The 140,800-nt window shown below is 45.0% G+C and overlaps 10 protein-coding genes across 14 annotated transcripts; 4 read left to right on the top strand and 6 right to left on the bottom strand.

The window, feature by feature from the left end:
* Nucleotides 1-6,200: 6,200 nt before the first annotated feature.
* Nucleotides 6,201-17,886, bottom strand: LOC117896671. Its single transcript, XM_034805118.1, has 2 exons — nucleotides 17,882-17,886; nucleotides 6,201-6,896 (listed from the first exon to the last, which is right to left on the bottom strand). The coding sequence occupies exon 2, from the start codon at nucleotides 6,847-6,849 to the stop codon at nucleotides 6,214-6,216; it is 636 nt and encodes a 211-aa protein (XP_034661009.1). The 5' UTR covers nucleotides 6,850-6,896; nucleotides 17,882-17,886; the 3' UTR covers nucleotides 6,201-6,213.
* Nucleotides 17,887-31,419: 13,533 nt separating this feature from the next.
* LOC117897407 (la-related protein 1) lies at nucleotides 31,420-49,708 on the bottom strand. 3 transcript variants are annotated; one of them, XM_034806231.1, is made up of 7 exons: nucleotides 49,163-49,703; nucleotides 47,126-48,166; nucleotides 37,607-37,994; nucleotides 37,167-37,237; nucleotides 36,042-37,093; nucleotides 33,626-35,952; nucleotides 31,420-33,568 (listed from the first exon to the last, which is right to left on the bottom strand). In XM_034806231.1, exons 2-7 carry the CDS (start codon nucleotides 47,969-47,971, stop codon nucleotides 32,835-32,837), a joined length of 5,418 nt encoding a protein of 1,805 aa, XP_034662122.1. In that variant the 5' UTR covers nucleotides 47,972-48,166; nucleotides 49,163-49,703; the 3' UTR covers nucleotides 31,420-32,834. The 3 variants fall into 3 exon arrangements, with proteins under 3 accessions (XP_034662122.1, XP_034662123.1, XP_034662124.1); XM_034806233.1 differs by lacking the exon at nucleotides 31,420-33,568 and having other exon boundaries at nucleotides 34,549-34,729; nucleotides 35,208-35,952; nucleotides 49,163-49,708; XM_034806232.1 differs by lacking the exons at nucleotides 47,126-48,166; nucleotides 49,163-49,703 and adding an exon at nucleotides 44,787-44,813.
* A 525-nt stretch (nucleotides 49,709-50,233) lies between these two features.
* LOC117897411 (glutamine--fructose-6-phosphate aminotransferase [isomerizing] 2) lies at nucleotides 50,234-52,837 on the bottom strand. Its single transcript, XM_034806238.1, has one exon. The coding sequence runs from the start codon at nucleotides 52,520-52,522 to the stop codon at nucleotides 50,486-50,488; it is 2,037 nt and encodes a 678-aa protein (XP_034662129.1). The 5' UTR covers nucleotides 52,523-52,837; the 3' UTR covers nucleotides 50,234-50,485.
* A 512-nt stretch (nucleotides 52,838-53,349) lies between these two features.
* LOC117897410 (peptidyl-prolyl cis-trans isomerase G) lies at nucleotides 53,350-57,406 on the top strand. Its single transcript, XM_034806236.1, has 8 exons — nucleotides 53,350-53,755; nucleotides 53,884-53,971; nucleotides 54,665-54,694; nucleotides 54,764-54,903; nucleotides 54,972-55,128; nucleotides 55,187-55,316; nucleotides 55,378-55,617; nucleotides 55,684-57,406. The coding sequence occupies exons 1-8, from the start codon at nucleotides 53,452-53,454 to the stop codon at nucleotides 57,403-57,405; spliced, it is 2,811 nt and encodes a 936-aa protein (XP_034662127.1). The 5' UTR covers nucleotides 53,350-53,451; the 3' UTR covers nucleotide 57,406.
* Nucleotides 57,407-58,027: 621 nt separating this feature from the next.
* LOC117897409 lies at nucleotides 58,028-119,293 on the top strand. 2 transcript variants are annotated; one of them, XM_034806234.1, is made up of 12 exons: nucleotides 58,028-58,420; nucleotides 61,918-62,322; nucleotides 111,440-111,595; nucleotides 111,658-111,858; nucleotides 111,918-112,068; nucleotides 112,233-112,301; nucleotides 112,680-113,635; nucleotides 113,700-114,145; nucleotides 114,254-114,548; nucleotides 114,609-114,778; nucleotides 114,846-116,157; nucleotides 116,246-119,293. In XM_034806234.1, the coding sequence occupies exons 2-12, from the start codon at nucleotides 62,196-62,198 to the stop codon at nucleotides 116,332-116,334; spliced, it is 3,972 nt and encodes a 1,323-aa protein (XP_034662125.1). In that variant the 5' UTR covers nucleotides 58,028-58,420; nucleotides 61,918-62,195; the 3' UTR covers nucleotides 116,335-119,293. The 2 variants fall into 2 exon arrangements, with proteins under 2 accessions (XP_034662125.1, XP_034662126.1); XM_034806235.1 differs by having other exon boundaries at nucleotides 114,846-119,293.
* A 730-nt stretch (nucleotides 119,294-120,023) lies between these two features.
* LOC117896955 lies at nucleotides 120,024-128,707 on the bottom strand. Of its 2 annotated transcripts, none has more exons than XM_034805498.1 (7): nucleotides 128,550-128,707; nucleotides 122,685-123,172; nucleotides 122,405-122,619; nucleotides 121,804-122,341; nucleotides 121,097-121,752; nucleotides 120,892-121,038; nucleotides 120,024-120,836 (listed from the first exon to the last, which is right to left on the bottom strand). In XM_034805498.1, the coding sequence occupies exons 2-7, from the start codon at nucleotides 123,071-123,073 to the stop codon at nucleotides 120,718-120,720; spliced, it is 2,064 nt and encodes a 687-aa protein (XP_034661389.1). In that variant the 5' UTR covers nucleotides 123,074-123,172; nucleotides 128,550-128,707; the 3' UTR covers nucleotides 120,024-120,717. The 2 variants fall into 2 exon arrangements, with proteins under 2 accessions (XP_034661389.1, XP_034661390.1); XM_034805499.1 differs by lacking the exon at nucleotides 128,550-128,707 and adding an exon at nucleotides 124,217-124,358.
* Nucleotides 128,708-129,226: 519 nt separating this feature from the next.
* Nucleotides 129,227-131,560, bottom strand: LOC117896025 (transmembrane protein 26). The gene is made up of 7 exons (XM_034804033.1): nucleotides 131,295-131,560; nucleotides 130,390-130,941; nucleotides 130,171-130,322; nucleotides 129,913-130,111; nucleotides 129,788-129,856; nucleotides 129,515-129,730; nucleotides 129,227-129,452 (listed from the first exon to the last, which is right to left on the bottom strand). The coding sequence occupies exons 1-7, from the start codon at nucleotides 131,486-131,488 to the stop codon at nucleotides 129,227-129,229; spliced, it is 1,608 nt and encodes a 535-aa protein (XP_034659924.1). The 5' UTR covers nucleotides 131,489-131,560.
* Nucleotides 131,561-132,851: 1,291 nt separating this feature from the next.
* Nucleotides 132,852-133,839, top strand: LOC117897972 (ribosomal RNA processing protein 36 homolog). Its single transcript, XM_034807083.1, has 3 exons — nucleotides 132,852-133,007; nucleotides 133,063-133,600; nucleotides 133,657-133,839. The coding sequence occupies exons 1-3, from the start codon at nucleotides 132,939-132,941 to the stop codon at nucleotides 133,785-133,787; spliced, it is 738 nt and encodes a 245-aa protein (XP_034662974.1). The 5' UTR covers nucleotides 132,852-132,938; the 3' UTR covers nucleotides 133,788-133,839.
* Nucleotides 133,780-134,629, bottom strand: LOC117897973 (39S ribosomal protein L11, mitochondrial). Its single transcript, XM_034807084.1, has 3 exons — nucleotides 134,429-134,629; nucleotides 134,083-134,367; nucleotides 133,780-134,020 (listed from the first exon to the last, which is right to left on the bottom strand). Exons 1-3 carry the CDS (start codon nucleotides 134,561-134,563, stop codon nucleotides 133,850-133,852), a joined length of 591 nt encoding a protein of 196 aa, XP_034662975.1. The 5' UTR covers nucleotides 134,564-134,629; the 3' UTR covers nucleotides 133,780-133,849.
* Nucleotides 134,630-135,722: 1,093 nt separating this feature from the next.
* On the top strand, nucleotides 135,723-138,854 carry LOC117896953. Its single transcript, XM_034805497.1, has 4 exons — nucleotides 135,723-136,047; nucleotides 137,606-137,748; nucleotides 138,062-138,200; nucleotides 138,293-138,854. Exons 1-4 carry the CDS (start codon nucleotides 135,806-135,808, stop codon nucleotides 138,522-138,524), a joined length of 756 nt encoding a protein of 251 aa, XP_034661388.1. The 5' UTR covers nucleotides 135,723-135,805; the 3' UTR covers nucleotides 138,525-138,854.
* Nucleotides 138,855-140,800: the final 1,946 nt, after the last annotated feature.

Raw genomic sequence — 140,800 nt, 5'->3', positions numbered from 1 at the left:
ACCACAACAACAAGTAAAGTAAAAGTAAAAAGTGAATATTTATTTCGGCATTTCGGTAGGGCTGGGGCTGCTGCTGCTGCTGCTGCTGCCCTCTGCCGATCTGTGGGCTAAGATTAAAGCAAAATTCCTCTCCAGACCACAGCAAAATGAAGTTTAGCTACGCTTTGATTAAAGGATACGTACGCTGTGCTGCAGGAACGTTTCGAGTTGAAATGTCAATTGCATTTACATGCATGTGGTGGAAGAAAGGGGTGAAAATAATGCTCTTGCGCTCAATTATGGATAGACAGTGCGGTATAGAAGTGTATGCACAGAGGGAAAAGAGTAAACAAAGCAATAAATAGTTTTTTTTGTATCAAATTTAATTGGTCTTCCCCATTTACTTCCATTTACTTTAAAAAATTCTTAAAATTTTCCAAAATATTTACAATTGTCTTGCACGCATGAAACGCACTGTGCTGCATATGCCCCAAGGACATTGGCAATCAGGCGGGCTCTTGGTCGGCGTGAAGATGGAGAGCTGCTCAAAAATCCCGAATACATTTCATTTGTGGCTTGTCCTGCTGGCCACACAGTCGCTGCCTTCCGCCGTAAATAAGTCACAAGTGTATGCATATGCATATATGTATGTATGTATTCCGTAAGTATATAAAACAAAGAGGCAATTTGTATTTCAACTTTTTCACTCCCCATGCCTCCTTCCCGCGCATTGCTGTAATAATAAATTGCATCAAAGTATGCAATGAAAATAAAAATGCCAGTGCGTAATTAATGAGTCAAGGTGGTGTCATATGGTGCTTACCCATACATACATACATACATACAGCAAGGACCATGTGGAGAGAGGGACATGCACACACTCACACAGAGAGAGAGAGAGAGACATGCGACGACTTTGCTGTACATTGCGTGTTAAGTCGCGTATTTCATGGCGTTTATTTATTATGCACAAAGTGCCATCGCGTATGCCGCCGCGTAGCTGGAAGCATTCTCCACCAAAATTATTGACTCAATTTGTAAGCTTGCGTACACAGATACACGCACACACACACACACACACACCATCTCGCACTCACTCCAGAGACACGTACGTGTGTAAGCCTCGCAGGCGCGTTAATTGCTTATGGGGCGCACATTATTCAGCTGTCATTCGGCGGCGGCAAACGCGCTGAAGCTGTCGCTGTCGCTGGCAACTCTGGCCAAAAGCACAGAAGAAATGGCCAAAGTTGCGGCTTTGGCAAACAATTAGGCAGCTAATTTTCAGGCGGCTCTGGCAGGACGACAGGCAGGCAGGCAGGCCAAAAAGGCTGGAACGCGACCTAATCCTGTCTGCTGTCATGCAGAGAGCGAGAGAGAGGAACAAAGGAGGCAGAGCTAGAGACAGAGGCGTTGTCAGTCAGCCAATCCTCGAGAGCAGCGGCACCAACAGCGAGAAGATAGAATTTGGTATGAAATTTGGGCCAGCAGCTAAATCACTGCCAAATCCTTTTGACAAATACGCACACAAGGACACGCAGACACACACGACTAAGCTGCTGACTGGTGCCTGCTGAGCTGAAAGGAAACGGAAACGGAAACACACACACACACACACACACACACGCGCACTCACACACACTAATATGGCAAGTTATTCAAAAGGCATTCCAGATCGAGATAAATGCACTCTGAAGCTGTAGCTGTAGCTGTAGCTGGAACGAGTGCCAGGCGCCTGTCAACACCGAAAACTAAAAAGGTGACAAGGACAAAGCGGCCACGCAACGCATTTAGGAGCCCAACTACCCACCTCTCCTGGAGCCTTCTGGTTTAGGAGGCAGATGCCACAGCAGAGCACATGGCAGCTGTCATGCGTGTGCCATGGAATGGCTCCGATTTCTGCGGCGCTGCTGCGGATCCTGCGGCTTATGGCTAAGTGGCGCAAGTTGCAGCGCTGCATAGGCGAAGCGCATCAATCAGGCAAAGGCATCCACGACGAAGCCGTCTCCTGTCAGCCGTAATTTACGCGCATTCACGCTGCCTCCTCCTCCTCGTGGCACGGCAAATGGCAAACAAAAGACTTAGACACAAGAAACGGGGGACATGTGGCAGGCGGGTAAGTAAAGGTAAAAGATAGACAGACAGCCCGTCACAAATCGTTTTGATTTTTCGCACACACGTGACTGATTCGCTACGGTCTACGGGAATCCAGACTCCGGTGCATTAAAGGCGGAGACGCCGAGTCTTCTTCCGATGATTTGGCGTCTGACAGAAATCTCGGCGAAAAAAGATGATGCGCTGATGCAGCAAAAGAAACAACCTCCTCCAGGAGTAAATGAACGATGCAGAGGCAGACAGCAAATAATTTGAGCCTGTGGGGACGGCAAAATCAACTTAAAAGTGTCGCTTGAATGCTTTCAGACCATTATTAAAGTTTGTGGGAGGCAATGGTCTCTCATTAACATTAAAACAAACTCTAATTTAATTTGAAACATAACCCCATTGCAGCGCTGTGAGCTAATTTCTGTGCAACATTTTGCCCCAACTAATTTCAAACATTTTTGCAACATTTGTAATTAATTCAATACAAAATCATAGCGGAGGGGTGGTATGGCATGCTTGTGCTGGCAAAATCAATTCCTTTGCCTTTGCAGGTGATCATTAGATTTGGTGGCAAGTCGCAAACGATTCGCAAACGTGTTTACTACATTGAATCGATGCTATTGTGGCATGGAATTGAATTATAATAACTGTTTCTGTGTTGTCAGCGTTGCCTCAACATTGTCGGTGCGTGTGTGTTTGTGTGGCTTTGTGTCTCTGTGTGAGCATCAATAATGTGTGTATCTGTGTGCTACAACAATGTGTAGCGTGTATCGATGTGTGTGGTGGGCTGGCTGTCTGTTGCCTGGCAAGTACGTGACAGACGCAGTTTGGCGCGATTAAATTACGTTTATGATTATATTTTGCTACAAACACAATGGCCAACACACGCACACACACACACACAGACAGACACTGTCATAAACACACAATCCACGTGAATGGGCAGACAGGACAGCCGCCGCATTGTATTGAAGTGAAAATGGTTAACAATTGTGGCGAGTAGAATGGCAACAATAAGTCATTGAAGCATGGATGCTGCTGCTGTTGCTGCTGCTGCTGATGGATTTTCCCCATTAAACGTTAACTAAACAACCATTTTTAATTGCATTTTAATTAAATCAGCCGGAGTGTATGAGTATCTATCTGCTCCACTCCATAATATCCCTCAGATTAACCGCACTTTATGCAAATGGGTCGGGTTGGGTACTCTCAACCTCAACACTTCCTTACAATCTCAAACACTTTTGTGCTTCAATGAACCACTTGAACTGCGCCTCAAAGTGCTGCCCACTCCACTGCACCCTCCCCCTCCCCACCCCTCGCTCGCTGGCGCCTTCTCCAGTGGCGGTGGGGAACCTCTCGATGCCTTCCGTCAGTAGTCGCTTTGCCGGAGCTGACATTAAATATCATTTCATCTGACGCTTATTGCTTATTGCGTTCGGGGGGTGCCCTGCTCTTACACATAATATGGAATTAATAACAATCATACGCCACGTTGCCCCGTCTGCCAACCCGCTGCCATTTGCCGCTGACAGGAGGAGCGCATTTGGGTCTATAAGTTCTGCACGCGCAAGATTTCTAAAACTGTCAGAAATTGCAGTAAAATTACGCAGAGCACAGCACAGCACCAGGCATCGAAGGAGTCGGAGCAGTCGGAGCGGCAGGCGCTGGAGCGCAGCTGCCAGAATGCTTATTAAAATATAAATATGCTAAAACAAAAAGCGCGTGAGAACGCCAAATGGATGAAGAAGGCAAGAAACAGCACAAACAGAAAGCAACACGGAGCAGAGCAAAAGGCAACATGGGGCAGAGGCAGACCATGGTCAGAGCAGAGCCCAGCGCAGTCCGAAACCAACTGAAAATGGAAGCCAGTGCCAGTGCCAGTGCCAGAGCAAGAGCTCTCCTTGCCTTGGCTAAAGTTAAAAAACTAAAGTTTTATACTATAAAATAATTTCAACTACTTGAAATAAGCACGCGCCATTGAGGGGTGCGGAGATCTCAAGAACGAGTTCATAGGATGGGGGTAATATTCGCACACACAAACATACACACAAACAACAGAAAAAGGAACAAAGGCGAGTACAAAAATGTACTAGAAAACACAACTAAAGTGGAAATTTCATGCGCGCAGTGGAAACTTTAGCACTTTTCCTACCCAACCCAACCAATGGCCGTTCCTCCCTTGGGGGGTGGAACTCTGACAACCAACCATTCCAAAGGGGGGGCCAAGGCAGAAAGTTCTTCTTGGCAAACAATGCACAGTTATTCTTTTGGGCGAATTTCGGACCAAGGTTATTTCGATATGTATTAAGGCGGGTTTGGAGGGTACTGGACCCCGGCAATGGAATCTGCGTTCAGAAAATACTGCGCTCACAAATTGAAAAACAAAACAAAAATAAGTGGGTAACTTCTAAGGCACGAAGCTTTAGATACCCTAACATTTACGGGCATTAAGAAAGGAAAGAGAGGACAGTGCACTGCCTGAAATGTGGCTTAAAATTATGGCAATTTTTAATTCTACTATTTTTCCTTTAAATAATAAAATTTAATCCCTATTTATCTGCTAAATAAATTAAATAAATAGAAAGTATTCTCGGGGTAGTACAAAACAAACTAAAGAGAGCCTCTCCTCGCCTTGGCTTATGCATTTTTGATGGACTTAACAGTGGAAGGGGCTCAGGCCTGGTAATAATTCGATTTTCATTAGGAAATGCACACAAAGAATACAAACTCCGACTGGGTATGCGTCTGTTCCTGTGCCTATGCCTTTGCCTTTGCCTCTACCTCCACCTCAATCTGCATTTGAGGCGCAATTAGACAAACATTTCATTGGAGGGGGTGGGCAGGCGGCAGGCGGTAGGAAGGCAATAAGCAACAACTCCAACAATCAATCAATTAGCCAATTAGTCGACAAACTCAACACGCTCATCAATTCCCAGGCAAAACTAACTAATTTGCGCACACAGCTAATCAAATTTAATTAAGACATCCAGTAAATATCGTGGCATACCATTACGCATACGCCTATGCCTACGCCTACTTCTATGCCTATTCCTACGCCTTTTGCTACCGCCTATCCAACTATCTGTACGTCCATCTGTTGTCTGTTTGATTTACCCGTGAAATATGGTCTTGGTACACGGAACCCCCAGACCAGACACTACACCAAAACTCTCCACAGCTCAATGTAACATTTTCGGTTATCATCGCCAATGCGTGGCTGGGTTTGGTTCCGTTTGGAGGCCTAAAAGCGTGCACCGCAAAAAGGCTTACCTTCAGACAATGCGTGCCACGCCCCGGCGCCTTCATCGAGCTGTGCTTTTGTTCAAAACTTTGAATCCCAATGCCGTTCCGTACCGTACCGTACCGTACCTGTGCCAACTGCACAGACAAACACACACACGTGTCTATGTGGCAAATCGGACCTACGGCCATTTTAGAATTGTGTTTTTTTGCAGTTGTTGCTGTTGCCAACTTGTTAGCTGTTTATTTGCGCATTAAAGACCCCAACTACTGCCTGCCAGCGTCCTACCGAAAAAGCCAAGCAATTCCTCCTGTATACTGTTTGCATTCCGACTTGGTTACCCCCGATCCGGATACGGGCCCGTGCGTTCAGATAATCAACTAAACACTTCATTATTTCGTCGGTGGGAGGAGTGTGGGACTGCTGTTGCCGTTCGGCTGCAAATTGTTTTACCAATGCGTTCCGGAACCGGGAGGTGAGTGCGGATTTCACGCGAAAATCCGCTGGTTGGTTTCGCGCATTTTCTATGCACGCGTTTTCCTGCTGCTTTGGTTTTTAATTGAATGATAAAACATCGTTCCACACTGCCTATTCTGATCCGCAGTCAGAGGCATTAATTTAGATTAGCGCACGAAAAAGTGCGGGCCCTTCCCCTCTTTTATGTGTTTGGGTGTGTGAGTGTGTAAATAAGTAGTTGTTGAAAGGTCCCGCCCCGCAATTTGAATGAGATTGCATACATTAGATAGAAGGCATAGCAAAAGGTGCAGAGAGAGGGCAAAGTTGCCCAACAGCCAAAGTTATATTGCATTTACAATTGTAGCTTAGGAATGTGCAAAATTAGAGATAGATAGCTAGAGGGCATCCCATTTTATATTGTTAAATAAACACTTTTAATTTGCATAAATAGAGCCCACGGGAAAGATCACAATCTTGCGCCGATCATTCAGCATCAAGGACTCGTAGTGATAGCCACGGCTCATGTGGGCACTGTGTCGACGGCACTCGAAGGTGCGCTTGATGGGCTCCATGTCCACATCGAAGCAATTGATTTTGAATGTATCGACATTGATCACGGCCACCATATCGTACATGCTGGAGACTCTCTCGTTCCAAATGCTAACCGAGGCAATGGGCAGGGATTCCTTGTGATAAACGAGCGTCGCCTCGAGGGGTGTGCGGAAGATGTGCATCGTTATGATGCCAGTGGGGCCAGCGCCCAGATAATGGTGTGGCACATCGCGTACAATCATGGGCGAGGCAGTGGCGGGCACTTTGTCTGGATTGCCAGCCACAATCTTTGCTTTTAGCAATGCCAATTTGCTGAGAGTGCGCAAATAGTTGGGGTGATTGGCCACACGGGGATCCAATGGCTGCAGTAGATCGACAATGCGATTGCAGAGCTCAGCCACAATGTTCTCCTGCACCAAGACCGTGGCCACGGCATCCAGGGCAAAGGGATTCTGCAGAGAGCCAACCAAATGGTGGAGTGCACTATTGAGATCGCCATCCTCGAATATGATCATCATGCAGGGCGCATTCCAGGCATATTTCACTTCCTTTGCCACGGTTTCCGCTACTGCAACCTCCACTTCGGATATCACTTCCGACTTGACTTCGACTTGGCCATTTTCCTGTTCTATATCTTTCTTTTTGTCTTTTACAGTCGCTCCTGGTAAGCCCTTGCCATCGTCCCAGACATCTGGCAACCGAATCCTATCCTCCCTCTCGCAGGGTAAATGGTGCATCACCATATCGTAGGTGATGATTGGTTTGAAGACCATTCGCAGTGCCCTTTCAGCCATAATATAAACGTTAAATTTTTCAAAAATATAAATGGAAATAATTGCTACAACTTTGCACACAAAAATAAATGACAGAAAAACTCTGGAATACATTATGGAATTACGCAAAACTATTGCCGGCCAGCAATCAATTCCTGTTCCAATCACTCCCACAAAAACCACTCTGGAAACTATTTGGACAATGCATCGACCGCTAAGGTTAATGTACGCAAAATATTACCCAAAAACACCGCCCCCCCCCACCCACTTCACTCTGAACTCGCGCAAGTGTTAAACAAACTGCGGCCGTGCACATTTAATAGAATAATGCAACAGCAGCAACAACAAAAAAACATCCCATAATATTTGTGGGAAATTTGCGCAAATTTTCAAATCACATACCGAAAATGATAATAAACAATGGCCGCCGCATGACACAGGCAAATGCAGTGGCAGGTGGCAAGTGGCGAGTGGCACAGTACATAAAGCGGAATAACAATAAGCAGCAACAAAATATGCGAAAGTTTCAATGCTGAATGCTGCAACATCTGTTTGGGTTGTACAAATAAAAGGGTGGGGTTTATGTACACGTAATGAGCGAAATTTCTGCTGAAGCTTTAATTGAAAATTGGCCACAATTTCGGTAATATTTAAGTGATTATTTTCGGACCCTCAACGGCCCATTTGTTCACGTATCGCCCTGCGCTTGTAGCGTTGCATGCGTCGCATCTGTGTGGCATCCAGCACAAACTCTTGGTAGTTATCAAAGATAACTCCCTCAACCGCTGGCTGCACGTCTGCGGATCCATAGCGATATCCGGCATGACGAGCCGCTGCCATGGCCAAGCGGCCCTCCCGTTCACGGCGCTCACGAGCCAACTGCCGCGCAGAGGGCGGCACCGATTTAGCTTTAGATTTTGATTTGGGTTTCATTTTCTGTAAATTTATGGAATATGAAAGTGGGAATTAGACAACACGCAAATCGCCTGCCCAGACCACAACGTCAGACAGGGCTTAGTGTCATTTTCTGCAACTGGTTTTGGGGTATTGTTCCTCTCTGGCACATAAATATTAATGAAATGCATTTCATCAGCTACACCAGATTACAAAATGTGGGCGGAGTTAACTCTTGACTTCACTTCATAACATTTCAAATGCAATTACGTTCGGCATTTGTCGCACTGCCTTTTGGTTTTTGTGCTCAAGCACGAGACGAGCCGGAGTCGGGTCCAAGTCCATTGTCATCTAATTGACAAATGAATGACTTGATTTTCCCTGACAGCAGTTGATTCGATGCGGCAGTCGGAACAGACGAGGATCCTGAGCCAGGACACAAGCATTTTACACTCATTAAGTTTAATTACATATTTTGCAGTAGGGACCCAACGCATTCCATCAGGCTGCAGGACTGCAGCACTTGCAGATGGATGAATATTGTCGCTCTCTCTCTCTGCTGAGGCGAACAATAGAGCTGCAGCTGGAGCTGCTTTACTCTGCTTAATTAATCCTCTACCATGCCTACTCCCTGGCCTGGAGTTTTGTCACAGATGAAAGCATTTGCACACACAAATACATACACAAGCCTAAGCTGCAGCTGTATGGTAAAATGTAGTCCTGTCAATATCTATTTTTGATGCTGGTTGGCTTCTCGTCTGTTCATTCTTTGAACTGTGTACCCTGATTTGTTTTGTAGCTCATTAATAACCACAAATTAACCGAATGATTTAATTATTTGTTGGCAGCAATTAATTATCCTTAAGCTGATCGATTGGCAGCCTGAACCGTCAGTATTTCAACCCCTTTCAGAGTACACATCATTTGCAATCAAACTTCAGTCACAATCTAAAAAATCATTAACCATGCATTCGAAGGGAAAACTTTTGGAGACAAAAACCTGCAACGGGGACGGGCTCTCCTCACACTGTCAGCTCGTAAAAACCAATGCTCGTTAGAGGCAAAGTTTTATGCGTTTTATTACATGACCCACCAAGCCCCCCTGCACTGGGAGGCATCGCCATCTTAGTGCCGCTTTTGGTGTGTCGTCTCCTGGCGCACGTAAAACCAAATCAGGCAAAATGGACTGGGTGGAGCGGTACGGGTGCGGCCTTACACAAATTCTAGATTTTTATCCAGACCGAGCTGCATGATTGCATTTTATGTTTGTCTTAATTTTTTATGTCTACTTTGCGAGTGTGCGCGGCCATAAATAAAGCAACAATCAATTTTCATACGCACTCTTGTGCGACATTCCCAATGTGTCTCACTCTGTGTGTGTGTGTGTGTGTGTGTGTGTGTGTGTGTGTGTGTGTGTGTGTGTGTGTGAGTGTGGGGACACGCAACTTGAGTCGTAAAAAGAAAAAATAGGGAGCAAAAGGAGCAACCGAATTGTAATCGTATATTTTAACATAATATTATTTCACACACAGATGCGAACAAAATGGGCATTTCCATTCGCACCACTTCACAATACACTCCACAACGGCTCAAACCACCCAAATACTTTCCTTTCCGATCCACTCTGAGCCACCCACTCACTTAAACATCATTAAATATGAAAATTCATCTGCAATTTATCAATTATTTATTTATGGCCATGTTCCTTTTTGCATTTTACGCATGTGTTAATGAATAATTTTCTCGCTTTTTTTTACCCCATTTTTTGGGCTCTTGTTTTCCCTTAACCCATTGTGCGTGACGTGACTGTTCTTGTGTGTTGCCGTTCAATCAATTCGAATTCGAATTCGCTTTTGCATTTTTATTGCACTTTGGCGCATTGAAAGAGAAAGGATGAGAGCACAGCACCAGAACGTGGATGAGTACGAGGACTCCTCAAATGTCGCACATTAATGCGTTGGAAAATGTTCATTGTTGTTTGTGCGGCTGCTGATTTTTCTTTTTTATTGCACAAAAGAGCAGCAAATTGCATGTGCGACGAATGTGCGAAGACAGCAGCTGTCCAGGCAGCAGACAGACAGAGACAGAGACAGAGTCCAAGCAGCAGCCAATCCACCAAATCCTCCCGTCCGAACCGGATCAAACCAAGCTCCCGTTGTCGAGGACCAACGCAAATTTGCAGCTTTGTTGTATCGCTGTTGTATACCCTTTAGAGATTCGATTCGTAGAGATTTAGTTTTTGTTCTAAAACCAATTGAAAAGTTTCAGTTTTACCTATGGCCTATGCATGATCTATGATCGTTGTTATTCCTATCCAAACTTGAGCTTGAAGTTGCTGGCAGTCTTGCTGCTGCTCTTCCTCGCCATTCCGAATCGTTACCAGAAACGTTGCCCCTGGCGCTAATCTGAATCAAGAGGTTCTAATGATCTTTGCCGATTGTTTTTGGCATTCATTTTGAATATTGGTTAACAAATATTCAATTAAAAAACGACTTCCCTCTGCAAGGGTATGTAAATCTTCGGTGAAGTCATTCTACCTCCCTTTTCCTCCTTGTATCTGTCTGCGTGGGAGCATCTGTGTGTGGGGAAGTGCGTCAGCGCGGCATTTTTCAATCAAAATACACACAATTTGCAATTTAAATGTTGATTTCGTTAATGCGGAGAATAACCCATTGGAATGCACACATATGGCCAGTCTCGGGCCTTGGGCCGGCTTTGTTATTGAACTGAAATGAATAGTTTATGCAGAGCGTCTGTCCACGTGTACGTTATGTGTGTAGGGGTATGCTTTTTGTGTGTGTGTGTGTGTGTGTGGTTCAGAGAGTTTTGGATAAGTGACCACCCGCGAAATTCCCTGCCTGGCTGCGTTTTATGACGAAGATGAATTGTAAATTGCACAGCGAATGAAATCAATTTTAATGCGAAATTCCATTGCTTATGTATACGACGACAAATGCTTATTAAGCATTCATTAAAACCAAAAACCAAAACGAAATGAACCGCATGGCACGGCATCGTGCCATAAATTGTGAGTAAACTGCGGCCAGGATAAGCGGCTTATCAGATGCAGAGTGCAGAAGGCTCTCGGTGAATGCAAAATTAAGTGTCGTACAAATTACATTCAAATCCACCTGAATCGAGTGTCTTCGGTGCATGAATTAATACGCACATATTGCACCATTATCAAATAATGTAGAAATTCCTTTTGGCTTTCATTTCATTATAAAAACTAATTTAATTGTTATTCTTTTTATTTAAAGAGAAGAGACGAGAAGAGAGAGAAGCTAAATACATGGAAATTGTTTGAATTATTCGTTTATATTCGAGTTCCAAAGATTTGGCTCAGGGATCCCAGTATTCGCACAAAATGCCTAAACTTTGGATTAATGCGGTGAAAATGTTTCAATTATTTTCATCAATTTATTAAAATTTGATAATTTGATTTATGTAAATGCCTCTTACCTATGGGAAATCTATGAAGTTGGAATTTGTGAACATAAATCGATCTCGGTAAAGTCCGTCTTGCTACTGGTTTATTAGAAGAGTAAAGAAAATCTATTCCAAATATGCTACCAAAGTCCTGCCAGCCTCCAGTGCTGCAGCCATTATTCGATTGTGAGCAAACTATTCATCCCAGTGCAATTATTAGTCAGAGCTGTCTCTCTCTCTCTCTCTGGTATGCACCACAGCACAGGCCATTTGACAAGTTGCAGCTGCCTCAACGTTCCTTGGGATGCGACGCTTGCCAAAACCACGCAACTTGACGCCGCGACTCCGCGGGCAAGTGAGAGTGTACGTCGGGGACTCGTCGCTTGTCCCTGTCTTTGTCGTTCAGGCCATCAGCCAGTCAGGCAGCAAATGAGCAAAGGGGAAAATTACATTTGGGACAAGGCAAGCGTTGCCGTTGCCGTTGCCGTTGCTGGCGTGAGGCATCAGCAAAAACGGGTCGCCTCCATTGCATGGGCATGCATTACAGGGAGGGACAGAGAGTGTGGGGAGGGTCACAAGTTCTTTTCGACTTTTTCTAGCCAGCCAGCCAGCCAGCCATCGAGTGCAAATTAAAGCGAACAGCGCACGAGCTTAATTTCACATGCATTTCACTGGCAATCAGTGCGTGCTCCACTCAACTGGTAATGCTGCGAGTAGTGGGTAGCGGTGCCCCCTGGCGATGGCACTACCACTGGCACTGTCACTAGCTGAGGGTTCCGGTGGTGCGGTGATGGCGATGGTGGTGTTGGTGGCACTTAGCTCAAGCTACTTACACTGCGCTTTGACTGGCTGATGACTAGGATGGTGGGGAGGAGCTGGTCACCCAACTCTCGTCGTGCCCTAATCCGAAACTCATTTCCATCTGCCCTCCCTCTCCACGCACAGTTTGGGGTAGGAAATGAAACTCTATCAAGGGCCCAAAGTGCAGCACTGTGCCGTGCCGTGCCGTGCCGTGCAGTCCGCCCCGAAAGTTTCTTCTTGGCCTGCGGTTGAGATAATTGCGTGTAACAGGTGTGAAAGACGGAATTTACAATGGAGATAGTGCTTGAGAGTGCTTGAAAGTGCTGAAGAGTGCTGCAGACTGCGTTTCCGGCGCCAGTGCAAATTAAGTTGAAGTTGTTGGGTTGGGGGTGGGGGTGGGACTTTCGGGGCATATCTTAATGGAAATTATTATTCATGCGCATTACGCGACACGCGCTATCTGCGACTCGCCCAGGATTCCTGGCATCTACATATCTTCAATTCATTTGGTTCCCCCTTTTTAATTATCCCACAGCCAAAAGGCAGAGGCAGAGAGAATAGCGAGAGATACTCGCACGCTCAAAAAACTTCATAGCTTATGCGTTTTTAGTGTCCTTTGGTCCTGCTTTGCCATGTACCGTGTACCGTGTGCTCTCTGTGTGTGTCCCCGGCACTACATTCTCATTAGGCCGGGCCCGGCACGGCACGGCTGTTGGGTGAAAAGAAGAAACGAAGAAAAATTGCTTTAGACTGTATGCCACTCCCCTCCCTTTTTTTGGGGGGGGGTTTTCGCCGTATCTTGTGGATACACGCACTGCGCAGGGTCCAATTAAATTATTGCCAGGGTCTGTGTCGGAGCTAATAGAATAAGAAATCTTCTTTCTGCCAGCAAACGCAAAAAGCATATGTTAATTTGGTGTTGCCTTCAGAGAGGGAAAGAGATCCTGTGCGGGGCTAGAATATCCTCGGCTCATTAGGATGTCCTTGCCTTGGCAAACACTTGAAAGGGAATTTTTAATCCAAGCGTGTGAGTAATCTATGCTGAGGGTGGGCAGATGGCTGCCGGGTAGGGGCAAACTTTGCCATTAGGTAAATGTGTAAATGTGCACTGCCGCTCCAACAAATCGCAACAACTGTTAATGTTAATTATATTATACTTTCCACACACATAAAAGAAGGAAAGCCCCCTGGCCAGGCTGAAACTTTAGAGCCCTTTTAATGATCTTGCTTCTGCTCGTTCCCAGGTGCGCAACGAAACAAATAAAAGGTAAAACTTTGCCAAGACCCGCAGCTTTTGTGCAGCTGAATGGAAGGGTTCCACAAGGTCAGGCCATCCCCCCAGCAGGCAATCATTCAGAGACAACTGCAGTCATTTACTGGTAATCATAAGTTGGGATAGTCTACTCCTCCATCATTTTGGATGCCGCGACTCGGGTGAATCTCGTTGCAGGAGAGGGGAGTGTGGCTGCTGCCGCTGCACACGCATTTCATGCAAATGAAACATAATGAAATTGTAAAAGTTAGTCTCACCAAAAGATACAATTTACATTTCTCGCACAGACAATGGGTGGGGTGGCAGCCAAAGCAGAGGATAAGGTGCAGCAGTTTCAGGCGAAAAGGTGTCGGGAGGAAAAGCTGCCGGAGCAAAGGTGCCGTGGCAACCGGCAAAAACTTTGACATTTTTATGTGGTTTTGCGATTTGCTTAGAAATTGTCTTTAGCGTGGCAAGCGTACTTGACATTTAAACGTGTCGCAAACACATTTCGCCCGACAAGTTTATACTACGATTTGGCTTGCCAGTGCCATGGAAAACTTTTTGTATTTGTAGATGCAAATATCCACTGACATTTTGAGATGCACTGGAGCATGTGGTGCAGCATCCGCGAAGAGCATCCCAAATGTTTAGCGAAGGTATCCATGGGAAATTGAAGAACGTGTTCAGAATGAGAGTTGATCAAACAATGTAAAGCGGTTTTTGGCTAAAAACTTGCTGGAGTAAAATATATTTTAGCTCCAAATTGTAGAAATAAATACTTGGGAGCTAACAGAGTCGTAATTTTGGATAGACCATAGAGATATTTTTCAAACTAAACAACATTAAAACCACACAAAACACATTCCAAAGATACAAATCTATTTTCTTGCATTTATTTCCAACTTGTAATTCGTTTTGTTGTTGTGTAAAAAGACAACATAAGGACACCTGGGCCAAGCTTCATGCTTTTGAATATTATCTTTAGCCTTTTCCCTTGACAGCATAAGCTTTTGCGAGTGATCTTCCAGCTTTTGGTTATGTTTGTGGCTTTATGACTGGATAAATCTATTTTAATTGAAATTTTCAACAGAGGTCGGCCTTTTTGCCCGTAAAGACACAGAGAGAGAGAGTGTTTCCTGGCTGTAGTTTATTAAGTTTTGTGCATCAGACACGCCAGCAGTTTATTGGCTTTCCACACCATTTGGCAGGTTAATATAATTTCCCGATTACTGCCGAACTACATTGAAAATTAATATGTTGGCGTGCACGCGAAATGCCGATGGAAATGTTGCGCTATTAATTGCAAATAAATATAATAATATTTAACATTTGACTGGCAAAAGGATATGGGCATGCCCCTACCCAAGTACTCGCATAAAGGAATATGCCAGGCGCACATTTAATACTTGAATTGGGTTGGTGGCAGGGGGAGAGGGGCAGGAAGGCCCGTTGCCGACTCGATATATTGCTTAATATCCGTTTCAATTTCGAGGCTGCACTTTATTCTGTATTATGGCGCATAAATAAAATCACAGCCAAGAGGCCAAAAATGTCGGATGTCGGAGCGGACAGCAGCTGAAAGTGAAGCTATAGCTGTGGCCTGGACCCGACTCCGAGTTGCTATCATAATACAGTGCGAGAAATGCTGCACAAACATACATATATAATTTTTTCGGGCTACAGTTGCACAATTTATCGTCGCATGCAATTAGGCGGACTCGTAAATTCTCCAAGACTGTCGCAACGCACACGAAAATAAATAAAATTAAAGAACAGCAGCAAAAGGGGTGAGTGGAAAGGCGAAGCACAAGAAATTTATTTTAAGGAAACTATAATTCATAATTTGCTGCCACTGGCAGTGGCTCCGCTGCTCCTGCTCCTGCTCCTGCTCCAGCTACTCCTGGTATTTATGAGCAATTGCTGGGACGTGGCAAAGATTCACTAAAGGATTCCCGAGATCAGCAAACAATAAACATGGGAAAAGTTCACCCCCCCACACGCACACAAAAACTACAAGTGCGATATCAAAAGCCAAATGGTGTAAATATTCCCATTGTAAGCCAGAACATGTTTGGAAATCTTAAAGTATTCCACTTTAGATGTGGGATGCGAGAGTGTACGTCTGGACAGGGTAGGGGGGGGGATCAACGAGAAATGCAACACTTAAGAATTCAATTGGTGAGGCAACAACCAAAACCCACACAACTCTCTGAGTGTGTGTGTGCGTGTGTGGCTAGTTTACCTTTTCAACAGGAACAGGAACAGCAGCAGCAGCAACAGCATCAGACGAGAATCGTGCATTAGCAGTACAGTTTTGTGGCATAAAGAAAGCTCTTTCTTCGTGGTGTGAGTGTGAGTGTGAGTGTTAGTGCGAATGTGCCCCCCCAGCTCAGTCAAAGCACCCGGACGCAAACAACAAAACGCCCATTAGGTTGCACAATAAAAATGTTTAAAATACTATATAGAGCCATATGAATGTATGGCGGAATACAGACCTCCAATGCGGAGCAGCTACATGGCAGATAAAAAACGACTTTGTAATGCTCTGCGATTGAAAAGAGCGGCTTAGGGAATGGGCTAGAGGAAGCTTAACAAAAAACGCCCTACAATATGGTCATTGAAATAGAAAGAAAACAGAACTTAATGGAACTAAATATTTTAAAATAATGAAAACCAAAATAATGTATCAAGACATTTAGACATAATTTATAATACAATAAATCAATCTTTCTAGAGGGTAAATCCAATTCAAAAACCACACATAAGATCATTAATTTTATTGCCGCAAATGAAAATAAAATATGCCCAACCCGAATAGTAATAAATATACAAAAATCAAATCGATAAAACTAAAAATGAGAGGAATATCAATGCAACTTTTCGTGGCTCTGGTCATTTCTTCAATCCCTCTGAAGATCCTGTTATTCGTAGTGTATCCACTGTGCCGTGTAGATCCCACCGCTTCATGCCAGCTTCTTGCTACAACAATGCTTGGGGGTACTTTGTTGTGCATAAATAGCCAGACTGTTTGCACTTTTAGACGCCTGTACGTGTCTTGTGGCATGCCTCAGCAGCTTAAAGTTTACCCCAAGCTGCAGATTTAACTCTGCACAGAAACTCGAGTGCCGAGTGCCGAGTGCCACGCTGCGGATGCTCAGCACGCAGCCAAATCAGGACTGGGCTGCTTTTTTTGCATGGCCCAAATGGCGGACAGGCCGTCAATATAGGAAAGCGCCAGCCTGCCAATCGCCGCTACACATTTATGACAGCAGGCTCATCCCTTTTCCCTTTTTTTTGCCATTAACCAAATGCGACGCTGATGAGCGGTGGGGGGAGGCACACAGAAAAAAGGCTGCACTGGCAGCAGCGCACTTAGCGGCAGAGCCAGGACCAGGCAAAGCTGGCAATAGAAGGACCAAACAAGGCCAGGATGGCTGGATGGCTGGCTGGATGGCAGTCAAACCAATGATTGTCCTTTGGCGGGCTGGCTTGCTGGCTTTCTGGCTGGATGGATGGAAGGATGGGTCCTTGGCTGGATGGCATAGCAATTGAAGTTGAGTTTGAAGTAGCATCTCGTTGGGCTATCAACGCCATCATTGCCATCATCATCAACGCCAGGACGTCAGCCGCGCCGCTGTTGCCGCTGCCATGGCAAAGGGCAGCCGCTGAAGCGACTCCTTGCTGGAGATGCCGGCCCCCAATGCAGCTGGCTGTTTTTATTATTGTTATGGGCCCATAACTGTCAGCGCAATAAATTTTCCATTTTGCTCAAGCACCACTCTCATTACAAATGCAACAACCTTGCTGTTGCTGTTGCTGCTGCTGCTGTTGCTCCTGCTGCTGTGAAAGAGATGACGGATATTCAAGGAGTTGGCGCTGTTTGCAAATCAGTCTGCCTCCGCCCAGCGAGCGAGCCGACAGCCAAGGCCAAGGGTTAATTAAAATGCGCCAAATCAGTGTCATTAGCGCCTTCAATTTAGCAGTCGACGCGACGCCCCTGTCGCCTGTCTCCTGTCTCCTGTCGCGGCCAGCACTTTGAGCACACAACGTACTTTGTTTGTTGTTTTTCTTTTTTGGCGTCTGAATGAGGCGGCAGGCAGAGGAGCCTGGATCTGCCGTCATTTGCCTGGCAGCCATTTTAATTTAATTGCACGCCGGCAGCGGAAGTCGAGTGCTGGGGAGTGAGAGAGAGAGTCGAGTGAGGGTCGACCCGGAAACGCTCGCAGCGCTGCAGGTTTTGTGTGCTTAATTGCGGCGGCTGTTGCGCATATCACAACTAGAGATGAGCGCTTGCACCTGATCGTGTTGGGCAGCACATATGTATAGCTGCAAAAGTCAAGTACTTAATGCAGAAAGCTCAAGAAAATCCCGGAGATCTTATTTGTAGAGAAAAAGAACAATGAGCAGAATGTGTTGTAAAAACTCGTTAGAGGAGCATGAAAAATTATCGGAAATATTGTTGTTTCCTCCATCATTCTTCCATTGCAAGAAATCGTCAAACAATAGGCGATGAAGTAAGACTTTTAATCAGTGAAAAATTAAATTTTGCGTTCCCAATTGGCTGCACTTTGAGCGCATATTCCTAATACTTTTTACAGCTGAAATCTCTTTGAATATGAACAGCAACCAATTAGGATATCGTGATACATCCTCAAGTCACGCGCTCATCTGTTAGACATCTGCTGCAGCTGCTGCTGCTCTTCCTCCTCCCTGCCTTGTGCTGTTGTTTTGGCCAAAATCGCATTCGAGCGTGCAAAAACATGTCGCTTTTAGTTTTAGTCCTGGCCGTGTCCTTGTTGTTTGTTCTCGTTCTAGCCGCTGGTCAGTCCGTTGTACTGTCCCGCTCTGGATCTCCCTCTCTCGCACTCTCTCTAACTCTGTGCCTTCCGGCAGTTGGCAGCATTCAAGGCAAAACATGTTTGCTTGCACAGGTGTGAATGTGTACGTACGTCGCTGGCGTGAGTGTATTTGTAATGGCGGCATGTTTTTTGGGCGACACACACACACACACACTCGCCTACACCTATACATATGTACATCTAAAATTCATTGTTCATAAGACATGAACGCATTTTGCATGGTCCAATGCATTTCCGTGTCGCCTGCAGGTGTCGCTCTCTCTCACTCTCTCTCTCCCGCTCTCTGTCCTGCCGTGCCGGACGCTGTTGTACTTTTGCCAACACCCCCAATCTCTCTCTGTGTGTGTGTGTGAGTATCTTTGCATAGCGACATGTACAAAATGGCGTCATTTGACTGCAGGCGCATTAATTAATGTTTTGAGCCGCAGCAGCAGCATCAGCAAACAACAGAAACACAGTCAGGATAACAATCCAACGCGATACATATTTACTCATGCATACATACATTTGTACATATCTGTGTACATATTAATGCATATTACATATTAGATAAATTTCTACGGACAGCAGAGATGGTTGTAATAAATTCTGTACTGCAGTGGCGCAGATCAAACTATCGCTTCGTTTAATAACTGCCCGTTTAGCCATGGAAATATTATCATAACTGAAGGGAAATCCATCACGAGAAGTCTGTCAGACTGCTGTAAGCTACCCTCTCAGTTTATACCTTTTAAAATATTTAAAAAGAAACGTTTTTCCCTTAGAGAACGATCACTTCCACGGCCAATTACCTGCTTATCCCTGCAGCCAATGGCCATAACTCAGTTGGAAGCCATTAGACACAATACCCTGCAACCGCCACACAAAGGTAGCCCCAAGTAAACTTTCTATTTAATTGCCACAGGGCAAGGTAAGCAGGCAGCCAATTGAAGGAGATATCTTCGACACTCAGTCAGACAAAACACACGAACATTCCTGGGGGGGCTTGTCCTAGTGCTTCTGATCCTACTCCGACACTCCATTGATTGCAATCACAAAATGCTGTCTCATGGCCAGCAAGGAATCGAAGGAGTGAGTGGAGGATAAGAGCAAAGCCAAGCCAAAGGCAAACTCCAATTGGAGCGAACCACAACGCACACAATATTTCTTCATCAACAGCTTAAGGCGGCGGGCAGGCAATAAATTTTGCGCTGTTAATTTGTCACATGATTTTAGTTGGCCAATTACAACTATCAGACAGCAACAGACCCTGGAAGCAGCAGCAGCAGGAGCAGCAGCTGGACAGGACACACACACAAAGGATGACCACAATGGCAGCTTAGCTGGACGGGGACTCCTGGCCTCCGTCTGGTGTAGAAAAATGCCAACGAGGCACAAAAAAAACAAACCCAGGAAGAAGAATAGAAAGAAACAGCAGACGACAAGAGTTAGAGCCAAGCACTGTGCGTGTCTTGGTATTTATCTAATTGTCCTTTAGCCCACACACTGGAAGGAGGACCGGGACTCGCACTGCATAAGCCAACTATGTGGCACAGACTTTGAGGACAGTTACTGTTTGCCAAATACCTCTGACTAGATAAATGTTGGCTGGTCGCAAAAAAGATGCGAAACTAATGCGGCATTCCTATAAGCGTAATTGCTGGCATGTCTCCGCAGCAGTGGGAAAGAGAGAGCGACAGAGAGAGAGCGCAATTGATCCTGTCCAGAGGCTGACATTTTAATAAATCCCCAACGAGGGACCCTGAACGCTGACGCACTTCCGTTTCCTGTTTATTGGCCCGAAACTCAGCAGACGACATTTGGTGTACGTAAATTATCTGCTGCTGCTGCCACAATATTGTCAACATTACGAAGGAGACCTTGCGTTAATGTCCTTAAATAAGAAATTCATATCATTAATTTGATTTTGCCTGGCGGCCGCCCTACCTTGGGGCTGCTCTGTACGCATTGCCCCGACTCTCTCTCCCTCTCTCTATCTCTGACAATTTGTCAAGCCCCACTCTGGGCCCAGTAGTGTTGTAGCCTGTATCTTAGTGTGTATGAAGGGTGACTGCGGGACAGGGGGGCGGTGGCACTTGTGTACTATTGCATTTCAAATGAATTGTAATTGCCGTGTAAGCCCTAGCCCATTAAGGGCTCGGTAAGTGCGCTGGATACATAATGGCAATGCAAATAGTTTGGAGTAGTCCACACCCGAGCAGTAGCTGAGGCTTAGTTAATGGAATTGCATTCCAGCGGCAGATCTCCCACATTTGAGCGATAAATCCCAAACAGGCAACGCCGGTCAGGTGTCGGTGTCGGTTGTTGCACACTTTGCACACAAACAACAACGATCAAGCATGGATTGGCGCTCTGCGGAGTGACTTTAACTTACAGTTTCTCAAAATAGTACGAGTACCCATCAAATTGTATTTTCTTACGCTCTTATTGATCTGCTTTATGCTCAATCTTGAAGTTGTTTTTATATTTGTACACCTCCCACAAATATTTCAAATTATAAATGCAATCCCGAATATTAGTTCTCGTAGCCGCACTATTACTACTGTACCACTAGTTATTCAGCTCACTGTAATTGTTTCAAGCGAATTAGTAGTAGAAAGAGGAAAGCATAAAATTGAGAGCGAAAGAATTGTAGTGGGCCCACGGCAGAGACACCACCATATTGCCATCTCTATTCTAACTCTTCGAGAGAGCACCGGATTTACTCTCTCAGCTTCGCTCCTGCTGCCAGCAAGCAGTGCAAATAGGTTATAAGTAGAAGAACGAAATAAAGAGGAACCAAAAGAAACGGTACCCATAAGCCTTTGTTCTCGGCATCCACAGAATGTGCATATGTAAATATAATTACATATGTACAACCAAGAACCGTTATGATAAACGCGCATGAATATAATGGGAAGTGCGAAAAGTGAACACAAATTGACGAGTCTGTTCCAGTGTATGCTTGTATGTGAATGTATTTGTACAGCTATTTCAAGAGTGAATTGCTAAGTGAGTTGGAAATTTTCCCGCCAAAAATGTGTATGTAATAACCAATTTCCAAATATTCTCCACTTATATTTATGTTTTTATATATGTAAACATTTGCATAATTCCATCAGTATGAAGAGCATAGAAAAATAGAAAGACTAACCTGTAAAGAGTGCAGTTATGCACGTGCATTAGCGGGAGGGGAGGGAGCTTTCTTCATTTTGCAACAGCTAAAAAAAAACAAAAAAAAAACACACACTTCAAGTCTATGTCTTGATTGTTGCCAATCGCCAAGCGATTGGAATATTTTAACCGATTGATCACAGTTATTCATAACTTTAGCACAAGAACATTTCGACATAACCGCGATCACCCGACATTTATCACTGCGCACCCGCACACGCAAACTATTAAACCGACCGCGTTGAACAATAAAACACACACTTTAAGTCGACGTCTTGATTGTTTCAAATCACCAAGCGATTCGAATAAGAACATGCAAAACCGATTGATCACTTAATTTTAGCACAACTGCACATCAATATTACCGCGATCACCAGTGTGACCGCGAACTTATCGATAAACTCTACTGCACGACCCTCAAAAACATACCGAAATTAACCTTATCATAGCAAAATACCTCCTCAAACTAAGATAATTTTCACTTCCGTTTTGGCAACCGCGTGTGACAGACCTATCAGGGGGCACCCTTTCAGTGTTCGTTTTCACTCCTTCCATCCGGGTTTTTGTTTGTGAGCTATTGCTCGTGTATTAAAGGGCTTTTTGATATATTTTCTTTTTGTGCGCGACCATAACTATTTTTATATAAACGAAGAGGGTAAGTCGTTGGCAGGCTGGTGAAACCACCAGTGAAGATGGCTGACGCCGAGCAGTCGGTGTCAGGCGTTAAGCGTTTGTCTGAGTCCTGTTCAGACAAGAAAATTGCTTCAAAAAGATTTCTGGCAGAATCTAATAATGATGCGAAAGGTGAAAATAAAATTCTACCTACAAACACAATGGAGGACGATCTGGACAAGAATGTTCATGTCCCCGTCAACAGCACAAATACCAATGCAAATATCGCTAGAGATGTGCATAACACAGTCGATAAAAAAACAAAGGGATATAAATTTGTATGAGCACTCATTTAAAGGAGAAGCCAGTGTGCTTCTATCGACTAAGAGAAGTAATTTGTTTGAAAACAAAAATATTAAAAGTGATCTATACCTTTTTGAGAAAATAAGACACATCAATCTTGTTGGTCTCAAACGCATAACCCCGCTAGCTGCCACTCTGTACAAACTCTATTTCGGTGGTCCTTTTGAAGCTAATGAAATGGTCCTAAGTGAGGAATTTAAAAAATTAAACATCGACGTATTTATCCCAAAGAATTACACTGAGTCTGTGGGTGTTATAAGGGTATCCCACCAAATATCTCAGATATGAAACTGCTGGACAATCTCGATTCAATTATTAAGATAAACACAGTGGAAAGAATTTTTAGGAAAACGAAAAACGAAATGAATGAATCTGTGCTCGTCCCAACTGAGACAGTCAAAATTGCTTTTGCGGGTACCGAAATTCCATCGGCCGTTCAGATTTATGGTATTTGCTCTTTAAAGGTAACCCACTACATTCCTGCGATTAGGCAGTGTTATAACTGTGGTCGCTTGGGTCATACAGCAGCGCGCTGTAAGTCACAAAAGCGATGCAAGAAATGTGGCAATAACACTTGCAACGAAAATTGTAACACAAACAAGTGCATCTTATGTCAAGGTGATGGGCACAATGCATTTGAAAGGAACAAGTGTCAGGTGTGGGCCAGAGAAGGTGACATAAATAAAATCATGGCCATTAAGAAACTGGCAAGAAAGGAAGCTCTAAAGCAGTTCTCCTTTCAACAAAACTATGATCAGATTCGAGACTATGACAAAAACTTTCCTCAAATGACAAATAAAAATAACAACAACAACAACAAAAATGCATGTGAGCAAATACCGCAAGTTATAAGCAATAATGAAAAAGCAAACCAGGTATTAAAAAAACATTCATATAGCAGCAGAGTGATTCAACGCACTGTAGGCTTTGAGAAGCAAAAACCGCACTACTCACTGGAGTCATACACAAATGACTCTAGTGATCATGCATATGAATTCCCAAGAAAAGAAAACCATGACACTATTAGCAGTGTCAGTAGCAGCATAGTTCAGGAAATTCTTGAATTAGTCACTCCCATACTGCTTAAGTCAGCTAATGGAACAAACATAATTCAAAACATCAAAGGAAAATTCCTACAGAGCAGTTCGAAACATAGAAAACATGATGTTGGTAACAATACAAATCTCATCCACTAATATGTCCACTAAGATTTTACAGCTTAATGTACAATCACTCAAAAACAACAAAAATGACATAGAATACACCTTGAACTCTGGTGGATATGGCATAGCCATCTTCTCAGAAGTTTTCTCCCATGACATGTCATACAGAAATTTAATCAACTACGATCTATTAGAAAAACATAGAGATGATGGCTACGGAGGTGTAGCCATTGCTGTTAAAAAGGCATCAAGCTTAAAAAAAGGAAGCCTTTAGTTCAGAGCACGATGTTATCATAGCCAAGACATGCAACCTTAATAAAAATATCACCATTGTCTCAGTATACTTTGAACCCTCCATGAAGACCAACACCTTTCAAGATGCTATTCAAACCATAGTTGAAAAACTGGACGGCAGGAGCAATGTGATTTTTGCTGGGGATTTTAACGCCAGAAACACTTGCTTTGGTGACAATGTCACCAATGCCAAGGGTAGATTCCTAGAGAACTACATGAGTAACTCCGGTTATAATTGTTTGAACGATGGAAGGTGCACCTTTAGACGTCACATCGACAGTCAAAGTGGCTCTGTGTTGGATTTGACCTTTTCAAACTGCACCGATAATGTCACCTGGAGCTGCAATTCAATTTTTGTTGGAGGCAGCCACCATCATCCTATTTCCATAGAAATTCCGGAGTGCAAAGAGAAGCCCAAGTTCTTTCTTGCTAAGAATAGACTGCTTCGAAGGCTAACAGGTGCTATGCCATCAGGAGACATTTCAAACATCACAGAAAGCTTCACAAACAACATTAGGGCCTCCACCTACTCCTTGAGCAGCAATAGATGCCCCAAGACTTGGTGGAATCCAGAACTGCAACTGTTGTATTCTAAATATACCGAAGCACAGATTCAGGCACAAAGAGTTCCAAGTCTGTCAAGCTACATAAAAGCAGTTAACTTGAGAGTAGAATGGAAGAAGGCAGTAATACTTGCGAAAAAGAAACGCTTACGCCCGCAAGATCGATGTACTTAATCAAAAGCCAAACTCAAGGAAAGCCTGGCTTTTCTTGAGGAACATTAAGTCCTTTAATGATCCCGTTAATTCCAGCTTTAATGCGGAATGGTCCCAGCCTTACCTTGACTTTCTTAAAAGCCAAGTCTCTGTGTTGGCGAAAGTTCATACCTTCTCTGTCAGGCCAGCTTCACTCAACATTGATCCCTTTAACTTAAGTGATCTGTCTGCTGTTCTCAATAGGGGCAGAAACACTGCGGGAGGAATAGATAGAATCACATATGACATGATAAGAGCCCTCAGGAGCCCAGCACGGAGTAATCTTTACAAGAATACAATAGGTTATTTACAGAATGTAGAGTCCCTGATCAATGGCGTACAATCAAAGTCATTCCCATCCCAAAGAGGGGTAAGGATCTCCATATCTATCAAAACTATCGACCTATCTCACTCATCTCGGTATTGGCTAAAACTCTTAATCTTATGATCAAGAGTCGCATAGACATGTTCTTAGAAAAACGTAACACCATGCCCAGACGATCTTATGCCTACCAAAGGGTAAATCAGCAGCCATGTGCATAAATGATCTCATCAATACCATGGCCTGTGAGAAGAAAAGGGGAAAATTCGTTGCAATTGTAGTAGTAGACATCGATAATGCATATAACTGCGTTAATCTACAAACTCTACAAATGCTAATGGATTATGAACACATTCCCACGCAATATACTCACTGGATTGTCAATTTCTTTTCGTCTAGATTCCTAAAACTGGGTAACTTCATTAAAGAAATCAATGGTGGGTTGCCGCAAGGCTCCTGTCTCTCACCTCTACTTTTCAATCTATACACCAAAAGACTGCATCAAATTAATGATTCACATACGTCCATTATTCAATTTGCTGATGACTTTGTCATCATCTCAACAGGTAACAACATAAATGATGCTAGCAAAAACTTACAGTTAAAGATCAACGACTTTCACCTTCTCTGTCAAGATCTAGGCCTCAATTTCAACCCCAGCAAATCCTCAGTTATGTTTTGCAGTAGGGGAAGACGTGATAATATTGCAGTTACATGTAATAATATCACTTTCCCAATAAAGGAGTCAATTACCTTCCTAGGCAGGGTCATTAGTGCCAACATGTCAGACAAATTGCACATTGCAAAAAATTAGGGACAAATCAGACAAAAGTGAGCTTTTTGTTGCATGCTGTAACTACCATCAAAGCGGGACTCAAACCCAAGGTTTCATCCAACATCTTCAAATCCTTCATCAGATCTCAGCAGGAACATGCCATTACTAGTTTTTCGAACCTTAACATTAGCAACAGCAAGTCTCTTAACACTGCACAGACGGACTGCCTTCGCCGTTGCGTGGGTGTGCCTCCAAAACATCTACGCATCTGATTTTTGCTCTGGCTGGTATTTTACCTCCCAAACACAGAGCTAAAATTCTCACAGTCAGAGAACTACTTAAAGTAAAGTCTCTAAACCCGACCTTGTATAATGATGTCACTAAATCCACTGCAAAGACTGCCTACACAGCTGTGTACCAAGAATATAGTAGTCTTTTCGACAATTATAATGAAGCTAAGAAGTACAAACACAGTTCCAAAGCCCTAATTTGTCTGTCAGTCTTTGACAGGAAAAAAACTGACATCTCAAACGAAGAATGCAATGCGATATATCAAGCTAAGCTTGACGAATGGGTGTCAGGTGGATGGAACATTCTTTCCACTGATGCATCCATCAATGGTGATAAGACAGGTATAGGTATCTTAGATTACCCTAGTAACTTTAGCTATATGTTTAGGACTGAAAGTAGTTCCTCATCTGTGTTTGCAGAGCTTGTAGGTATATTAACGGCAGTTAAGATATCTAATATAAAAAGATACAGTAAAACTGTAATTCTCTGCGATAGTCAAGGCGCCTTAAAGGCTCTGAAGAGAAATGAATCAAATTCATACTTAACAGACGAAATCCACCTCAACATGGACAATTCCTTCACGAGCAACTTTATTGTGCACTGGATACCCGGTCACAAGAACATTGCCATCAATGAAAAGACTGATATACTAGCCAAATCAGCCACTAATGTAGGCAAACTATTTAATTTACCCCTAACATTCGATGAAGTAATAAGAAAAGTTAAAATAAAAGTTCAGACGGATTGGAACAATGAATACAAGGAAATATCAAAACAAAAGGAATTTATTTTGCGTCAATCTACAATGAAATTCCAGTCAAACCATGGCACTGGGCTCTCGACTGGAGTGCAAAAAACATAAAGGTCATAAATAGACTGTTAATTAATCGAACCTATGATAACGTTTTTTACACAAAATCAAAGCCAGAAACACCAACATTTGCGAAGTTTGCAAAGTTCTCGACAATGCGGAACATGAAATCTTCTCCTGCCAACGACATGCTATTATCAGGAAAAAATATAAAATTTTTCATCGCTTTAAAGATCTTAAGGAGTTATTGCTCACAAAGGAGCCTCTTTTTTTGAGAGAATTGGCCAAATTTATTAATGAGGCTAATTTGGAGTTGTGAATCGAAACACACTGAATTTTATTCAGGTCGGGTTAACTCGGTGCCAACGGAAGTCACCTTGAGGAGCAACCTTCTGTTGCTCCTACTTTCTGAGGCAACCTTCTGTTGACCTACACACCTACACCAACACATACACATCAATTCATTTCACTACTATATATTTTGTTAAACTCTTACACACGACCACACTTTAAACTAAGCATCATATTGTTTAAATTATAAGAATTACCAATGCAACACCATGCACGGTCTCACTAACAACCATCGATAGTCAAGAAAATATCGACAGCCCCATCATCGAACTGAAGTACCTGGTCAATGCGGACTCATCGTCGTGCGACCATCCAATATCGCGTCAGCGATTAAATACCAAAAAAAAAAAAAAAAGATAATTTTCGCCGATTTTGATGTTCTTCTTAAAATTAATAGCTAGTTGTGATTCTCAGCGCTAAAGTTATAATTTTATACGATTCATCAATCAATTCTCCACAAGATGTTGAAGATTTTGTACCCAAAATTATTTATTTAAGTGTTGATCATCACTCACCAACAAGCTAAACAGAAATACAACTTAATTATCTTGTTGTTCTAATAACTACGAGTATTTATCCACCCAAAATTGTTTATACGCACTAAAATGCAATCAAGAATCCGGAAACTAATTTCCACACAGACAGTTGACGAAATTGGGCCCCGCAACCATTTATTTATGAACATTTCGAGCGTGCTCAAATTTCATTGAGATCAAAGGTGGCTGCCTGGCTGGGCATCCAACAACAAAAAAACACAAAACTGAGTTGCAATTTGTTGGCTACTGCATTGGTTATATGCATCGGATGAGGCCACACAACCATTGGAAAACCTAAAATATAATTAGTTTTTGTAGAGTGGCGTGGGGCACAACCGGAAACCATTTTATCAAATATTTTATTTAATTATTTCGAATATTGGGATATAATTTTTTCGATGCCATTGGTCTGGTGCTCCCATGGGGTCGCTCTTTGGTACATTTTTGGGTCTGCCCGTCCGTCCGTTCGGCCGTCCTGTTTGTGCACCGTTATGTTGCGGTAATAGAATTTTGACAGAGGTTTTTGGTGCCATTTCTGCATTTCGCCCCCGTTCCCATCGACCCGCCCAGCTCGAACTAATTAGACGGCGCACCAAAGCGAATATTTTTGGTATTAAAATTCGTCGAAAGCTCAAAATTATATTTATGGATCGCGGCAATAATTACGCTAAGCCAATGTGCAAATTGTTGTGCCTGTGGTTGCATCACGAAGAATTTTTCAGTTCAGTCTGATGAGGAGACAAAGGGAAATGGGCAATGTCTGATGGGAGTACAACAGTTTTATCAGCGTGAATGGGTGGTAATATTTTTTTGAATGCCTGAATGGTGTATGGAATTGATTAAACATGAAGCTCCACAAGTGAATCGAAGCCTCTTAACACCATCCATCGAATTTCCTGTCAAAGACATGAATGCATGTCGTTTCCAGGATTAGCGTGAGAATAACTCCCTTATCCCAAGGCAATTGCAGCACCTCCGAAGCACAATTAATGTCTTGTCAAGCAAATGGCTCCCCTGCCGAACAGTCGCTGATTATTAGGGGAAATGCCAATAAATTGCAACATTGACGTCTCCCAATTCCCACTCCACTCCCCGCCACTCCACTCCACTCTCCGCCGGAAGCATGTGCGTGAGCTAAGTGCGGGCAAAGTTCAAAGGCGAGTCACACGTTAAACGCCCATTAAATTGAGTTTCGATATGAATGCGATATCCCCTACCTCCGCAGCACAGTTCCTTCCACTGGCTAGGGGTCATGTGATTAGACTTGGCCTGGCCCGAACCAGGCTGCGGTCACGCCAGCCAAAAGTCGTGTCCTGCTCCTCCCTCGGCACTGTCCTCCCCCACGTATCCGTATCCCCATTGAGCCATAAATATTGGTAACAATCTAAGCACTGCGCCGGGTCAGGGCTCGTTGGCCCCAAAAGCCCGGGAGGAGCGGGTGGTGCGGTGCACGTTTGAGGTGCGAAAAGTCGCACTATAAGCTCGGGACACACACACGCCATCTGGCAGGCGCCCTGCCCTCCTGCCCTGCCCTGCCCCGTGCTAGAGTCGTTTTAAATCGCTTCAAAATTGGTTTTCAATTTTTAAACGCCTCTCGCCTGCTCCAGGCTATCGTCTGGGTAGGTGCCACATCGCACCCGTCCCCGGTCCCCTGTCCACCGCTCCTTGCGTGCCTTTGCGTCTTGTCAGCTTTCCGAGGCCAGGACTATGCCTGTGTGCGTGTCGCTCTTATGTTTTATACATGATTTTTCCACGCGTTGCCCTTTGTTTCTCCGGCTCGGATTTTGTGGAGTAGTTTGCTCCGGTCCTGTCCCTGGGTCTTTGCTGCCAGACCATAATTCAAGTAGGGCGTTAATCTGTGACACCCAATCCCTTGGACGGGTACGGGGGCGACACAGCCCACAACATATGTCGTTGCAACGACAGGAATGTGGATGAGGCGGCCAAAGCATCTAGGGGAGAGCATCAGAGTGTGGAGCATGAAAAGTAGTTTGTAGTTTGCTGTGCATTTTGTCGCCCGGTGACTAATGGTACACACACCCCAGAGGGTTAATTACTCAAAGGGTCAATCGATGTGTTTTACGGGAGTTTATTACGCCTTTTGTTTCATCTTTTGTCTGCCCCACACAGCTCCCACTGGAACCTGTATGATGGTGTCTTCTTTTGCATGTATACAAGCAGATGTTGCTGCAACATATTCATGAAGCAACATTAATGCATGCAACATACTATTTGTCCCTTTCCCTTTCTTTCAACCTCTTGATTCAGATTCATAACTATAATAATTTCCATAAACGCTGATAAATCTCCCTCAGAAAGTGGAATCCACAGAAAATATTTGTAGAGTAAAAATTACATAGAACTCCTTTGTTTTTGGTTTTTTTCAAGTTTTTTTATTCATTTTTTTTGTTGTTTTAGTTTTTCTACTCATTGTTTTTTTAACATTTTTTTTTGTGTTGGTAATTTTAAAAAAAGTTTTTAAATTTTTTTGTTTTTTTGTTTACGTTAGTTTAGAAATTTTTTTGCGTTTTCTGTTTTACATAAACATATACATATGTGTATATATTGTACATATATGCATCGTTATAATTAATTATTAATATAATAATAGTAGTAAATATTACTCTTTATGGTTTAAACTATCACGTTTTTCACAATAATCTTGTCCTTCGTTTTATTTGTTTATGTTTATTTTAGTTTTAGTTTTTCTCACGTATCGTATTTTCCATATTAAGTTTGCTTACAAAATTACTTTTAATAGATTTTCCATTGTGTTCATCTCGTAGATTGGTATCGTATTCTCGTATCATATATATATCATATATCATATAGATTTAAGTGTAAACTAATTATATAAAAATTGAAAACTTAAAGGGCACATACAGGGTATAACCAACCAATCTGATAGATGTGTGTGAGGCTTCAATCATAATTATTATATAAGTAATAAACTAAAGTCAACACTTTATGTGAAAAACAGAATAGTTGTGGCAAAAAACTATGTGTAGTCATGCAACAGCCTAACGAATTGTCGTCGAACATCAAGCGATGTGCATCTAAATAGATGGTTATATAGATCAATAGATATATTTATACCTATATCTATTTTATTGGTAGATCATTAAGCTCATATAGAAGCGTCTGGCCAATAGCTTTGTGAGGGGTTCGATTGGTGTGTTTGTTTGTGTGTTTGTATTTAAAATTGATAAGGCGACATTTTAAAAAGCAGAAGAAATATATTTACAGATATCTAATGTATGTATAAAGAAATAATATTTAATGACAGGGTTGGGGGGTATTTTGCACTTTTTCATATTTTTTGTGTGGGGGCGTGTGTATTTGTGTGATTTGCTTAGGCTAGATGAGCGAAGCATATTATATCAAGGAGGAGCTGATGGGATCGATCGATCAATTATGAATTTCATAGATTTAGGCTCTTGAGGAATTTTCAGCCCACCGAGATCTGATCCGGCGGCATCGAACCAAACTTCACAGTTCTCGTTGCGTTTTTATTTTCGCATTTGCAGTTCAAGTCGGTTGCTGTCCCGCTATATGTATATATGTATGTATATGATATCGTAGATATACGCGCAGCTATATAGGTAAATATCAGTATTAAGCTTACATTTGATTTCTCACATTTTGTGTAAGTGTTTTCAATGATTTATCAACTAATGCGAAACAATTTTCGTTATATATTTTACGATTGATTTTCATTTCGATTTGCATGATCTGCTCTGCCTTATGTTCTCTAGAAAGTTTTTAACTTTTTTTGGACTTGACATTTTTTCAGTTTTTAAAATTTTTTTGTTTTTTTCTTTTATCTTCTTCGAATCAAAAAATTAACAAGTGCAAAAACTAAACGTAAATAATAAATGGTTTTTCTTTTTTTGACATGCTTCTAAATGCTTGGCGGGGTACGAAGTTCGGTTTCGGTTCGGTCTTTTTGTAATGTGTGTGTTTTTGTGTGTGTGTGTGGGGAACCAATTCGAAGATAGATTGACAGACTTGGGGGCAGTGCAAAGGCTACGTTTCCGTTTCCATTTCCGACTCTAATTCCGATTGCGATTGGTTTATGCTTTAAATGCTTAAATAACTAAAATTCGCTGGCACTTGAGCCCCGCATGCCTCAATGGGTGTGTGTAAAAGGTGTACAAGTTAAGTTCTCTCGTTGTCTCTTAAACAAATTAAACATTACAGTTTGCGCTTTAGGTCACACACAAGAAATAATAATAATTATAAGAATATATATATAGATATATTATTCATACATATGTCTATCATATATAACGTGCTCTTGCGCATACACTTGTTTGAATGTATGTATGTTTGTATGTGGTTTAACGTTTCGCTTTAATTTACAAATGTTTTTTATTTGAATTCAGATCATTTGGTTTTTTTTGTGTTATGCTTTGTTTTCCGTTAGGGAATATTATTTAAAGGATTATCGTTATTGGTTTTTTTGCTTTTCCACACACCGTACAACAGTTCAATTTGGCATTACGTCTATTACGAACGCTCTGCTCTCAAGTAGGAAAAATAAATCTGATTTAAAGAAGAAAAAACAGAATATTTAACAAATAAAAAATAATATTATTATAATAGTCATTCAGTTTCTAGATCATGGCTGATTGGCACTGGGAACCCCGCTTAGTGGCTGCTGAGTTTGTCAGTGTGTGTATTTTTTGGGGTTTATCTGTGGGTGTGTTGTTCCAACAGCAAACATTGAGCATTTCATATAGAATTATTTCATTTCAAGGGACTGCAAACAATAAAAAATAAAGGGGTATCATCATGTCTACTACTAAACCAACGGGCGCTAGGGCAAAATTGCAGTAAACAAATTTCAAAAATTGTACTTAATTATGCTAAAGAGGCTACTGACACGCCTCCTACCCCACTTGAACGCCTGACTCTCGAATACTACTACAACTACTACTGCTACTACAGACGAATAATAAGAATGAATAATAGTGAACAAAAGAGAGAGGAGCGCTTCAGCTCCCAACTAAGTCGCAATTTAACTTAAGTCTAATCGAAAAAATGTGTCTGCATTTTCATGTTTTCTACTTCTGCGACGATGACGAGGACGCCGCTGCTGCTGCTGCTGCTGCTGGTGCCACAACTATCGCTGGCGCTGTTGCTGTTGTTGTTGCTGCTGCCGCTGCCGCCGATGTGGAGGCTCGCACGATATTATTTGTCTGTGATATGCCCTGAGCCTGTGGCTTGGGCTTTTGCTGCTGCTGTTGCTGCTGCTGATGATGCTGACGCTTGTGTGGCGCCAGTCCTGAATTGCTGCCACCGCGTCGCAGCTCATGCTGTGATCCTTGATTGCGATGCACCACCTGCGGCTTGTTGCCCAGCGAACCGCTACGAGTGCGCACTGTGCTGCTGCCAAAGGAGCCGGTGCGTCGGCGGTTCTGGTTGCCGTATCCCTGATGATATTGCTGCTGCTGTTGATAGTGCTGCTGCTGCTGTTGGTGTTGCTGCTGCTGCTGGATCAAACGTCCCACATAGTCACTGCGATTGGTGATGGTGGTGTTCAGGCGACGACCACCAGCGGTGATCACAGCGGTGCCATCGCTCTCGGACACACTGCGATGCCTGTTGAGCTGACGGCCGGGATGCAGGCTGCCCACACCCTGCAGCATCTCATCGATCTCTGGCTCCACCACACGGAAATCTTCGATGGTCTTGAAGCTCTTCAGATAGTCGGCCAACTTGGGCTGCACCTCCAGCTTCTCGCCGTTCTTGTAGTACTTGAGGAAGGCCCAGAACTTCTCGAGGCCGTACAGTTGACCTGCCAGAAGAAAATATTAATACAATGACAAATTAGAGCCAATAATGATGTGCTTACCCGTCTCGTAGTCGGCCACGGTCTCGTCCTGGAAGTCCAGATAGATGCTTGGCCTGAATTTCCTCTCCAGGCCGTACGAGAAGAATCGGAACAGACACTCGAGGCCATAGCGGAAACCGTTGCCGGCATCCTCCAGGGCCAGAGTGCGGAACTCATTGTACATGGTCTTGTTGAAGTTCTCGCGCAGGAAGAACGACCAGAAACGATACAGGGTGTTCATCTCCTGCGACTGGCCAAAGCCCAACCGACGGCGCTCTTTCAAGCACCGCGAATGGTACTTGTGATACGCCTGCTGTGTGAAGTTGTTCTCCTTGAGCAGCGCATGCGACGGATGCTGGAAGACGGGCAGCGATTGCGGCACCGAAGATCCAAACGAGCCAAACGATGTGGTGGGCGATGTGCCCGCCGACGAACCCATCGAAGTGGTTCGTGGCCTATGCTCGACCGTGTCCAGCAGCCAGCCCACATGGGCCTCCACTGGCGGATTGGCCGTGTGGCGTAGCTTACGTTTGCGGGGCGTGCGGGGATCGATCGAGTGCGAATTGGGGGCAGCATAGAAGCGGGCACGACGTGACTTAAGCGTAGAGTTCAGTGTGGAATTGAGTGTGGTGTCACCAACCAGAGTGTCATCCAGATCCTCCAAATAGGCTGGCGGCGGTGGTGGCACTTGCTTTTGCACACCCGCAACCTTGCCACGATTGGGCACGACGCCGGTGGCAGCCAATTTCTCAAAGTCCGCCTGGGAGATGACATTAACGGTGCGATAGTCGGTCACCACATTCGTGGTGGTCCACAGATCCTCCTCGTAGTTGACCAGCCCATCGTTAATGATGTTCTCCAGATCCTGGGTAATTTTCGTGCGTGAGGTAAAGTCAGCGGTGCGATCGTAGCCTTCGTGTTTGGGCGGACGTCCCACCTGGGCGACAATCAGCAGCTTATTGATATCGCGATCGGCAAATTCGTAATCGCTTTCGTCATCGTCGGAGAAGTTTTCGGTAAAGTTATTGATGCGTCCAGTGGCGGGTATGGGGTCCATCAGCTCCTCGTCAAATTGAAAGTCTAGTTCTTCCTTTTCGGCATGGCACTGAGCGGATGGCGCAGCAGCTGTTTTGGAGGAGGAGGAGGAGGATTTCGAGTTGGAGATAGCATTGGCAGATGTTTTCTTATTGTTGTTGTTGTTGTTTGTGGTGGTTGTTGTTGTTGTGGTTTTGGTGGTGGTGGTGACGGTGACAGAGGAAGCGTTCGTGGTGGAGGCGGCAACGGCAGCATTGGTTGTGGTTGTGGCGGACGACACAGAGACAGCAGCGGTGATTGTTGATGAGGCATTGTTGGATGGGGCGTTGGATGCACACGAGGACGTGGACGTGGACTTGGACGAGGTGGCGTTTGCGGTGACGGTGTTGTTTTTGTTGTTGTTGTTCGTTTTGACATTTTTAACATTGTTATTATAATTATTGTTGTTGTTGAGCGTTTGTGAAAGCGATTGTTGTTGTTGTTGTGTAGTCGTGGACGTGTTGGTTGTGGTGGTGGAGGATTTAGTAGCATTTTCTTTTAAAGCATTTGTTTTCGAGCGTCTCTTTACCTCTTTCCACATGCCCTCCGGCTCCGCAACCAAAGCCACAGCCGCCCCAGCAACAGCACCAGCGCCAGCGGCAACACCAGCCCCTGATCCTGATCCCGATCCCGAACCAGCCTTGGGTGCCGCCCTCTTATCGGGCTTCGGCTTAACACTCTCCGCCAGTCCGCTCAAATGTCCAGCCAGCTCTGCAGCACCGCCCTCCACCTGTTGGGTGAGCACACTGATGGCATTTACTGAACGATGCTGATGCTGCTGCTGCTGCTTATCCTGCAGCATCTTGGGCACCATATTCTGAGAGTTACGCGGCCGCGGTGGCGGCGGGATGCTGCTCAGTGGCTTGGTGGCCATTGCAGACGTCAGGATGGCGGGAGGTGAACTCCCCTCGGATCCTGATTCTACTGCTGCAGCTGCTACTGCATCCTCGGCTGCCTCAGTCTTCTGCTGCTTCTCTGCTGGCTGCTTATCATTCTCCTGCTTCGACAGCGACTGCTGATCCTTTGCGGCAGCATCTTGTGCATCGCTGATGGGCCAAACGGTGGGCGTGGTCTTGGTGCGCACCTTATAGCCCTCGAAGAGCTCCAGTTTATCCGATTCCTTGATGGCGTTCACAATCAGGGCCACGTCTGTGGTCAGAGCGAGAACCCGATGGAACGAGGCAATCAGGGTCACCGGTATATACCCTTCGGGATCCATTTTGCGGCGTAAAAAGAAGTCTCCGGTAAGATTATCGGAGCTGAAATAGTATTCACTGAAGGGAACAAGAGAACGAATATAATTAGTAAATTTGTGGATTAAGCAGAGGGTTACAAAAGAGTGGATCCTTTCGGGTATACTTACACTTGCTTCTTGAGTGCCTCCTTGACGCTGTTGGCATCCATTTCGATATAGGAGGCTGGCACATTGCCAAAGTAATGGGTGCCCATGAGCACGTATGTGGATTGGGCTGAATCTGCGCCAGCCGCATCCGCTGGCAAATAGTTTGCATATTCGCCCGAAGCTAGCAGATGGCGTGGTATGCGATTAGTCGGACGACCTGGTCCCGGTCTTGTGAATCCACCCCGGCCTTGCCGACCGCCGCGGTACGGCGTACGGAAGCGGCGCGGTCCGCGCACCCCGGCACTTGCCCCGGCACCACCTGCTGCTGACCCTGGCCCCGAGCGCTGCTCATCGTAGGGAGCGGCATTGGTGCCGCTGCTACGCCAGGAATCCACGCGCTCGGACGGAGCAGTCGTGCTCCGGGCAACGTACGGATGCCGACCACTGTGTGGCCGTATTGACTCCGTTGCTGCTGGTGCTCCTGCTGCAGCTGCATCGACTCCCCGCCCATTGGCTGGCGCCGGCCCCCGTGCGTGGTAGTCACGCGGCGGACGCCGCTGATCGGCGCCATCGTCGCTGAGCCGGCGATGGGGCCGGCCGCCAATGGGTTTAGGGCGACTGGACTTGGCCAGATCGATTTGCAGCGGACGCCACTTGTGCTTGGGTATCTTTTTGTTGACGGCAGAGCCGGCAAGGGCGCCAGCAGCTGGTGCAGTGGCACTGCCAGTGGGTAGCTCGGCTTCTCGCTGGGCTTTGGCATCATGGCTCGTGCTGGCTGTAGCAGACGATGTTCCTGCTGTTCCTGTTGATGTAGCGGCTGTGGCGACGGCTGCAGCTTGGCTGCTACTGCTGCTGCTGTTGGTGCTGGAAGTGGCGGCTACTACGTTAGACTCTGTGGCAACTTCACTTGAAGTGACGCTGGTTGCGGCTGCTCCTGCTGCTGCTGCTGCTGCTGCTTTAGCTGGTTGCTTTTTCGTTGGGTTGCGTTTGGGTTCGTTGCTGGTGGCTTTGCCACTGCCAGAAATTCCCCCAATAAGCGTGGGCCAATCACCAACGTTGCTAAAATCGCTGGCCTACATATACGAGGTGGGGAAAGAGAGTGTAAAATTGCTGCTGTTGGGAGACACTCTTCTGATGATGACTCACCTTCTGGTTGACCTTCTTCTTGTCCTTTACCACGACTTTGGCAAGTGCATCCGCTTGACTGGCATCCACTACTATAATTTAACAGGGTGAGGGGATGGATAAGAAATGCACAAAGTTTATAAATAAATAATCAGGCCATTCAACAAACTCTCACAGAGCATCACAGAGAGAAATGAGAGGAAAGTGTGGGTGTGTGTGTGTGTTTATGGGAGAGCAAAGTCACATGGCGGAAGGCCTCTTCTCCGCTGGGGGTGATGGCTGGAATTTATATATGTATATTTTTTTTGGCATCAGCATCATCTAAGATAAAGATGATTTCTTGTCCTAGATAAATTCCAAGGCTGCTCTTCTCTCAACATGCCCCTACATTTACTTTCCCCTACTGCGATGCTCTATGGCGCACTTGATTTTTTAATTTAATTAATGGGAACACAACTTACCAGTTGTTGTGGTTGCCTCAGTGGTTGTGGCTGCTCCTGCTCCTGCTGATGCGGGTGGTGCTGCTGCTGCTGCTACTGGGGCTGTGGTTGCCGCTGTGCTGCTGCTGCTGCTTGTTGCTGTCTGTGTAGTAGTCGCTGTAGATGCTGCTGCTCCCTGTTGTGGCTGTGATTGCTGCGGCTGCTGCTGTGTCTTTTTGTTGCTGGCGTTGGGATTGGGATTGCTGCTGCTGCTGGTAGTCTGTGCGCCTTGGTTAGTATTATTATTACTAGTATTATTGCTGGCAGTCGTCTGCTTGGTCTGCTGTTGTTGCTGTGCCTTTGGCTGCAGCACACGCTTGTCCAATGGAGAGGTTCCTGCCTTTGGGCTCGCCGACTGTTTTGCTGATATCTGTAAGCACATAGCACAGAAAACACACACAAATTAGAGAGGTTTCTATAAATTAGATATGTGAGTGTACGAAATTTTTCCACTGCCTGATAGACAGATGTGTCATGCGTCCGGCTTGGGTTTGACTAAAAAATCAATTCAACTTCGTTTTAGGAGTCTGAACCCCTACACTTGGCCGACTCCTCCACGCGCAGCTTGGCTCCGATTCTAACCTCAACCTCTGGGCACAGAGAAGCCGCCGCCGCGTCTCCCTCTTATATTGGGGAGTGTCCCTAACCCAGTTTCGGTTCATTGCAGAGGCCAACGCGCACATCACGTTATGTATACATATCGCCTATATAGTACCACCAGATCGTGGTTGTACACAAAGAATCACACTATGAAAATTACCTGAATATTAGCTAATTAAAACAAGGTTCTTTTCATTGCTATTTTGCTCTTTCACTGCAGCTTTTCTCCGCTAATCGTGTCGCAATGTTCCGCAATGTTTGTTTTGCTTCGCATATAACACTTTTCGCTGTTCTAATGGCAAACGTTCTGTTGTTTTTCAAGTTAGCACAGTTGTGGGTTTTTGTATGCTGCTGCTGTTTTGGGTTTTTATTTAAACAATTGACTGGAAATTCTGTACGTCCGTTCCGCTGAACTGCTTGTCGAGTTTTGTTCGCGTCGAGCAGTACCGCGAGTCGGCGTTGCCTCTGTCTCTTCCTCTTATTCACCCCCACCCTCGCCCATTGTGGCCTGTCCACGCGTTGGCTACGTGAGCAGAAAAGCAAAGGCAAAGCGCACAAAGAAGCAGAGGCAGAGCGCAACAACAAGAAAAAGAGGCACAGCAGAGGGAGATAGGCAGAGAGCAAGAGCAAAAACAACAACTGGTTTTTATAGCGCAACCATAAAAACATGCGACGGTATCTTTGGGGTTCGCTATTTTGATACCCACCAAATCGAAACGTTTCTTATCATCAATTATGTACACTGCCAATCAGACGAATAGACTCACGAGTTTTCCAAGTGAAAAGAGGTTTCTAAAAGTCCAGCAGCGAATGATAGTGGAGCAAATTTATTTTTCCATTAATCAAGATTCTTTTCCTTGTTTGAAAAGTAAAGAATTCGACTTCTAAGTGGAGAGGTTTTTTTATGAATTATTTTGTGTAAATACCCCAAAAAAAGGCCCGTTTTAGCGATCACCGAATAGACTCAATAATGAATATTAGGTAAAATCTTTCAAAAGCTTTGTAATAAATATTTTTTTTATAATGTTTGGAGCTTAACTAATAATGTTTGTGGAAAACTTTTTTGGAATTGCTTTGTAATGTCCTTCAGGACATTAAAATTAAGGGGATTCAAAGGGTTCAATTAAAGCTCGCTGCAGGCCTGTCTGATGCAATTATGAAATGGTTTAACTTCTTAAAATTGTTGACAGGACTCATATCCTTTACGTAAAAGCTATCCCCATGCGATCCCTGCAAAATTCTGATCAGGAGAGAAAAAAAACTTCAAAATTAGGTGAAAATTTGAGTCTTTCATCCACTTCTTTATCAATTTACCGTTATATTTCGTGCGAGTATCCTGGTGAAATTAGCACGACCGAGTGACAAAAATGTTATTAGCATTGTGGTATTATTGAAATTAGACAAAAGTTATCCTCTTACTGGGTCTCGCAAGGATTCTTGCATTGTTGTCGCGCGTGTCATGACACCGGAAACCGAATTTTTTGTATCCGTTTTTTTTTTATAAAAAAAGTTTTAATTTGAAAAGAATAGGTCGATTTAATTATTCTTTCATGATCTAAGAAAAAAAGAAAATTTTTTGACTCGTTACAATAGACCTTTGAGGACCATACTGGTGTTGGGTTCCATTTGCTTTTATGGCGCACTTGACACCCGATTTGTTTCGTGGATGTTGAGTAAATCAGTAGGAAAGCTACTCTTAAAGTCCTTTGGTGAGATTCTGCAACATTTTTGTCACACGGTCGTGCTAATTTCACCAGGATACTCGCACGAAATATAACGGTAAATTGATAAAGAAGTGGATGAAAGACTCAAATTTTTACCTAATTTTGAAGTTTTTTTTCTCTCCTGATCAGAATTTTGCAGGGATCGCATGGGGATAGCTTTTACGTAAAGGATATGAGTCCTGTCAACAATTTTAAGAAGTTAAACCATTTCATAATTGCATCAGACAGGCCTGCAGCGAGCTTTAATTGAACCCTTTGAATCCCCTTAATTTTAATGTCCTGAAGGACATTACAAAGCAATTCCAAAAAAGTTTTCCACAAACATTATTAGTTAAGCTCCAAACATTATAAAAAAAATATTTATTACAAAGCTTTTGAAAGATTTTACCTAATATTCATTATTGAGTCTATTCGGTGATCGCTAAAACGGGCCTTTTTTTTTGGGTATTTACACAAAATAATTCATAAAAAAAAAACCTCTCCACTTAGAAGTCGAATTCTTTACTTTTCAAACAAGGAAAAGAATCTTGATTAATGGAAAAATAAATTTGCTCCACTATCATTCGCTGCTGGACTTTTAGAAACCTCTTTTCACTTGGAAAACTCGTGAGTCTATTCGTCTGATTGGCAGTGTATATTTGTATATATTCTTGAGTTCTCGAAAAAACCTTTCAGCAAACTCATCATACTCTCAGCCAGGGTATTCCAATACACGCGGATTCAAAACAAAAACAAAAAACAGGCCATATTTATGCGCCGGTTTATGGCCGTGTAAGTGAGAGAGTGAGAGCGAAAGATACGCAAGTGTGCGCCAGAAGAGTGACGACGCAGCCAAGTGTTGCCGGGTGAGAGAGACTGACAAGCAGAGACAGAGCGCAGGCTCTCTCTCTTTCTACGAGTGCGTACGTGAGATGAAGTGTTTATCCAATTTGAGTTTTGTTTTTATACGCATTTTCTATATATGCATACGCCCAATATTCGAACTTTAGATATTATTGTATTTGAAAGTTCAGGCATTTTAAACGCTTAAGGCAAACCCTCGCCAAAACAGGTGCCAATCGTATTAACAATAGATCTACGCCCTCTCGCTCCCAACATGCTGTAACTGTAACATTGAGAAAGGCAGATACAAAATAACAACACGTGATTTTCGGCACGTAGGCCATGCGAAAAGGAGAGAGAGACCGTCGCGACACACGGGTGGAAAAACTCCAATATGAAGAGAAAGAGAAAGAAAGGAAGAGGTTACAGAAAGAGAGCCCTTATGGAATATGGTTGACAAAGAAAGTAATTTTTGTATCTCCCTTGTATAAATCAATGATCATACAGAGGATTACTGGGTAATTTTTCTTACTGTGTATTTTAAACGGTAAATCATTTTCTCTAGCAAATTAATTTTCCTCTAAATATCAAAGAAATGCTTTCCTCCACGTTTCCACTTAATGGATGAGTGCCAAAGCACATGTTTCTATATTTACACACATTTTGGGCATGTTTCTTATCGCATTAGACATTTTGAACCCCCCATCAATGCTGACGTATTAAGAGGTATTTGTCATTAAAATATACACAATAATTTTACGATTAGAAGTGTATTCAAGGTCATTCGATGATAGGCAGATAGCTTTGAAAGATACTTTTATTTTTAATGTTCTTAAATATTCTACATCTATTATAATTTCCATGTGAGAGTTGACTCAAGATTACTTGAATATTTAAAAAATATAAACTTGCCAATCAATTGAGTTTAATTTAAATATCCACATAAAGTTTTGTCACTTTCGCTTTTCACACTTTGGTGAATTTTCCCGTAATCGAATGATAAATAATGTGATCTGCAACGCACGATCGCTGAAAGACGACTGAGGCGATTGCATTCAAAAACTACTACTTTAAATGGCATAAGAATCGCGAGCGCACCCGACCAAGATAGCAACCAATAAAATCGTAAAAAACACGAATAGAAAATAGGTAAAAATAAAGCAAACAATGATCGAGGACCGGATCGAGATATAGAAACGTGCAAAAAGGCCCACATTCCCGATTCCAAGTCAACATTCGCTCCGGGGCCAATCAGTTCGGGAGGTTAAAGTGCCGGGTGAAGGGGCTGCAATGATTGAGGGAGGTTGTGGGACAAACTAGATCCACATTTTTCTGCGTTTTAGCAAATTCAAATACGAGTAATAATGCCGGCCGCAAAAGGCGTTATGTAAAAATAGCACAGAAAGCATGGTCGAGAGAGGGGACAGATAGAGAGAGCCAGCACCGATCGGCACAGCAAGTATATTAAAACTCAGCTTTACATGAATATTGCTATTAATTGAAAACAAAAAGGTCGATGTGATGCACGCAAACAAGTTTATGACTATTTTTTGTTTACTTTTTTCTATTTTTAGTTTTATTGATGATTAAATAAGCGATTACACTGGATGGCAATTGCTCATAGGCTCTGGCGAGTGGAGTGGATGTGATAGTCGAGTCGATTCGGATCCGACTTCGTGGCGACGAACTCTAACGACACCCAGCGACAGCCACTGATCTTCGTCTGTCTCTTGGAGTGGGTGGGCGGCCGGCCGCATGGGGAGATCGGAGAGAGAAGTTGTTATTGTCGCTGAATCAAGTGGAGGGGCTCAACATTATTAAGTGCGTAGCAGGCAGAACTCTTATCGAGGCAACAATAGTAGAAAGAAACATAATAAAAAGCAAGACAGAGTGAACGTGAACTAGAACGAAGTGCTCGACGTTTAAGTACCCTCTATAACCGGCTTTCCAGCGAGCCAGAACAGGAGAGGACAGTAGTAACAAGAACATCCATATTTATCAGTCAGTCTTTATTTCTCTATCTTTTAAAGTAAATAAACGCATTACTTCTCTTATTAGGCTTAATCTTCTCCCGACTCAGTCAGTTCAAAGCGAATGTTATACATTTGTAAAAATAACACATCCAGCCATGCCATGGTATGTACACACATTACTTTTATAGTGTTCATTCTTATCGCTTATATGTATATTTACATTTAAAATAAATAAGTGCAAGTAAATAGTACATCTACTATTTGAGGTAGGCTTTGCAGCACCTTTGAGTTCGTTCACAGGCATGTTATCAGGCTTAATTATTAGTAATCTGAATAATAAAACGAATTGAGTAAGGTGATTTCTATCACTAGATGACATAACCTAATCAAATTTATATAAAAGTCAATCAGATGTCCTTCAAAATCTGTGTGTACACGTTCATACATGAATATACCATATATAATACCAGTGGGTATATTCTGCCAAATGTTTTTTGCAAATGTGGCGCGCAAAAAATAAAGATGGCTCACTTTTACGGTAAATAATTACTCAAAAAATCAACAAGTAAACAACTGATAAGAACTGCGGCAGCCCCGTTTGAAAGCCAAGATAAACAAATTTCTTATGTGGGGGGCTATTAGGGCAAGATACCCCACGGGGTGGGTTACTCATGTACATATGTATGTACATAAGTAGGTACTATGTACATATATAAAACTATATCCGTATACTTTAGTGTACATATTGCATTTGATCAGTCAATAATGGTAAAAGTGCATCGAAATACATAGGTAGGGGTGTATTCTTTGAAAGATAAGTAATGAAAGCGAGTCAGCTATCTAATGTCTTTAGATGGAGTAATCTATAACATTTCAGATACATATATTCAAATAAACGCGTATTTTTAGTCAGCTTAAGTCCCCTAAAGTACAGTTACTATCGAATATTATCGAGGAGTTAAGTTGTCAAGGCTGATTTCTTATCTTATTATTTTTTTGACTTCCTATCAATCAGCTTATACCTTTCACAAGGGCGCTTGAACGTAGATTTCGACTCTGTTGATTTACCACCATGCCCGGTCATACCAAATTTTTATTTGCCATTTAGTGGCATATAAGAAACGATCAAGAATCGAACATGTTTTCACATTTTTACAATAAAATGGAAAACCTATTTATTCAATTGAAAGCAGCAATGGCCAAAGATCTTATGGAAAATTACAATTAAAGAAAGGAAATGGAACAAGGAATTCTTATCAGATTTCTTTCTTCGTTTGCACTGACAACAGAGGATCGGGATCGGACACTTGGCTCGTTGAAATTTCCAACACAAAGAAATAGGAAGTCTTCACAAGCAATCGTCTGACAATGACGGCAACAAAAATATGAAAATCCGGCACAAAAGGCAAGTAACGTAAATATAATCGGATATATTATGCATCCTCAGCAGATCATATTTACATGCCTACAACAATAAATACAGACAAATACGAAAACAAATGCAAAATTTGGCACCCAAGCGTAACTGAGAATCGTATAGTGATGTAGAATGGGTAGTGGAAAATATTCTCTCAAAGCATTAAATTTCACAGCTGGATTTGACTCATGTGTGTATACCCCCCAGGGATCGGGAGGGCAGGGGCTCGGCAACGATCTACAACGTAATAGCAGACAAAGCAAACACCGTAGCGCCGTCAGCGACGTTAATTGAGACAAATTAATATTTTTAAAGCCCCGATTGCACGATAAATGTTTATAAATAGAACGTAAATAGAGAGTGTTATTGTTTAATACGACAATAAATATAACAACAAATGTATGTACACATTTTTTCTGGCAGTGCTCAAAACTAGTACGTAAACTCTGACCCTTTGTGGTTTTCGAACCAAAAGAATATCTTGAAAAATCCATTTAATGTCAAACCCCAGCACTTAAACCGGCACATCTCTAGCTATGACATACATTATTTTATTTTACTTTAATAATATTAAGTTCTAACAAATAGAAACAGTCATAAAGCTGTTAAGATGATTGCATATTTACTTTCGTTTTCATTTTTGTTTGATTGTTTTGTGCTTCTTTCTCTTGATTACTGTACTCAGCTAGATAGAGAACCAGAGAGAGAGGTACGCCTATCACTCTCTAATCACGCACACCACTCCAACGGAACAAATGAACCTTACGCTAGAACGTAAACGTAATGCTTTGACGGAACGAGAAATGGCACACATACGGCACAGAGATAAAGAGAGGGCGAGAATATAAAGCGAACACATGCACATGTACACTTTTCACACACGCCGCTGATATCAACAAGTGTATTTTCCACTCTATGTACATATGAGCATTTATCAAGTTATAACTTCCACGTTTCCAACGTAGTTCTTTCTCTGTATGTGTATTATTATAATTTCTTTACTCTCAATCGCTTCGCAACAGTGGAACCTTTACGGTGGTGCCGTCGAGAACACGTGCCGTTTTTCAACTAATTCGCGATCGCGCCGCGTGGCAACCACTTGCTAATTTATTAATAATAGTTTTAATAGTTAGGATTCGGGAGCGTTTTCTTCACTCATTTCTCGTGTTTCGAAGCCGAACTCTTCAATGGCACACGTCAACGGGTACTGGCGTGGACTTTTAAATTTGGATACGCTTACGCTGCCGCCGCGTTGCACTATTGTAGGGGCAGAGGCGTGAAGCGTAGACGTCGAATTGGGTTAAAACAAGAATCGAAACAAAGCAAACCCAACCGTTTAAGACAGTATGACAATTGCATAGAGTTTCACGGTATTAATAATAGCTCAAACAAAGCCTAAAATGCCATCAGATGAACTGCTTGCTCTCAGTAATGGAGTTCACTGCTTGCCCTCAGTTACGAAGTGAACTGCTTGCTACCTGTGGCTTCGATGTCATACAAGTTTAAAACCAGCGGAAGCAATAGTGTAGTAGGGGAAGCAGTGGATCGCCTTGGCAACAGATGGAGAAGTCACAAAGAGAAGGTTTCAAATAAAGCTTCTTTTTATTTTGTTTTTGCTTCCTAATTAGTCGCAAATTAGCATATGCAAAGAATGTCAAAAGTGAGCAACTGATTTGCATTGGAAAGGCGACGGAGGAAACTAAACCAAGAAACGTGATAGAAAGCAAATAATTAACTCGTCACCAGCACTAACTTTTCCGTAGAAAGAAGAATTAGCCACACCTTTTTTTGTGGGTTCGAAACGGATTTCCCTTTATTTCACCGTTTTCATTCTCTCAACAGTTTCTGTTCTGTTGTATGCTTACGTTTCGTTGGATGAGGAGGGGTAAATACAGATACAGATACAGCTGACCTTGACATTTATTTTTAGTTGCAAAATATATTTTACTTTTTCTCTCGTTTATTGTGCGACAAACACCAAAAAACCAGATGGCAAATGGAACAGATATACAAACAAAATTAATGAAATTAATCAAACAAATTTACAACGAAATTAAAAGGAAGGAAATCTGAATTAGAGAAAAAAATTTGTATTTACTTTTGTATTTCAAGACCTGCAAAAAGGGCAAATGAGGGAGGGTTGGCCGGCGCCTTTTTACCGTTTTCTTTGCATTGCATAATACACAAAAAAAAACGAAAATAAATAAAAATAAACGAGGCATATAAAAAATCGTTTTGTTTCTCTCTTTTGATTCTGTTCTTTTTGGCGTTGTTTTGGCAAATGTTTTTCGTCTATTTCTTAGCCTTTCGTATATTATGCAATTTATCTGAGAGATACAATTTGGTAATCTTCGTGGGGCCCATAACGATAGAAAAAACAACAACAACAAACAGAGAACAGAAAACGTGTTTCCATTACGCTTCTTCGGGCTGTTGCCTTGCATTCGTGTTCATCAGCTGGCTTGCTTTGCTCTGTCACTTCGTCTATGTCATTCTACGCACATTTGTTTACAAACAGAAAACACACACACACACACGCATGCAGATACACAACAACACACACACACATATACGGACATTGTTTTTACGTTCATTCCATCACAAATTAAGACGCAATACCGACCAAAAGAGAAGGAAAACAAAACCGAAATCAAAACCAGAGAAAAACGTGCGCATCGGGGGCTTGAGCAGTGTTGCCTAACACCTCAAAAGGTGTGTGTGTGTGTGTGGGGGGGCGTAGTAGTTGCATTTTTCATCCCCCAAAAAGGGATCCCTATAATCCATAAATTAATTTCATTATAAATTGAAAGAAAGAAACGAGGAACCCCTGAAATGCTAACCCATTTGATGACCTAATCGCGAATGGGGTTTATCCCCTTACGCAAGGGAATTCCCTAGAGATTCCCTATACACAACGGGACGTAAAAAATCAATAAAACAGAAAGATTCCTTTCAATTCACTCACCTTCCATGCATTGACTTTGGGCGGTGGCGCTGCTACGAAGCGCTTGGGTGGAGGAACTACTGCTGCACCGCCTGCTGCTCCTCCGGCGGCTGCTCCTGCGGCCGACTGCGATTCGCCGTCTCCGGATTTGCCCTCGTTGCCGCTGCTAGTGGCCTCGAGGCTAGCACTGGGTGAGGTGTCCGATTTGCGATCCTTTTGTTGTGGCTTCCCGCTGCCGGCAGCTCCTGTGGCGCCACCGGGTGCACCCGGTCTGCGTGGACTGCCGCCGCGTGGTGCCCGCGAACGGACTGTTGCCTTGCGATCGGTGGCCCCTCCATCAGAGGCAGCACCGCCATTTCCAGCGGGCCGTCTGCCGGCCTGTAGGGGTTTCTGACCAGCGCCACTGCCTGGCTGCTGCTGTGGCCTGTCGCGCTGCTCACGTGGCTTGTCCTTGCGTGCCTTTTTGCGGTCCCGCCTATGATGGGATAGCACCGGCACAAAGTCATTATTGTCGTCCAATTCCGATGAGTTCTCGGCGGTATTGTCGCCACCGGCGGCAGCACGCTTCTCGCCTGTCAGCGCCAGGCTGACACTGCTGACCACAGTCTCGCCAGCGGCTTCAGCGGCGGCGGTTTCCTCACTCCATGACTTGAGGCTCTTCAGATTTGGTTGATTCTCCTTATTGTCAACGGCTGAGGATGAGGCGACGGCAGCCGCAGCGGCAACGGCGACTGGGGCACCTCCCTTTTTGGTGTCCAGATTCTGGACAACATTGGCATACGAGGTGCTGCTAGGTGCGGCACTGGGTGTGGTGGCACCGCCCACAGCAGCGGCCCCAGAGGACGGCGTCTCCTCCTTGCTGGACATGCTCGCTGATTGTGGCTGTGCCTTCGTCTCCAGAGTAGGCAGCACTATGCGCTACTCCAGATTCAGATGCTGGTAGCTGCTGCTTGTTCCTGCTTCTGCTTCAGATCCCGAATACAGCTACAGTACAGAGGCTCCTGTTGGTCGGTGCTCCTTGGCTGCTGTCGTCGTGTCAAATCGTTCTGGAGTTTCTTCAAACTGTAACAGAGAGCGAACGCAATCAGGTTAGTTGATGGTTGTTGTTGTTGAATCTCACATAGATACACATACAGACACACGAACATACGCATACACAGCCCTACTAATGATGTGCACTTTGACCTTTTTTAGCAGAGGACACACAGAGGAACTGGTAAATTCTTAGAGCCTCCTGTTTACGGCTAACTTTATGCACTGTCCATGTTGGTGGTGCTGATGAAGCCTCGCCTTTGGCTGGGGTGCTACGACGTTTGGGGGCACATCGCTCACACACACACAGTCACACAGGCACAGAAACAGCACACCAAACCGCCTGCGATCAAAATTCAATGGCAATTTTCACGCTGCTTTGCGAATCGGATTTGAACCTCTTCTGGACAGAGTTATGACACCAGCAGCCAGAAGGCAGCAAGCAGCAGGCAGGCCAAAGGTAATGAGGCACGACAAATCGAAATAGAGGCGAGGCGAGAGCGCACCGACTGAAATGTATTATTATGCAGCAGCAGCCAGGCCAGCGAGAAGTGAGGTTAAGACGTACCGAATATGCCCCCCCACACCACACTAGAAGCAGAGCAGGCAGCCGCACATAGGCGAGGGCTGGCAAGCAGCGACGCCCTGTCCACTTGCTGGGCTTACGTTTGGCTTACGCCACCTTACGTTGCGTTACGCTGCGTTGGAATTTCACAAAAGCGAAACAGAAACAACACGAGCTAATGTCAATAACAAAAACGGAGAGAACATGTGCAACAGTTGGTTGTTGTAATTGTTGTTGCTGCTGGCGTAAACAATAAACAAAGGCTGGTAAATTGCATTAATGGCGATTATGCAATAACAATGCACTGCAAGCAGCAGCAGCATGCAGCCCTGGATGGCAAACAGCTGATTAGGCTGCAACTCGCCTCAGATTTCAAAAGATGCACGCGGGACACAACACAACCTAAAAGTATATCACACGCACACAAATGCAGCACTCACTTATGCCCTAACAATACGCACCAAGAATGGAAATTCAAAATATGCAGAAGTTGATCCTATTCGGGGACAAACAAACAACAACACGCGGAGAGCCTGCCACAAAAAGAAGAATTTGTGGTACACAAATTCCCCTTCCCTTATTGACGATTGTGCGCTCTGCTTTACACTGCTTTGATTTGCGTTCACTTTTCACTACGCACTTCTTACGCTGCTGCTGCTTCTGCTGCTGTTGTTGTTGTTGTTGTTGCTTTTGTTTCGTATGCTTTTTGCTTTTGCGGGTTTTCTTTTCTCTCTCACTCGTCTCGCACACTTTGCTCTCGCCCTCTCGCTCACACTCACTCACGCGCTAGTGTGGTAGAACGTTTTGGTTACGAATATTGTCCCGAATGCGATTTTTCACACAATTTGGTCGCAGATTGAAATGATTTTTCAATTGTTCGTCGTTGCCGTGCAGTCGATCGAGTAATCTGCTATATTTTCGCGGCACTTTGCCGCATTATACCGCCGAAAAGAAAAATATAGTAAAATCTCGGTTCCCAGACATGTGGTTTTACGGTCGAAAAGGAAACAGGGTTCGGTGTGACCGCGGGTATATCGATAAAATATACCACGGAAATGTACCGAAATATACCAAATTATTTTGAAAATATACCGGTAAAACATAGGCAGAGCTAGGAAAATTCCCATTTATATAACAATTTAGATGAAAAATAATAGATTGTTGCATGCTTTTGCATACAAAATTTGAATTTTAAGCAGACTTTATTTGTAAACAAACCAAAACAGCTTAGGTGTAATATAGCTGGGCACACTCCGCCAGTAGCGAAAATATGCGATTTTTACGTTTTCGAGTAACGTAAGCGGATGGCGCGTTACGCAGGAAATGACGTGACGTGGCCAAATAAAGATTGTGTTTAAAATTTCAAATTCCAAAAGATAAAAGCCCAGTACTCAGACACTCAGAACTCTTTTTCCTATTCCATTATCTTTTGCCAGAAAAATACCGAATTTCATTCGATCGAAGCGGAACCGGAAACGACTAGAAAAATTCAGATTTAAATTCAAATTCAAATTCTTAGAAGTTTATAGATATTTCTGGAAATACTTATATTTCAATTGCACATCCACAGAAGATTAATCGGGTTTACAACACACACAAACAGGTCAAATTATACTCTACGAAATGCAAATGCAAAAAAGGGTCACAGAGGGGCAAGGTCGATCGCAGGTTCCATTGAACCAAAGGATCGCGGAGAGAATACAAAAATGTTTAGAGCTTAAATCTAAATGGTTACGAATAAGGGATTCCTCTAGACATCAGCAAATGGAATTCTTGTTGTGCTCCTACTCCACCGTCACTGACTTGGCCAGGTTCCGGGGACAATCCACATCGCAGCCACGCAGCACGGCAATGTGGTAGGAGAGCAGCTGCAGCGGTATGACAGTGAGGATGCCCTGCAGGCAGTCCACGGTGCGGGGAATCTGCAGCGAACGCGTCGAAAAGGACATCGTCTCGGTGTCGTTCTCCTCGCAGATCAAGATGGGGCGGCCCTTCCTCGATGTCACCTGTTGCAGGGCATTCATGCACTTTGTGTAGACGGGATCCCGCGTCACGATCATCAGCACGGGCATCTCATCGTCGACGAGGGCGAGGGGACCGTGCTTCAGTTCCCCCGCGAGTATGCCCTCGCTGTGCATGTACGTCAGCTCCTTGACCTTGAGGGCGCCCTCGAGGCAGGTGGCGAAGTTGAAGCCTCTGCCCATGATGAGCAGCGACTTGTGCTGGTACAGCTCCTTGGCCAGCTCCTGCACCTGCGAGTTCAGCTTCAGCACCGAGCGTATGTGCTCGTCCAGCTGCGACAGGCCCGCAATGATCTCCTGGCGCCGCTGCTGCAGCGACAAACGGTCCTCGGACATGACCAGCGCGAACATCACCAGCGAAATGAACTGCGAGGTGTAGGCCTTGGTGGAGGCCACGCCAATCTCCGGCCCCGCATTGATGTGCACGCCGCAGTTCGACTCCCGACAGATGCTGCTGCCCACCGTGTTGGTGACGCCGACAATCAGGGCGCCCCGCTGCTTGCAGTAGCGCAGCGACATCAACGTGTCCGCCGTCTCGCCCGACTGCGAGATGAAGAAGCACACATCGTCGCGGAAGATGGGCGTGTTGCGATCGAGGAAGTCCGAGGCCAGCTCCACCATGACGGGCAGCTCGGTGAGCTCCTCCAGCAGCTGGCGCGTGGCCACCGCACTGTGATAGGAGGTGCCGCAGGCAATCAGCATCAGGCGGCGACACCGCTTGATCTCCGGTATGTACTCCTTGATGCCGCCCAGCACAATGGTCTGCGTGTCGAAGCGCACGCGTCCGCGCATGGTGTTGACCACCGACTCGGGCTGCTCGAAGATCTCCTTGAGCATAAAGTAGTCGTAGTTGCCCTTCATGATCTGCTGGATCTCCATTTTGAGCGTAATAATCTCGCGGATGTGCGGATCGTCCGTGCACTTGTTGAGGCGATGGATGCTCAGCGTGCCGTCCCGCTTGACGGCCGCCACGTCATCGTCCTCCAGATAGATGACGCGATTCGTGTGCTCAATCACCGCCGAGGCGTCCGAGGCAAAGAAGTACTCCACCTCCTTGTGCTCCAGTGGCTGGAACTCGGCGCTGCCATCGCTGCCCGCCTGCAGCACGGGGAAGGGCTGGCCGTGCGGCCGATGCGCCTTGGCATAAAGGATGGGCACATGGTCGGTGGCCAGCTTGGTCTTGGCCTTGATGCCCACCAGCAGGGGCGAGCCGCGACGCGAGGCCACACACTCGCCGGGAAAGTGCTTCGACTTGAAGGCAATGGCAAAGGCGCCCTCCAGCTGCTGTATGGCCTGCTCCACCAGCTCGCCAAAGGTGTAGCCGGGATGGGTCTGCCACAGGTGATGCACGAGCTTGGCAATCACCTCCGTGTCCGTTTCCGACTCGAACACGTAGCCGCGCTTCTCCAGCAGCGTCTTCACGTCCTTGTAGTTCGTAATGATGCCATTGTGCACCACCACAAAGCTGTTCTCCACATCCGAGCGCTGGGGATGCGAGTTCACCTCCGAGGGCACGCCGTGCGTGGCCCAGCGCGTGTGCGCAATGCCAATGTGAATGTCCACGGGCTGATTGAAGGCCTCGCCGCGACACAACTCGCCGATGGCATCCTCCAGCACCTTGACCTTGCCAATGCGCCGCACCAGCAGGATGTCGTCGCCCGCACTGGCCCCGTCAATGGCCACGCCAGTGGAGTCGTAGCCGCGATACTCCAGGCGCTTCAGGCCCTGCAGCAGCAGGTCCAGCACCTGCTGGCGCGACTTGGGTGTCAGGTAGTTGAGGTACGCGAATATGCCACACATTATGTTCGTCTTCCACTTGGGTTCTGATCTGCGCAGCGTCTGTTCTGGCTGTGCTTGGTTCTGGCTGTGGGGTACACGTCGACACGACGATAAGCTGCTTCTTTTATGTAAACTGGTGCGTCAGTTGCACTGCGGACATACGATTGGCGTTGTTGCTGTTGTTGGGCCCCGCTTATTATCGCGCAAGTTGCTGGAATTTTTCTGTTTTCGTGATAAATTTCGCCTAAGAACACGTCTTCCGCCGCTGCCCCCGCGCAACAACACACACACACACGCACACACGTACATCCAATCATGCGCACGCACGCACACATCGAATTTGTCTTGTAAACATTGGTTTATGATGTAACCGTAGGCGGATTTGCCGAAAATGCTTAATAGGCAGATGAAATTTGAAGATTGGGAACAACATAACATGTACAATATAAGCAATATTCCACAACGCCATGTTATCACCCCTCCAACATGCCCAGCAAGACATTCCCATAAGACATTACATGATTTTCTCACACTCTTCAATTGAAGTGTAGTGGAAAACTACTATTATTCTCTGGAACTACTGAACTGGTTCATTGTTCATCAATTAGAAAATGTGACGTTACCATGTTAGAGAATTTTTTGTAGGTTCATTTCTTAAACCATATTTTTATAAACAAGCCAAATAAGAGCGTCAATCCTGTAGAAAATAGTTTCATTAATAGGATACAAATATAAGCTCAGTATTGACAGTCCCAACTGGCTTGTAATAACTTACCGAATATTTATGGTATTTTTAAAAACGAGTTTATGGTATATTTCTGATTCTGTCGGTATATTTGATGACAGGGTCACACTAAAACCAAGCCGACATTGTGCAACGCGAAAATTCGTGAAAATTTTTATCAAAATACAATTCTGTTCGAGAAAAAGTAAATAAATAAATATAGAAAATGACGGTAAATAAGCGCGACGCGAGTGCTGCGCGTCCGCGTTGTTTCTTCGACATAACGCTCGGCGGTCTGCCCGTTGGACGCATTGTTTTCGAACTATTTAGCGATGTGGCTCCCAAAACGGCCGAGAATTTTCGCTCCCTTTGCACGGGCGAAAAGGGTCTTGGTCTGATTACAGAGAAAAAACTGCACTACAAGGGGGCCATTTTCCATCGTGTGGTGAAGGATTTTATGGTCCAAGCGGGCGATTTCAGTGCAGGCAACGGTACCGGCGGCGAATCAATTTATGGCGGCATATTCGAGGGTAAGCAGCGTGCACTCTCCCTCTCTTTTTGTGTGTATATACGCGCTCTTGCATTTGTGTGTGTGTGTGTGTGTGTGCATTGGAAAAAATCAATAATTAAAGACCGATTTGTTGTTTGCATTTGACAGATGAAAGCTTTGAAAAGAAGCACGACCGCCCATTCCTGCTGTCGATGGCAAATCGCGGCAAGAACACAAATGGCTCGCAGTTCTTTATGTAAGTTCGCCTCGTTGCGGGGCCAACGCTAACCCCCCCTCCCCGCCATGCCATCTATATTATCTTTACAGCCATGTTCCAGTCTTCAGCACGTTCTAAATCACATTTATTTGATCAATTTTAAACATCTGTTGTTGTTCATTAATCTATTGCCATTTAGCGGGGATTAGCGCGCGCGCAGAATTGTTTGAGCTGCGGCGGGACTGACCGACCGACCCAACACCAATCTACCAACCACCTGCAATCCCCCCTGCAATGCATACGTCTTGTGGTCTATCTGTGGGTGGCCGGCAGTTGCTGCTCCTCCTCCTGCTCCTCGATGTGGTGCCTCCCCCCCGACACCGTCCACCAGCTGCGGCTGCTGCATCAAAGATGGCGCCCCACTGGGTTCCCTCTACCTATGCCGGTCTGTGTGGATGCCCCCCCAAAAGACGTTGTGCCCTGCTGATGTGTCTACAGTCTCCAAAAGCCACGGGCCAGGCTTTCTGTGGTGGTTGCTTGCCGTGGCCGTGGTTCTGCACCTTGATCTCTTTTACTTTGTTGCACGAAAGGCAAAGCGACAAAAAAACAGCGGAATAGCCGAAAGAACAGCAACAACAACAAAGAACAACAACAACAACAAACAAACAACAACCCAAAAAAGTTAGCAAAGTGTAAAGAATATCTTTTCTCTTCTTCTGTTTCTCATTGTAGTACAACACAGCCTGCGCCACATTTGGACAAGTGAGTAATCCTTTGGACACCGCAGACTCAATCCAATTTGAATGCTAATCCGAATCTTTGCCTTTGCAGTCTCCATGTTGTATTTGGCCAAGTTATAACCGGGCAGGAGTTGGTCCGCCAATTGGAAGAGCTGCCCGTTGACAGGAACTCGCGACCGCTGCAGGATGCGGCCATAGCCAATTGTGGCGAACTGATCAGACAGACAAAGGGTGAGTGAACATCAGTGGCAGCCACTCAGCAGAGGAACTCTCATGCCAAAGCTCCACTCCATTTGCAGCCAAAAAGGAGAAGAAGCGCCGCAAGCGCTCAACGGCCACAGATGAGACAAACAGCGAGGAGGATAGCGAGGAGGCGGCGGAGGTCAAGACACAGCAGCAGCGCAAGGACAAAAAGAAGAAGCGCCGCAAGGAGGCAAAGGCCAGCGAGAGCGAAGAGTAAGGATAAGGATTATTAAGAGATTTACCCCAGCTCTAAATTTCCCCACCAAAACAGCAGCGACAAAGGACGTGGTAATGGTCGCCATGCCCAGCAACAGCCCGACAATGACGAGGAGGAGCAAGAGGAAGGCGAACTGCATCCTTTGGTTACCATCACCAAGATAGATCCTAACGAGATACCCGAGGTACAGCCCAATCCATAATCCAACCTAGCCACAAAATTGAAGCTTTGCTTTTCCCGCTCAGGTATCGAATAAATTTCTCATGCGCAGCGAAAAGTCTCGGTCCAGGGATCGGGAGGAGCGTGAGGTGCGCGAAGATCTCGGCCATGGCCGCGATGTGGACCGTGAACGGAATCGGGAAGGACGGGGCAAGGACCGTGAACGGGAGCGGGATCGCAATCGGAATGCATTTGGCTGGTCGAAGAAGCAACCGCCGCCACCCACATCACGCAGCGGACGCATTGTCAAGGGGCGTGGCGTGTTTGTAAGTCGAAGAGAAGATTTCTTTCACCATGGGCGAAAATATATAAATTCCAAAATGATTTTCCAGCGTTTCCGCACACCCTCGCGCAGTCGCTCGAGAAGCAATACGCCGCCGCACTGGAAGCATGCCCAGAAGCGGACCATCAAGCTCTCGGACCTAGAGCGCATCGAGGAGGAGAGCAAGATGCGTGAGGAGGAGACACGGCGACGCGAGCAGGAGCGCAAGAAGCGCCACGAGGAGGCCATCAAGAACCCCAAAAAATCCTTCTTTGAGCTGTCGCATGCCAGCACCTACGGCGGCAAACTGACGCCAGACAGATCGCCCGAACACAAGGGCAGCAAGGCCGCAACCAGCAAGGACCAGCCCGAACGCAAGGCCAAGGAGGCAAAGGAGAAGCCAAAAGAGGACGCGGCTGCTGCGCCGCCCAAGCGTCGCAAGTCTGTGGACATGAATGCCCTCGACTACGAGCAGCAGACAGATAGCGAGCCTGAGCCCGAGGCCGCCGAGGTGCTGCCCAGCAAGGAGTCGAAGAAGCCGAGCAAGTCGGAGGCCAAGGCAGAGGCGCCACAGAAGAAGGAGCGTGCAGAGAGCCGCCCCAAGCGCGAGGAACGCAAAACCCAAGAGGAGAAGCCCAGGGATCGCGATCGACAGCCGGCAAGGCGTAGCCGTGAGCGCTCTGCCTCACAGCCGCCGCGCAACCGCAACCCGCGGAGTCGCTCCCGTTCTGCCCAGCGCTCGCGTCGCTCGCCGCCACGTCGGGCGCAGTGGTCGCCGCCGGGACGACGTGGCCAGGGGGGCAATAATCAGGGCCAGTTTCAGGGCCAACATCAGAATCAGTTTCAGAACCAGCATCAGAACCAGATGAATCGCGGCCGACGCAATCCCTTCTCCGATGGCGGTGGACGTCGCCGTCGCTCGCGCTCCCAGGACGAGTACAAGAATCGATTCCCCCTGTCGCCCATTCGCGGACGGGGAGCATCGCCCAGCGGCGATCGACGCCGACAGCAGCAGCAGCAGCGTTCGCGCAGCCGCGGGCGTCGACAGCAAACGCCCGATCGTCGTCGCCACGAGTCGCCGGCAGGCAATCACAGACGCCAGGAATCTCCAGACAGACGTCGTCCGGAATCGTCACCGGTGGCCAGGAAGCGCCAGGATTCGCCCGTTCGCAAGCGGCAGGAGTCGCCGGCAGGAAGCAGAAAACAGAAGCAGGACTCGCCACCAAAACGGCGGCAAGACTCGACCGGCCGTAGGCGTCAGGACTCCTCGCCCGAGCATCGACGCAGCCGCAGTCGTGGTGGCCGCCGACACAGCTCCTCGCGCAGCAACAGCAGACCCCGTCGCCGTTCACGCAGCAGCCCGCTGCCCAAGCTGACCTCGGCTCTGCCCATGGAGGAGGATCGTGAGAAGGCGGCGCGCGAAAAGATGCAGAAGCGAGCGGAGGCAGCGCTGCTGCTGAAGGAGCACATGCGCAAGGAGATAGCCAAAGAGGAGGAGCGCCGGGCCGAGAAGCAGCGACAGGACGATCTCGAGAAGGAGCGCACCACCAGAGAGCTGAGCGAACTGGAGCGCCTCAAGGCGGAGACGCTCAAGAAGCTGCACGACGAGGATCACAACGGCAGTGGCACGGGCGGAGGAGGAGCTGGCCCTAGTGCCGCGGCCACAACTCCTGGCGAACAGCCCTCGTCCAGTCGGGGCAAGCGCGAGGGCAGCCACGAGGAACGGCATCGCGACAAGAAGCGCAAGCATAAAAAGTCGAAGAAGGCATCCACCCGCTCGGACTCCGATTAGAGTAGAGTTTTATCATATAAAATCGAAAATCAAAATTTTCGTTCCACCAATTGGAGACATTTTACACTTAACGGCAAATGTATAAAACGTGTCCCAATCTCTGTACTGAACACAGTTTAATAAATGCAAAACTTTACTTGTACTTTTCATGGTGTTTCATTATTGCAGTTCAAATTTAAGCAAATCTTTCTGTTTCGTCTTCCAAGTTTCCCTTTCATATCTTTGCACTGTCTGGCAGCACTGCTTTTGCTTTTTTCTTACTGTTTTTTCTTTCGTTTCATTCATGCTCTCGACGTCGACGCCGACGTTGCCATTGAAATTTCGTACGCAGCCGGCGCAAACAAAAATGCCGGCAAATAAACGCAAGCTTACGCAAAAGCTTGCAAAGAGAGCGAGTTAACATAACATGTTGCTGGAAGCACAAGCAAATCGTGCTCTCTCGGCTTTTGTGAAATGTTACAGACCAGGGGTTATTAGCACAACAGGGTGACATTTCTCAGTATTCGAACTAACATTTAAGGTTGCTAAATCCCACCTCGTTGTGCGAGCACACCTTGCTACTGGGCACACCATACGAGTTTGAATTGAAAGTTTTTTACATTTTTAGCTTTGAGCGCCAAGCCAACATATTCCTCTTTGGAATGGCGTACATGTTTGGACTTGTTTGCTCCGGTCGGTGGGAAAGCTGCGGGCCCGCGTTCGCAATTTCGTTGTAATCCCAGCGCCAGCGCCGCCTCCGCGTAGCCGTCGTAGTATCTGCTAGAATCTGCTGAGCGAATCTTTGAATCGCAGTGATTTTCGCGAGCGTTGTGTTGTGTGTCTTTGGCCAAGCGGGGCGACAAAAGCAACAAACAAAAAATGCCAAACAACAAAGCTTTGGGCGAATTGTGCGCGTAATTCCGTTGATTTGGGCAGCGCTGTTCGTGTGCGTGTCCGTGTGCGTGTGATTGTGCAAAGGCAATACGAAATACAAACGTAAAACGGAAATGCAAAGAAGAAACAACACAAAACAAAGGTAGCAAAGCAACAACAACAACGACAGACAGGGCAAAGCAAAGGCAAAGGCAAACGCAAACACAAAGACGGGGGCGACGGCGCGGGCAACAGGAGCCGGTGCAATGCGTGCACAGAGACAGAAACAGAGAGAGATGGAACTATGTGTGTGTGTGCGTTTGTGGCAAATCAAACGAAAACGAAATGTGATTCATTCATTGTCTGCCGGTTGGAGCGAGAAAGAGATGAAGAGAGAGAGAGAGAGAAGTTCAATTGCCAAAAATTCCAGCATTGTTTAGTCCTGTCTCAAATCCAAATTATGACATAATATAAGCGACAGCGAGATAATGAGTATGAGAGAGAGAGAGAGAGTGAGAGTGCGTGCTGCGGGGGTGTGCAAAAAACTGACAAATGAATATTTTAAAACTCGCATATTCCAAACAAAGCAAACTCCCTCCACCACTCCACCGAAGAGAAGGATATGGAAACGCAATAAAAACATGACCGCCAAAGTACAGTAGTTCTTCCTCTTCTACTATGAACGGTAGGCAGCAGCGGCAGCGCAGGCAGCAGTCAAAGCTCTCGGACGCAACAAAGCGAAAGCGTAGCAAAAACAAGGAGCAAAAACAGGCATCAGATTGGAGTGGGATGGCGATGCCGATGCCGATGATGATGCTCAGAAAAAGCTTAGTAAGCTGCGCTGCTGCCTCCGCTGCCACTGCTGCTGATGTTTCTCTGCTGTTGCTTCTTCTTTTCTCTTCGTATTTCTTTGCTTTACTTTATTTGCAAACAAAATGAATTATCAGGCCTTGTTCCCAGTTTCGTTTTCACAAAACTGTTGACCGAAAGTGAAGTTGAAAAAGGAAAAAGATTGATTTGGTTTGAGGACTGTTTAGCGATCATTGGCCAAGTCCAGCCCATAACTCACTTCTGATTGCACTTAAAACCGCCTTTATAGCAATTCCACTTCTGAAACAAATTCGTGCGGAAGTGAAACTGAGAACACGGCCGAGTACTCTGATACTCGATGATGGTTGAAGGAAGAAGCACAGCAGCAACAACAAACAGCAGGAGCCAGCGCAGATGATGAATACGAGAAATAAGCATAATAGAAGAACAACAAAACGAGGTACAAATTTCGAGGAAATCGAAATTTTTGCGTCGTTGCTGAATTTTTGTTTGCTCTCCTTCTCTGCCTTCTCCATCTCCCTCTGCCCGACACAAAACAAACTTTTATCCATTCTGAGCGCCTGTTTCTCTCTCTGGCTCTGCCTTTGCATACGTGTATGTGTGTGTGTATGTTTCTGCACGAAATTTCGCATACATGTGCATTGTTCAATTTGTTTTATATAACACACAGAGAACCAGAATCAGAACCCCCAATACGATTTCCGCTACGCTTCTTGCTTATCTCTCAAATTGAGGTTTTTCGTTTGGGGCTTAAATTCCTTTTTCGTACGCTACTGGCACGGGCACACGGTTGCGGGTTGTCCTTTCGGGCGATGAAAGTTTTTTGTTAAACTACAAAATATTGTATATTAAAAGTTGTAAACAAAAGGGGTCCGCCACACAACAAATAAACGCCACAATGCGTGGGCAAAAATTTGTCGTTGCCGGCAGCAAGAGTGAAAACCCATGGAAATTCACTTGTTCTACAAATTTATAACCTTAAAACGAGGTATTTTAGATATGAATAAAAGTTTGCTTAGCTAAAAGGGTATTTTGTAGCTGTAGGAATAGCCAAAGTTCCGTCTGATTTAGCCAACATTTTATTCAAATATTTCTAGAAGGGATTCATCTGCCAGCATTTTTGCATTATTTTCTATTTGTGCACCCACTTTCCGGCAGAGTATTTAAATCTTCGACTCGCAAATGCGTTGCTTCTTGTTTTGTTTCTTGTTCGTTTTTTGTTTTGGCAGTTTTTTGCATTTTCTTTTGATTTATTGAATTTTTTTACAATTTTTTTGTTGGTCGCAACAAAAAAGCAATTGTCATACATATAAAACTTTGTCTGTGGCTGCAGCCTCAGTAGCTGGCGCGCTGTTTGCCGTCGGCGTCGCAGCTGGCGTCAGCGTGTGGCTTTGCAAAAGCCTTTGATAGTGGAAAAAAGCAACAGCAGCAATAACAGTAATGGCGCCGCAGCGGCAACAGCAGAGAGCGAGGCTGTGGCTGTGGCTGAGGCAGAGGCAGCCACAGCCACAGCCGAAATATATTTTAGCATTCATTTATGCGATGATTTTTTTTTGTTTTGTGTTCTCTCGCTCACTTTGGTTTGCCGCGCGAATCCGAGCACTCTAGAAAGCTAGAAAATGTATCTTTCAGATACACGCGCCTTTGTGGTACTTGTTGTCGCTGTCGCTCTGTCTCTCTGCATGTGGAATTGAAATGTGCCCGCTGCCTTTTATGGCACCATCATCATCAGAGCATCATAGCATCATAGCATCAGCATTATGATTACGGCACGATGCGTGCGTAATGGCAATGGAACCGTAGTGGCCGCCGCCACCACCGCCAGAAGTCAGCAGAGATGTGGGTCGAAGAATCATCATCTTCCCCGTGGAAGAGTCACAGAATTTATCACAGCTTAAACCGGAACACAAAAGCCAGTACAAATTTAATGATGATACATAGATGATACTTAAAAGGGATATGAACGCAGATTGAGGATTACGCTTGGCCTGTGGCCTATGGGCGCAAAGTGTCTCGAAATTTCTACCAAGCTCTGGAATTACGAGCACAGATTAAAAGTGAAATATGTACTGTAGGTCTGGTCAAGGATCTGCCTTTCAATTTTATATAACAAGAAACCTTTTTTTTGCCACTAAAAAAATGAAATATGTCAGGGAAAATCATTAAAAGCTCTTTGAGGCAGTTATTCCTCGGAAATCTTTTACTTTCATTTGAAGCAAGTGCTGCGAGCAGTCCGTGGAAGTAACTGAATGAATCGATAGGGCGAAATCTTCAACGCACATTTAATGATGAGAAGCGGAGGCTAATGTTCTAGAAAAGTTTCTAAAATTTTCGCAATTAAAAGTTAAACGGAAATTTAATTAGGTAAGGATTTATTTAGACATTTATATAAGGCAGATATAAACATATCCTTGTTACATACGGAAATTATATTCCATTCCTGCCGCTGAAATCTCCGACCCCTCACAGCGAAGCTTCACTGTTTCCGCCCCCTCCCCCCATGGCTTTTATCATCAATTTTGAATGTCTCATCCATTTGAATGTTGACAGCTAAAGAAATTGGCGCCAGGTTCGGGAGGTTCAGGGTCCTGGCAGCCCATGTTGTGTGGTAATGTTTGTGCGGACTATTAAACAAATTGCGTATACGCACTGTTGCACGCGTAAAATATTTATGCGTGTGGCGAGCGTTGCCCCCCGTCCCCGTGCCGCGAAATATATTAGCATACTTTTGTGTGCCACCCCCGTTTGCCCTTGTGTGTGTGTCGCCATAAGATTAGTAAATAAAATTCAGTGATTTGATTTTTCCAATCCGCCGCTCCATCTTCGAAGGAGAGCCACAGCAACAATGACAAAATACTCGGCATAACATCCCAAAATCGAAAGGCCCAAGCGGAAGAGTAATTGGAAGCAGCAACAGTTGATGTAATCGCATCCCCGACATCGGATATAGTCACAGACTTTGTTTGGCATCGAACGCACAGGAAAAACCAGCCGACGGAGGAGGAGGAGGAGTTCGAGGAGTAGCTGTAGTAGGAGGAGGAGGAGGAGCAGAAGCCATCGGGCAAAGGGCATAGACTGGCCAGCGGAACACACGTCCTGCGATTGCAATGTTTTTGTTTTACAATCGAAGCCTCTTTGCCATTGAACTGTTTGAGATTTTGCTGCTGCTGCTGCCACTGCTGCTGCTGACCGATAACAATGGAGGACTGACCCTCACCAAACAGCCAACAACAGGTGAGTACTGTACCACTTCTTGAATATATATAAAGAAATCCTTGCAGCCAGAGCCCACCCCGCCCACCGTTTTCGATCACGCTCTAAACTTGGGCAATAATCATAAACTAATGGCGTAACGGGGCAGGCGTGTCCGCATTCCACACTCCAAGCCAAGACTTCTTCCCTGAGGAGTCTTGGCCAAAAACTTGTTGAGTTTTCAAAGAACTAGGTTGGGGTGGGGGTTGTGCGGGTGCTTGCTCGAGTGCTTGTCCCTTGGTTTTCTAGAGCCAAATCCCATAAAGAAAATCAGCAACATAAAATATTAAAGTTGGTAAAACACGCGAGAAAACTTTTCGACGGTGTTCCAGATCGCCCACCCGTTGAGGATTCAGAATTTTCTCTCCGTGTGTGTGTGTGTGTGTGAGTGGCATAGCCAAAAAACTACCCTCTACTTTATTTTTGGCATTCGCTTCTCGTGGGGGTTGCTCTCGGGAATAGTCCCTTTGCATGTAAGCCGGCCATCGGGCCGGTTATTGCGTCGTTGATTTGGCTAAGCGAAATTATAATTCTAATTTATTTCTAAGTGAACAAGTCACAAAGAGAGAGGGTTAGCCAGAGAGAGAGAGTGCGGCATGGCCCGCATCTGTTTTGCTTGGAATTATGAAATAAATTGAGAGATACACCTGTCACATTCTCACGTGGGAGCATTCATCCTTTCAAAACGTAAAAGCCAAAATGCAAATAGCAAACAAATGAAAAGAAAATGCCCAACGTCAGTCAAGCATGATGCTGGGGGATGATGGAGATGCCATCCGCATTTCGGCATATGGGAAACGTTTAAAATGTTTTTTCAATGTGCCTGAGAGACAATCAATCAATTCGAGGCACATATCATGCGGTCATCCCTCATTTCCCCAACCCCTTAGCACCACACACACAGCAACACACAGCAACACACACAATCATCAACTATTTATCCCCAATTGCTTGGAAGAAAAAAAACAGGGCATGGGCAAGTTCATAAAACCAAACCAAATGCGAAAACTTTTGCACACATGACAGAGCACACAGAGCCCCAAACAGCGGAGGGAAAGCAGTGCAGGAGCTACAGCCGGGCCGGGAAATAGCTAGTCCAAGGGTGGCAGTGGGTGGTGGGCTGTGGCTGTGGCTGCTGCCGCCTGCGGGCGCAACGTTTTTGGGGGCAACAGCAATAGCAAAGGCAACGGCAAAGGCAAAAGTCCAAGTCCAAGTCAAACGACTAAGCGGCATGTCGTCAATAAATTTTCCATTAAATTCAAAGTAACCCAAAACAAGCAAAAATAAAAGGAAAAACGGGCGAAAAAAAGAGGGAGCACAGCACAAAAAATGAAGGAAAACCCGTCCTGCTCCGCCCGTTGTAGAGGGGAAAGGGAAGAGGTACTACATGGCATGGAACACTACATAACTTTTCCTTGTTACACGGCCATGTGTAGCCGTGTCTGTGTGCGAGTGTGGGAGTCTCTTTTTCAGCGGGTGGCAGGGGAATGTGTGTGTGTTTGTTATTGGTATAGCTTCCTGCTTTCCGCTCGCCTGACTGTGCCTCCTTCGACTGCCTGCCTACATCTTTTGCCGGGGAATTGCCTTCAAGTCTTCGAGCCTCTTATTCAATTTTCGCTAGCGTGTGGCGCCATCTAGCGCCCACCGCTGCTACAGGCAGCAACAACAACAACAACAGTAAATGGCATCAAGCGTTGAACGATATTGTTGCCGCTGGCAATACACCGCAGGCACAACACACCATAAGCTATGGAGGAGGCGGCAAACCCACGAAACAGAAACAGAAACAACAACAGCAAGCAGCAGCCATCAAAACATCAAAGCATGAAAAGGTCGAGGCTTCACATACCCTTAACGAATGTCCCCAATTCTATTTTTGCCCCCCCAGGGAGTTGAGATCTCTTTCTGTAGAGGAGAACCACATGTAGTTCAATATTTCCTGCTGCATTTCACATAATCTAAGAGGAGTCTAACACTAATTGTTTATATTACCCTCAGAATTTCTAGAGTATTATTTAATCCTAATTTTCAGCTCTAAGAGTGATGCTTGGATCTTGAACAAATAATAAAAATGTAATTTAGTTTTAAAAATTGCTGCCATCAAAGCGCTTCCAACTGCTCCTTCATGGCTCCTTGGTTGCTCTTGTCATTCCATCCTTAAAGGGTATAAGTTTTCTTAGCAGATCTTTTGTGGTTGTTCCTTTTGTTGCTACTATACGTACATATGTAGTTATGTTGTTGCTGGCTTACTCGTATACATACAGCAGCAAATCGTTTGTGTGCCCCATTGCTGTAGCTGTTGCTGTTGAAGCAACAACCCGAAAAGCCGCCACCCGCCACCCCCTCTGCCACTCTGAGTGCTCCGTATTCATATGCAAATATCTCTGAGACCCTTTCGTTGCTTTGTTGTTTCTGCTGTTGTTGCATGCCACTTTTGTTGTTGTTGTTGCTATTATTGTACGGTGCGTTGGCGTCGCCGTCGGCATCGGAATCGGCACCGGCGTCTGCGTAACTGGCGCCCAAAGCTTGATTTCAATTTCCAAGTGCTTCCTGCTGTTGCTGCTGCTGCGGCGTGGCGCTCTGCTATTTGACATCTCAAGCAGCGTTACAACTTGGCTGCCACCAGAACAACAAGCAACAACCAAGAACAACAACCAAGAGCCACAACCAACAGCAACCAGCAAGAGGAACTTGCAAGAGAAATGTAAGAATCAGGCACTGGAAATGCTGGATGCTCTTCAAAGAACGAAAAAGTTTCTATGAAACAATTGGGAAGAGTTACAAATTTATTTTAATTAAATTTAAATGGAGCCGCGTCAGTCACACGACATGTATGCTGTTTTTTTGTTCACCATTCGCTGGCATTCTCTTGTACCGCATTCGCTTGTGCATCAGAGTCCATCTTCATAGGCTTAGACCAGTCCCTGAACGATATACCATCTAAAGTCTGACATATTTCCTTCCCTGGAACCTTTTCTACTAGTGTATTTAGAACAGCAAACAAACAGCACCACGCAGGAGAGGGTTGGGTGGTGGAAAAACAGTTGAAACAACAACTTGAGGAGTCAACGTTTTGCTGGGCGCAATAGAAAACAGAAAATCGGCTCATCCAGACCACAAAATGCAAGGCGTTTGCCGCTCTTGACTGGAGTGTGGAGTGGCACCCATGAGGATGGTTGCTGGTGGATGGGAGGCTGGCGTATGACGATGAGCCCTAAATGCTGCCGGCGCCGAAAGAGACAGCTTAAAATGGTTAGAAAGAGGGAGAGAGAGGGCGAGAGAGAATGGGAATAGCAGCAGACTTTTGCGGTGTCTTGAGCTCCGCCTCGAAAGCCCCGAAAACTGTTCCTTCTATCTGTGTATCTGTATCTGTACATGGCGCATTTTCCCTGATTAAAGTTTCTACACATGCACACACCGCCCAAAAAGGGAAAATGGCGTTGGGAATGAGAATGAGAGACTATGACGATGGTGTCCTGCCTAGAGAGGATCCTGCGTCGCATTATTCGCAGCAGTTTTGCCTCGTTTTATAGCCTCATTGAAAATCTCCGGCATTTCCCTGACAGCTTTAAACTGATTGCTCCGCTGGTGCTCCTGGTGCTGCTGCTGCTGCTGGTCGCCTTCGATTCGATTCGACTCGATTCTCCACTGCTCACGTCCGCCTCTTACCCCCTGAAATGTGAAAATTCTTGGGGAAAATCAGTTAAGTACAACATGGACGGACATGGACCTTTCCCGGCCCTCGCCCTCCCCCTACAGAGCCCTGCGGCAGAGTCGCACTTAGCACGAGAGCAAAGATTTTACTTTGGGGAAAGTATTTTATAAATTTCATAATCTTCTGACGCGGATGGAGGAAGGGTGGGGGGAAATGGCGATGGCAAAGGAAGTGTCTGTGAAACATATTTCCTTTTTTTGTGCTGACAATTATACGAAAATCATCCCCTCTACAGAAAGAGACAGAGAAGGAGACGAAGACACACCTCCCTTCAGACACTTATCTGACGCGTGCGGTGTCCAATAAAAAACAAAATTCTATTAGTTAAATTAGGAAATTGCAGTGGACGAACATTTTTGATGTCACTAGAGTTTTGAAGAGTTTTTTAGAGCTGCTGAAAGCACTTCCAGAGGTGGAAAAGTGTTGGGAATGTGCCATGAAAAGAATTGCCAGATTTATCTATGGTGGCCGCTTGCAGCAATCATCCTCACTCTTATTAGCAGCCATTCAATTACATATAATTCCCATTGCTTAATAGTTTACACATTCCAAACATTCACCATTCAAAACCGAGGGACATTGATCAGATCTTCTTTCCATCAAACTCTAAAGTATTGTATTCATTTCCTAATGTATTTTTCGTCTAGACAAAGATGACATTTCAGTTTCTGTTTATTAACATTCCTGGTCTGACACAAGTAAACCAAATAGATATTAGCTATAGTATTGGGGGAAACCGTTGCCTGTCCCGCCAGACTGGAAAAATAAGAGGTGCAAAAAAAAATAATCGGGCGACAATTAATTTTCATTCATTTCTGTTGATAGAGGCTTTCATGAAGAGCGGCAATGGAGCACTTCTTCTTGGTGCTTTGGTACTTTTCCGCTCCGTAGACACATACGCATATTAAGGCTTCAGTTTGTGCCATAGCCGGAGCCACTTCTACATCTACATCCAGAAGCCCATACGGCTCCATCCACGTGTGCGCATTTCATGGAAAGGTTTCTTAGTGAAACAAGTGGCAGCGTTATGGTCGTGTATTTGGACTAATTGGATACCTCGTTTATTGAGAACATTTTTATGTGCATTCCTTTGTTGCCTAAAAAGGGTTTAGCATTTATTTTAAATTCATTGGACAACTAATAATAATATTTAAATCAATATAAAATTAGCTCTCATATCCATTATTATCCTCACCTTAGTAGAGCGCCCCAATATACCCCAAAATCTACTCCACCGAGTGCAGGGTACCAAAACCAGAGAAACACCAAATAGAAGAAAAAGCGACTAAAATGAAAGAAAATATTCCCCTAGTCAGCATGACATTTGTAATTTAATTTCTCAGCCTCCCTTCCTCCCTTCCTCCCTCTCTCACTCCCTCCTTCTCATTTTTCCTCCTTCGGCAACATGTGCCATGCGTCCGTCCAACTTCTTGCAAAATGTTTGTATAAAAAATAAATATTAAAAAAAACCCTCATGAAAACATTAAAAATGAAATGAAAGCAAACTCCAGCAGAACCCTAGTCACCCCCCCGTCTCCCACTCTGTGGCATAATGCGTAAAGTGCTGCCGTTTGGCAATTAAAATTATTATTAGAAGTTAGTTGGCATAAATTTTGCGTAGCCGTGGCGCCACATTAGCAAACTTTTTTAGCCCCTTCCCCCATTTTTTACAATTTTAGAGCCAAGGGGGGAGTGGTAGTGGGTGTGGGCCATAAACGAGAAAACACTTTAATAGCATACAAACGGGCCTCGGCTCTGCTTTAAACTGGGTCTAAAGTTGAGGCCTTATCAAAAATGGCCTAGATGAGGCAGCATTTCCGCACCAAATTTGGCTCTGGCTCTGGCTTGCAGCTGTGGCGTGTGGCAGCTGCGACCTAAAATTGAAAGAGGCAAAAAGCCTTAATTTTATATGAATACTTTTGCAATTGGATGACTTTGCGGCGTTCGGGCATTGAAATACAAATTTTCATTGCCACAACTGGACTGCAAATGTGGACTGCCAGCTGTAGAAGTAGTTACAGGTACAAGACCATACAATTTCATAGGAAAAAGCATTATCAGATCGTACATTCCGTAAGTTATTTTCTATGGTTATGACCTCCCAAAGGAGTCCAATCAATATAAAATAAATACGAGCATTAGTGTAGATTGAATTGTGATTGCAATCGTTTAGGGACTGCCACAAACTACTTACAGCACAGAATGTGCTTCCTGAATGTGCCTCGTGGGAGTCCAACTGGGAGATGCCCAGCAGAAAAATATAACTATAAATAAAATTCTCATATAAAATAGTTTTGCAATTGGTCACAACTTAAGTTGGACAAATATCTAGTGCTAGTTTCTTTTACTGCATCGAATTGGTAACTAGAGCAGACAAAATGGGTTTTTAGCTCTCTCAATTAACCGAAGAACAGAGATATGTATGAGAACATGTACGCTAGGCCTAGCCAATCCATTCGGTCTGCTCTACACCCAAAAACGTTCATAATTCATGGCTACCTGGGTTCTATTTATAAGCCACTTTCATGCTTTACCTGGCCAATTGTTGGGATTCTTTCGATATGCCAACCAATCGTTCCTATGTCGCGGCTTCAGTACCTCCCCTGGAACTCCGCCGGTGGGCAATATTGTTTGTCATTGTTCGTTTCGACTGCTTTACGCACAAATACAACAAGTACAACAAATCAAACAACTACAACAACGGCAACACTTTACAAAACAACAATGAAAATAGCACTTACAACTTGAACCTGGCCCCCGCAACACCAATCCCCTCCCCTCCACTCCACTTCACTCCACTTCCCTGTGTGGTTGGGCAATATATATCCACTGCCCTGCGCCGCTGGCCGTACCCCTCTCTGGGGTCCAGCTACAGGGCCCCAGCGACAGTGGCAAGTACAAATAAAATCCATTAAAAGTAGTACCACGTGTAAGCCGAGTTTTTTTTCCTCCTTTTTTTCTGGCCCCTGCCCGACCCGGCTCTCTCCATCCCTCTCTCTCTCTCTTTCTGTGTTATTTATTTATTTTTTCGTATTAGAATGACGCATATTATTGACGTACAACAGCCAACGGAGGCAGCAAAAAACAGAAACGCTGTAGAGTAGGAGATGTATCGATTACAGGGATACCCATTACACATTTCAATATTTCTTTATGAGCTATTTATACCCTGTACTTATTTTTTTTTATTAATTTATTTCAAAAATCGAAATTTGTTTCCCCAATAACCATTGCCGAGGGAAACATTATTCCTTCCACATTTTTCTTGCCATAATCTGTGAGATTCGAGAATGAAATATTATGCCCAACATTTTACTGAAACAATACACCCCAATGAACTCCGCAGTCACCTGGGTATAATAAGAGACAAGTACAGAACAGAAGGAGACTGGCGCAGGGACAGGGGCAGGGACAGTAATTGACGCTTTGGCCAAATAAGAAAACAAAAATTGCCAAATGCCAAAGAACTTTTATGTCCGATCATGTCGATAGGTGAGTGTTGCCACCTCCCCTCCACCCACACACACACGCACACACTTTACCCATTTGAGAGCAGCAGCAGCAGTAGAAAAATGTTTAGTCTGTTCGAGCATAAAAGCAGATTTCATGGTGCCCGTTGCTGGAGGGCATCCCAAAGGTAGGGGAGGTGACACCTGTGCTGTGTTTTGTTTTGTTTTTTCGCCTAGTCATTGTGTGGTCAGAGGAAAACAAAACAATTTATATGTACATCCATGTATCTAGATCTGAGTACTACACGTACACACGCGTAGATTTGTGTGCCGTACACCCCATTAAAAAAATAAACGCCACATTCAAGTACTTTGTTATGGTTGTTAGCCTGGACCCGTATGCCAAGTACTTATCGAAACATTTCCTTTCATGTGCGTTATATGTTTTTAATGTGCAAATGTATCTACATAGGCCGAGGGCCTACAATGGCCAGCCAGCCAGCCAGCTAACCAATGTCATTTATCTGTCTCTTGTTCAACTTTGAGTGACAATCCTCCCATTCTGCCATCCCCGACATCCATACTACTACTCGTGGTAGTACTCTATTCTTCTGTGCCATTTCTCTCCATTTGTCCTCGTCCTCCTCCGTTGTCTGTGCTGTCATTTGAAAACAACATTATTACTACTTTTATTATTATTATTGCGAGTATTATCAGCAAGTTTCGAGTTCATTGAATTTGACTAGAGAGAGTGACAGAGAGAGAGAGAGAGAAGTAGAGGTGCGGTGTGGTGGGTGGTGGGATGGGATTTTGCACACGAGTTCCGTGCTGAAACTGGAACCAGAGAGAGAGACAGAGAGGAAGCGAGAGCCTTGGCAAACAAAGTGGGTCATCGTAATCAACACAATCAGTGCCTAGGAATGCTACGTGGGCTGCTCTGCTCAGCTCTGCTCCTTCTACTTTCTCCTCTTCTCTTCTAAAATGTCTCCCATCCAACTTTCGTGCTCTCGCCATGACAGCAGGCAAGAACAACCCATGATGATTGCAATAAATGAAATTAATGCGTATTTGAAAAAAGCCAGACAGGCGAATCAATTGACAGAAATGCTGCTGCCTCGGGTCCGGGGGTAGCAGAGGAACAGAACCTGAGCATAAGAATAAAAACAAGAAAGCAAAAAATCACACACACACACAAACAATGAAAAGTAAAAATATTTTTTTGGCATTCAACGGAATCTCTGCATGGCACTGGCGTAAACATGACTTTACAATGGAGTTTTATTTTTCTCTCTCCCTTCTTTTGGGTCTAAATATAGACCATAAAATAATGGCCAAAAGAAATTGTTGACTTTGCCATATGACAATTTTATACGCATAAATATTTCTCCATGTCAAATTATATTTTTCGTGTGAGTTTCTCCATGCCAAATTGAATTGAAAAATATGTCAATTAGTCAAGAGATTATCTGGTATAAAAAATAACTTTGTGAAAAATTGTGTACTTGCGTTATTCCATTTGGAAACCAATTTATAGCATTTATCGTTCATATTTAATAGATTTAATTTTGATAGGAAATCCTCTTTCAATGAACTGGAAAATTAATTTTTTTTCCATCTTGATTGAATTGAGTTATTTTCTGGGAATTCAATACACTTTTTTGGTATCATTCATGAATTGCAAACAAATATTTCAATAAACCAAACAAAATTATAATTGATATAAAATTACGATTGAATCTATTTGAAATGAATAACTGATTTATGAGGAATTTTTGTTTGGCAAATCAAATTAATAATCATTAATAATATTATGCGATTTTGCAATTACATTGAATTTATTTTTTGGAATGGTTTGTAAGCTCCCAAAAAAACCCTTCATAATGCAGCCGAGGGGCTGGTCTCTGCCTGCCGGACGAAGGGGCGCCGATGTAGAGCTGAGGGCAAAAGCGGATATGGCAAGAATTATCTGTAATAATCCCAGAAAAAACTCCATTAAACAAGTACTTTAAGACTCAACTCCTTTTATTGCTTTGTCCACACCCTCCAAGAGCCTGCCTGAGAAAGGTTTTGCGGCATTTCGCTGAAAAATGATTAAATAATCGCTGAAAAATACCCAAATGAAAGAAAAAACCAAGAAAAAAAGTACAGAGCATGGCGTATAATTTATTAATTTGTATTCCACGCTTACCAATCAACACCAGAGCCAGAATCAGGCACCAGGCACCAAGAGGCCAGGGCCAAGCCCCAAGTCTGTCCGTCACTCAGGCAATGCCGGGCAGACTGCCGCCATCAGGCCTAGACCCAGTCGCAGGCCATGTCTTTGGATAAAAGCATTCCCAAACCCGAACCCAAATCCGATTCCAATCCCATGAATGAGCATGTATTTGGAGAGGCAAAGCTCTTACAGCCGCTTTGCGGCTAACTAAATAATAAAATGCATTTAGCATAATTAACTTAATTTCATAAATATATAATTATATTTAGTCATGCCGCCTCCTGTGCATCCCAATGTCCATCTCCCCCTCCAAGTGCATTGCATGTGTCCCGGGCATATTTTAGGTGCCTAGCCAAGCGTAGAGGAGTAGCCACGAAATTTGTGCAAAAACCTGCTCAAATTCAACCAAAAAATGTAGAAGTATCTCAGAAAAAGGAGACAAGACACTCTTTTGGTCTTTTGCGCGCAAAGGGTGTGTCCATCCGTCCGGCTGCAATTAAATTTGCGGCGCACAGAAAAATATAAAATTGAGAGAGAAAAATACAACAACGAAAACGAAAACCAAAACTCAACTAACTCAAAAAAAGTAGCATTAAAAGGAGGAATAAATAAAAAAATATATAAAAAAGAAGTCAGCCTGCAAATTGACACGAGATATGAACACGGACACGGCGGACAGGCCGAAACTTGGCTCGGGTTTAACACTTCTTGGCTTTGGCCACGGCTGAAACTGATGGTCGGTTTTTTTTTTGGTGTTTCTTTCCGTTTTTTTCGGTTTTCTGTTGCTTTTTGGCAGAACAAAAAAATAAACCCCACCACTTACCTGCTGCTCCGTGGGTCTTGGGTCTGGGGGGATCAAATGTTCGTGCAAGCTCGTTAAAAAGAATTTGGTTCACTTGTTGTTGGTGGAGCTGTCTTTTTCCTTTTTTTAGTTTTATTCTGTTTGTTTCTCCCTCCCTGTCACGCTGTGGAGATCGAAAAAAATCCACAGGCTGTACGCTAAAACTGGTTTCTCGAACTGCATTCTTTTGGGCCACGTTTATTGGCGCTGCCAGAGCACACAACGCAGGCACACAGGCTCTCTCTCTCTCCTCAGGTTTTATTTCATCTTGGCTTCTTGGCTTCTTTTGCTGAAAAGCAAAATTGAATCATATGCGCTGCAATTTCTATGAATTTCAGACAAGCCTCCTCGCAAGCCTCCCCGATGAGAGGCAGCTCCTCGTCGGCAAAAGGCATCGTGTTCGTGTTTGGTTTCGGTTTCTGGTCTTCTCGTCTCTCTCTCCCGCTCTCTCCTTTGTCTTAGCAGAGAGTGGGATTCCTTCGTGGGAGAGGAGGAGGGAGGAGTCGTTGTCCCATTGGCACAACTAAATTTAGTTTGTTGTTCTTTTCGAATTTTGTGCACGTTTCGCGCTCTGCATGATTAATTGTTTATGCAAATTGCTGCTTTGGCTTATAAGGCGATACAGCAAATACACACACACATCCATACACATCTATCGTTTGTATATTCTGGTAGTTTCTTTGAGAGATATTATGATTTCAGTCCGCTGATCATTCATTCAGTTTGTCAGTCAGGCATTGGCATAATTGATTCAATGCCCGCTCCCTCCTCCTTTTGCACTTGTTCTATTGGTTCCCGACTTAGTGTAATCCCACACAATACACATGTACACTTAGGATTTGCCACAACTATTTAATTAATACTCAATTAGCTCACTCTCGTGCTCATTTGCATAAATATGCGATGTGCCCGCTATGTAGCGACTACTCATTCAGCATTCATGGCTATGGGATATGGCATATCAATGCGTTGGGGATAGAGCGAGAGAGACGTGATTAACTTTGTTTGCAAATTAGTTGCCCAAAGAGGTCCAGAGATAAAGTTTTAATTAACATTACAGTTAATCCGCTTAGAGCTTAGACTCTCTCCCTTGCCTCTTGTCTATAAATAGTACATGTATTATAATGTGGCACAGTGTGGCCTAATGGTTCAGGCATGACTGCAAAACAACAACAAAGTTTCGCCAAGAATAACTTCAAAAAATGTTTTAAAACAGAAAAAAATAAACCCTACAAATAATTCTTGCCCTTTTTTAAAATGATTTTTTATTGTGTTTGTGGGTTATTATTTAATCGATGTGTATGTACCCTTACTAGAGGGCATTCGGGACTAGCAGTTGTGATCGAATCCTAAGATTTTTGTTCATTTTTTGTGCACAAAATCAATACGAAATAAATATAATTAAATACATAAATAAATTGCTTTCTGTTTTTGTGTATCTAATCTTTAATCTCTGTGAATCTCCATCTCTTTTCATCATGGATTGTCCAATTTAAAGGGTAACTTACACTGCGACTTCCCAACACTCAGGTTTTCCCTTTCTTGTTGTTTGGGGTTTTCCTTTTGGCCAGCAAGCATTACGTTTAATGGCCCAAAAATGAAGAAGTTCCAGCCACGAAATGTATTTGGAAAAGGCCGCCGTTGTGGGGGCTTTCCCCACCACTTGGAAGCGATCTATTAAATGGGGCCGTTTATCTTTTTGGTAATAGGTCTACGGACACTGCGAATGTAGAACAAGTTCTTTAATGTGTCATTGCGAAGGGTTTTGGGCCTGGTTTGGGGCTGAGGCATACAAATTTTCCAGCAGCACAATTTGTGTGGCTGAAAAATGAGAAACTGAGAAACCGGGAAACCACTGTGCCGCCAGCCGTTTGACATTTTGCCCCGCACAACGAACTATCACACGAATTAACATAGTTAGAGCCAAGTGCACGACTTGGCATAGTGTTTGTTGGTGTGCGCCGCGGTGGGGTGGCGGAGGGTGAGCTCTTAGTTCATTTACACACAATCGCAATAGTAATAGAAGGCAAGTGCACTCGTTGTCGCTGACAGGTAATTGTAATAAATATCTCGACTAATTGCCTTTGAGCTCTACGCGATTTATCTTAATTAAACGCACAGTCAAGCACGCAAAACGTAGAGCGTCAAAACAAACCATAAACCGAGTCGACATTCGAGTGGATTTTCCACTGGTGTGCAGCTTCTGGGAGATTTTCCAATTCGTGGAAACATACAAATACTCGAACAAATTATTGTTTCGTGGCAAAAAATGGAATGCTTGTGGGTCCAAAAAAATATCTTGGAGCATGGAAAGAAATTGATGAATTAGCTGACAGGCGTCGTGCTGTTGACTCTGTTGCTGATGTCGTGGCAACCTGGGGCACAACAGTCGAGGACTGAAGCACGTACCGTAGTACCACGGGCTGGCGCGGCGTATGCGTATTTTCTAATTAAATGGTTGGCACCCCTCCCTACCCATGGGAACCTCTGTTTCAGCTACTTTCCCTTTGCCTATTCTTCAGCTTCGCTTCGGCTGCTCCGCTGCGTGTGCTTTAGTTCCATTTTTCCCAGATGCTGTGCAACCTTTTGCTCTAAAACGTGCCACAGCCAACAACCCACCCTGTGCGACTTTTCATTTCGTGTTGATGCTGCGAAGAGTGTCCTCTGGTGTCATCAAAATGGCTGCCATGCGACCATGCGACCGTGCGGCCATGTTATGCGGTGTGTGTGCTTCATCTCCAGACCCCCAGCTACCGTTCATAAATGTTAGACACCCCCCTCCTAGCACCCACTCACACTCTCTGGTGTATTTTGCTGTCATTTGTAGGTATTTCTGTTGTTGCTTTGGTAACTAATTGTCATATTGCCCCCGGAGAGGATACTGACAGCAAAGCACAGTGGAGCCCTGGAGCATGCCTCCTTGTGCGCGTGAGGCTTTGTCTCTCTCTCTGTGTGTGTGTGGGGTGTTGAACAGGCCAACTTGCGCATATGATTCAATTTCATATTCATTTATATTTGTTGTTGTTGTTGTTGATGATGCTTATTTTTAACTTTTTAAATGGAAATGCCAACATCAATTGAATTATGCGAGAAATGAAAAACATTCCATATTTGCTTTGCGCATATTGGCAGCGGGAGGAGCGTCTGTCGGTCCACACGGCAGATGCAGGGCTGTCTGCATGCAGGAAGCCGAAAGCAGGGAGCCTTTGTAGCAGTTTTTCCAATAATTAATCACCACCGAGAAGCACCCAAAGGCACTGAGGGCACGGAAGGCCCTGTGTTACGAGAGCAGGCAAAAGTGATTTATGCAAGTAGTTTAATGCCCGCTTACATAATAAGTGGAACTGTGGCTGCGACACACACAAACACAAACGCACACACACACACAAACAGTGCGTATACGCAACGTAAATTACCCAGACAGCCATTATGCAATGATTCTTTCAGCTCTCAGTGGCCCCACCCCGCCTTTGTTTCGTCCTTTTTCTCGTTTCATTTCATTTTGTTTACATTGTATTGGCCTTTAATTAATTGGTTTTTATTTCTGGCCTTATCCAGACTGCCAGATATTGACAGCCAACAACAGCAGCAACAGTCGAGCAGTTTCCTTTACCCATTCCATGGCATAGGATAAGTCGAAAATCTCAGGCGACACTCACACACAAACACACTAAGAGAGGAACTTGTTGATTTGCGAGCCTAATTAATTTTGCCGCTGGCAAACTAATAGAATTTGCGGTCATCTAATAACCGAAAACCCACTTAGCAACACATAGCGTATACGCAACATTTGTCCACCCAGCAAACACATCCACCACGTGTCAGCTGTCCAGCTCCACAGATTTGTACACACATCTATCTATCCATCTGCGTATGTATCTTTGTGCCGCCCCCAGGACCGAATGAAATTTCGGCTGCTATAGAAACTAGACACTTGATGGAGTGCGAGTACACGCATACAATATACATAGATAGATAGGTATGGCAGGTGGAACGGCACCAAAGACCGAGTCAATATGTGTCCTAGCAACGCGTTTGGTTGGAGGCGCGGACAAATGACAAGGCTATTTGTTTTATCCAGGACACAGGTGGGCCCGAGGGCTCTCTTTTTGGCTGGCATTTATATTTCAAGTGGAGAGACATTGGTACTCCAGATGAGTTATGAGGTAAACAGGAGAAGAAGTGTATCTGCACTTAAAGAAAAAACTCTGAAATTTAAATTCAACAAAAACATAAACCAATTTATGATATTAAATTTGTAGGAAATGAACAAACAGAAAAATTTAATTGCGGTTTGAAAATGTTACATTTAAATAAGAAATTAAAATTTAAATGAAATATTTTCATTTTAATGTCGAAATGCAAGAGAAAACATTCGTTCTCATGTGCAATTTTCTCCTGGTGTGTTTTCATTTCCTTTTAGCATGAAAACACATCTACTAAGAAGCTTACCCATTACAAATAGCATTTAACAAGGATTAATTTATGTCCAAACAAACACTAAATTTCAGTGTCAGGTGTTTGGGTTTTCAGCGCCCGTATAATAATTCATCAGTTCTGTTTAAACATTAATTTTTATGTGAGAGAAGAGCTTCCATTGAAAACGAATGGAAACCTGCCACCTGTGCATAATTCAATGTTCATTAACTACTTAAAAAAAGCTCTTCAAAAATACTCATTTCATTCTACACATAATTATAGGCCATTATATTGATGTTTTTCTTAGTTTTTTGTTTCGTTTTTCGTTATAAACTGCCTTAGGGGCCTTAAGCCCTCGTTTACATGGAAAAAAAACTTTTGAAAAACAAACAAATAAAACGATCAAAGCAAACAGGATGGGGGGAAAACCCAAAAAGCCATCAACTTGGCTGGGAGTGGAGTGTGAGAAGATTACATGACTTTCGGCACGCGTGTGGGGGCTCTTAAACGTCTTCCGATGATGTTGCCCAATTAATCAAAGACATGATTTGTGGCTGCAATTCCCACTAAACGGAATGCCACCATAAATCACGCAATACTCGTAGAAAGAAGAAAATAATGGAGTATGCCCCGCATATGGCATCAAGACATTTTCATTGCCTAATGAAGCATTCGATTTTGCATTTGTCGTTCTGCCCAAAGATTCAATTTGTTAATTAAATTCGGTTACAGGTGGCAGCAATTGCTGCACAGTGCAAAAAAACAAAACTTTTTGCCCCACATGTGGACCCCAAAACGAGCATCGAATGTTATGGGGCCAGAATCTGGTTTTGGCTTTGGCTTTGGCTTTGCCTCTGTCTCTGGCTCTGGCTCCTCCCAGTTACATGATTTATTGTTGTTTGTCGAACGTGAGCGCCAGTGTGTGTGCCCCAAACTTTTTCTAAAGTAATTTGCGACAAATCATAAAGGCATTTGTTTTCTTCTTTTTTTTTTGTTTGCTTCCCCATGCGGCGCAGAATTTATGCGCTCGCTCACATGTGTGTGGGAGTGTGTGCGTGTGTGTGTGTGGTTCTCCCTCAGGAGAAGCTCAGGTGTGTCAGATTCGTGGCTGTGACGTCTATTAAAGCCACCTGGCAGTCAAAAGACTGAATTATGAACAGCAAAAAACAAAATAATAGATGGAGTGGCACCTCACAAACTCCACAAAGTCGGAAACTCGGCAAACTCCACAAATGGCCATCCATCGGCTGGCCCTTTTAGTAGACAAACATAATTAACACTTTGATATAATTTTTGCAGTTTTACAAAGTCACAAAAGTTGAGGGAAAAGCCAGGCAGGAGTTAGCACTAGCCGCCTGGCGCTTCAACGCCAGGGAAATCCATCCATTAACATAATTACGTAGAAACATGAAATTATCATGTAAAGGGGCATCCTGTACTGTTCCTGTTCCTGCTGCTCATGCTGCATTCCTGGCCCCGTCTTCCTGGTTGATTTTAATTTGTTTTGAGCTGAACGGAGCAGAGCAGCGTAGAGCTGAGCGGAGCGGAGCCTCAGCAAAGAGCAAAAAACCAACACGTCCTGCAGTACATCATCGTCATCATTAGCGCGAACAGTGTTTCCTTCACAATGATAGCAAACAGCATGCAAAAGGGAAGGGAGTAGGGGCCAGAGGATATATACTCACCGAAAGAGGCAGAGAGGAACTGCGGGAATGGCAGCTTCCCTTTTGCATAAACTGGCTCTGGCTCTGGCTCTGGCTCGGGGTTTGTGGCTACGGATCTCTGGCTGCTGCTCGCTGCTGGCTTCTAGGGTTCGCTCGGTTTCCCCTGCTTATGCTTCCTTATGCCAGTACTCAACGCCACTTCCTTCAGCTCATTCATCTCGCAGCACGCACACAAACATGGAACCGAAAAGAAAACATGTGAATATTACGACTAGAAAATGCCTTGCATAAGGGAAAAATACTTAAAAAATGAATATGCCAGTGGTTAGTGAATATCTAAAAGTAAGTTTGTTGTAGGCTAATCATGCAGACGTAATGTGTGCACGTAACGTTTGTCATTGCATTGCAGCAAACTCCCTTTCCAAATACTTGCTACCTTCCTGCAATATACTCCTTGCACTCCATAAGCTTACAGGGTATGCAGCGGCAGACAGGCCTGGGCGCACATAATTCAAGTTGAGCTCGTGGCACAGGGAACACGCGGTCTGGTTCTGGGTTCTGGGTTCTGTGTTCCTTTCCTTAGTACTGGGATCTGGAGCTCAGCTGTCGCGGCTGGCAGTTTCACTTCACGCCATCATCTTATTGTCGGGAACCAAGAGTCGAGTCGGTGTGCGTTTTGGGGTTGGGGTTGTCTGTGCCTGTCTGTTTTTGAAAATTTTGAAGGGTCTCCTTGTGCCTTGTGGCTTGTTCCTCCTTTTCTTATACCCGTTCTTTTTTTTGCGTTCCTTCATTGTTTTTTCTCGATGAGGTTTTCACCCCTTTTCTTAGGGAGGAAGGCAGCAAGGGTGTAGTGGCCTGGCCGTATCCCATTTTTCGTGCACTGTGTTAAGTGTTTCCTAAATTGTAATTATACTTTTGCGTTTTAAGCTATTTTTTTTGTTGTTTGTCTTTTGTTTTTTTCTTGTTTATACAGTCCTGCCACATTGCCACATTTAGTCCTGTTTTCTGTGTCAGTTTTTCGGCTTTTTTGTTGCTGTTTCTCGCGCTGTTATTTGTGTGGTGTTTTCGGTGTTGTCTGTGTATGTTTTTACCTTCTTAATTTGAGTCAAATTGAAATTGATATGATAAAGTGCCAGAGCGCGCGTGCTGAATTGCAGAGTTCCAGGCATATTCCACCTCGTGCCTCGGTACTCGTTCCTGTAATTTACCAATTGCATTTTAAGCAGCGTTTTACCGCTCAGGGATTGGTGGTTGCATGCATCCCATGAATGTGTGTCCCGAGGTGTCACAGTCAATTGTAAAATATCCCAAGCAAGGGGTCGGCGCTGCCACTGTACCACATGACGTATGGGCAATTGTTGTTTAGGCTGTGGATCTCTCTCTCTAGCCATTTGTAATCCTAGTAAAAGCAAAGAAGTTTATAAATCATTTCAATTACATTTTGCGGCAGCTCGAGTTCTCTCTTTGTCTCCCTCTCTGTGTGACAGCTAAGATGAACTGGTTGGTGCCCCCGGTCCTTGGGAAACTTTTCGCCAGCAAAAGCAGAAAACTTTGACAAACTTTTCGCCACTTGACATGTTTGGGTGTGTTGACAGGACAGACAGCTCCTCCGCTCTGGCCATAACTGCTGCTGCTGCTGCCTGGATTAACAATTGAAATATGCTATGCGAAGTTGAATGCATCAACTTGGAACACTGCCACATAATGCGGCAATTAAGCTGGAAAGGTTTTGCTGAATGCCGAGTTGTGGGTGGGAATTTTCTTTGACAAACTCATTGATATGGACGACAGCGTGGGCAGGGGGGAAAATGGCAAGGCAGAGTTCACATTTCATTGAGTTCAACCTCTGACAATGGTTATCTTGCGCTGGCACGAGCATTTCTGGCCACTGCATTGGCCATTCCATTACTTTATCTCTAGCCCATTATGTCTCCGCTAATATGCCAGGCATCTCCTCCTTGTGGCCACCTTTTTTCTGTCCACTGCCAGCTGCTGCCGCTTCTGCTCTTACTGCTGTCCACTCCCCCATAGACTTCCGCTGCCACCGCTTTATGTGTGCTCTATATAATCAGATATGGCATTTTATTTCTCGTGTCTGTGACTTTGGCTCGGTCCGTGCTTCCTTTTTCGTAGGGCGAAAAAAAAAGTAAAATTAAATGCAGATAAATATCAAATAGAAGGTTGCAAGGGGAGAGAAAATATACATACAAATGTATATGTACACACATATGTACAATACATATCTCTTATGATATATTTCGCAACATTTATCACAAGTTAATTTGATTTTAATGAAATAAATTCAGCAGCACAGCGGGCCCTGGCCAGGCCAGGCCACACGGCAGCGTGGCAGCCGTGGCAGACAAACTGGAAACCCCGGACTCAACGCCAGATCTCAAAGGGTAGATAATGTTAATGAATAAATGCGAGGGAATCGTGAGGTCATCAGCAGTAGCAGGAGCAGCAGCAGCAGCAGCAGCAGCAGCAGCAGCCGCAGCCCCCTGCTAGGGGCAACTGGAACATCCATGAACTTTCGACAATATTAAGCTATTCCCACTTTTTGGTGGTGGTGCTGCTGCTGCTGCGGCCTGCACCACTTCACTCCTTGCCACACCACTCCAGCGGCAGCAGCAATTAAAAGGGCAGCAACGAGGCACAAATTTGTTTAGCTTTTTGGCGTAGCTCTGCAGCTGCCACCACGCGGGGGAACGTGACATGCATTTTTGGCGACTGACTATAAGTTTGCACATGGATGTATGTTTTTTTTATATGCTGCATTTTTATGGTTACATTTTTATTTGGTTGCCGCCTGTTGTTTTTCTTGCGCCTTCCATTTATTTTTTTCGGGTGACTCTTTCGCGTGTGGTGGAAAAAGGAATTAACATAAACGTCAGCGGCGCATATTTTAACTCGGTCAAATTGCCGGCGTCCGGTCCGCAGTGGGTCTCGCGGTACTCGCACTACTACTCCCCCCGTCCCCTCGTAGAAACCGCCATCTGTCCCACCAACCCCATGGCAATCCTCCTCCGGGTCGTTTGCATAAACAAATTTGCAGCGCCATTTGCCGGCCGGTTTCAGTTTGTGTTCAGTTTATACTCTCTTGCTGAGGGTCTTTATGACTTTGATCGGTGGCAGAGAAAACAAGAAAAATCCGTTAATTGTAAGAACTTCTAGAGGATAAGAAGAGTTATAAACAATCTAAGAGGACTTCGTAAACGAATCCGTTGAAGATAGATTTATCCTTCAACGGAAATGTTTTTATGCCCAGATAAACAGTGAACAGAAAGAGTTGACTGTCACCTTTAAAGCTTCCATCCAAAAGCCATTAGAACCTGAGATGGATGGATAATTCCACCAATCCATCACTAATATAATTACCTACGTATAAGACGGCTTTTTATTCAGCTTCTTACTTTCTTTGATGGATCTGTAAGGGTATCTGGAACTTCACTTGGCGCCCGATCGCAGGGCCTTCCTTTCTTGTTTAGTATATCTTGTTTTATATTTTGTTGTGTGTCGTTGTTTCGTGCTGCCGTCGCCATGCAGTTTGTTAATGAAAGTTCCCACCATTAGAAACAGGTTCGGTGCGTTGGTCGCGACGCCGGAAGGAGACGCCTCGATGCTGATTACGCCAAAAAAAATGCTGTTTATTTTTTGGTTTTGTATTTTTTGACAATTTTAAGTTATGTTTATGGAAATTAGAAGGCAGTCGGCGCCTGCCTGCTGTTGCCTGACTCATTGAAAGTATGGGGTTTGTCCGTGCGTCCGTCCATCCACAAACTGGTAAATTAAATTTAGAACAAATGGATGAATGGCACAGCTTTGTTTGCATTATTTCGTCATAAGCAAAAACACCAACAAAAAACAACAATACAGAAATTGATGCTAAACAAACTGAATTAATGGGGAAGGCAGAGTTCAATGTCCGCTGTGGCTCTGGCTCTCTGTGGCTCTGCGACTCTTTCTACTCTTTTTGCGATGGCACCGAAAAATGGCAGCGCCGAGGCGTGCCAAATTTTAAGGGTTGCTTCATTAGGCGAGGCAGAAACCCTTTTGGAATCCCCCAAACCAAAGCGAAGCCAAACCAAAAACCATGACCAAGTAATCCAACGTCCCTTAGAATGGAGATATATACATACATATGTACGTTCGTGTATACATTTCTTGAGTTTTTATTCAAAGGAATTAAGTGATAAAACACCAAGAGGCTCGTTTGGCAATCTTAAATGTTTCTTGACGATTTTTTTTCGCTGCAAAATCTGTGCCGAGCCTGCGGTGAATCATTAGCTGAATGGCCATAAACTATCCTTCCTACCGAGGCTCAGCTAAAAGCCTTATCCAGCTATTCAAAGTTCGCTTACTTTGCGAGTTATTTTCTTTCGATTTCCATGTGTTATCTTCTTTTTGCGCTTTGCATTGGATTCGATTCGATTCCTTTTTGATAGCTTGTGTCGCCATGAAGAGGAGCAAGTAGTAGTAGTACAATACATTAGTTACGCTTACGCTAACGCCCCCAGCTCGGAGCCACGCCCAGCGCAACTCGATAAAGCCATAAAACTCGATAAGGCAATCAAATGGCCCTTCCTCCTGCAGTTCCCCTGTCACCCCTCAAAGTTCTTTCGCTTCAGTTGCAGCTTGGTCGTCTTGCCCCCTCCGGTCGGAAGCCATAATAAAGAACTGCCAAAAAGCAAACGCTCTATGGAAGACGCTTTGTCAGCGCGCCCTCTCACTCTCTCTCTCTCTCTGTTGCTGTCTCTGTGTCCCTCTCTTTCTTGCACTCTCTATCTCCCTTTAATGGCGGCTATTGTAAAACGAAGCTTCCACTCTTTCAATACAAGAACTCCCACACCCATGATACGCACACAAACACACACTCCTCAGACGCACACACTCAAACACTGTTGTAGGGCTGGCTATCGAGTTTTTGATACCCTTTTTCGGGGGCATTGCAGTTTTGGCGGTCAGTAGTTTGTGGGTGTAAAATAAGGGGAAAAAACGGTTCTGTAAGGTATATGCGTTCTTAATTTGCCATAACATTTGAACACAAACTATATTTTTAGTTGCAAGCATACTACTATCTTATCACTAAATTTTTGCATGATGATTAGAATCACATCAAACTTAAAGCACCCTTACCTAACCTTAACATTGATAAATCTATACATTTTGATGGGAAAGCTTCTTCCTGCAAAGCTCTCTACCATCTAATCGAATTAAATTGTTCAACACGCTGAGAGGAAATTTGCAAAGTGAAAAAAGATATCATCCCATAATACAAATTTGAGTATTAACTGTAAAGCTTTTTGAAATCAAAGAAAATATTTAAGTGTGTAAATATGTAGCTAAAATTAAATCAAATCTCTTTCTGCAGGGTATCCAGAGCTGCGACACTCGCTGTTGCGCTTTCTTTCTGGTTTTATTGTTGCGTTTCCTTGGGTTATTTGTTAAGTATTTTTGCACGATACACTGTTGTTGTTGCTGCTGCCGTTTCATATGTACATATGTACGGACATACATACATACATATATACAATTTGACGTCATGCTTCAAAGCAACGTAAATCACCAAGAGAACGGAGCGAGAGAGAGAGAGAGAGAGAGAGGAGGAGTTGCTTGCGTAGGATATAATGGAGTTGCAACGGCGAAGGCTACAATGTCGGCGATGATGATGATGATGACGACGCGTCGCTGGGGCAGCAGACATTAAATTGACAGACGACCACCGACCGCACATACATATGTACATAAACACATGTATACACGTACACACACACACAGAGAGAAGACGAACACACACACGGATACATAGGCATGACGAAACTTACTAAAAATCACGTTGTCGTAGGCCATGGTCGACATGGGTCTCGTCATCGTCACAAAAACATCCTCAGCGTGTCATTCATTTTGTCTTTGTTTAAAGTCTTTTATGGCATATCGCTCTTGCCCCCTCATCCACATCCTTCATACTACCGTTCCACATACTCTCCGCTGCTCTCTGGGCCACTTACGGGTACGACCAGTTTTCTCAGTGTGTCCCCTCAGGCGGCCTCGAGGGGTTGGCTGGCAGACGACGACGACGACGGCCAGCAACTGCAACTGAAATTCTATTTACAGTGTAACGTAATATTTTCTTAAACTTCTGCCCAACACCCCTTATTTCCATACCCCATGTTGTTGGTGGCGTTGTTGCTTTTAGGTGGGTTTCCCATTGTCTGGGGGTTGCCCTCTTCAGATTCTTCGCCTGTCCTGTCTGTCTGGCAGATTTTGCGTGCGCTTCAGTTGACAGCATTATAATAATGAAGTTTGATTGGATTACATTGCAGCGGACATGAATGCAAAAACATTAACACAGTTCCACAGTGCCGCCTCCTGCTCCAGCCCCCTGCAGCTATGCCTTTCTCCTTCTCAGCTGCAATTTGAGTGGTGAGGCTTGGAAAAACTTTTCATAATTTCCAAGCAGTTAGTAAAGTTTCCCTCCATTTCGTTTCTATGACAAAAAGAAACAGGACCAAGAGTCTCGTCTCCGAGATGGGAATGAGGAAAGCAGAACGCGGTCCAGACGTTGAGCATCACGAAGGAGTTTGATGCCGGAAAAAGAAAGTTGCCATGGCCAAAAGTTGTCGTTCTTTTTCTTCTGTTGCCTTTCTTTCTTGTATCAAAAAACTCTATGAAGCGCTTAAAAATTTTATATACATTGACTTCCTCTTTAGCTTTTGTGCAAGAGCTGTGCTTCCTTCTTGCAGTTGCAGTTGCAGTTGAAGTTCAAGTTGACAGAGTGGATGGGGGGATGGTGGGGATGGAGGCGTGGAAGGAAATATAAAGGGAAGCGAATCAAATGTCAATAGTTTCCCCAAAAGTTGAAAGTTGAGCAAGATAAATGACACTTGGAAGATGCAACAGAGACAACACAAACAGCAGCCAGCAGCCAGCAGCAAGCAGCCAACTGCTTTCAATTTCAACAGGCGGAGAATATCCCATAATGAAAATGTTTTCTCAAATAAACATTGTACATTGATGGTCGGCCAATAGGGGATTGCCCGAAATTTGATGTTTGACAAAAGGAGTGCAGTGTCCTGCTCTGAGATTGATCTATGTGTATCTGCGGGTTGAAGGGGAACCATAAGAAATGATTGCCAGCAAATATTGAATTGGTTACTTAAAGGTTTACTTGCTTACACATGAATAGAGCTCAAACCGTCAGACCCAACGAAGCGATAAATCGCATAATCAAGTCATGAACTTTGTGAACTGATTGGAAAATATGCTACATAATGTTGCATCTTAATACTTTAATTTTTGTTGGGTTTACTTTCCTGCAGAAGCAGCTACTGGCTATGCATACACTTTCTTGAATAGCTAATCAAATGATCCATACATGTTTAAGAGTACGAGTACGAGTCATCCCGCATTTGTCAGATTACTTTGCTGCACAGACAGATACTCAGACTGACAGACGGACAGACAGACAGACAGACAGTCGCTTGATGGTGTCTGTTTTCCTTCTTGTCTGACAACCATCCAAATAAATGCAAAGCTTGTCGCGTGGAGGGATAGCTGTTCAATGATTGACATTTGTCATTGATGCCGGCAGCTCCACTCCACTCCGCATCCACCTAAATCTCCTCGTCTAAGTGAAATTTCACGTTTTCTGGCCACAGATAGAAACTCTTTCTGTTCATTTTTTTTTTGGTTTTTGGGTTGAGAGAGAGGTCTGGATTTGTTCATAGTTTTCGCTTCTTTTCGTTGCCGTATCATTTACCCATCATGTCACTCCGATTTGTGACTCTCTTTCCATCTTTCTATCTCTGTCGCTTCTGTTGCTGATATGCTGTGGTAATGCTGTTGCTGTTGCTGTTCGTTTTGCTGCCAAGTTCTCATCTTGCTACCTCTTATTAGTAGAGATTTAGGGGTATATAATCTTCCGACTACAGATCATTGCTTAGGCATAATTATTACAGAATTTAGATGCAGAGCAAATATATTTTTATTGCTTATAAAATCCATTATGTTGTTTCCTTTTACAGGATATGTTTTAGCCGCTTGTCGCGTATATCCTGGCATCTTACTTTTATTTGCATATTTACTTAAAAGCTGCAACAGCAAACAGCACAGAAAAAACCACAATCTTTGCCTCTCCTCTTCCCCTGTCTTACCCTCACCGCCCGTCGTTCTGCTCATTTCGTTCGCTTCTTTTCATTTTATCAAAACGATTTTTGTTATGCTATTTTAGCCACGGTTGGGTCGGGTCGGTTCGGCAGGGGGGGAAAAGGGTTTTTTGTGGTTCCGTCAGCTGCTCCTGATGCTGCTGCTGCTGCTGCTGCTGCTACTGCCAGCAGCGACAGCTTTGTTTCTGTTGTGGTTTTCCTCGTTTTTGCCACTGATGTTGTTGTTGTTGCTGCCGCCTGTTGATGTTGTTGCATTTGTCGAAGTTGAAGTGCAATTTTAATGCAAACAATTGAAGCTGAAGCGTGCAGAGCGCACGCAAGTGGAAGTGGCTCCAGCTTCAGCTTCAACTTCAACTTCAGTCTTGGTCTCCACACCCAGCTTCCCTGAGACTCCCTTCCCCCCTGCTGTCAATAGCTACTACTCCGCCCCGCCCAGATTCTGTCAGGCGTTTTGCGGTTGTTGTTTTGATGGTTGTTATACCCTTCAAGAAGGGTATCACAATAGTCCAGCACGAAGCCTCGCAGGTTGCATAAATTACTTCTGCAATCAATGCGAAAGGGTATCCAAAGTTTCGTTGCCCTCAAGTAATGTTTTCTCTCTTTGTTGTTGCTGTTGTTATTGTTGTTGTTTAATGCTTTTGCTGTTGTGGTTGGCGGTTGGTTTTTGTCGATGACGGCAACCGTCTATGGCCGCTGATGTTGGCTTATTGAAATGCATTTGTTCAATATGTTGTTCGACATGTTGCTTGCTCCGGCTGCCTGGCTGTGCCTGTGCCCTGGATGGATGGTAGCTAATGTTGTTCTTGTTTCGGTTTGCCTGTTGTTTGACTGTTGTTAGCTAAAGTTGCCACAACCGCAGTGAGTGCCGCACAACCACAACCATATAGTGAGTGCCACTGTCGTAGCCCCATCGCTGACTGTTGCAAATATTGACAAAGGCAACATGTACATGCGAGTGGGAGTGGGAGTAAGTGTGTGTGTGTGTGCGTGTGTGGGAGTGGAAGTGGAAGTAAGTTTTAGCACTATTAGCTATTGTTTGTCTTGAAACGGAGCTGTCGAAGGAGCCAAGGCAGCGGGGAGCACAGAGCAGTCACCAGTGGGATGGCAAAAGGAGCTGCTGTCTGAAGGAGCCACTATGGAGATGGAACCACGAGCCCTGGCCTAGTCTGTGCTTGCCACTTGATATTACGTATACGACCCGCCCGCTGCCTCCCTCTGCGTTTGTCTGTGTTTGTGCAACCAGAGAGTGACGTTAATGCGTCAAAAGTGGTTCGCTTCGGTTTGCCTCAGTTTGACTTGTCGTCTGGCAGTCAATGCATTTGTATTTGCATTTGCATATTGTATTATTTACAAGCTCCCCCCTCTGTAGCCCGACTGCATGCAAATAGTCAGGTAGGAATACCCCCACAGCCCCCAGCAGGACAAGAGGACAACATCGATGACGACTCCATTGTTGGCCAACAATTGGCAACATTATCGCTGCTGGTGGTCGAACAGTGCCGCAGGGCAAAATACACAGGACAGAGCAAAACAAAAAACAGAACAGAACAGAAGAGGAAAAAAAAGGAAAATCAATATTCTGTATGGAGTATCTATGACAGATGGTTCGGCTTTAGATTGTTACATTTGGTCTGGCTCTCTGTCTATCTCTGTCTCTGTCTGTCTGGTGGGTTGCTGTCTCTGTTTATTAAGTTAAACAACGCAACGGCAGCAGCAGCAGCAGCAGCAGGCACAAAAAGGATTCATAAGGATTCCAGGGGTACGCACCAGCACACACACGTTACATACACACATAAATGTATACATATATGTATGTTTGTATGTACATGGCATGTATATGGTTATACAATACATAAGGACCATTGTTATTTGCTCGCTGACGCAGCGCCCTGGCGGATCTCAGCCAAATGCAATGAGAATTTTGCAACCCTCCATTTGGGCAAGGCCAGGGGGTAGGCAGGAGGAAGAGCAGAGCTGTAGAGACTGAAGCAGCAGTTCTGGCAGGAGGTAGCAACCGCAGTAGCAGCAGCAGCAGCAGCAGCAGCAGCAGCAGCCGAGGCAGCCGAGGCAGCCGCAGAGGTAGCAAACCTCAGACATTGAGTGTTGAAGCTCAAATGTCGCATTGCAATAAACTTTAGCCGACAATTCTCTCTCTCTCTCTCTCGCTCCCTGTGTGTCCGTGTGTGTGTGTCATTATTATGCCTGTCAGGATGTGAGGGTAGGGCAGGGCCGGAAAGGACACGACAGGGGGTGCATTCAAGACTGGAAGGACCCTGCCCCCTCTCTCTCTCTCTCTCTCTGCCATCTTTGAGTCAGGTAACGCATCAAGCACAAATATATTAGGATAGGTTTCGGTTAACGCTTGCATTTTGATGTCATCCACCCATACATATGTATGCACATGCATTCATGGGTGTGTGTGTGTGTGCAAGTCTGCGGCGAGGCTATTGAACTTTTGTGGCACTCCCTGCACGAGTATGGGTGGGGGGTATCTATGTGCGCGTACGGCCAACGCTGCCAAAAATAAAGCGAAGCGCCTTTGGGGGAATTCGTTGGAAAAGTAACCCTCGGATGGACGGACTGCACTGCAGTTCAAAATTCATGGCAGTTCAATTCAACAAACAGCTGAAAATGGCACTACGTTTCCTCCACTTCTCCCCTCAAACACCATTCGAGTGTTAGCCTTTGGCCATTGGGGGGGTTAAGGGTTACAACACCTGCACCATAGTTTGTGGGGAGGCGGAAATCATCATCATCAAACAGGATATTCAAAGCTGCACAAAGCTAAACTAAACTAACAAAAAAAAGAGAAGAAAACTAAATCCCAAAACTATCGTAATTGCCAGAACAAACCTTTGGCCATATGGCACTTGCTCAAAGCCTCATGACTTCGAGCTGAGGGCCAATTAGAGCGTATTCGTATTTGCCATGGCCAAGACAAGGGACCGGGTCGAGGGCCACGGCCAGTGGCAGGCCAAATGCTTGTTATGCAGATTGTGCACTAAGCCATTTTCCCGCAAGACCCTTAATTAAGATGCTGTCGAGATGATGATGATGATGCCGATGAAGAGAGATATGAGAATCCAGCACCTAATATCCAAGCAAACGTACATATATGTGCCCTGGCACTTGGCACTTGGAACTGATTTGCAGCCAATGTGTTTTGTGTCTTGGGGCTGGAATTTCTGGCTGCAGTTTCGATAAATTACTTATGATATGAGGAACGGCTCCAGTCATCCAGCCTGGCAGAAGGTCTTTATCATAATTCAGTCACTATTCAACCAAAAAGGGACAGAGGAAATCTACTTAACCTTTAGTCCTTAAATCTCCACAGATTTGGCTGGCAAGCCGCCTTCTAAGCAGCTTAGAAAATTATGCAGATGACTTTCTGGGGAATTGTGTGGATGGGGTGTGGTAGGGGAAAAATTCTTCGTCTAAGCTGAGAGGCGTTGTAATAAACATAAATATGATAATGTGTGCCGAGTATATCCTTCTAGAATGTGTTTTGATTTAAATGGGTTTTTCGTTTGCTGCTGCCATTTGCAGCTGAAGTTTCTAATTTACTCCTTTGGCTACATGTCTGGCTGTCTGTTTCTCTTGCTGGGACACTGATTCTCATTCTGATTTTAACTTTGGTTTTGTGCGAAGTCTGTGCGGGGCGAAGAAGCATCCTTTCTGCTTATCAGTGCCTCTGCACTCGACATAACCAGGCAACATTTTTAATAATGAAATTGTTCACCAAAAAAAGAAAACTTTGGAATGAGCAAATTCTTGTAGAATGTTTTCTAGCTACCATTCCCAGCTCCAGCTACAGCTACGGCTACAGCTCCCTGCCTCAGTACATCCGGCCCTGGCAGCAGAACAGGACCTTCTCCTTCCATTGCAAGAGCGAGAGTGTGTTCCCTGGGAGTGAACGCATATTTTAGCATAATGCCTCAAATTATGTGCTTTCTACGCTATGCAAAAATTTAATGCCAGCAAAATGAGCAAAGGCACAAAATTGCCCTGAAACCCTTTTTGTTGTTCCTTAGATTGTTGTTCGTCGTCCCAGTCTCTGTACCGTTTGTCTCCTTGTTATACCCTTAAAAAGAGTGTCAGATCTTCTGCTCTACGAAGGATCATAGGACGCATCGAAGGTAGTTTTCGGTGCTGCTGAGTGCGAGGGGGAGATGGAAGTGTCTGGCCAAGTATTGGCAAATAAATGGGTTATGAGGTAGCAATTTTTCGGCAGCAGTTTTATGAGTTCGATAGACACCAAATAGATAGACACTATCTACTAAAGTGTATCTAATGCTTCGCCATGCCATTGAGTCTCTTCTTTGTTCTCGTTGATGATGTTGTTGTCAGTGGCGTGGCGTGGCGTGGCGGTGCTGGTATGGCTGCTGGTTGCAGTGTTAGAAGCGAGCTCTGAAATTATTTTAGCTTTGATGGTATTTTTTCTGGTATTTTTTATGGGTATGTGTGTGTGTTCGTGTCTGTGTGTGTTGCCACAGGGGAGGTGATGCTTGCCACGGCAGTCGAACAGACTCTCTTTTTGCTTGCTCAATTTATGCAAATTAAATTGCAATACTTTATGTTTCTTTATGTCACCAAAACAGCCCACACAGTGCTTCTCGCTCTCACTATCTCTCTCTCTCTCCCTCTTTCTATCTGTGCCGCTGAGGCTCTATCTCTTTTGCACTTTCAAAGCTTTGTTTGTTGAGGAACAAAAATTATTAACGTAACTTTGATAAATTATGCTCATAAAAATTGCTTAAACGGCAATTTAAGCACGCCCAAAGTTAGTTTATTTTTTTCGCCTTTGCTGTGCCTCGATTTATTGGCCCATACACTCATTTGGGGCACAAAGGCTCATTTGCCGAACACGATTCCACGCGAAGTGGAGCTACCAAAATACGCGCTACTAATGGAGCGGCACAGCCACACTCGGTGTGCACCGTGGGTGTGGGTGTGCTGCTGCCTGACGTATGGTGCTGCCGTGCGTTAGATTAATAACTGCATCTGCAACTGGGACCGAAACTCAGACTACTACGATGAGGCTGTCTGCCAGTGGTGCCCCCAAACTGTGCCGGTGAACGACACCAACTGAGAGTCTCGTGTGTGTGTGTGTACATATGTGATTCATTTGTGATTGCTGTGGCGGTTTCACGTTGTTTGAATGAATGTTGTGCCCACCGCACATTGCATGCATAAAGCAGTTGTGGTTTGAAAATTGTTTTATATAACTGAGCCACCAATAAAGGTACAAAATACAGTTATCTGAAAATAGGTAGATTTTTCTTTATGGTAAATGTCATTTTTGAGTTTCCTTTTTCTTTTCTTATTAGGAATATAAATAAAAAACAAAAATGGTATGAAAAATATAATAAAAACAATTTAAATCTTTCCTTATTTATGTTTTCTAGTTTTATTTATTTTAAAATATATTTTTTCTCAGAATTAATTCTTGCAAAAACCATCGGTGGAAAACTTGTCGTATAAGTTTCGTGTCTGTGTCGAGATGTGCATATGCATGTGTGAGTGAGTGTTGTGCCCGTTCCATGCTACAGGTATGAGTGCTGTGCCGTGGCGTGCCTGCCCCCATGTGGGTGTTGCGGCTGCCGCTGAGTTGCTGCTGCTGCTGCTGCTTCGGCTGCTGTTCTTAGCACCTTGGCAACTGGCGCTCAACGGAGTGCCGCAGAACGGAGTCTGCCCCGGCGATGACGAATGTGAATGACTTGCCTCGAGACATGCAGTCAACTTGACGCGCATTTGTCTGGCAATGCGTCTGACCATATATGCATGTAGACTGTGGGCGGGTGTGTGTGTGGCGAAGCGGGGAGGGAGATTTTTGCATACTCGTATGTGGTGCACTCATATCTCTGTTGCTGTGTGGAGTCTGTACTGATGTTGTTGTTGTTGTTGTTGTTGTTAATGTGGTTGTGCAACATTTGTGCTCTGTCAAGATGGCGTCATTTGCAACAGAAGCAACAGCAGTAACAACAAGGACAGCTACAGCTCCCTGCTCTAGGAGCCCTCACGCCCTGTGAGAGGGCTAACAATCTGTTGAGATACATAGCAATGACGTTGCCATAATTTGTTTTATTTTATGAAGTTTGCGGTGCAAAAAGTTGGAAATCAAGACAACTTCTGTGGCTGTGTGCAGCTCCTGGAAATGAATTGAATTAAAGTTCTTAAAACGAATCAAAAATTGAGTTGTTTCAAAGAAATTATTAAAATTGTGCAAAGGAATGGAACTTTTTCCCAGAGAAAGTTGCTTTAAATGGAAATGAGAAGGGGAGTGGTCTGTGGGGGATGTGTGTGTAAAGTTTTTCCGTAGAGTTTTCCCACTCTCCAACTTACATTCCAACTCATTTGCATTTCAAGTTGCTGCACTTCCATGGAAATCTCTCTACTATACCATTAACCCATTGTTCTTTCAGTTTTTTAGTTGTTGTTTCCTTTTTTTTCCGCAGTGCCCATGATCCGATGCCAATTTACATTTACAACTTTTAAATCTTATAAAACTTTACAATCCATGCAGTTTATGCCTGGGATTTCATTTCAAACGAAAGAGGAACAAACAAAAATATGAACATTCTGTTTACTCCCCCGTTTGCTCTCTGTCTGTCCGTCCGTCCGTCTGTCTGTCTGTCTGTCTGTCTGTCCTTTCTAGCAAAAGTTTGCCGCCCCGTCGTGCCTTTCTTTGTTTTCCCCGCTGCGACCCTGGACCAACGCTTAATTCAATTAATTTTTATTTAGTTTTTCATATAATATTTGCTCGGTCTGCACATTTTTAAGCAAATACCCGACTCGCCGGCTAAATGAAATGTTATTTGCATAAAAATTTCCATTTCAGTTTTCTGTTCGCTCTTCTTTTTTTTTTTCTTTTCATATTTTTCATGTCTGTTCTGTCTTTCCTTTTGTCCTCTCGCACATCTCGGGACTCGGTTCTATCTCTTTGGCCATTAACACACAGTTTGCTCTTGCCGGCATGCCCGACAACATTTCCCATGGTTTTTTTTTGACTAAGCGTATTTTACACATTTAATAGGAAAAGCTATCGCATTGTTTCCAGCTTCTTGTAGAATTTTTTAGTTTTTGCTTAAGAAGAAAAATGGAAAACGATAGAGACGGAATAAAGAAAAAGCGTTTGGGCCTCGTAGGTGGACTATTGAGTCGTTTTTGTTGTTGTAAGCCGCGAAAGAAATTACTTTATTTTAATAGGACTTCATTTAATCCAAGCGCATTATGAGGACAGGCCGTCAGCAAAGGCACAGAAGAGGCAACACAAAAAGAAAGGGAGAAAAAAACAGGGCCAAGCTGGCGGGGAGCCACAGCGCTTGGGCAATTTGGTTTCCCCATTCATTTCGTGGCGCACGCTGCGTATACGCAATCTGCGATGCTTTATATTATAAAACGGTGCGTGGTGGCTGGCTGGGCTGGGCTGGTGCTTGTAAAGGCTTGGAGGGGCCAGCCAAATGAGTTCTGGGCCTCTGTAGAGCGAAAGACGACAGACAGGCAAACCAAACAACAAACACGCCCACTCAAGCACATGCATAATACTCTCCCTTGAAGATGTGGAAAGAGTATCTGTTAGATCCATGTGCATTCGTTGCCATGACAGCTTTATGAATGAATTCACTTAATGCTGCTAATTGAATGCGGAGAGATTAGGTTCGTGACAGGTTCCAAAATAATACTTATTTAATGGGAATATCTTTCCCATATCAAGAATAGAGATTATCATGAATATAGTCCCAGCTTGATGGCAGAGTTTGGGGGCTCGTCTTTGCTTGATAGGTTCGACTGGAGACGCACAAGCGAATGCTGCAAGAAAATGCTCGAGAATAGGAGTTACCTTTTCTTGTTATTGGTTGCCGCTGTTGGACTGCTACAAAATGGAAAAATTCTGCCTCTAACTACATAAGCCATATGTCATTTACCCTCCTAAAGAGTATACAAAAGTGAGTGAAACGAGTGTGAGACAGACCCGACGACAAGCAGCTTGTTTAATACAAAAGTTTCATTTCCGCTTTTCATTAGCCCTCAACGGTGTGACACAAGCCGGGGCCCTGAATGAATGTTTGGTATGGGGCTGGTAAAATGCGTAAATACCACACACACAAGCACAACGCACACTCACACACACAGAGAGACAGCAAGAGTCACACACATTTAAGGCCATAATGAGATATATACAAAAGCTGAGCCAGCTCAGCGCCAAATCGGGCAGAGAGCGAGTGTAAACCTCTAACCACGTGTTAATTTTACTCCTTTTTGCCTCCTCCTCTTCGGCTATTTCCCTGCTCCTCGTTCTGCTTGTGGTTATGCCCCTTCATTGGGGGGACACTCCAGCTCCCAAAACACCCCAATCCGTACTTGCCGTCCATCCAATTTCTGCTGTTGATGTTCTTGTCGTCCTCATTGCCTCGCTCGCTCTCGCTTCCTCTCCCTGAAGTGAACTAAAAAGCTTGAATGGCGCTTATGTCGGTCGGGTTCTATTTGTCGGGCTGTGGATATGTTGATGTTGTTGGGGGCTGCCTCTGCCTCTGCCACTGCCCGAGCCACTGCCACACAGTTGTTTTTTCTCTTTTGGCCAAACGGCAGCCAACTAGCTGCTATATTAACTGACTTACTGGGCCCGCCCCCGTTTGCCACATGTGAGTGCAAACACGCAGCGTAATGAAGTAGCCAGAGAGCCAACCGTAATGGCTGACTGAGCGTCATAATAATCTCAGAGTGTGAGTGCGTGCGTCGCTCTCTCTATGTGTGTGTGGGAGTGTGTGATCCTAGTGGGAGTTGGAGATGGTAAAAGGCAGTGAAAGATACAGATACACAGGCACAAGTGACGCCGTCAAAGGTTATTCAACTGCCACGCACAGCACGAACCGGGGGGCACAGCACCAGCACCAGCACAGGACTGACTGGTGGTGGTCCCTCTGCAATGTGTGAAGGCTTCCCTTTTTCTCCTCCATTCCATATGCCATGCCACAGATAGATAGGTAGACAGATGGCTATATGTATGGATGGATTGCAGGGCTTGCTGGCTGGTTGCTTGGCCGGCTGGCTGGCTGGTCAGATGGAAGGGAATGTGCAATACCGAATGGAATTCTTGCATTTGAACCTAAACATTTCCCTAAACGTTCCGCATCCGATTCACTTTGCACGCCATTTCCGCTGCCAAACATGTCTGGAGGCGACTCCAGGGAGCCGAACCCTGGCATGCCATTCCACAGCGTTGAGGCATTTTTCGGGCTGGCGGGACGTCTACTATCTGATGCAAGTGATGCTAGTCTATCAGATTTAGATTTATCAGCTGATTTATGGCCATGCCTTACTTTGGGCTTGAACAAAATTGCGACTTAATTTTCTTATTTTTCGCGATATTGTGTGTGCCATACACAGACCACTTTTGGATAAATAGAACCCAATTAATGGTTAGTAAAGTGTCGCTGCGCGTGTGCTGTCAATTTCTCATTAAGTTTGTCGGAATCTGTTCAATAATGAACATATTTTGGCTGTTTCTTTCATCTTCCATTGTGCCTATTGATTTCTTTATCTAGAGTTCTCTATCTTTACATCTATGCCCATTAGAATCTGCTCCTCAAGCTAGAAAATATTATTGATTTTTGCTTTTTTACATCATGAGAGTTTTAATAAACTGAATCAGCGTGCGAGTCTGCTTCTGTCTCGCTCTCTGGCTATGCCGTTTGCGTGGGATGCGAGAATCGTGTTGGTGGGGGGCGCGTCCTCTCATGATGCCGGCGCGTGTTCAATTATGTGTGTACATTAAGCTCTTCCTGGCAACAGGACCCAGCAGCTACCCAGCCACTGCTCCACCCCCACCAACAGAGACATGGAGCGGCGGCCCTTTCATTATGATTATTATTGAATTATTTGTATTATTGCATTATTGGTTGGTGGGGCAGCCATAATACGAGCAGGACACGAGCAATGAGCCCGTGTGGCAGTGTGTGCGTTTGAGGAAGAGCAGGATACGCGCAGGATGCGACTGAATGCAATTTTTGCACCGGTAAAGCACCCGAAGCCAACGGCTGGCTGTCTGATAATATTTAATTTTAATTTGTTTATGCAATGGATTTTATTTTTGTTCCTTCTTGTTACTTTTATGTTGTTGCTGCTGTTGTATTTGTTTTTTGTTGCCTTTGTGTTGCCTGAAACTCCAATTACCAGGTCTATTTGGCCTGGCGGTTAATGAACGCTATTAAAAGCAAAAATAAAATAAAAACTTTGTTTGATTTTCAATTTTTCGTTGAACACGCCCCGTGCGCCGTCTGTTTGTTGTTTGTATTTTTGTTGACTATCGAATTTCCCGGACCTCGGCCCATATGTTGGCTGTCATAAAATTGGTTTTCGGGCCAGCAAGTGGTCGAGTAGGTGGCATGCAGCAGGCTGCAATTTGCCAGCAGCTGTAGAACAAATTGCACATTACGCATACGCCGCATATGCTATGCTGTGTGTCTCTCTGTCTCGCTCGCTCGCTCGCTCGCTCTCTGTGTGTATGAGTGGTGTTTTGGGTATGCCACTTAGGCAAACACAAACACAAACACTCGATCCAACAACTGTAAATGCTTGTTTGCCTGTGTGCCGGCCGTCGAATCGTCTGACAATGCCGTTTTTGTTGGTTGTTTGTCTAAATTTAAAGCACTCTCAGGCGCCCCAAACACAAGGGTATTCCCTCGTGCTAATATCATGGGAGATTCATAATGTATGTGTATATATCTTTATATAGGCCTACGCAACACACTGTCTGCGTTCATTGAACTTCAAGCGAGCATCTGAGAAGATTTTTGTTTACTGCCGTTGGCCAAGTGCCGAATGATGAACAAACAATTTGGGTTCTAATTAAGTTTGGAATTTTCTACTTATTTGCCAAAATTATGCAGGGAAACCGGAGGCTATGTGCACGCATCAACGTAGTGCGGCCAGAGATTAGCCAGACAAATATTTGGCATTGTAATTGAAATAATTTTCAGCTGGAAAATCAATTTGATAATCATAATCATTATGTTGTTAAAATTGTTCCATTTCATAGTGCATAAATCTCGTTAGCCGTAGCAAAAACGAGCAAAACAATGCTGCTTGCTAATGAATCATTTTCGCATTCCCTTACACTTAGAAAGAGACAGAAAGCGAGAGAGAGCGAGAGAGAGTAAGTGGAGGAGCACTCCAGAGAGCATAGGACCCAAGGCTTAGCTGCCATGGCAACATGGCTATAATCGCTCTGCCATTTTTCGAGGAATCGTTTATAATCTTTTAAGACCACTGGGATGCTGATGCTGATGCTTCTGCTGCCACTGATGGTGATGCCATTGGGGCCTTTTCTTCACTGAATCCGCATCAAAATGTACTTCCCAAAAGCACTCACACAGCCCACACTGCGCCCACTTGAGAGGCGAATTAATAAAATGAAATTTGATAAATGAATGTGTTTAACAGCATTTAAAATTTGACCCCTCCTTCGCCCAATCATCCCTGCCTATACCTCCCTCCCTATACCACACTCTCTCTCCGTTTGTGTTCATTTTTGGTAAAATGCTTTTCGACGCCTCACAAAATTTCATTTTCAAAAGGAAATAAAATTTTATTATACGTTTTCTTGAAAAGCACACAGAGAGAACGTCGTCGGGCGAGCATTTTCTATTTCCACTGCTTTCATTAGCCAACGGCTACGTGGTGCAATTTTAAGTGTTACTTTTAATTTGTTTTCCTCTGTCCGTACACCTACAGAAGCCAGTGTGTGTGTGTGTGTGTGTGGCAGTGTGAGCTTTTATTGCTTATTAAGCGTTTTTAGTTCAATTAAATCGCATAATCGATTAAGTCCCTCCGAAGTCCATGTGCCCTTTACACCCTCGACTCGCTCTCCTTATTGCCAATGGAGTCGATATCGTTCTCGTTGTTGGATACGCTCAAAAAGGGTATTTTGATATTGCTAGAAAAATAGTTGAAGCCGTAACAGAAATAATTATAAGTCATTGATCAGAAGTGGTTTCTTCTCAGGTACGTCAACGATCCGGTTACGCTGTTTCTATTCAATTCTACTCAACAAATTCGAATTGTTTAGTTGCTTCATCCAAAACCAATTGAAATGTTTCAGTATAACAGCCGTATCGTATCCAATATTATCCTGATCTCAGTTGCCAGTTGAACATGAAGCTGTTGGTGTTGCAACTTCTGCTCCTCACTGTCCTTGTGCTGTGCCAAAAAAGCGATCCAAAAGTGTCTAGATCTTTGTTTGATGCTCCGAAACTATGCCGAAAAGGCTACGTATTAACGCCCAAAGAGCGATGCCGTAGACGAGCACGCGCACATTCATGGAAGTATCAGTGGATGGGTCAGGGATGATCATAATCCCATAGCCGCATGTCGAAAATTGTTCAATAAATATCGGTGGATCGGTTAGTGTATCTTATTCTTCGTATAGCAAATTTGTCCACACCTTCTTGGCTGTCTGCTGTTGTCGTTGGTTGGCTGTTTCGCTGCGCACTCAGACGTGCGACGTAATGTCTGGCACGGCTGCCATCGTCATCTGACACCACGGCACTTGGTTCGATGACTGGGTTCGGTCCGGTCTGTAGCCTGGCCAAAGCCCTGGCTCTCTCTCTCTCGCCCCCACACCCGCCCACACAGTTGATTACTTGCTGATTGCTGACAGCCAAAACACAGCGCCAAATAGCAACAATCATCCTGGTCTGGTCCTGGTCCTGCTCCTGCTCCTGTCTGCCTTAATTTCCCCTTCGTACCACACGGTGAGGCAGAGCTTCAGCTATTAATTGATTTGTTACAATGAAATTTCCACACTCAATAAAATAAGTCTGATGAACATTTCCCTTAATGCCAGGGAGCTTTGCTGCACAGCTGCCTGCTGCCGTCCAGACAGCAGGTTATTCCCTTTCGGACTCCAAGATTGAGGCTGGGCTATAAATAAATGTTATTTACTTTTGGAGAGTCGTCCGCTCTAGATATAATGTACTTTAAGCCACATTTGTGCGCTTTTGGTCACTGGCCAAACTTGGCCCACAAAAGTGCAATAAAATAATCATAAATTTGCACATTTTGTACGCCACAATTAAATTTTGCAAATTTGGCAAATGCACAAAAATGGGTGCCACATTTTATTTGACATTTTTATGAGATTTTGTCGTCGTCGTTTCACATTCCCATATAATCCCATTCCCCTCCCAATCTCCCTCTCCCCACAAACCATTCCCACATAGCCCATTCCGTTTCCAATTCCAATTCCATAACTGTTCGTTCCCTGGTCAGGAGGAGGCTGGTTTTTGTTGATTTATGAAGTTGATTGGCTGCCTGACAGACCAGACCCGACTTCTCCAAATGGAACTTGTGTAGTTTTTGGTTCCCCCCCTGCACAGTCTTTTCGTGCAGTGTATTTGCGTGGAGCCGCACGCTTTATCGTTTATTCCACATTACTCAAGTCATAATTAAGATCTTGGCAGGCAGGCGGCAAGGCGGTGGTCGTCGTCGCACTGTGGCTCTGTGTTTGGTTGCCTCTTTGCCGCAGCATCGCAGCGGTCATAAATTGTGGAAGTGGCTCATTGACAACTTCATTTCCGCACTTGGCGTGCAGGCAACAATGAGAGCAAGATGTTCGGCGGGCCAGGCAGGGGGCAAGGCGGCCTGTGATCCGCTTCTGATGATGTTGCATCGTGAACGCAGCGGCGTCTTAGCTCACACGCAACGTGCCGCCAAATGACATAATGAACTGCATTATTTATGCGACACACTGTGCGAATGCCCCCAACAAGAAGAACTGCAGGGGCAGCGGCACTGGCACTGGCAAGCTGTTACTGCAGCTCTTCTTGGGGCAGGCCACAAAGAGAGACAACAAGCAATGCGTGTGTGCCAGTGCCATGGACTGTGCCTCGTCATAAAACTGCTGACATTTTGCTGCTTTTGCCATATGATGTCACGACAGCCACAAGTGCAACAACAGCGACAAACAGTTGCAACGGTCGCTGCTCGCTGGTCGCTGGTCTCTACGTCACGTGCTGCACACAGCTGTGGCAGTGCATCGCACTCATAGGTAGAATTCTGTGGGTCATCGTTCATATAGTAATATTGACAGACCGCCAATGATCGATGATGCGCTGTCATTCCGTGGAAAGATCAACAAGAGCTGCAGTTCATTATGTGGCTTGAAAACGAATTGATTAAGATTAATCGATGGGACAACAGAACAAGCTAGTGGGAATCAGCTGGCACATCGCTTGTAACTGGACATTGTCTATAGGCCTATCAGATTACCATTGTATCTGCAGAAATTTAATTGTTACTTTCTACGCTCTATTCTGTATCCCTATATCTATCGGTGTAGCTCGTATCTAATAGCATTTGCAACTGGCAATCATTCACACATTTCAGCTTATCCATTCATCTGTCTGTCTATCTCATGTATCTGCTGTATCTGTGTATCTATGTGCATATCTACTCGTATCTGCATATGTAGCCATCCATCAAATATCCAATTAAAGTCCGCTCATGCATCTTTCATCAGTCGACTCGACGCTCTGCCAGCTGCCATCTAATTAGTCTCGACAAACATTGACAAACAGATGCATTATTGCATTTCCCAGCTCCATTTTCTGTTGGCCTTTTTTCGTTTCAGCGTTTGTTTGGAGGTTTCCCCACTACGGTCTGACGTTTGGGTCTGCGAATCGGTCGTGGTGGGGCGCTCTGTAGGTCTGGCGTCTGGTTCTGGGCCCTGGCTCTGGATTGCGGTTTGTTTGCTGACAATTTGCAACTTTATGCATTTGCCTATAAACTATTTACAGTGTCGGGACATTTACCGCTTTTTGATTACGCCGCATTTTGTTTGTTTCCTGTGTCCTTAATTTGCGCACCAGCACACAGCACTCCATGACTCGTTATCTGTCTGTCCATCAGTCAGTTGTAGTTATAGTTACAGCCACAGTCACTGTGGAGATACTGCCCCCCTCCCGTCACATGAGAGAGAGATAGATTGATACTCTTCCTTCACGCAGGTGGCGGTAGTCGTTTCACGCGCTTTTAATTGAGTGCTTCCGCTGCAATTAACAAGTACAACGCGTCCAGAAAGGGGAAAACGCACCGCCGCAACCACTGGCGCTGACTGGTTGACTGGTCAGCAGCAGTGCGAGCCTTTGGGTCGGCTCGTCAGAGGAGCTGGCCAGCTGGCCAGTTGATTCTCCCCTCTTGACTTCTAGATTACAGCATACTTACGCACTAATGCCTCTTTAAGTTAATGCAAAACCATTAAACGTGTTGACTGCCACACTTTGGACCAGACCCCATAACAAATTGGCATCCCTGTGTGTGCCTGTGTGTGTTTGTGTCTTTGGCAAAGGGCAAAACAATGCATTAAGTAAATTAATCACCAGCCAAATACAATTAACAATCGAATGTTTCATGGGAGCGTCGAGTCCTCCTGTCTCTTGCCCTTTCCTGCCCGCTGTTTTTGTGCCTCATTTTTAATTTCCGACGCGCGTGTCTCGGTGTCTCCGCTGTCTCCTCTTACTTTTTATTTATTTGTTGTTGTGTTTTTTCGTTTGGTGGCAAATTCATTTACAACACACAAAGTCATGTTGCCGCTAATTTGGCAAATCGATCCCTGGGATGCCTGTCGGCGAGCTCTCCGGTTTCAGAGTATTTTATTTTTTAATTTAAAATCCCTGCCGCCTGTCCATGGCACGCAACAGCAGCAGCAGCAGCAGCGTCACATTAAACGCATTTTCCAGCGTGCGAGTGAGAGAGGGGGAAATCACAACATTTTTCCCAGCTTCCTTTTGCTACGCTTCTAACCAATTTCCATTTCCTCACTGTCCCCACACTGCCCCCGCACCCCCGGCTTTTCCAGCTGCCAGTTTTACAGTTTGCAGTTTAGTTTTGCAATTTTCCGGCTCAACGATAAATGCAAATAGATTTCACCTGCAGACGACTACGACGACAACGACAACGACGACGACTACGACGATGTTTGTCCAATATTGAGAGAGAATCTTTAAATAAATTATGCGCATGGAATTTTCGTAGCCAACTGCAGCAGCAGCAACAGCATCAGCTTCGGCTTCTGCTTCTGCTCTTTGGATACGTTGCATGCAACATCAGAGTGTAGCTGTTGCTGCTGCTGCTGCTGCCTGTAACTGTTGTTGTTCGCTTTCGGCTTTGGCATGTTGGGAGTCATGTATGACTTTGACATTGACAGCATTGAGGCAGCGATATGGAGGCAGCTTACAGCTGGCAGGGGGGGAGTACTGTGATTACACATACAGCAGCATGGTTATGGGGCAGGCAGAGAAATGCTACAAAAATTGTACATTTTACGCTTATTTACATTTGTACAGTTAGTTTTTGGCATGCACTGAAAGAAAATGTTGGCATTCGCTTGTCAACCGTTGACAAGGGTAAAGGCTGTGGCATTGGGGTTGGGGCTGGGGTTTTGGGGGGATTATTGGTGCTGTCAATATTTGGCAGTTTACCTTTTTGTGACAGCCAATTGAATGAGATAATTTATGCAATGAAAGAGACAGTAAGAGAGGGAGAGAGAGCAAACATTCCCTCTGTTTCTGTCAGCTCTCATCATTTCCGTCAGACATCAGTCAATCAGTAAGGATGATTGAGCCTGCAGCTTTGCGTTTGGATTATGATAAACGTGTGATGGACATATGGCCATAAATCGCCTTGGGTCGTTCTCTGGGCTTTGCTAAATTCATTTTCTGAGTGTAGTTTCCATGTGAGCGACCACTCAATTTCCGCTCAATCCCCCCATGCCACATGCCGTGTGCCGTGTGCCCTTCCCTGCCACAACCACGACGCCGCACAACTCCATTCAATTAGCAACTCATAATAACAATAATTTTTCTTTTGCAATTCGCATTCGGTAAAACATTTTGCGGGCACGTTCATTGGGCCAACAGTGTTCGTGACGCTGCCTCTTTGGCAATGCCACCGCCACCGACCCCGCCCCCTGCCCACCCCCTTTGCTGCTAAAGAAGCCGCACTAGCCTGCCCCGTGCCGCGCCGCCTGCCTGCTGAACCCTGAAGCCCTAGGCATTGACTGCAACAATGTTTCCTGTTAAATGATGCATAATAATCGGGTGCGAGCGAGGGAGGGTGGTGGGGAGGGAGGAGCAAGCACCCACAGGAGGATAGAGAACGCTGCTGAGCTTTGGTGGCTTCAGTGAGGTGAAAGGAGCTGCTCCCTGGCTGGCTGGCTGGCTGGCTGGCTGCAGCGCGACTCAATGGGATGTGGGACAACATTCCATGCTGGGAGGCACTATAGAAATCACTCGTAGATACGGGGAGGAGACACAAACATGCATGACGTACCGTCGTCGTACTACGTATTACAGTCATGACGATGACGATGACGAGAACGACGACGTTGATGTGATTGTGATTGTGATTGTGGATGTGTGTGCCGGTTGCCGCTTGATGGTTGCTGCTGCTGCCTTGCCGGACACAGACCGCAATATAACCCATACAATTGCAGAGGCATGTCCATACTTTCAGCTTTTCACACACATTGTATGGCACTTGCCTCCACGCCCACACCCTCGATCCATGCACCATGCCCACCGCCTCTGCACTTTTTGGGAACGCCCACCTTGCGCTGAAATTGCTGACGGCTGCGGCTTGTGGTTGCACTTTGCTGCGTAGCTTACGAAAATTCCCTTGGCTTCCGTTGGCTTCCACCAAAAACTGAGTTTCTTCTTCAGCTCCTGCTTCATCTCTTTCGCGCTGCTCCTTGCACTTTGTGTATGACTGTGTGTGAGTGTATGTATTATTTACTCACTTGAACTGAAACATTTTTATAATTTTCTTCTCTTTTTTCCTCGGACGTTTGTGTTCGGTGGTTCACATCCTCATCTTCGCTTGACCATCGGTTTGTGGTTCTGGTTTTCGGTTCTCTGGCTCTGTCCAGTGGCTCTCCTTGTTTCTTCTTATTTTCTCGTTCGTTTTTCGGTTTTCGCTTTTTATTATTTTATTGCATCTTTTGTTGCTGTTGTTTGGCTCGTTGGCTATTGGGCAACATTGTTATTTTCTGCTATTTGGCCATTGACTATTGATCAGCCAGCGCTCCCCGCTCGTTCTGGCTCTGCTTCTGTGTTCTGGCCATGGGTTTTTGTTGCTCCTGCTTGTACTCAGCATTTATTTGTATGCATTTACCCTGGGAATCTAGGAAAAGAAAGGTATATCAGATATGTATAATGTACATCAAAAAGTGGTATTTAGGGAACAGTTCTGTCTAGCAGAAAGTCGTTCTCAAGTGCTGGCGAATGATCCGCTAATGATCCATCTGTGGCACTCTCTCTCTCTCTCTCTGCACTTCTTTAACCGTTACTGCATGCTGAGAGAGTCGCTCGTATTGAGAGAAACTCGCTCAGAGATCGTAGCAGTGATAAGAGCTGTCTGGGCTTGGGGTTTCCGAGTGCAAGCGAGATGCAAGACGCTGCCCATTAATTACGTTGTGTGAAAACAAAACAAATACAAAATGCACCAATTAAATTCTTAAATATCATTCTAAACTTCTTTCAGCAAATAAATTGCATTACAGGGCATCCCTTAGTCGATTTCCATACCACAAACATTACTTGCTTAATTTTAGTTCCTCTGCTTTTTGGCATTTTTTCCAGCAGCTTATTTATTTATTTGGTTTTAATGCATCTGGGATACGTTCTCTGTCTGTCTTTCCATCTGTTTGTCCGTCTACCCCTCTCCCTCTGCCTGACTCTTTGTCTGTTCATCGGGTGGAGTTCCAGGAAACTGTATTGAGTCATTGGTAAATGGTTTACGTTTAACCCATTTAAAAATGCCAACGCACAGAAGGGCTACAGAATTGTATTGGAACAACTGATGCCCATCATCATGGTAATCATCATTCACATTCACATTCACAGCCACATCATCATCATCTTCAGCCGCATCTCATCCGTTCGGGGTCGTTCCCATTTCCCCATTTAGCATACAATGTGGCCAAACAAAAGTTGCATGGATTAACTCCTCAGCGATGCTCTGGAACTCTGTTGTTGTGTTGTGTGCCCCATTTGGGGGCAGCAGCAGTACCCTCTGATCTGGCCAATTCTGCAGCGGCAGTCTTTTCCTGCACGGGCCCCACGATTCACGACTCCACTCTCTGTTCAAGCACCTATTCGGCAACACTCGTCGAACCGCGTGGAACTCCCTTGTGCCGCAATGCAAGCTCTGTCTCTGCCGCTCTCCCGCTTTCCCGCTCTCCTCTCTCTCCGTTTCAATTTGTTGTTTCTGCCGCTGCCGGTTTGTTTGTTTTCATTGCCAGCGAGAAATATTGAACGGAAATTTTACAATATGATTTATTGAGGGGGAAATGCTGTGTGCTGTGTGCTGTGTGCACTGTCGTCCTGCACAGCAAAGCACTGGACAGAGCATACGGCGTGCCAAATTTCAACGGAAATGAATTCGTTTATAGCCAGAAACATATTGTATTTTGGTTATCCGCTATTGTGACAGCCTTATGACTCTCTCTTGAACATGCGAACATGGGGTTTGTTTTTCTGGGGTCTCCAGATTCCCGCAACCAATAACCAGGCAGGTTGTGTTGTGTGTGCCTCGAACTGGAGAAATGGCCAATTAGGATTGTTTATGCAATACACAATTGAATCCAAAGAATTGTAGCTTTGGTCTTTGTGGAAATTCATTTGGAATTTCCTTTAAATTCTCATCAATGGAGCGTAACATTTCCATTCAAATCCCACCAATAATCCTTTAATAATCCAAGGGAAAAGTTTTCAACAAACATATTTGCACATGACTGCCAAGTAAATTCGAACAAAGCTCTTTTCTATTGTTCTTCAGTCGAATTGGGAGCGGGGCGGAGCTGGCCAGCTTTCACAATGGTTGGCTCCCCCCAGAGGAGGGATTTGGTGTGGGTGTGGGTGGGGGTGAGGATCTCTGGCACACGCCCCGAACAACATTTAGATAAGATTCCTGCCATCCGCCCCACACAGTACCCCTGGGAGCAAGGGACCACGGGGTCTGCGGCCTGGGGCTGTGACTGTGCGTGCAATGCAAATTGCCAAAAGGAAATTTATTCCTGAACTACTGAATGCGAATTTTCCAGAGCGCCAAAAGTTAACCAAATATGTCAATTGAAATGCTTTGTGTATGCGTGGCAAGAGGATGCCGTTGCCGATGCCAATGCCTTGGCATGTGGCAAACAAACAAACAAACAAACAAAGCGCAGGACCCAACTAACCAAAGCGGAGCTTGTAGGTTAAAAAGCAATTTATCTTTGACTTTTGCCAAGTAAATTCCCGCCATTGTCTAAAGTGGTTGCCCCATGCCTGGACAGGCAGGACTAGACCTTGCCACCGCCACATGTGTGACTGTGTGTGGCTGTGTGGGTGCCGAGTTTTTGGCTTAAAACTTGGCCCGAAAAGTGTGTGAGTCTTGGCTTAGAACTTGGTTGGTTGGCTTGCTTAGCTGACTGCTGTGTGTGCACATCTAACTCGTTTTTCCCATTTTCAGGGTATTTGCAACCACTCAATTACACTGCAACCACAGACATTCAATTGAGCAGAGCGGCAGCAGCTCTCTTTTATTCGGCCCTGCCCTGGCAAAAGGCAAACAATGCACTCCGAATGGAGAAATTATAGCTCTGTGGCAAGCAGCAAGCAGCAAGCAGCACGAAGCAGGCAGCCAGTTGCATTGCGATGCCTGTGGGGACGACTTTTCAATAAATTCTCGTACCGGTGGCATTTGAAAATTTGATCAGAGCAGCACGTAAAACTATTTGAACTGCTAACCCAAATAAGCTCAGGCATTCATGCCACCGCAGTGCCTCAGTAAGCTGCAGCAGCTGGGGCATGCCACTGCCACAACTACGCCAATGAACTGTACGAGTGCAATCAATAGAAGCGATTCAAGTTGCAGCAGCAACTCTCCAGCTACAAGATACTTTCTGTGCAACCATAGAACCTCCCACACGCCTCTGTCCCTCCACTGCGGAGTCTGTGGAATGCCACGGAATGTGCACACGCATCTTCGACTGCCATACGATCTGCACATCTCTCTCCAGCTCCAACTCCATCTTTCCGCAGACTTGTGGTGGGTGTCCCCCGCCACCGCTTTCTATGGCTGCTGCTGCAACTTGCTTTACCTCTTCTTCTCCTTCTCCTTCCCTGTCTCTTTCCTCTTTGTGTGGTGGTTGGGGCATGTAGCAGGAGCTTACATTTATGCGCGAAATTGTCGTATGCATTTGCACATTCATAAATTCTCGTTGAGCGCCCCCAAAGCGACAGGCGAGCAGAGCCAAAAGAATGCTCTCTATGCCATTATAGTGTGTGGCACTTAGATGGAGAAAGAGTGAGTGAGGGAGAGGGAGAGCGAGAGAAAAGGGGGTGCAGAGGCGGCATAGTTGGCAGAGTCACTTGCAACTGGCAACCCGTTCCTCTCAGCTGCTGCTTCTGATGCTGATGCTGCCCGATGCTGCTCGCTCGTGTGGCATTTAAATTTCATTTTTAATTTGCCTTTTTCCTCCTTTTTTTTCTGAGCTTCCCTGCCGTTCCCCTCCTGCATGCTACAGGCACATTTTATTATTGCATTTTATGCCAGCGCGGGGGCAACCTTAGAACAGCACGTCATTAGGCGATAAATTATCTCAAGCGCGTTGCATTTTGCATAAAATGTTGCCGCTGTTACAGCCTTGGATTTGGAGCGGTAAATGTGTGCCAACAGCTGTGGCACAGACGGGGGGCCGGCAGCAGCATTAAAGGATGCCTGGCAATTTGAATTTGTGAAATTCCATTGGGGGCGAGTGGCGGCGGGGGCCCAGCAAAGGCAATCTGCAATCCAAACAGTTGCCGTTAGATGGAGGCCAGTGGCAGTGCAAGGGCCGAGACTGGCAGTGGGACCCGAGACACAGACAGAGAACGAATCCGGGACGGCGACGGGGCTTATCTATCCACAAGATGTTGCCGTTTGATAAGCTCAGCGCAGCAGCCGGCAATTTATGTGCCAGTCAGCCCCACTGCTGCTGGTGGTGCTGGTGCTTCTGCTGGTGCAGCAATTGCAGTTGCATTCATCATCGACTGCAGCAGCAGCAGCAGCAGCAGCAGCAGCAGCAGCAACAGTTGCCGCATGGAATGCACTGCCGTCGACGACGTGCGTTCAACTATGCAAATTTTTGTGTGCAGCTCCCATCTCCATGTACCCCTGGCAAGGGGGGAGAGGGAGGAAGACTGACTATTGACTTGCAACTTGCTACAACTTAGTAGAAGTCAAGAGTGTATGGGTGTATTGATGGGGCATGCTTCTATGTCCATGTCTGTGTCTGCGTCTGTGTGCTTCTTGTCAAACAGCATTCAAGCACGATTCTGGGAAACATTCCTCTCCACTGAGTTGACTGAAAGAAAGAGCCTGAGACTGCAAACGTTGGCAGCGATTGGGGGGGCAGCAGGAAGACAGATTTTAATACAAATGATATGAAATTATGTAGCGAGTGGATCGAGAGCGGGAGATAAAGCGTTGTCTGGACGAAAGCTGAATGTCATGACAGTTCAATCATTTGGCGACGGAGATTGCAGATTGCCGGCTCCGATCTGGTTGCAGGGCAGAAAAGTCTATGGGGAGGGGGGGAGAGTACGATCCCAATCCAAGGCATAATTGATAGTGGTTTAGAAAGCTGTGTATGCCAGCAGCAGCGTCAAGTGAATGTCCGCTGTGCAGCAATTAATCTGAAAACGCTTAACGATTCCCGTTGCTAACGACTCTCGAGGACATAACGCTGCCGTTGACATACCCAGAAGCAGGACAACGCTCCCCTCCCCCACCATTCGAGGCGATGACAAATGGTTTTAGTGCAGAGAATGACAAAAAATCGCTGAACTTTGACTCCGCCCAGTGGCTGTACCTGGCTCGTGTCCTGCCGTGTGCTGCGCTGCACTGCCCCTGTGTGGCATGCCGCGTCGTTAGCCGTGGAGTAGTAGTTGCCGAAGCGCAGTTAAACGCCCAGCCATTGAAACAATTACGCTATAACAATTACGCCCTGTGCTGCACATGCAACTGCTGCAAGTAGACCCCTCCTCTATACTCCTTGCTGCATGACTCGTGTGTGTGTGTGTGTGTTTGTGTGTGTATTTGTAAATTTGCCGCACTTAGCGTTGTTGCTACTGCTGCTGATGCCACCGCTGCTGCCTGCCTGCTGCCTGCCTGCTGCCTGCTGCTGACGTGGCAGGCATTTCCATGCGTCAAATTGCCGCCAGGGCATTGCGTGTAATTACAGCAATAAAAATTGCAACACATTGCGTACAAACATGCAACATAAGCAGCGAGACAGAGACAGCGCAGAGCTGAGTAAATTCCTTGAGTCAGAACTTTAAGCTACATCCCGATGTGCAGCAATTATCTAATTTATTAAAGTTAATTTATCAAAAACCGAAGCAAATATTCCACAGATGAGCAGAACTCCAGTCCATTCCATGCCCTGTCTCTTGCCACAATTTGTGTCTCTGGCTAACGAGCAGTCAGCAGTTGGTAGTCGGCATTCGGCCACAGCTGAGTGCATCTCAGTGGCCTCCCCACTGGCCACTGCCACTGCCACTTGGGTGGGCCAATCGGTGCAGCTAACTCTCACTCTCTCTCCCACTCGCTCGTCCTTCAAGCGGAACGCAAGTTGATTGCATTTTTAGCATAAATTTCAACGCATTTGACTAATGTCCGCACATTTGTTATTTGCGAGAGCAGCGCAGCGCAGAGCACCCCAAAACATACTGAGGCTCTTCTGAGGTTTCCTCGCATTCGGTGATTTTTCATCAGCCACTTGGACGCCCAACCACTGGCACTGGCCATTATCGTTGGTCTTGCCACTTGCTGCGGCCACAGCGCAAAACTGCAGCTAATAGATACTTGTACTCGTAATGTTGCAGTGGACGAGAATGATGTTGATGATGATGACGAGAATGGGTTATGTATGGACTCCCAGCAGAGTCGTATGCAAATGCAGGTATCAAGCTTGGCCTGAGCCTGCGCCCGCTGGCCATGTAATTGTCTTAACTGCTTAATATCACGTATACGCATTGGAAGAGCAGCCAAAAAATGAATAGCCAGAGACAAAGCCACTCGGAGCCACACGAGACGACTCCATGGTCGCGTCAACAGCAGCATAGCAGCGGCATAAAAATTAATTAACTCACCAAGTCTGGCTGGACACGCCTGCAGCCCACGTATCGTGGGTTCCAGCAAGGCGGAGTCTCGCAGTCTCGGACTCTGATTCAGGGACATAGACAGTGCCCAAAGCACAGCAAGAGCTCTGCCTCCCTCGCTCTCTTTATTATTTGCCATTTTCGACGATATTTTTGTGAGATTTTTTGTTGTTGCCGGCTCTGCCAGCTGTGTATTTATGGGCATTGCAGGAAAAACCGCAATGCAATTGGCATTGCTGTGCTGAGGCGTGGGCGGGACGGTCGCCCGTTCGGCTGCTAAGTGAAAAGCGTGAAATTTATAACGGCCAATAGATTAAGCTAGAATATAAATAACATTTTCCACAGTTTTTGCTCTTTTGTCGATTGTCTGGACATAATTTATCCACGTCTGGATGCTACACGTCTGTATTGCTAATCAATTGATTATCCCTTGCTCTTTGGTCTGTTTGCAGTTGCTGCCGCCATCTCACAACCGAAGAACACAAGCGCCCTCCGACCATATTTACAGATCAAGAAACATTCCGTCACCAGAGTGACAATCAGCAAGCCGCATGCCCCCTACTACCTGCCATGCGTACCCATACTCAATCCCTACAGTAACTATCAGGGTGAGTAGCAGCCAATCTCTCAAAGTTCCATAAAGTTACAGGTGTTTCCTACTCTCTGACAGATAACCAACCGCTCTACTGCAGCTGGTATCGGAATGGTGATTCCATCGAGAAGCTATCCATACGCAAAAGTGACTTTTTCATCTACGAGAATGGCACACTGCGTCTGCCACCAAATGAGCGAGCCAGCGGCGTTTATCGCTGCAAGATCGAGTGGGATGAGTCGGGTGTCATCTCCGACAGCATAACCGTCGAGTATCCAGGTGAGATAAAAATAAACAAATCAAAAGTGCGCACAGCTAAAGATGTTTTCTCTTTGCAGTGCTCAAACGCATGTTTCCCGGCCAACAGCAGACGGCTAATATCAGCGCTTCGGAGAGCAAACCCTTGGTCCTAAGTTGTCCCTTTCTGAGTGTTCCCGCTGCCCGGATTAGCTGGTACTTTGGCAACGAATCCCTGGCCAATGACAACAGGCGAGTAAAGATCAGTGTGTGGTAGCATCGAGACTGGACCAAAATACTTCTCCCATTTACACTTGGGCCAACTCTTTGCAGCCAACGCTTGAAGTTTTGTGTGTGGAAGTTTCGTGTGCGATGGAGGAGTGAATACTAATTCAAGCTTTAATTTTCCATTACAGTGCTCTTATCCTGTCGAATGGCACATTGATTTTGCGGCATTTACGCCGCGAGCAAGCGGGCAAATACAAGTGAGTAATTGGGCATCAGAGTAATTGCGAAAGTGTAGGGGAAGGTAGGAAGGGAAAGTAAAGGAAAACTAACCAAGACTGACGTGAATTTTCCATTTAACTGGGGGGTGCAATGGTGCTGCTGTTGCTGCTGTTGTTCGTGGTGGAGTGGCTAAATCAACACCTTTGCCAATCCATCCATCAGACGCACTGCCATTCACGCACCAGGCCCGGTCCCGACCATCGACCAGTGGTCAGGGGCCGCGTGTGGCCGTAAACAATGCATTAATTAACATTTAGATGCGCCCGAGCGCCTGCTGTAATTGTGGGGGTCCATTGTCCATTGTCCATGTCAATTATCGCCGTGCAACTAAATATTATACATTATCCGTTTCACAGATGCTTGGCCCACAACCCGTACGCGAGCAAGGCCCACCGCCAGTTTGTGTGGCTGTTGCGCGTGGAGCCGAATGGGGAGCGAGAGACGGCCGTGTCGGAGGCCCAGCTGCTGCCTGCATTCCAGAATGGCACCGTGTATGTGGCTGCGGGCGGATCCGTGCTGCTGCAGTGCCATGCGGTGGCCGACTTTGTGCCCATCGAGTGGTGGCTGAAGTATCCAAACAACACGCTGCTGAAGATGAGCAACAACAGTGTGGCGCTGGCCATCTCGAATGCCAGTGTGTCGCGCCACGAGGGCTACTACAGCTGCATCACGCCCCTGGAGACGCAGACGTTCCATGTGATTGTAACGACTCCGCCGCGCATTGTGGCCAGCCTGCCCGTGGAGCTGGTCTTCATAAGCCTGTCGAAGACGCTGAGCTGCCGCGCCGAGGGCCATCCGAGGCCGAGCATCACCTGGTACCACAACGGCGTGCAGCTGAACAGTTCCTACACGCGTTACATCAGCGGCAATGAGCTGCACATCCACTCATTCGATCCAGAGGAGGAGGGCCTCTACCAGTGCATGGCGAGCAATGTGGCCGGCGAGGACTCGGCCACGGGCGAGATGCGATTCAAGAGACAGCTGGAGCAGGGCAATCCGTTGCAGAACATCCGCTGCTATCCGCACAGCTTCCACACCATCAACATCACCTTCGACAGCAGCACCCTGGAGTCCATGTTCGTGGTGTACATTGTGCGCAGCAATCCGCACAGTTGGACCTCCTTTGCCCCCATGAAACTTAATCATACCTCGTTTGTGGTCATCTCCACGAACCTGCCGGTCTATCGGCCATTTGCACTCATCACACGGTTCCTCTATCCCACCTCCGAGGTGCGCTCGGGCACGGCAGTGCCACAGCAAATGATTGTCAGTTCGTTGCGCAGTACACCAGTCACATGCTGCACTCAGGGCTGTAAGTGTATCCCGGCTAATGCGTGCCTCGTGGATTGTCTCTAATTTTACTTACTTTTCCACAGTAATGCTGCGGCCCATTGGATTGGGCAATGACACGTTTGTGAAGTGGTCACAGGCGGAGTTGGACAACAAGAAGTACTTCATTCTGCAGTTCTCCATCAATCACACGCATCCGCATCCCAGCCAGCTGCTGAATGGACCGCTCCATGGCACACTGTCCCCCGTTGAGGAGAAAGTGGACGAAGTGCGCCGCCATTTGACCATCATTCAGCCGTTGAATCAGTCGGCCGCTGCCACTGTGCTGCGCAATGCAGAGCACGAGGTGCTGGACAACGAGGTGGATGATCTCACGCTGGAGATGGAGGAGGATATCTTCAGTCTGGTGGTGGATGCCAGTGTGACGGGCATGCTGCTGCAGCGTTTCGTGCGCATCAAGATGCGAGTGCTGATCATCACCAGCGAGAATGAGTTCCTCGGCCAGGACTTTCGCTATGTCCAGTGGAAGATTGTGAGTAGACTGTACTGTAGGAAGAAGCAACACCAGCATCTGTAGAGAGAGGATTTCCACTGCTACCCGACACCATACTAAAGTCTTGACTCTGTCTCCCCCCTGCAGATAGAGAATGGCACGTCGGAGCAGTCCAATATGCCATTTCGTTTGACCACCATGGAGTCGCGTGCGCTGGCCTTCAAGTTTCTGGACAGCCTGAACGAGACGTGTGTGTACGAGTGCCATTTGGTGAAGCCAATGCATAATACCAATCAGGAGTCCAAGTGCCAGGAGCGCACCATATTCAACTCTGTGCTGCTGGTCAGCGGTCTCAGTGCCAACGAGCGATACAATTTCCACTTCTACAACTGCAAGACGCGCATCTTCTATGGCGAAATAGATGTTCGCACACTGCCAGATCGTAAGACAATTGACTTCATCTTGTACCGCTCATACATCACGCTTATCCTTTATCCAACAGCTCCTGGCACCATCAGCAACTCAAGGCTGATTAAGCAGAATGGTCTGAAGCTGATTTGGGAACCGCCAGTGAACCCCAATGGACGGGTGCATCACTATAACATCATCTGGACCCTGGACAGTGTCATGCATGAGGCTAATGTGCTCGAGTGCAGTGTCTGCTCGTATAAGGTACGTGCTGCAAGTCACCGAATGGCATTTTCTGACGCCTTTGCTTTCCATTTGTTTTCCTTTGCAGTTTCCCAATGTCTCGGTGTCGGATAAAATTCATGTGGCTGTCCGCGTGGTGGGCGAGACTGGCGTGGGGGCGCCCATGTATTTCGACATGGCCAGCAACAGTCACAATTTGCTGGAGGAGGACCGCGCCTCATCCCGTTCGGAGGTGTACAGTGGCATTGCCATCGGTTCGCTACTGTCCATCGCCTGCGTCTTTATCTTTGCGCTATTCATCATCCTACAGCAGCGGAGGTTCAAGGCGCGAGTGCAGGGTCCCACGCACCTGACCACGCCCACGGACATTAATTTCGGGAATCTGAGCAGCGCCTCTGGCATGCCTGGGGATAGCGCGGGCGGCCTCAGTGGCGGCACCCTGCAGCAGGACTGCCACGAGATGCAGACGCTTATTCCCCGCTCGCGCTACCACATCGAACTGCTGCCGGAGCACACGCTGGAGTATCAGACCAGCACGGCACACGCTGCCGCCGTCCACCTGCCCAATGGCAATGGCACTGTCCAGATCGTCTCGCGACGCCCCGACCACGAGGGGCACTCAGAGTTGAGCATTGCCGGCGTGCACAACCTGTCGCAGCTGCCGCTGTGCGGAGGCGGATCGCCGGAGCGCAAAACCGTGCAGGATGCCATGCTGCAGGAGGCCAAGGCCTTTTACATTCCCTACCGCCACACGCCGCCCAATGCCGTGGCTCTGGGGTCAGCTGGTGGCTCCAATGCCAGCCACAAACAATGTTCCTCGACCAACGGCGAGGGGGGTGTCGGCGGCGGCTGCTTGGAAGTGGCTGTGCCGCCCAACTCGCTGCCGCTGGTGGCCACAGTGACCGGGCTGGGTGGCGGCAACGGCAGCAGTGCACGACGCAGCGGCAGCCTCAGCAGCAGCAGTGCCAGCAGCAGCAGCAACGGCAGCAGCAAAAAGCAATTCCACACGAACTTTGTGCGGCATTCAAATTCCAACGATGGCATCTGTCTGCTGGCCGAGGAGGAGGCAGCCGCCACACTGACACCCACCTCGGAGCACGAGTATGCTGCCGTCTGTCTCACCAATGGTTTCAAGTTACCCGCCGACATGACCAAACAGGCGAGGTCAACCGCCGCCAATGCCTCCAAATACAGCAGTAGCAGCAGCAGCAACAGTAACAGTAACAGCAACAGCAACAATAACAACAGCAGCAGCAACAGTCAGAAGAAGCCGGCTGCCGGCCAGCCAAAGGATCGCCAGCGAGGCAATGGCAATCCGATCTCGTACAGCCACAATGCATCCATAGTTCCTGCCAATGGGCCACACACGTCGGCCGTTGACAACACTGCCACAGCCACAGGTCAAGTGGCAAGTGGTAAACAGCCCTGGCCGGCGGCGCAAGTGGTCCACCGCCGGGCACAGGTTGATCCCAATGGGTGAGGCAGCAGCCACAGCCACAGGGCAGCAGCCCAGCCAAGCCAAGCAAAAGTATTTTTATGAAGCTACAAGAGAGAGGAGAGAGGAGGAGAGTATGTAAACCACATTCACAGCTCGAAACATTCCAAAACACGTTGAAGGATGAAGGATGAGGATGGATCCACTAGATTGTATGGTGATGATAGGCATTTATAAGAAATACATTTTATAAATGTAGATAATTAATACTAAACTGAAACTGGAACTATGGGAGAAATGATTCGAATAAGGATGATATTTATAAACACACACACACACACACACACACACAACACATATACATACATAAATACATACATATTATGTACGCTACATTTTAAGCTATTCGTAAATAGGTTTTTATATCGCGACGATTTTTTTTAACTATATTTTTATCGTATTTTGTACTTGTTTAGTTTTTGTTTGTTTTTTTTTCGTTAATTGAGGCTAATTTCTATTACATGTAACGTCTTTAAACGTAGACACATACAATACCAATACAATACATAATTTATTGTTGCTGTCGGAGCATACGAAACGAACATGCATAAACATGTTTATGTTTATGCATGACAATATTTGTCACTTGTAATTACGTACTACATTTTACAATCTATACTCGTATCCGGACTGCCGCAAAGATTCAATTACTACACCAACACACACACATATTTATAGTACATACAACAAGCCAAACAGAAACCACACATATTGCAATAGCCCACTCTTACACACACACACACAGCCACCCACTCAAACCACACTCAACCACAATAGTCACAAGTGTTCACATCGATTCACCGATTTAAAACGTAATTTAATCCATATTTTTGTGCGAGTATTTGCATTCGTACACGTATTTGTATTCTTATTTGATACATGCACCGACCCCCCAGTTTTTTAACAACTAAATATTTAATTTCCGCATTTTTTACTGCTGAATTTTGTTTGTTTTTGTTTTTATACAACCGATATATCAAATGTACCTGATTATATTCATTTTGCATTCTTGTTTCTGTGCTCTCACTCGCTATCACACTCCATAACACACACAAACACATGCCCCACTGGAAACAGATTCCAGTTATATAAGAACATAAATACCATATAGAACCACACACAGAATCCATAGCATTTTGCAACCCTATTGTATTTGTATATTCGATTCAGCAACCGTACCTCGTTTGTACAAAAAAAAACTAAACCTGTAGCTACGCCAAAACATACAGCAAACACCCACATTCATCCATACATACTCCTTACCCATATACCATACCCACAAGCATACATAAAAACATATGTATCCATGATATTATTTTTGATAAGCATAGAAAAAGTTAAAGTAGTAGCCCCGCAATGACGACGAGTATTTAGCCAGGATATAAAAGTGTATTTTGTGAATTGTTGTTCAGTGTGAAATGAGAAACAAAAAAGATTGTTACGAAATGCAAAACACAAACACACACACATACACAAACATAAACAAATACTTTACAACTAAACATTCCACAGATAATGCACCACACAGACAACATAAACACAGAGAACAACAAACTCTAACAACAAATAGAGAGAAATTTTAAATAATGAAAATATGAAAATATATATACACACACACACTCTAACAGAAATACACATGTATATGCTATATGATTCGATGTGAACGAAAAAGAAAATGTGTTTGATAACTGTAACTGTAACTGTATACGTATTTAGAGTCTAAGTGCAATACCAACACAAAATACATAAATAACTAGAAGATCCCTGAGGCAAGAAAACCAACCAGCAACTATAAACAATAGTACCTTTCCATATAAACCAGCAATGAGCCAGAGGTGCTCAGACCCGAACAACATTCAGTTGGGGGTCATGCATAGACCATTTACCATTTACCATCTACCATTTATCCAACAATAACAATCTCATTTGTGTTCATACCGAATAAAGCCACACAGACTCTGCATTTCCAAGACACTGATCGATGTTATAGATGTATAGCCGCATAAGTTTAAAAACCGTTTACAAGGTATTTCCAGTGTTCCATTTAGCAAAGAACTTTAAATTACATATATACAAGAATAAAAGGCATTTAAAGAAACAAACAAAAAGAAATTAAGTGAAAAGAAAAAATATTCCGCAAAAGAAAAACTCAAAATTCCTAGAACGGAGAAAAATACGAAGAGAACATTTTAAACGTTACAAAAATTAAGCATACGACAAGAAAAATTAACTAATACTATTATACATATGCAGCAAAAAGGCAACATGAGAAAAAATGTATGTACTAAAAAATATATAATTAGGCATAAGAGATCCATATGTATGTACTATTACGTGTTTGGAAAAGAAATGAGGAAGAGGAAGGAACGTTTAGGAAGACGAAGGAGAAAATTAAGTAATATAGCTGCGATTGTGATCGCCGTGTAAGTGGATGTGATAAATGTTTAAATTATTTAAGCGCAAAAAAACAATAAACAGATAAAGAAATTAATGATTAGGAAGACGGAGAAATGCGTATTGCGACTTTTGCAACGGTTTTTGGCCCATGGAAACCAAATCGAAACCATTAACTAAAAGTCCACTAAAATTATAAGGCGAAACCATGATTATGTTCGAATCTTTGGCAAAGCTGCTGCTCCTAGCACACTCTCTACTAAGTCTACATATATATATTACATGTATATGTACAAAAAACGATATATGCATACATATATTATTATATTATTTTATTTTTGTATTTTTAGTTTGCATTTAAGCCCGCATTTTGTATACCTCATTAGTAGAGTGGCAAGCTACTAAATTTTGTAAACGTATTTAGGCTTGGTTTTCCTTATTTTTGAACAAACAAAAAGTATGTTTGAACTATCCACAACATAACTGAAAGCAAAACGGAACGAAACAAAACAAAAACTAATGTATTTTTTATGCAATTTATATGCATTGTATATGCAGGCGAAATTAATTATTTGTAGCACCTAAGCTGCCAACGGTTCGTGTTAAAGTTTTCGATGCAAGTTAATTGGCAATTACCAAACAAACCAGCAAAGCAACCAACCAACTAACCAACCAACCAGCCAGAAGCAAAACAAGCCACAGCAATGGCATATTGGCACGGCTAAAGAGTCTAAAGGAAATGTGAAACGAAGCTCGATGTTTGTTTAGAGAATACAGATGATGATGATATGATGGCAGAGCAGAACACAAGAAATGAAGCAACCTTAACTATTGGAAAAATATACTAAAAACTAAGTTATGATGGAAAAAACATACAAAATTGGTGTTTTATTTATTTGTGAGAAATAATGGGAAATGTCATCGTGAACGGGGAATGTTTTTATAATCATAAACTGAATTGAAAATGGAGCAGCTGGTGTAGGAAAACGAAACAGTTTTTCTCTTCAAAATGGGAAATATTTTCATATATTTTTTTTTTTCCTTTTTTAATGTGATAAAGAAAGGGTCGCGAATAAATGCTTAAAATTTTCATGTAATTCACGTGATGAATCGTGTGGCATATTTTTGGGAGACTATCTACATACACACTGCTGTAGAATACATGTAAAATGTACACTTACATATATATACATATGTTTGGGCATGCCAGATACTCTTGTGTTTGAGGTTCGTTGACATCTGAGTGATGAATGCAATCTGAGATATGAACGCTTAAATATCTGGACGTGGAGTGCGTGGAATTATGAAGCCCAAGCAATCGACCCCTTTAAATTCCAGCATTTATTTATTGTATCAAATATGATCTTCGTTTATTGGTTTTATTAGTATTCACTCTTATCAAATAGGTATAAAACATCGATTGGTTTAGTAATCTGGAAATTCACATATACATTCATTCATAAATTAAATTTTTGTAGTCGTTGGTAACGTTTTACAGCGGTGTAGGATTTAGCTTGTAGAAGATATACGTAGATAGACATTTAAAGTACTAGCGATATCTAAATGTACATATTCTATATACATATTACATATATATAAATGGTACAATATCAATAATGTATTCACGGGGGGGATCGAGTGAAAATCACAACAAAGTGCCACAAGATGATCACAATCGATCACAAAAATTGCAAACATAATTATCATTGATGCCCAAATGGCATGGCTTAAGCGTGTCTCTCTACCTGTTTCTGATATGGGACCTAAACTAGAAACAACAAAACGTGTATAACTAACTTGAGCTATGGATAAGCGAATTACGTGTGTAAAATTAGTGAAAATATTCAATATATAGTAGATGCTATGCACTATTAAAAACAAAAGCGACGCTCTAACACGAAGAAGCGTGCCCCGGACACACGGTCCGTGATCCGGGCCATCACATTTAGGTACGCGTAATTCTTGTGGCATCCTCACAGTTGGCCATCTTATTCACATATCGATTACAACAATATCAGGTCCTCGCACAATAATTTATGTATTTCCCTTTCAGGTGACTGACAGGCTCAGCTCAGCACACCTTCTCAATCATTTTCACCAGTTCTTTGTACAATATACAATCGCGTCCACGGGGCTTGCATATCTCGCGGTGATCCAGCCGTATGCCGCAGACATCACCGAACCCGGGATCTGTGGATAATGAAATATGAAATAATATTTAGAGATTGTTGTGTGAAAGACTCACCTGCCGAGTCCACGCCCACAATGCGTAGGTAAAGCACCGACATGAGCGTCAGAGCCGTCTCCACAAAACTAAACACCTCGATCTTCAGATGACCCAGATGATATAGTCCAGCAAACCGCCGATGCAGGTCCAAGAGATACTTGTTATCTGTTGGAAAAGATGAGTTTAATTCCACTCTTAATTAAAAAATCATTGATTTCCTTACTTTTCTCAATCTCCAGAAGCTCAACGGAGCGGGAGAGCAGTGGCGCTTTGATGCTCGCCAAATGGGAGCCACGATGCGGCACAGAATAGAAAAAGCAACCGCGTGCCGAGCGCCAGAGTGGTGTCATGGCGGGACGCCCGGACTCCCAGGCATCCACTATCAGCTGCTTGATGAACAGTCCGCCCTTCGAGTGGCCCACGTAGATGATGGGATGGCCGTGTCCCACGCGATGCTGCATGAGCAGATCGGCCATTTCCCGTGAGCGCTGGAACAAGTTGGAGCGCGGCTCTTTTCTCTTCCACAGCGGACGCCACAGGTACGGGTCGGTGGTGTAGTTTATGGCAATGACCCGCACTCCAGGACAGTCCAGCGGCAACCAGTCGCCGGGCCAGCACTTGGAGTAGTTTGGATCGTCGGGCGAGGGCTTGTTCTTTCTGCTGGACTTGCGCGACGCAGCACTGGAGGAAACTGGTGGCCGCTGGTTGGATTCCTCGCTGTTTTCAGCGTTTTCGTTGACATTTCCATTGAGCATGGACTCGAGCTCGCCCGCTCGGATGCGACTGTTGTCCTGCATCCTCAGGCGGAAGGTCGGAAAACTGTACTCGATGCCCTCGCAGATTTGTATGTCCTCGGGGTCACCGCACACGTAGGCATAGCTAAAGAGCAGACGTTAATTACTGATTAAAAACCAAAGGGGTTATGCTTACTCTTCGGTATCATCGCTATCGGAAGCATTAAAATTGAACTCCTCTGGCGGCATTTCCACTGGCTGCTGCAGTCGCACCCTCCCTCGAACTGGCGCATCATCGGGGGTGTCCATCAAGCGGTTGAGGGAGGTAAATTTGGCTCTCTTCTCCCTGGGCGCTGGATGAATGGCTGCACTGCGGGAATGGCGAGGTCGCTTGGGCGGTCGCACTGGAGGACGCGGCGGACGCTCAAACTCCACCGGTTTGCGATCGTTCTGCCAGAGTCCCTGCTTCCAGGTGTTCACCAGCGATCCGTGCAGACCATGGATCAGTACAATATCGGCTCGTATCGGTTCCCCGGGTGGCGGCTCGGCCAGTATGTTGATGGTGCAACAGCTGGGCGCATCCGAGCGTACGCCAAAGATTGGCGGACCCTGCATTGGACTGCAGGGTGTACAGGGTGTGCTGGGCGCAGTTAAAGTGTCGGGAAGACTCTCCAAGCCATCCTGCGATTTGCGCATTTTCAACAGCTTGAGCAGCGGTCCCAACCGATTCGAAACTGTGGGGAGAAACCAAGAGATTGTTAATCTAAGCCAGAGCTTAAGGGGGTGGAAACACTTACCCTGCACTGAGGACAAGTTCATGGAAATTGTATTGGCGGCAAATGCCACCAAATGGGTCAGGGCCTGCCTGCTGGAGGCCAGGTTCTGCAGCACTCGGAGCACACGAACATCGCGAATGCCCTGAATGCCACGGGCCACACCATTCGCCAGTGGCAGCACCAGACGCACCAGTATGCCAAATACCACTCGCATGCTGCCCCCATTGTTGCTGTCCCTAATTAGCCATTAGATGGGATTATTATGGGTTATGCAATCCATCGATTCTCAGGTGTAACTCACCCTTCCATTAGGGCACCTGCGCTACTCGATCGCACCAGATCGCTGACCACCTGCTCCTCCTCCTGGCGATCGATTTCCAACTCGTTCGCACCATCATTTGTACTTTCGTTCTCCGGAACGGTCGACGATTGTGAGTCATCGACAGCCCCCTTCGGCTCCTCTCCTCCGATTCTCATCATGGCAATGTCACAGACGTAATGCTCATCGATTTCCTGCAACGGTGAGCAGTCTGTTCCCTTATCGCTAGGGCTTCTGTCTCTGTTTCCGTTTCTGCTGTTTCTGAGTTTTTCTATCTCCACTCCGACTGCAGTATCATGTTCTCTGAGAGGTTTAGCGTTCCCGTTGCTGTCGTACGATTCAATAGCTGACGCAGATCCTCTGGCAAACATTGCCAAAATGCTGCTGACAATGGCCAAAGTCCGATGCTGTGGACTGGCTGTGGGCCAATTAGTTAGAGCTCAATCAGCATTTTGCAGGCAGCACACAAGCTGTAAGTTAAATGTAAAATGTACTTTTAATCATATGCGTTTCTACAATGAACTGCTTGGGGGACATGGATGCCGCTCATCAATGCCACTGTAGAGGGGTGGGTGCAACACTATTCTAAAACAATCTGGTCAAGGTCAGTGGCCTCTTCCACTCAAATCTCTCTCTCTCTCTCTCTCTCTCTCTCGCGCTCTTCAAACGAATAGCCAGACTATAAATAAACAAACACTTGAGGGTTGGCAGTGCAGCAGTAAACAAATAATACGACACGTGGGACCACTGACAGAATTTGTATTCCAACCCGATAAGATCTCGCTTCTGTTTTGGATTTCAACAAATAAATAAATTCTGTAAAATTAGAGTTATGTTTGCTGATCTGATACTAAATGAAAGTAATACTTATGTCAGTTTTCACATATGTACATCGACAAGACTTGTCTCTTCCGTCCATCACCTAATGACGGTCACAAAATGTTACTGGCAACCGCAAAGCAGAGATATTTATAACGAACGCTTGGATAACTTGGTTACACCCCCCACTATGTGGATCCAATTAGATGATGTCAAATATGCCGCATAATGTTAGTCGGTGACGTGCTGTTGTAATGCCCTTGAGGCTTCTTGTGGTGGCACTCGACAAAAGGTTCAAGTTGAGGGTCGTGGCGGATCGAAGGAGAGAGAAAAGCAAAAGAACAGAGAAGGAGGCCGGAAAGCTCGTTGTTGCATGTAGGAAAACAGCGGGAAAACATTCCCATCGCTTTGTGTTTGCGGCTGTGTGGCTATTTATAGCGAAACAAATGCGGCAATATGCTGCAAACGCCTTTGCATTTTTCAATAAGTATATGCAAGCCCCCAGCGACAGGCTACTGGCCAGCCAACCCCGATCACAGTGCCAGTTTCCAGTTGCCAGTTCCCAGTGGGAAAAATCACACCCACAATAAGCACTCTGATAATAATACTACGTGCACATTATTATGAAATCTCACAACTTGACAACGCTCGCACTCTCCTCAACCCAGATAGTAGATAGTTGGAGCTCAACTTACACTTGATTTCCTCCAACGAACACAACACACACACTCGAGGCAAAGGCAGGCACCCGCGGCAGTGGCTGTGGCAATCCGCTCGCCAGGAAAATCAAAGCAATACTGCAGCGGCACCTTGGCGCAGCCCAGAGCGATGCCGATGCCGATGACGATGCCGCTCCGCTGCCACTGCCACTGACGATTCCGTTGTCGAGGCCTGGCTGTGGTTGTCCACCCCTAGAGGAGAGGGAGAGCGGCTCGAGTGCTGTTTCAGTGGTTGAATTGATACAACAACTTTTGCCCAGTGACTTGTTGGAATCAAGTGGCTGGCGGCGGCTGCAGCAGCTGTGCGTCAAAGCCGGTCAATTGTCGGGCCTGGTCTAATAGCTGGCAGAACGGCAAATGGAAGACAACTGAAAAAGTTCAATTCATTTGGCACATCGCTTATCGTTCATTGTTTCATTAAGTGTGACTGTTGGGCACATTCAATGGAAATGTTTGTGTCGCCTGGCTAATTGAATGCCGTTAAAGTATCTTTTTCCTCTGTGCTGCCTGGCTGCCTGGCCACAGACTTTCTTAATCTAGTGCCAAGCACTGATAGTCGTCGCCCCTATCGGATGATACTCTGTTATGGATTAGCCTAACAAATTGATTTTATGGAAATTCTTGGAATTAATTGCATGCAGATATGGTACAAAGGGCAGCCACTCTTATCTAGGTAGAACTTTCCTTTCCTCCTATCCTCCTTTCCCTCCCCACACACACACACATTGCAAATATTTGCCAGCTCGTATTTTTATTTGCCGTCTTACCCAATTGCTTGGGGGTTGTGAACTCTTTTGATTGACAGCACTTAGTATGCCTGATGCCCGGTATAAAATGCAAATGCAAATGCACAGATAAACTCACTCAAGTGCGCTGCCCATTGTTATGCGAGGAGGGGCACTAGTGCACAATGGAACCTCTCTCTAGTATACGATCGTGTGGGTATGTGTTGCATTGCCACGGCGCAGAATGCAGACGGGAATTGAATTGTGCATAAAATGTATGCAAGAGTGAGCGACGGAACAGCGATGAGTAGCTGTTCTATACGAGTACTAGCTGCTAGCTTGTGTGCTGCTTGGGTGTCTTATCTAATTTCAATCGCAAAGAATCGCAAATTTGATTGTGTAACATGCAGAGTCCACCGTTCATAAGCATCGCTGGCAGCAAGGTTAGCTAGCCAGTCTTTGTCATGCTTGTGCGCCAAGCCGAGTATCGCTCAATTGGCCAACAGGTCTTGTATGCAAAAGCCGCACTGTGGTCGTTGCAGGGGGATTGATTACTCATGCACCCCGTGGACTTTGCCCAGCAGTCCAGCCGCTACGCTGTTTTTATCGGTAATCCCAAATGCATAAGCTCCATCTGTGCTGCTTGTCGCTTATCAGGAAAACGTTGCGCACCCCACACAAAGAGCATTTTCGTAATATCTGTCTTTGTGGGCTGTTTATCGCTCACCGTCTGCTGTCTTCGACTGAAATCTGGACATAATTGCTGGCCAACAAGGTGCCAAAACAGTCGCACATTTGTTGGCTGGAAATAGTCTATTATTCAGCATTTTAATCGAGTTGCGTTGGCAACCAGCCAGACTGGGGGGAGGAGCGTCATCTCAGTGTCTGTCCAGTGCCAGCATAGTCGCACACGCAAGGGGCTCGAAATGCTAATTAAAGTTAGACACTCGCATGCTGCAGCCACGTGAAATGTAAGCGGGAATGTGAATCAAGTGACGGAGATTGCATGGTCAAATGGACCAGTAATTCACCTGTTTTGTCCTCACTATTGTTGTGCAAAGTGTGCAATAAACTGGAACAAACATCACAATACAAACAAATCAGGGAACATCACTAATGTGCGCTGACGATGACACAATGCCTCAATCCCAGCACACACTTAAAAATGGATAGATACTCGTATGGGCACATGCGCCACTTCCCCCCATCAGGTCTGCCTCGTTCCGATTGATTAACTGGCCATCGAAAAAAATGTATTCTTCAGGTTCAAGAACTATTTTCACCGATAAGATAAGCATTTTAAGCATATTTTATTCAACAATACAACACAATCCATTCTGGTGAATGTACTTGAAAAAGCAAGCAGCAAAATCAGACTAAAGAAAAAGTTAATGCATTGAAATTAACTCAAAAACAGATGTCGCATACGGAACGAAAAAGGTCGGAAGCAAGGAAACTGTGCCCTTAAATACTACAATTTATTTCAGCCAGCCCATTTATGGGTGACTGACAGATAAGCAATGCACTAGAGGAAGGTCGTTTCCTGAGTAGGTCAACAGTAGATGCACTCTCCGGACATTGAAAGAGAGTGGAAGGGCACTTCGGCTGACTGTAACCCATAAATCATACAAGTTCCAAGATATCAAGCCTCATTTGTTCTTTTTGTATATCAACAAACTGAATGGATTTAGTGGAAATGGCTGATAAACAACTTTAATTATCCATTCCCCTGTTTGTTTGTTTGAGCAGTCATCTATTTTTGTAAACAAATAATATATCCCACAACTACACAACAACAACTTAGCAACACACTCACACCCGTACATCATTTTAACATTGGAGAATACAATTTCCATATACTTAAGTTGTCTGACAACAAAACCGAAAACAAGTTATGCGCAAAGCGAATGGAAATTAATTTCGATTATGTATATTCTGTGTCTGCAAAGGCATAGATCAGGCCATACTGAACGACTACGCAATGTTCTCGGGGGCCTGCTGCCATGAGGAACCACTACAGCCCTGACCCCCACAACTCAAAGACAACACCAAGAATCACCTTGAAGGACAGGTTGCTCGCTGGCCTGGCCGATTGTATAATTAGTTTTGTGTTGTGTGGTGCTGGCAACAGATTCTCCGTGTTAATTGGAATGTTTTCCCAGATGGGTATGCATTGCAGAGTAATTACCAGCCGGTATGTACTCGGGGAATGCGAATCATGGACGGGAGGGCTGTAGGATAAGCTGTTATGGACAGTTCCAATTACACGTTCGGGCAGGAGTGGGCAGCAGGGATTATGAGATTGCTTATGCCACCTCCCATCCATCAGCAGCTGTGCCCGGGCAACCTTTGGACTCCCGTGGAAAACATGCAACCGAAACACGAATCGTATACACAGAAGCATAGCCAACAGATGAGCTGCCACCGCTCAAGCTTTTCCACTGTGGCTTCCACTAGTTTTTACGTGTTTTCCCTCTCTATAAAACCGGCAAAAAACGATAAGAGAGCCGCAACAGCAGCAGCAGCAGAGTTTGCTCTAAAGTTTCCTCCAAAGAGCGTGAGCGAAAACAAAAGCTGTTTGTTGTAGTTGCTGCTTTCATGGGTGTTGGTGCTGCTGTTGTTGTTGTTGTTGTTGCGAGGCGTAACGAAACCGAAACCAAAACAACACGTGCAAGGTGGAGTGGGGTGAAGTTGGAAGTTGACTCTGGTCGTGGACGCTTAAAACGCCTTAACCTTCAGCACGCGTGCTCAGCACAGGTAAGGGGCCACCAGGCGGCAGAAGAAATGAAACGACAAAACGAATGGAATACATATTTGTGGACTGGCCGAGAAGGAGCCTCATCATTTTTGAACTTAAAGGCCAGGAACGTGTTTGGCGTTCGTGATTCTGCCTCCCTCACACACCACCACAATGTGGGGCAGTTGAATAGGACGCGGGAGTGGCTTCGCTTGGCTTAGCTTGCCTGTCCGCCCCATTTATAGACATCATCAGCATTGCCGGTCTCTTTGTGATGATGATTCGCATTGTGTGGAAGCGGTCCCCCCCAATCATTTGTCAGGGGATGACACTCGTGTGTGTGGGTGTGTTTTGTAAGGGAGTCCATCATCGGAGCATTTGTCAGGCCAACTAACAAGTATTAATTGAATTATTCAAAACTTGTCATTGGATTGGACAAATGAAGAAGGAGCACTCACACCTGCCCGCCTCATTATTATCGTTTAATTTTTAATCGGATCCCAAGCGGCTCGACAACTGCTTCACGAATAAATAATACGAATTTTTGGGTGGATTTTTTGTTAGTACGATTTTGGGGTGGTATTTCCGAATACAGATGTTGTTCTGGTTCTTGTTGCTGGGGCACGTGTGGGTATGAGATGGCGAGATGGATGGTCTGACGCTGCCCCAGGGTGGAATTTATCGAAAGTTCTTCTTCAAGTCTTTTCGCAGCGTTCGTTCTCAGACCATATTCTTAATAGGCATAGGCACAATACATATACATATGTATATGTATAATTATGTATACACACACTAAGATCCAACAAAGCACGCTGGCACACACACACACAGTCACTGTTCAACTTACACATCAGAGAGGAGAGACACTAAAAACAACTCGAGCGCGCGCGGGCTTTGCGTTTCAAAGGGTAAGAGAGAGAGAGAGAGAAGAAAAAATCTCGCGGCCCGCAGCGCTTGGACGCTCGGCAGCAACTATTCCGTCGTTACAGCAACACAGCAAGCAATATCTCCCCACCGACACAGTTATCTGTATGTCAACAAAAAAGTTTAGCGTTGTTGTCTGGCAGCTGTTCGTTTCGCGTTGCTAAGCTTTTCGCATATACATATAGATATTCAGAAAGAGAGAGAGAGAGAGAACAAGAGAGTACAAGACTGACATTACAGAAAGCTTAAAGAGCTTTGGCAGCAGCGGCAGTTTAGTTAGGTATACGATTAGTCATGTGCTCAGCTTTTGCATTGAAGTGAGAATCAGAGAGAGTACCGTTACAAAGAGAGTACCAGCTGCAGGAGCTGCCAACTTATTGGACTGCAACCCGCACTTTATTTCAAATTCAAAACGGATACAGTTGATACATATCAAAATATATGTTTTTTTCGACAAATTGTCCACCCACCGTCTTATGGGTGGTCATACAAAATAGTTGCGCTCCTGGAGCGGAGCGCTGCAGCCATGCAACAATGGGGCTGGCTGCCACAAAAAATTGCTTCTCTAACGCTTGAACGTTAGTGCCAAAAATATCAACCTCACGATGAGGACGATGAGGAGGAGCTCTCCGAGCTGCTTTCAGAGGAGCTGCTGTCGCTGCTACTAACTCCGCCCCGCTGCTTGCGCCTACGGGCCTTGGCCTTCTTCTCGTCGATCACCTCGTAGCTGGGCAGCGTCGAGTTGCTGGAGTCGGAGCTGCTGCTGCTACTGCCACTGCTGCTGCTGCTCGACTCCTCAATGACTGCCTCGATCTTGCGGGCTTTCCTGTTGGAGTTCAGTGCAAATGAGTGAATCGATCACTGGGCAGGACAACAGTTATTACCTACTTCTTATCGTTTTTATCGGCGTTCTTGGCCCGCTTCAGCTTCTTGGCATTGGCCAGGTCACAGTCGCTGGGCGAGCTGCTGCAGATGCGCTTCGACTTCTTGCCCTTTTTGTCCTTGCCGCGTCGCGGTTCCTTCTCGGTGCCGCTGGCCTTGGTGGAATACAAATTCTGTGAGCTGGCCGTGGAGTAGCCAGTGTCCTTGCGCTTGCGCTTTTTTCTGTGATTAAAGTTTGGTTTTTAACTGCATTTGTGGCGTACAAATTTATACACTTACTTGTCCTTTTTGTCCTTTTTCTTTTTGCTATAGCTGGCCTCCTGTATGGCATAGTCTTTATCCTTGGCCCTAAACGGAAAAGATTTTATAGCCGATTTCCCTTCCACTCTTGGGGATTTGCTCACTTTTTAATTTTCTTTTTAACATCGCCGCCACGCTCATTGGATATCATGTAAATGCTGTTCTGGTCCGCATCCTGCACGCGACGTCGCGACTGGAACTGCCGCGATTTGGCCATTCGACTCTCCCGACGAGTCTTCCAGAACTCAGCGTTGACGACATACAGCCGATACAGCTGCAGAATAATCACCAGTGAGTTTTTACCTAAAACAAGAGAGAGTCAGTGAAATATCCTCCATTGGGCAGAAGATTTAAGTTCTTACACGTGAAGAAGACATTCATGTAGTTGATAATTTTATACTGGAAGATGATTAGCAGGCGAAAGGTAAGGAATGGAGCATCCTGCAGTATAACATTGAGCACAATGCCCCACACATCGATGCCACAGCAGCAGTTTTGACAGCAGTCCGTGTGACTATCAAAAAAGGAAATGGAAATTATATTTGGTATAAAATAAATGCTGATAATAATTCCGCACTTACTCCTCTTTCTGGTGTGAGCCACTGCCTCGGGGTCGCCTGCCACGCGTGGCCGACAGCACAATTGTAAACTGCATGAGACTCCAGGACCAAATGCCCAGCGTTAGGTAGACCAGAAAGCCAATGCGTGCTATGGAGTCATCCTTGTAGGAGTCGAAAAACTCTATGATGTCAGCCGCTGTGCCAATATAAACCAGCAGCAGCTGACTCAGCTGATCCCTTGTGAGGTCACCCTTGGGCAGCAGCCAGCGGCCAACGATCAGGATGAGCATGAGAAACTGCTCGATGAGTGTCGTCCAGGTGTCCGCAGTGATGACGGGCAGCTTGATGCCAGCATCGTCCAGTAGATCCGTCACAGGATCCATGCCGCTGCTGTTGCTGCTGCCGCTGGGGCTGCCACCGATAAGGCTGCTGCTAAAGTTGCTCGAACTCGTGGCATTTGAGTTGCTTGTGGAGGCATTGATTATCTGCAGTCGTCGCTCAATCTTGTCCAGCTCCAATAGCCAAATGGCCGGCACAATGCTGCTCAGATATAGGAAGACCGAGGGGCAGAACCTAGACACAAAGGAGAGAGAGAGCGTTCAAAGAGGAATTGCAAAAACAAACAATGGTGCCCGAGTCCACGAGTGATGCGTCGAAAGGTAAACATCACCCAATGACACCCCCGTTCGCACACGGCATTCCATTAAAGTTTTTACTATTACGACAAAAGGAGGGGATGGCTCGGATAGGTTGGGTTGGTCAGCCTGAGGCCAGTCGCCACATTAAACACATGATTTCACTTTTAATTGAAAATCAAAACTCAAAGATGACGTCAGCGACAGACAGCCCGTTTGTTGTTTACATTGGCAGGAGACGGAGGTAGCAAGGTGTCTGCCAGGAGGAGGATCTGTGGGTGTTTCGCTTACCACCGCCACTCCTGCGTCTTCTTGATCATGATGGTAAATATGCCCTCGAGCAGCAGCAGCAGCAGTGGCCCGCATAGTGTCCAATAGATAATGTCATTCTTGAACGTCGTCACCCGCCAAATGGCCAGCAGACTGTGTGCACTGAAGATGATCCTCGTGAGTATTGCCTTGATCGTGGATATTATCTTGGCCATGATTGCCTCAATGACATAATCCTCTGGCTGTCAGCATCGAGTGTCTGTCACTCCACTTGTGTGTCTGTGCTCCTGCGATGGAACCAAATCAAAACCCAACTGCACAGGGCGAAAAGCCAAATGAAACTAAAATGTGGAGCAGCGGAGACCGCTGGCCAAAACGCTTTCATTAGATGTTTAAACGCTTTTTAAGAAATTAAGGACACCGCAGCGAATGGCGCGTAATTGGTGAATGGACGTGGACCCAGTCCCCGTGTGTTTACAGTCTGCCTTAGCCGAAGCGTCTTCGTCATAGCCAGGAGCGTCTCGAAAGGCAAAACGAACCTCGTGGCTGACTGCCAAACAGTTTGAAACGCTCCTGGTAATGGACACCCCCAAAGGAAATCGAACCCATGCGTGTTACACTTATGTGTACCTAGAAATCACACGACCGTTAAATGGTTCAGCTGACTTTTCAGTTAGCCAAGCCAAGCCCTACGCGGCATGGCTGGAAAGACCAGGTCTGGCCACAAATGCAATGCAAACAAATCGCGGGAGTGAAAAGGCGCCCAGCCTTGGCCATCAAAACGTGATAATGTAGCTGCATGGAAAGTTATAGTCATCATAAAACCATACCCCCCACCGCTCAGGGGTGTTCTTGATGTTTACCTTTATGTGGACAAAGTTAGGTCAATGTTTTTAGCGCACGTGAAGTCATTGAACAGTGAAAATAACGACAATGGCGGGGGGTCGATAGAGGATTGCCCGTGCAGTATGACCAACCTGTTGATTAGAGAGCATAAATTGTACAAGTAAGTACGCAATTGTCGAGTATTAGGGCTATAAATTAACCGATTCTTAGATTTGGCTGGACACAACAGAAAAAAAGCCATTTGAGCATGATGATTCTTGATATATCAGTAGATAAAACCCTAATATATTAATTGATTTGACAATTTGGAAATTATATGATAAATCAACAATCAGAATGTGTTAAAGCTCTCATATTCGACCATTCCTTCGATCCTAGATCCTAGCTATTTTGATTTTGCAAGTCACAAAACTCAAATTTAAATTCAAATTTTGCTGTATTTTATGTGCAGTGCTGGGCAACGTGTGCTCTCTTTCTCTCCTTTCCGTAGGACATTTTCTATTATGTTTTATGCAGATTTATTTTGTAATGACAACCCAATAAAAGTAAGTCATAAAAACTAGCCAATCTTGTGGAGAATCGGCTGATGAATCAAATAAAATGATCGGTTTATAGCTGAGAGTCCTAACTAGCTGACAATATTAATCAGAATATCAAAATCGAGGAAAATGATTTAGAAGAGAAGGTATATTCGGTATATTTTTGAGGGTCTGCGGTATATTTATCGATAAAACCACTGCCAGCTGTGCCCATCAAAACCACAACACGTGAAAAATTTTGTAAATTTTGTAAATAAATAAATATTTGAGAGCTATTTCGATGGATCTGTCTTCTAGTGAGTCCGCGCCAGACTCGGAGCCCGAGGAAGTCAGTGAAGATGAAAGCCAGGTGAAGCAAAAGAGATGCGATTGTGCTGCTTAAGCTAAATGATATTTCATTTCAGTCTGCCATTCGGGAAGATCTTAAGGGAATGTCCTTCGAGGAGATTATGCAGCTGAAGGAGCAGCTGGGCGCCAAGGTCTACAAGGAGGCAGTGCTAGGGAGTAAAAGCGCCCCGGCAAAGAAACAAAAAACCAAAACGGACCTCAAGCGTCTCAACAAAAATCGCCCGCGGGAAATGAGCTCCAGGAAACAGGTGCCCTTCCTGGGCGCTGAGCACCGCGTGGAGCGCAAAAAAGAGGTTGAACTGCGGGATCCACGATTCGATGAAAAGTCGGGGGACTACAACATTGAAACCTTCAAGAAAAACTACAAGTTTGTGACGAATATACGTGACAAGGAAGTTGGCCAATTGAAGAAGCAACTGGACGAAGTGGCGGATACCGAGGAGAAGCAGAAAATCAAGCACACCATGCAGAGGCTCATCAACAAGAATGTGGAGGACAAGCGGTGGCACATCAAGCAGCAAACCCTGAAAAAGGAGCGTGACAACATCCAAAAGTCACACAACGAAGGACAGCAGCCTCACTATCTCACCAAGAGTAAGTTCCAGTAGATTGTTTTTAAACAGAATCCTTAACATATTGTTCTTTTACAGAGGAACGTCGTGCCAAGGAGCTGGTGGCCCAGTTCGAACTGCTGAAGAGCACAGGAAAGCTGAACAAGCATTTGGAGAAGAGGCGCAAGAAGAATGCTGCCAAGGACAGAAAGCGGATTGGTCTAGATTAGAGTTTCTTTAGGTATAAATGTATATTAACGATTAAACAGTTTTCATATTGAACACCTCCGAACTAGCCCGTGCGCAGCATCTTTGCCTCTCGCTTCTCCTGCAGCTCACGTCGCTGCTGCTCCACAATGATCTTGCGCTCCTCCAGAAACTCCCCGTAGGTCGCTGGATCCAAATCGCGTACCACCTTAATGCCACAGGTTCGTGCAATGCTGATGAGCATCTCGCACATTTGCTGAAAGTGTTCAAATGAACTTTTAGTTTCAATAAATGATTTTCCGCGCTAGTCGTGCTCACCTGCATAGACAGGAGGGCATTGGGCGGATCTTGAATCTTAATGGCCGCAATTTCGTATAAATGCTTCAGGGTAATCATGCCGGCTACTTCCTTTCCAGGCGTCATTGTGCCACGCTGTATGCCCGCCGCCTGCTTTAGAAAGAAAGTCGCAGGCGGATGGTGTATGGCCAGGTCGTAGCTGCGATCGCTGTTTACGGATATGCGGCAGGGCAGGGGCACGCCCTCAATCATTTCGGCTGTTTTCGTGTTGAAGTCCTTGCAAAATGCGGCTATGTTGATGGCACGCTGTGAATGTTAAATGTCTTTACCATCAAGTGTGTTTTTTCTTGAGTAGCGTAGCACTAACCTGACCCAGCATGGGTCCCAGTGGCGGACCCGCTGCCGCCATGCCGGCGGGTATGTTGGTCTTCAGTTTGCTTGTATGCGTTACCCGCTCCACTGTCTTCTTCAGGGACTTCAATTTACCGGCTGCTTTGGACATTTTAATTGATTTATTTCGTTAAAATAAGGCCGGTCGGTCGTGTGTTATGAAACGGGGGTGGCCGCGGACTTATCGATAAAATATACTGCATGACCCTCAGAAATATACCGTATTAAGCCTTTTCATTTTCATGATATACTAGAAGTATTTCTTGAATTTGTTCACAGTATTTTTATGTCTTCCATTATTTTTCCCGCCGCCTATAAATTTTAAAAAGTCAATACTTATTTCACGCACAATTAAGATGGAGTTCTCCGGAGACCTACAATCTATCGAACAAATACTCATACTGATCCTTAAATACTCCTTTTTGATCTCACAATCTCATGTTAGAACCATTAAAACTAAAAACAGAATATTTAAAATGTCCAAAAATATCTAAAATATGTAAATGGCGCCCAGCCATCCACATTTACATTCGTACATGTGTACATAATTTTGTACACATGTACATATGTACATACATACATACATATGTGTGTATGTAATTTCATTTAAATTAATTTTCAACCTATGTACATACATACATATGTACATATTTAGTGGCTTATTTTCATATTGGCCACAAACGAGTTAATAAAGATTTCTTGGGAAATCATTTGATCAAGGAAAACAATTTCTTGGAACCAGTCTGTTGTGAGATGGAGTTGGAAGAAAGACGGAAATTCGGTGATGTTCAAGACTTCTGCATCTGCATGTTTATGGCTTGATGGAGGCAGATTTCATTGGAGCCAGAACAAGACACTGAAATTAAATGTAGGTAATTAACCCGACACCAGTGCGGTTAGGAAAGCTTACTTGTGCCCCCAGCTGGAATTTCAGACAGAAAGAATTCCAGTTAGGATAGCTGGAGACAAAGACATTCAATCTTTCGATGGCAATCTCGTCGACAAGTGTACATACTTGCCCTAGTCACAGAAAGTTACAAAATAATTTAAGCATATTCCTTTTCCAAGAGCTGTTCTCTGTCTGTGTGTCTTTCTGTCTGGCTGAGAGGAAGAAGTCGCCTGCCTTTGTAACGTAAACAAAAGAGGAAACACGTGCTGGGTCTGGCGCATGCGCCACCTAACATCCAGTTAACAGCAGGACTTACAGAGAATCCAGCTTGGAGTCCTTTTAAAGATGATTTGTGTGGCTTTCCGGCACAGTTCGCTGTTAGCATTCGTTCGGTTGACTTGCCCGAGAGCTCAAGAGGTCCCGTCAATTATTATCCTTTATCGTGGCAACAAGTGTCACTTGAAGATGTGCGTAAACAACTCCTGTGTGTTCGTAATTGTTGGGCTGGCAATCATACTGATTGGGATTGCGGTGCCCGGACTTGGCCGAAATGAAACAAGACCGACGGCGGCCACTCTGAGGGAGGATTGCGGCAGCACGCAGAGAATGGTGGATGAGTGCTTCAAGGACTTGCCGCCACATCTGATGGAGTTCCTGCAGAACACCAAAATCGTCATCAGCAAGAGAGACATCATGACAAAGTGCAAGTAAGCAATCAGCCTCTCGCCGTCGGACAACAGCTCCCAGAAGTTCATGGGAATTATGAGTGTGAGGAATTAAGAGTGGGCTCCGCATCAGGAAATATGCATTCACGGATTATTGATTGTCTCACTCAAGCTGCTCTCGCCACCCGGTGCAATATTTAATTTATTCTTATTTGACCTGGTCCAGAGGGTGTCGAAAGCACTCTACAGGGCTTACCTTATTTCACGGACAAGAAACAATGCGAGAGGGTCGCTTCGAGGACGAACGTGGGCTGATTAATTGCTTTAACATCAAGTTCCCAAACGAATCAATTAATTCGGGAATTTGGAAATTATTAACGAATATTTTTTTCTGGTGATTAAGTGATACGGATAAGAAAGGACTCATACTTAAAGCGACATTTAATTAAATCATTTAATTAATTGTTCAATTAATTGCTTGCATAATCAATCAGACATGGTTGTGCCTCCTGACTTTGATAGGCGCCTGGGTCTGGGAAGCTGTTGCCTAAGTTTAATGTGCAACACAAGAATGCTAGATTTGGCAATATTGCCTCCCAAAGCTACAATAATTTCATACACATATCGCTTAATGGAGCAATTTCTGCAACAAACGGATAACAATTACCATGCCCACTGGGGAATCTCTTTTATACAACTTTTCTCTTATCTCCTGGGTCGTCCCTTCTGTTCGATGACACAGTTTTTGCATCCCAATCTGATCCAATCACACAGCGCACAATGGGCATCCTTGTAGTTGATTGGCGTAAACAGGAAAACTGTCAGTCACACTCAAGCCGGCCAGCAGTCGGCGGTTCGAATGCCAGATTTGTGGATTGATTGGTGCCCAACGCTTTCTGAGGATTTTCATGCAAAAATACGAAAATCACTTCGTTTGGATGGGAGACTTTTTCGATGGAAATGTTAAAGAGGGAACGAAGAGTATCTTCATACAAATTCCTCTGAAGTTCGTAAAGAAAACAAAAGTTTTAATGTTTAACAGGAGGCAACACTTCCCTCGAAATAGGATAGCATAGACTTGCTGCTAGTTTATGAGCACGAAACAGGGAGGCCATTTCCTTGCTAAAAGATTTCCTACACTCGAAGGCGAATCATCTTCTCAGCGCGCAGGGGGTCCGCAGGGCCACTAGTGTATATGTACGTATCCCGCCGTTTTCCTCTTATTTATGTATCCCTTTATATTTACTTCTAAAATTGGTTAAATTTGATTTGATACAGTCAGCGAAAGTGTTGGCATTTCATGAACCGTATCAAGTTCCTGCCAAATATCAATAAAGCAGCTGGGGACAATTTTCAGGATTGTTTGAAGCTGTTGGCTTCCTTGTTAAGTTTATTATTTACGAAATGTGTCGGTATCGAAGCGAATACTTTGCTGACTTCCCTTTGTGTGGGAGTAGTACCTGGCAACAGTTGTATTTGGGCACCGCACTGGAACGATTGTGAGCGATTTTTCGTGTTCTCTGGGGCTCCACCACAATACCTCAAAGCTTACTCAATTATTACATTGAAATGGGACTACATACATGTGTTTGTTTTGCAGCATATTCAATCGTGGCATGCAATGCTTCGATGCCTACTCGAAGCGGTGCCTGAACGACCGTAAGCTGGAAACCTTTAAGAACAATGTGGAGGGAGCCCGTCGATTTTTCTATAAATTTTGCGGCGACGTGGATTTTCAGCGAGGTAAGATATACACACAAGAGAAGCGACGTGTGACAACCTTTGACGGCAACTAATTCAATTTGGCAAGCTTTGACTCAACTAGACATTAGCACACCCGCGGCGCAGATACCCAACAGTGAGGTAGACACACAGAAAGCCAAGCATGTATCCCGTGACTCACACTGAGAATATACTCACAAAGAACCCAAATAGATTATCCCGCTAAGACCGGAACAAAGCTCGAACAAAGGACTCCCAACTTGACAGAACTTTAAGTGTCCGGTAACATTATCTAGGCACTCAATTACGAGCATGTGTTGCTTGGCTTTTGCAGATTACCTGAGGCACAAGGACTGCTTCGCCTACATCCAATTGGATTGGGTCAGCTGCACATCCGAATTCGAGAGCATCCTCAGTGAGGAAGTGCACGATGGGACGCGAAATGCGAGCGAAAAATTCATGGAGTTCTGTTGGTAAGTGTCGACTCCTCGATATTGCGAATCGAGTGCTAATGGCCATTTGTCGTGGGGAAAACTCAATACTCAATAATTGGCATCTCTTTCAGTGCCCGCTACGCCTACGAGAACTGCATCTACAACAGCGCGAGGTACAAGTGCTACAAGAACTCGGCGGAGTTTGCCCGGGAAACGGCAAAAATGCTGTCCGACGAGAAGCACTTCAGGAACTGCGCCATTCTCGAGAATATCTGCGGACAAGCCTCACATCTGGCCCGCCAATGGCTGGGCACGCAGTTGACCCTGCTCCTGATTCTGTTTGTGGTGCGACTCCTGCCTTAAATCAAAGTCCAACGAATGAATGTGGGTGGGTGCTATTGGTGGGTGGGTTTGTGGGGATGTGGTTGTGGATATGCATGCGGTCTGGACCTGTGGTGGTTTGAGATTGAGTTTTAATATTTTGGTTGTCCTTCGGTTGTCCAAATGAAAATGCCAAGCATTTTGTTCCTCCCTACCTCTCATTTCTCTCTCTGTCTCGATGGGGTCATGTGTGGCGTATTTTTGGATATGGTTGGGTGGGTGGGTTACGGGGTCGGAAAGCGGCACTGGTTTGTCTTTAGTCTGCTAAGCTACATTAAATGTATATTTCAAATAAATTTATCATTCACGATGTTCAACTACTCTTGTTCCTCCGACTTTACACAGAACGCCGAGCATCGAGTGATGCATGAAATCCTGAATGGAAATAAATTCTACCAAGCATTCCATACTTTGTTGACCTCCCCTTGGATCAGTGGAAGCTGAATATAAAATATTTTTACAGGTGTTCGAGCAACGAGATTTCCAAGGAATTGGTTCTCCCTTTCTCCGTGGTGCATAGTGGCAGAAAAAAGTATACTTTTGTTAAGCCAAGAGACTTCTGCATGGAATTTAAAACTGATTTAAAACAAGTTCGAAGTAGATCCCAGTCATACAGTAGAAACCAGATCAGATTTCCATCAAAACATGAATGGAAATTGTGCGAACAAATAACCAGTACGGTACCGAGCCAAATACCTTAAATAGTTTGCCTTTGTTTCCGAATTTCAGTAGCTGTCTTCGGTGCATATTACATTTTTGCAGCGGCCAACAACGAAGTACTAATAAGCTTTATTCAATGCACAAGTCGAGCGAGCAATCTAAAATTATACCGCACGTGTCTCGTTGGCAACCTTTCAACCATTTGCTAACTATATTAGTGACTTTTTTTTCAACTGTAGTCAGAGCACACGCGAGGTCATCGGCTCCAGCTGTTGCTCCCAGATGACAAGTTTAATTGCATTTGCCCTCAAAGGTATGCACCAACGACAGCCACGCTGTAAGTGAAACTACATCCCCCAAACGTCCAGACTACTGGCAGAAATGGTAGTATGAAAACTCCCGAACTAAACACAACATTTAATCAGAACACAAGCCACTACAGCGCATATGAGGGAAGCAGCGGATGCTGCATAAAGTTACCAAAGAATAATATTTTCCCATCGCGGTCAAGAGTTGCTCATGTGGCACTCAGGGGTTCCCTCCCACGCTGGATGCTACCTGTGTACATTGTTGCAGCTCACTGGTCCAGGTTAATGTTCCTCGCTGGCTCCTGCAACATGAAAATTGAACGCTAATGGCTCCACCAGGCACTAAACTCCATTACCGAGAATGTCACTGTAGCTAAGTACTTGTTCTGGCAAACTTTGACATTGAGTTGGAGCACGAGCTCCACAAGGTAAGCGAAATGGCAAACAAAAACAAAATGAAATTAGCTGGAAAAACGCAGTTTTCTTTTCAGCATAAACGAGCATCAACTTATTTGATAGAAATCGTTGAGCTGAGTAATATTTTTCCAACCTCGATTAACCTTGTCTTTGAAATGCATTCAAGTAGCAATTTTATACCGCAGCCAAGCCAAGAAAAGTTTCGAAAAAAAAGGCAGGCTGTCATTTGCAAGAGATTCGCGTGGAAGTAGCCAAAGAAATGCCTCGGATGGCCGTAAAAAATTGACTACCTTTGATAATTATATATTTGTTGTTGTTGTTATTCTGGAAATTGTTTTTTATTTATATAATTTTTGTCAACTTATTTAATTTGAGAATCCAAACCTTAAGTGCTGTATATAAATTGCGCTGATCAACAAGTAAGCAATAAGCATTTCATGGCTTATGCACTTCTCTGTATACAAATAAAGAATGCTATCATCGTCTTTAAATTGCTTCTGTGTGCATGGGTTGGGGTTGAGCGCTCGAATGGTTCTAAATCGAACTTTTAATTGAGTCAATTAAGTGGTGGGGGTTATGCACAAAGGTTGCTGGGGTCTTGGCTGATGGAAATTCAATGCGCTGCATGTTTAACAAGGACCTCTGTCTTATAATTAATGCTGAAAAATGGAGATTTCTCTCAAACTTTGAAATGGTTATCAATTTCGCTGCCCTGCCCACAGCTCCAGTGGCCGTGCTCGAAGTTTCCATGGCTCCAAAACATTTACGAGTATCTAATGAATTCCACTCAAAACTCATTCCAACTGAATTTCAGCTGCGCGCTGTCAGTCGAAAGGTAAACTATATAATTTAGCCAGTTCTGCTTTTCAATTA

Source organism: Drosophila subobscura, chromosome O, assembly GCF_008121235.1.
Source record: "Drosophila subobscura isolate 14011-0131.10 chromosome O, UCBerk_Dsub_1.0, whole genome shotgun sequence".
Taxonomy (NCBI): Eukaryota; Metazoa; Arthropoda; class Insecta; order Diptera; family Drosophilidae; genus Drosophila; species Drosophila subobscura.
The sequence above is the reverse complement of the archived record's forward strand: the minus strand, read 5'-3'. Positions and strand labels throughout refer to the sequence as shown.

What these genes read in the sequence shown, in the direction of transcription:
- LOC117897409 (XM_034806234.1), top strand. Translation starts at nt 62,196, where the DNA reads ATGTTTTTGTTTTACAATCGAAGCCTCTTTGCCATTGAACTGTTTGAG. An exon ending in TCCCTACAGTAACTATCAGG is followed by an intron (nt 111,596 to 111,657) that starts GTGAGTAGCAGC and finishes ACTCTCTGACAG; the next exon opens with ATAACCAACCGCTCTACTGC. An exon ending in CATAACCGTCGAGTATCCAG is followed by an intron (nt 111,859 to 111,917) that starts GTGAGATAAAAA and finishes TTCTCTTTGCAG; the next exon opens with TGCTCAAACGCATGTTTCCC.
- LOC117897407 (XM_034806231.1), bottom strand. Translation starts at nt 47,971, where the DNA reads ATGTCCAGCAAGGAGGAGACGCCGTCCTCTGGGGCCGCTGCTGTGGGC. An exon ending in CCAAAGTCAATGCATGGAAG is followed by an intron (nt 37,995 to 47,125) that starts GTGAGTGAATTG and finishes ATGTGCTTACAG; the next exon opens with ATATCAGCAAAACAGTCGGC. An exon ending in CGTGGCCGACTACGAGACGG is followed by an intron (nt 33,569 to 33,625) that starts GTAAGCACATCA and finishes TTCTTCTGGCAG; the next exon opens with GTCAACTGTACGGCCTCGAG.
- LOC117897411 (XM_034806238.1), bottom strand. Translation starts at nt 52,522, where the DNA reads ATGTGTGGCATATTCGCGTACCTCAACTACCTGACACCCAAGTCGCGC.
- LOC117897410 (XM_034806236.1), top strand. Translation starts at nt 53,452, where the DNA reads ATGACGGTAAATAAGCGCGACGCGAGTGCTGCGCGTCCGCGTTGTTTC. An exon ending in TTATGGCGGCATATTCGAGG is followed by an intron (nt 53,756 to 53,883) that starts GTAAGCAGCGTG and finishes TGCATTTGACAG; the next exon opens with ATGAAAGCTTTGAAAAGAAG. An exon ending in ATCCTAACGAGATACCCGAG is followed by an intron (nt 55,317 to 55,377) that starts GTACAGCCCAAT and finishes TTTCCCGCTCAG; the next exon opens with GTATCGAATAAATTTCTCAT.
- LOC117897973 (XM_034807084.1), bottom strand. Translation starts at nt 134,563, where the DNA reads ATGTCCAAAGCAGCCGGTAAATTGAAGTCCCTGAAGAAGACAGTGGAG. An exon ending in TGGGACCCATGCTGGGTCAG is followed by an intron (nt 134,368 to 134,428) that starts GTTAGTGCTACG and finishes TAACATTCACAG; the next exon opens with CGTGCCATCAACATAGCCGC. An exon ending in ATGCCCTCCTGTCTATGCAG is followed by an intron (nt 134,021 to 134,082) that starts GTGAGCACGACT and finishes GAACACTTTCAG; the next exon opens with CAAATGTGCGAGATGCTCAT.
- LOC117896025 (XM_034804033.1), bottom strand. Translation starts at nt 131,488, where the DNA reads ATGGCCAAGATAATATCCACGATCAAGGCAATACTCACGAGGATCATC. An exon ending in GTTAAAAAGAAAATTAAAAA is followed by an intron (nt 129,857 to 129,912) that starts GTGAGCAAATCC and finishes TTTTCCGTTTAG; the next exon opens with GGCCAAGGATAAAGACTATG. An exon ending in AAAAAGGACAAAAAGGACAA is followed by an intron (nt 129,731 to 129,787) that starts GTAAGTGTATAA and finishes CTTTAATCACAG; the next exon opens with AAAAAAGCGCAAGCGCAAGG.
- LOC117897972 (XM_034807083.1), top strand. Translation starts at nt 132,939, where the DNA reads ATGGATCTGTCTTCTAGTGAGTCCGCGCCAGACTCGGAGCCCGAGGAA. An exon ending in TCAGTGAAGATGAAAGCCAG is followed by an intron (nt 133,008 to 133,062) that starts GTGAAGCAAAAG and finishes ATTTCATTTCAG; the next exon opens with TCTGCCATTCGGGAAGATCT. An exon ending in GCCTCACTATCTCACCAAGA is followed by an intron (nt 133,601 to 133,656) that starts GTAAGTTCCAGT and finishes GTTCTTTTACAG; the next exon opens with AGGAACGTCGTGCCAAGGAG.
- LOC117896953 (XM_034805497.1), top strand. Translation starts at nt 135,806, where the DNA reads ATGTGCGTAAACAACTCCTGTGTGTTCGTAATTGTTGGGCTGGCAATC. An exon ending in GACATCATGACAAAGTGCAA is followed by an intron (nt 136,048 to 137,605) that starts GTAAGCAATCAG and finishes TTTGTTTTGCAG; the next exon opens with CATATTCAATCGTGGCATGC. An exon ending in AAATTCATGGAGTTCTGTTG is followed by an intron (nt 138,201 to 138,292) that starts GTAAGTGTCGAC and finishes CATCTCTTTCAG; the next exon opens with TGCCCGCTACGCCTACGAGA.
- LOC117896955 (XM_034805498.1), bottom strand. Translation starts at nt 123,073, where the DNA reads ATGTTTGCCAGAGGATCTGCGTCAGCTATTGAATCGTACGACAGCAAC. An exon ending in GATAGCGATGATACCGAAGA is followed by an intron (nt 121,753 to 121,803) that starts GTAAGCATAACC and finishes TCTGCTCTTTAG; the next exon opens with CTATGCCTACGTGTGCGGTG. An exon ending in GCTTCTGGAGATTGAGAAAA is followed by an intron (nt 121,039 to 121,096) that starts GTAAGGAAATCA and finishes CTTTTCCAACAG; the next exon opens with ATAACAAGTATCTCTTGGAC.
- LOC117896671 (XM_034805118.1), bottom strand. Translation starts at nt 6,849, where the DNA reads ATGATGATCATATTCGAGGATGGCGATCTCAATAGTGCACTCCACCAT.